The 138658-nt window shown below is 34.9% G+C and overlaps 11 protein-coding genes, 1 long non-coding RNA gene and 2 other non-coding genes across 24 annotated transcripts; 6 read left to right on the top strand and 8 right to left on the bottom strand.

Annotated features, from left to right (window-relative positions):
• Positions 1-7497: 7497 nt before the first annotated feature.
• Positions 7498-13441, bottom strand: LOC104895483 (ubiquitin carboxyl-terminal hydrolase 27). 3 transcript variants are annotated; one of them, XM_010682004.4, is made up of 12 exons: positions 13127-13439; positions 12541-12840; positions 12286-12406; positions 11754-11854; positions 11385-11615; positions 11217-11285; positions 10962-11090; positions 10677-10814; positions 9319-9381; positions 8657-8819; positions 8463-8557; positions 7498-7942 (listed from the first exon to the last, which is right to left on the bottom strand). In XM_010682004.4, exons 1-12 carry the CDS (start codon positions 13136-13138, stop codon positions 7682-7684), a joined length of 1683 nt encoding a protein of 560 aa, XP_010680306.1. In that variant the 5' UTR covers positions 13139-13439; the 3' UTR covers positions 7498-7681. The 3 variants fall into 3 exon arrangements, with proteins under 3 accessions (XP_010680306.1, XP_010680307.1, XP_010680308.1); XM_010682005.3 differs by having other exon boundaries at positions 12541-12844; positions 13127-13437; XM_010682006.4 differs by lacking the exon at positions 9319-9381 and having other exon boundaries at positions 13127-13441.
• Positions 13442-16621: 3180 nt separating this feature from the next.
• On the bottom strand, positions 16622-16728 carry LOC125499249 (small nucleolar RNA snoR99). The gene has a single exon (XR_007275964.1). It is a non-coding gene; the product is annotated as a small nucleolar RNA snoR99 (small nucleolar RNA).
• A 122-nt stretch (positions 16729-16850) lies between these two features.
• Positions 16851-16975, bottom strand: LOC125499280 (small nucleolar RNA SNORD14). The gene has a single exon (XR_007275994.1). It is a non-coding gene; the product is annotated as a small nucleolar RNA SNORD14 (small nucleolar RNA).
• Positions 16976-22421: 5446 nt separating this feature from the next.
• Positions 22422-35350, top strand: LOC104895482 (protein S-acyltransferase 8). Of its 4 annotated transcripts, none has more exons than XM_010682003.4 (5): positions 22422-22664; positions 30098-30283; positions 31531-31827; positions 32861-33091; positions 34596-35350. In XM_010682003.4, exons 1-5 carry the CDS (start codon positions 22626-22628, stop codon positions 35064-35066), a joined length of 1224 nt encoding a protein of 407 aa, XP_010680305.1. In that variant the 5' UTR covers positions 22422-22625; the 3' UTR covers positions 35067-35350. The 4 variants fall into 4 exon arrangements, with proteins under 4 accessions (XP_010680305.1, XP_048501971.1, XP_048501973.1 ...); XM_048646014.2 differs by lacking the exon at positions 22422-22664 and adding an exon at positions 24046-25009; XM_048646016.2 differs by lacking the exon at positions 22422-22664 and adding an exon at positions 25066-28352.
• A 1047-nt stretch (positions 35351-36397) lies between these two features.
• On the top strand, positions 36398-44137 carry LOC104895481 (uncharacterized). Of its 4 annotated transcripts, none has more exons than XR_007275053.2 (9): positions 36398-36683; positions 38060-38162; positions 41078-41185; positions 41281-41414; positions 41546-41653; positions 41737-41782; positions 41994-42125; positions 43165-43307; positions 43425-44137. XR_007275053.2 is itself a non-coding variant. In XM_048646018.2 (9 exons), exons 1-8 carry the CDS (start codon positions 36475-36477, stop codon positions 43246-43248), a joined length of 915 nt encoding a protein of 304 aa, XP_048501975.1. In that variant the 5' UTR covers positions 36399-36474; the 3' UTR covers positions 43249-43285; positions 43425-44137. The 4 variants fall into 4 exon arrangements, 3 of the variants coding, with proteins under 3 accessions (XP_048501975.1, XP_048501974.1, XP_010680304.1); XM_048646018.2 differs by having other exon boundaries at positions 36399-36683; positions 41290-41414; positions 43165-43285; XM_048646017.2 differs by having other exon boundaries at positions 36399-36683; positions 43165-43285.
• Positions 44138-59058: 14921 nt separating this feature from the next.
• On the top strand, positions 59059-62122 carry LOC104895480 (60S ribosomal protein L3). Its single transcript, XM_010682000.4, has 6 exons — positions 59059-59216; positions 59755-59858; positions 60345-60455; positions 60553-60857; positions 61120-61529; positions 61675-62122. The coding sequence occupies exons 2-6, from the start codon at positions 59774-59776 to the stop codon at positions 61931-61933; spliced, it is 1170 nt and encodes a 389-aa protein (XP_010680302.1). The 5' UTR covers positions 59059-59216; positions 59755-59773; the 3' UTR covers positions 61934-62122.
• An 892-nt stretch (positions 62123-63014) lies between these two features.
• Positions 63015-69145, bottom strand: LOC104895479 (uncharacterized). 2 transcript variants are annotated; one of them, XM_010681999.4, is made up of 9 exons: positions 68945-69145; positions 68617-68785; positions 66645-66725; positions 65979-66067; positions 65808-65882; positions 65178-65239; positions 64504-64566; positions 64217-64399; positions 63015-63425 (listed from the first exon to the last, which is right to left on the bottom strand). In XM_010681999.4, the coding sequence occupies exons 2-9, from the start codon at positions 68737-68739 to the stop codon at positions 63346-63348; spliced, it is 756 nt and encodes a 251-aa protein (XP_010680301.1). In that variant the 5' UTR covers positions 68740-68785; positions 68945-69145; the 3' UTR covers positions 63015-63345. The 2 variants fall into 2 exon arrangements, with proteins under 2 accessions (XP_010680301.1, XP_048501976.1); XM_048646019.2 differs by lacking the exon at positions 64504-64566.
• Positions 69146-70607: 1462 nt separating this feature from the next.
• On the bottom strand, positions 70608-83413 carry LOC104895478 (polypyrimidine tract-binding protein homolog 3). 2 transcript variants are annotated; one of them, XM_010681998.4, is made up of 15 exons: positions 83252-83413; positions 82892-82955; positions 82406-82477; positions 81881-81957; positions 79174-79252; positions 77874-78006; positions 77625-77689; positions 77496-77545; positions 77357-77398; positions 73374-73425; positions 73064-73121; positions 72963-72976; positions 71810-71914; positions 71570-71713; positions 70608-71329 (listed from the first exon to the last, which is right to left on the bottom strand). In XM_010681998.4, exons 2-15 carry the CDS (start codon positions 82946-82948, stop codon positions 70940-70942), a joined length of 1338 nt encoding a protein of 445 aa, XP_010680300.1. In that variant the 5' UTR covers positions 82949-82955; positions 83252-83413; the 3' UTR covers positions 70608-70939. The 2 variants fall into 2 exon arrangements, with proteins under 2 accessions (XP_010680300.1, XP_010680298.1); XM_010681996.3 differs by having other exon boundaries at positions 82892-82958; positions 83252-83412.
• A 3113-nt stretch (positions 83414-86526) lies between these two features.
• Positions 86527-96192, bottom strand: LOC104895615 (uncharacterized). The gene is made up of 13 exons (XM_057395964.1): positions 95203-96192; positions 94293-94371; positions 94115-94171; positions 93621-93676; positions 92278-92503; positions 90283-90369; positions 90124-90198; positions 89919-90002; positions 88839-88903; positions 88551-88743; positions 88379-88467; positions 87590-87704; positions 86527-86795 (listed from the first exon to the last, which is right to left on the bottom strand). The coding sequence occupies exons 1-13, from the start codon at positions 95970-95972 to the stop codon at positions 86754-86756; spliced, it is 1938 nt and encodes a 645-aa protein (XP_057251947.1). The 5' UTR covers positions 95973-96192; the 3' UTR covers positions 86527-86753.
• A 3243-nt stretch (positions 96193-99435) lies between these two features.
• Positions 99436-112367, bottom strand: LOC104895477 (hypothetical protein). Its single transcript, XM_010681995.4, has 7 exons — positions 112094-112367; positions 106950-107002; positions 106746-106855; positions 104909-105076; positions 104383-104480; positions 100297-100423; positions 99436-99950 (listed from the first exon to the last, which is right to left on the bottom strand). The coding sequence occupies exons 1-7, from the start codon at positions 112193-112195 to the stop codon at positions 99847-99849; spliced, it is 762 nt and encodes a 253-aa protein (XP_010680297.1). The 5' UTR covers positions 112196-112367; the 3' UTR covers positions 99436-99846.
• Positions 108008-109439, top strand: LOC125498226 (uncharacterized). The gene is made up of 2 exons (XR_007275054.2): positions 108008-108416; positions 109147-109439. It is a non-coding gene; the product is annotated as an uncharacterized LOC125498226 (long non-coding RNA).
• Positions 112368-114356: 1989 nt separating the features above from the next.
• LOC104895476 (ribonucleoside-diphosphate reductase large subunit) lies at positions 114357-119613 on the top strand. Its single transcript, XM_010681994.4, has 16 exons — positions 114357-114991; positions 115099-115160; positions 115244-115331; positions 116071-116334; positions 116460-116700; positions 116780-116856; positions 117028-117198; positions 117301-117393; positions 117484-117633; positions 117735-117821; positions 117937-118101; positions 118191-118310; positions 118399-118601; positions 118692-118841; positions 118920-119151; positions 119248-119613. The coding sequence occupies exons 1-16, from the start codon at positions 114764-114766 to the stop codon at positions 119347-119349; spliced, it is 2433 nt and encodes an 810-aa protein (XP_010680296.1). The 5' UTR covers positions 114357-114763; the 3' UTR covers positions 119350-119613.
• A 5502-nt stretch (positions 119614-125115) lies between these two features.
• Positions 125116-129635, top strand: LOC104895475 (ethylene-responsive transcription factor ERF115). The gene is made up of 2 exons (XM_010681993.4): positions 125116-125681; positions 128447-129635. The coding sequence occupies exons 1-2, from the start codon at positions 125297-125299 to the stop codon at positions 129217-129219; spliced, it is 1158 nt and encodes a 385-aa protein (XP_010680295.1). The 5' UTR covers positions 125116-125296; the 3' UTR covers positions 129220-129635.
• A 2847-nt stretch (positions 129636-132482) lies between these two features.
• Positions 132483-137849, bottom strand: LOC104895474 (probable mannitol dehydrogenase). The gene is made up of 5 exons (XM_010681992.4): positions 137632-137849; positions 135195-135308; positions 134338-134851; positions 133572-133725; positions 132483-133253 (listed from the first exon to the last, which is right to left on the bottom strand). Exons 1-5 carry the CDS (start codon positions 137727-137729, stop codon positions 133045-133047), a joined length of 1089 nt encoding a protein of 362 aa, XP_010680294.1. The 5' UTR covers positions 137730-137849; the 3' UTR covers positions 132483-133044.
• Between the last annotated feature and the right edge of the window lie 809 nt (positions 137850-138658).

The raw sequence follows: 138658 nt of genomic DNA, 5'->3' as shown, positions 1-138658 counted from the left end.
TTACTGGAACATTATGCATGCTATTGATTTTGACAGACGCTTTGCACGATAAATGTTGCTACGGTGTAATGGGTAATAGGCTATGGAAGGTTAGAATTTTAGTAATCCCGAAGCCTAATACTCTCTTCATAGTGTCATTTAAGGTTATGTACGAATAAAGGACTTTGGGTTTGCATTGCTCCTCATGCCTGATGTTTTATTCAATTACTAGTTTTTGGACCCGTGCAAAAATGCACGGGAACTTATTTGTTTAATAAGCATGTTTATATAACAACTACAGTAAAAACATAGAAAAGATTCTCTACGTCAAAGCGATTTCATAGAGGCTTATGTACTACTCGAAACTCAAATGAGTTTAACCTCTATACCATATTAAATTAATAAACTTTGAACGATGTATTGAAATACAAAATAATCCTATACATATTTAACCAAAAACAAAGCATCAATGATGCACTTTACACAGAAAGACGAAAAAATGCTCCTTTATTTCAATTATGAAGTTGTTTTGCAAATACATGACACTCTTAGGTTGTAGAAGACTTATTTATATATGTCATTAGCGGTAATATTAGACATATCATGTTCTTTCTCACAAATTAGTATTATTATACACTTTCTACCCGTGACTTTAGAAATGACCACATGAAATTGGCTATGGCTGAAAACCGAACTTGGGAGATACAAATCCATATGTAGGGATATCTTTGACTTTTATTTACAGTCATTACAAAACACAATCAAGGGAAATTTTGTTTCATTTGACAGAATGAGTGACATACGGGGTATAAATACCATATTACTCCCCTTTTCTTGACATACTCAGGCCCCTTTAAATGATTCTCTAGGAAATACCAAATATATGTTTTCTACTAATATCACCCACATTTTTTGGACCCGTGCAAAAATATTGCACGGGAACTTATTTGTTTAATAAGCATGTTTATATACATAAATGAAATCTATGAATAAAACAATGTAAAATACCTATAAAAAAAAGCACGGGAACTTATTTCATAAGCATGTTTAATAAGCATGCCACGTGAACTTATTTGTTTAATAAGCATGTTTAATAAGCACGGGAACTTATTTCATTTTTATATTCATTTCTTAGGTAAAAAAAGTATACCTATAAAAAACATATAAATATATGAATAAAACAATGTAAAATAGACATGCAAAAACATCAAATATCATAGTTTTATAATGTGTATTTCAAGGCCTATCAATTTATAAATATTATGTAGAAATTATTGTAAAAAAGTTATCATTCCAACTCGAACAATAGCCTCAAGGTTGCTGCACTCTAAACATCGTGTAAATAAAAAACCCATCTTATCAATGTAATCCCACGATACGCTTAGCAAGTTTTCTATTGATGACTTTTGTAGAACTTTGTCATCCTCACAAATAATATTGAGTGCCTTGCAACTATATTAAAATAATGATTGTGTGTAGACGTTATTTATAAATAATTTGAAAACATATGAATAATTTGTTGAACATGTATCGTACCTTACTTTGTACCTGAATAAATCGTTGATAGAATAAGCTCCAACACGTGAAATGATATCAACGACAATTTCTTTGGGAAGACGTTCTATTATACATATATTTTGATATTGAGGCTTCATAGTAAGAATTAGTTTAGACTATTTGGCTTTATAAAATTTCAAATCATATAAGTTGTGTAAATAACTTATTTATAAGTACAATAAATTTAGGCATCAAGAATACATTATATATATGTTGCTTTTTATGAAGTATATATTACTAAACGTACCTATATTACGTGATTTTTTTGTACAATAAATTCATTTTCATAAGATTTATTTTGTGAATGTTCATTTTCCTAAATAAAATAGATCCTAATATATGCTAAATTTTAAAAATGTGCAATTATAATTATTTACCTTTTAAAACTTGTTAAAATATATTTTAACCAACAAAAATTATTAAAAGAGACGGTTTAATTTTAATATAAAAGTAGACCTAGTTACTAAATGAATTAAACTAGTCACAGAAAGAAATTAAGCTAGTAACTATCGGGCTTATTCTCTTTTTAATATTGGACTTATCCATTGCCTAATTTTAATATAAAAGTAGGCGGTCTCTTACAAGACAAACTCTTTAACCAAAGATATGACTTATTCAAAATAAATTTGAAAAGGCAAGTTTTAGTTGACAGATTTTTTTACATTTACTTATTTTGAAAAATACAAAAATCGCCTACTAATCAACTCTATTTTTAAACTATTTTAATGCTTGAGTTCAAAAAAAAATTCATTTACCAAGCAAATAATTATTTTCTCCAAAAAGTAAATTTTTTTTACTACTTCTTATAATTTAATGAAAATTACATTGTTGTTGTCGTCTACATGATAACTAAATATAACTGATGGATGTAGTACGAAATTTAAAAAAACTTACATTTAAAAAACAATTGCCTATATATCGATGAGACAATACGGAGACAACATTTAAACAATATATTAATGAAATTTATTACAAAATAAACATCTAATTATAATTATGACATAAATGATAAGAAGAACATAAGTTCTTGATTACATTTGCAAGCATTTACATACTATGCTAGGTTTATCTAAAACTTCATATAGTAATCATAACCTTCCCAAAGGTTCCTTTAGGCCTTACGTTTTATCTTATTATCGCATAAAAATAAATCTGATTGTATAGTAATTTTATTTTCTATCCATATAGTCGAAAAATTATAGCGAATTTTGTTCCGACATTCTACATTCCTTTCCAATAGCATCTTAATTAGTGTATTTGGTATCATTTTTAAACCAAGTTTTTTAGAATTCGCATCTTCACTGCATTGAGATATTAGGCCCAGTAAATAGGTTGCAACTAAATAGCCTTGATTTGATGCTTTTTCAAAACTTGTAGTATCATTTTTTATCTTCATTTGAGTAAAATATTGTACCTGAAAGCATTAATAAAAAATTAAATATCAACATCATTATCTCACCAGAGAACACAAACTTTTTTTTTGTGTGTACTAATCATTTAGTTTCGTGATTGCCAAATGAGAAGATTTTGATTCTATGAATCTTGGATTTCAAGTGACTATATTTATACATGTATATTGTGAAGCGTGTGCTTTGAGATACAATCCATAATTAGTGCAATTTCCTTAATATTAGAGCAAATCAAGGACATGTGATTGCCTATTCATATTATTTAAAACAAAAAACGATTCATGGGCTACAATATACCCTATTTACTTACATATGGTAAATGGTTGAAAAAACGTATGGAATAAGCTTCACCTATAGTATTTTATGGAAAATCGAGAGATTAGCGCCAACATGGGGATTTGATTTTTTTCTATTCTTTTTGGTAAATTCCTTCTTAGTGGGTCGTGTGCAACATTCTTATCTACAGTTATGGCAAAAACATATTCACTCCTTAATTAGTTGTCAATTGGCAATTAACATATGTATTTTAAAGATTCAAAATAAATGTTGAACGACAATAACATAACCAAAAATAAGGTCGGTTGAGAAATTAAAAATCCATACCATAAGTTACCTTTTTTTTAAGGAAATGTTTAGTTTCAGCCTTCATTATCAGAGATTATGATTTTAACTGCCTAATATTTACCATAAGTCACGCAAATTAAAATGATTCAATCTGATTTATAATTAAATTTATTTATTTTTTTGAAAAAAACCATAATTTGTGTGGCCACATAGAATTTATGATTTTGCTTTAGATAACTATATAAATATAGAAATAATTTTTTTTACTATGTGATGAACTTAAAAAAAAATAGCTAATTATATAGAAAAAGAATTATATAGAAATAGAGAAAAGAATTGGAGCAAGGGAGGGGGTAAGTGAACTTAGTTTCAGATTATTATTACTACTTTTTTTTCCTTATTACTATCAATGTTGACCTCATAATTTTTTTCCAAATTGTTACATAATGTGAAATACCATAATGCAAATCGATATGAAATTATAAATGAATTACTTACCTGATTTATCAATCAAACAATTACTATTGAATCATAATTTTTCTTAATTAAGATAATATATATTATTACCTAAAATAAAATTTCAAATATTAGTAAAATCAACATAAATTAATTAAGAACTAGATATGGAAAAAAATGCATAAGATTTTCAATCACTGAACTAAACTATTACTACTTCACTTGCCCTTAAGTTTGCAACCTAGTGGGAACCATCCTAGATCAAGCAACTCCGCCATGCATTTCTTTTCTCTGCCTCTGTCTGCGCTGCTACTATAATGTGTGTTCGTTGTGAGTAATATGGTACTGCTATTGCACAATGCTCTGCCCATTGAACTAATAGGTTTTATAATAGTGATTACAAGATCCATAGCTCATATATGATTGCCTAAAAAGTTGAATAACATATTACATATATTAGCACATACTCAAATCAACCTAACGAATAATATATTAGAAGAAAGGTTCATTTGATAATAAAATTACCATAACAATTTCATACAAACTGAAATTCTTTTTATATCTCAAAACGAATTCAAACAATGCTAAGGTATAATCCATAGAATGTAGATCAATATGGTAGCATACTGCATTACTGCTCCAGCCATAAACTTTCTTTTCCTCATACATAATTTGCCATTGCCATTGCCATTGCCATCTCAAGTTGAAGATCCACAAAGAGTCAAAATCAATGGAAGTATAGCACTCTTTCAACCAGAAGAAGACGTAAAAGGAAGGGTACCACCAAAACCCTCAATTGAACGTCGAGAAGAGGCTTCCCATATGAAGAAGACGTGCCATATTCAGGCCCACTGCAAGTTTCTGCATCAAGTGGCTTTGCGTGGGCGAAAAACCGAAGAGATGATGTATTTGTTAGATCACACCGAGGCAAATTAAACCTGGTTAATGTCTTGATGTTATTGTTGTTTCCCGGATAAATGATCAAATTTCTAAATCGTAAAATCGCCATAACCGTCAGATTAGGCAAAGTTTTAAAGTTGCCATCGTTGTGGTGCTAATGATAAAGATGAGGGAGAAACAATAAATGACAAAAATAATAAGCTTGTGTACAATGAAGGTGAAGGAAAAGTATATAGTATATTGCGTAGCGCCTTATCAAAATAAAGTAAATAATAAACCTACAATTACTTTTCTTCTAACATTCGAGGAGAAGAGAGACAAAGATTATATTATAAATAAAAATGCTACATATTCCATGTGGTGAGGTATATCAGGTTGAATGTAATTTTAAGGTTATGCAGTGAGTAGTGGTAAGCTATGATATCATGTCTATTTATACTTGTAATTTTGTACCTAACATAATTTTTATTAAAATCCCAAAAATAAGGTTGATTGACAATTAAAAATTCAAAAATAAAGGTTAATTGAGATTTTAAAATTCTTTCCATAAGTGACGTTTTTTCGTATCAATCAAATTAATCTAATTTGGCAATGATTTAGTATTCATTATGTATATAAAGATTTGATGATAATGATGGCAAAATTATATGCGTGATTAGGCAATTTAAGTGTATCAATTACATAGATTACGTGATTGACATAACTGTTTCCTTAATTATATAGATTACCTATCAATTAAAATCCGTGATTGACGTCAATTATATAGATTACGTAATCAATTATATGCGTGATTAAGGGAAGGTATATGTGTGATTATGGGAATTTCACACTCTTTGATTCGTGTGACACGTGGACACTCTCATTGAGCTTTGAGAAAATACTGATCAACGGAGCATGCCACATCATGCCACGTGAGATTGAAATCGCTAACTGAACGACACGTAGCCTGAAGGATTCTACTTTAAATATATATATAGATAGATTATGAGCGAAGAAAGAGGAGCTGCACTTATAAGGGCACATCCGCTTTCTCTGTATGTGGAGAATTTCTTATAATGGAAGCAAGTCGAGAGGATTTCTAACAATGGAAGCAAGCAGGTCAAGTCCTTACGGGCGACAAGGCTTGCTTTTTTTGAGGAACTGATGAGTGATCATCTAAAAGTCTAGTCATCTTGATGGTTTAATTGTTCTAACTTCCAGGAGCTGGTGTCTATGTTTGCAATTCTAATGGTCTATTTTGTGACAGCAAGTTGTTGACCATGTTTAGTTTTTAGCAGTTAAATCACATCAAGAAATATTGTTATAGGGTTTGTTGTACAGTTCCAGTGTTGTTTCGTTGTGTAATGACGCCAGCATCGATTTCACATATACAGCATGGCCAAAAAATAAAAAATCACATAGACATGATATAGCGAGTAACTAGACACGGATTGAGTATTTACTCGAATACGGGTGTCCAAGTGTTCGACTCGACTATTTTGTAGAAAAAAGTCAAGTTTTTAGGGCCTGTTCTCCCCAGCTTATTTTCAGTTCAGTTCAGTTCAGTTCAGCTCTAATAAGTTCAGTTCAGTTCAGTTCAGCTCCAATAAGTTCAGTTCAGTTCAGCTCCAATAAGTCAATCAGTTCAGTTCAGTTCAGTTCAGTCAGTCAGTTCAGTTCAGTTCAGCTCTATTCTTTTATAACCATTTTGTTAAATATTATTATTATTATGTTGGTATAATTTATTTTACTAATTACTATTATTATTATTATTATTATTTAAATATATATCATTACTATTAAGTATTATTATTATTTATTATATATTGTTGTTTCTATTATTTTTTTTATTGTAGCTTTACTAATTATTATTACTATTATTATTAGGAGGAACATGGTTTAGGTCAAAGCACAAATAAACCCACTTTTTTTAGCCCATAAACCAATCAAATCGCGTCAAGACGGTTTATGATGTAATTTTCGCGGTCCAACCCAATCTATTTTTATTACTAAATATTTTTAAATTATTAAATCTAATTATTAAAATAGTAATATTAATTTACTTCTTAGATATTATTGTTATTATATATCATCGTCAAGTATTAATATATTAATACAAATAATATAAAATAATTATTATTAATTATCATTACTATCATTAATTATTATTATTATTATATTTATGATTATTAATATTATTTATTTATAACTATCATTTAAAATATTCAAAATACTACATTATTATTATTCATTATTATTACTTATCATTATAATTATTATTTAATATTCATATTATTATTGTTTAAAATATTATTTATATATTTATTACATTCAATTTATTTCAATGTAATATAATTCAATTCAATTTAATCTTCAATTCAGTTCAGTTCAATTCAGTTCAGTTCAGTTCAGTTCAGTTCAGCTCTGATAAGTTCAGTTCAGTTCAGCTCCGATAAGTTCAGTTCAGTTCAGTTCAGCTTTGATAAGTTCAGTTCAGTTCAGTTCAGCTGTTTTATGCCGAAGAGAACAGGCCCTTAGTTTAAAATGAAGTATCCAAGTGTTGTACATGACACCCCGTTTTTGAGGTAAATGAAGGTGTTGGAATAATACTGGCCTGTAGTGTAAGCCTGTAACTGAACTATGGAGCCTCAGCTGATAATATATTTACGCTATACTTCCTTTAAAGAAGAAAATATCAATATGTTAGAAGTGAACAAAAAAAAATTGATAAAAAAGGGTCTAAACTTCTAGTCCAGTATACAACACGTATATATTCTAGTCAGCAATAAAGCCTTAATTCAGGTTTCACAGAAACACCATTAGCTGAAGCTGTTAGCTCAAATTCTCTCGTAGAAGAGCAAGGTAGCTTCTGCACCAAGAACATCTTCTTCTGAAGCATTATGTACTTCTGAATCTGAAATGCGAAACCATCGCGTTTTTTGCGAAGGAGTATCAGTTTCTCTAACATCGACACCGTCTTCCACTTGACTTTTAACTCCTCTATATACTGTATAATGACCACTCCCAGCTTTTCCGAAGTGTTCCACAACAGAAACAAGGCGATACAGAATATCTTTGGGAGGTGGTGAATCAGTAACCTGTACATACAGAAATAAATTTATTGAATGATCAGTGATCTTTCTAGCACAAAAATCTCAGCAGATTTTGCAGGTAAGCTAAGGTAATATTCATCTCCCAAATAAGACTCCAAATTTGATTAATAGATGGAAAAGAAGTTTTCTTTGCACACATTCAATGGAACTGAAAGTTGCTCTATCTTGTAGCAAGGTAAGCCTGCATAGATCTGACCACTCCCCCTTCCTACCCAACTACTATGGAAGAGGGCCTCTTAGAGGCAACAGGATAATGTTGACGTTTGATGTGCGGGAACTGCTGACAACAAGGGATAGTATAACAACAGCATAAAGATAAATTGTGACGACTCTTAAGACAGCGGATTGTAACTGGGACATTCATTTCGAACACAGGAATCCAGCAATAATCCAAATTCACCAATATACAAGCATTCAAGTAGCCCACCTATGCCTGTAAGTGGAAAGGCTGAGCTTACACTTTATCCTCCCCTGTCTTACAATAATTTTATGAAGAGAGACCAACCTTAAGAGTATGAACGAATTCTGTGTCGGAGCAGGTTCCGGTCAGTGACGAACAAGGCTCTGGAAAATACTGTGATGTATCATTCTTGACTATCGCTGTAGTGTATCACCAAAAAAATTGTCAGTTCTTTTATGTTCTAACTAAACACTTTACATAAGATGATGAGGGGTTGACAATTAATCACTCTTGCTTACTGAGATCTGAATGCCTGTCGACACTTTTAGGATGAGAGGTCGATACCGGAAATGGCTGCTGATCTGTCAGTCTTTTTGGCTTATTTATTTCTCGCTTTTGAATGCCAACCTCGCGTTTAACGAAGGATGAAAGATTCAGGATCATTGGAAAATATATATGACCCTGCATTTGCAAGTAACCAATTACATTTGTAACGACACCAATAGTAACGACTATATAAACAAGAAAATAAGTAGACTTGCAAAAACCTGACAGGACATGTTAATTGTTAGGTAGACTTGCAAAAACCTGACAGGACATGTTAATTGTTAGGTAGACTGGAGAATGGAATGGGAACAGTTCGTATAAATGTTTTTAACAAGGAGAAATTCAGATTTAGAACAGGCATGCGTTAAGACAGAGAGGGGAGAAAGAGGAAGAGTATGATGAATAGAATGTGTTTCGAAAAGCTAACAATGGAAAAGACAAAGTGATTAGGAACCGAAAAATGTTTTTCAATCTCAATCATAATTGTTTGGGAAAGCAGATCCTGCTGAATTCCTTGTTCCAGTTATTTCACGAGTGCACTACATCTGAAGCCTACTAGCGTCACGCTATGAAATTATCGAATATCGTCATGCCAATCTCTATGGCACAAACCACGAACCACAATTTCAAGTACCTGAATTTTAACAAGCTCTCCAAATGCATTTAATGAACTGCGCTGGAGATGGAGGCAAAGAATCTGTCGAACAAAGAAATTAGTCATGCAGGAAAATACATCTATGAATTCATATAAAAATTGTGCCCTTATGTGTAAGAAACTTGATCACCTAGTGGCCATGAAAAGGCCACCATATAAGATATCATCTTTGGACGTCCATTCATATAAATATATAACCGACAGTCCGACACAACTTAAATATCACGTCTAGTTTCTGATGAATTAAGCATCTTGTCAAGAAGCCATATCATACAAAAGTCTGAGACTATCTCATGCAAAGCGAGATAAAATGCTTCCTCATTCAAGAACTTGAAAAGAAGGAATATAAGAGCAAAAGAGTGAACCTAATTAGATACACATCCTGAGACAAAAGAAAGGATCAAATATCAATAACCCTACATGGACATGGATTACGACTCATAGTTTATGTAATGATTGAGGAAACTTAACCGGGGCATTAAACAAAAAGAACATAGCCATAGGCCCATAGCAACACCAACCATAGTTAAACTTAACCAAATTAGAAAGAACTTAGCCAAAGTTGAGGTAATTAGAAAGACGGCATATTCAACTTTCTAAAAAAACTAACGCACACCACAATCACAAGCAAAAATCGAAAATAACTAAATTAATCAAAATAAAAAAGAACTAAAAAATAAAGAACAACGCTCTCACCGAAAAAATTCATATCCCCGTTCTCCGTTTCAACCCCGATTAAAACCACAAAAAGGTCTATGACACTCTTAAAACACCGAAAGATCACTCCTACTAAATTCTACCATGCGCCTACCTTGAAACTCTTGGCATCTGCCAAAACGTTCTTGCATGCCTAGAGGGCTTAGGTTGGCAGCGTTTCTCTTCTTTGAGTGTCTTGACCTATGAATGTGTCACCCTCGACTCTCGAGTTCCTTGCTTCCCTTGAGCCAACTCTAAATAGGGAGGAGGAGTTTGACAAAACCTTCCAACATTTCAACACCAAATCAAAATGAGCCTAGCAGAGCTTAGTGGAGTTTTTGGTTGGGACCCTAAGGCGTGGATTTACCATCCGCACCTCCAAACATTCTCCAAGTACAGCCAAGTGAGTTCTTTGCCAGCTCATTACCCGTTCCACCAACTTTCAAGCCTGGACTTCTTTCGTAATGAACAAATGTTGAACATGTGTAGAAGGAAGAAAGAGATGAGCATCTATATTTATGTGATTGTGCATGCATGTGAGGACCTCCATGTGCATGCCTTTATGCATCAAAGATCAAGTCATATTTTGGTACATGGCAAAAAAAATAGGGGCTGGGGGAAAGAACTCCAAATTTTCATACCTGTGGACAATGAGCAATACTGAGTTGTTTAAAAGCATGTGAAAAGCGATTTGACCAAGGAAGGGCCTGAAGTGATGATAACTTCTGGCAGTCACAAGAATCTTGCTCACTACAACAACTTAATTTGCTTATGTCTTCCTGACAGAAGAGAGGGAACAAATGAAAGAAAAATAAAGGAAACCAATGTGGATGAGCTCAGTACCAAAAAAAATGTCAAAAAGGAAGGTTCATCAAACACAAATAAGTGACATAGTTCTTCATAAAGCAATCACTAAAGGTAGGTACCTGCTGCCCTCCAACAGAAGATAAAAATTTAGTTGCAGCAATATGCCAACAGCGACTGCAGGAATAGTTCTCAACATGTTCAGGAGACAGGAATCTCTTAATGCAATCCTCTAGCGTAAATCTATCGAGCTAACATTGAGTTCATGTTGAGAAAAAGAGACAAGCTCAGCCACATTGAATATCAGCTCCAGTCACATAAGGAGAACTTAAGAGTTTCAAGGGCAGACAGAAGATAATTAAACAATAGAAGCATACCATTGAAGCACCAGAGCTGGGAACTGGGGAGAGAGACAAGGTATGAAAGAAACCAAAATCCATCATGATCTGCAAAAACAAAGAAAAAGAAAGATATTTCAATTACAGAGACCAGCAATATCAGCAGTGTGCAATAACAATGACAAATGAGTGTCACCAATGACCAACCTCAGAAGAACAGCTACGGCAGGTCAGGAAGCTGCTAAGTATCCCATTAAAAGGCCCAAGATATTGCTGCTGCCACCTTTCTGGCTCCTTTATGTCGTCTATCCTCTCGAAAGCGAGTATTCGACTGGTAGGGGCAGCCAAATCTGCTAAGGAACCACAGTTTGGCATATAAGACTCTGATAATTCGTCTCTTAAACAGGAGAGAAGATGAAGAAATGCTTCTGCTGCATCCTACATGTAGATGCAACAACCAGGTATACGTGAGAAGCAGTGTCATCATCATAATAAAGCCAAAGATCTCAAAAAGAAAAAGAGGCATGCTTCAAAATAAGTTGTCAGGGAAAAACTGGGAGACAAACAGGATTGCACCTGTTGGTTTGACAATTGAAACTGCGGGATATATTGCTGCATTGATGCCATCACTTTGTGTGGGTTCAACGGTCTACTTTTCACCTGAAGTGTGCTCAATTCTGCCACGAGTGAAGCCTAATCAAAATATAGGCAAGAAAGATTATCAAAAGCAACAGTCCCGCCTTTGCCTCTCCTAGCAAAAGAAAGAAGCCTCTTTAACTGGGACTTCGGCAGTGGACCATGGTCTTACGCATATGATAAGAGGGAAAGAAAAGGACTTTGACAAGCCAAAGAGAATAAATTCAGTGAAGTAAGAACTAGCCCAATCAGAGTCATTCATTGACACCACGAAGTCATAGGGAAAACAATTAAATTCTTTCAATCAGAGAAATATGCTCAGATATATCCTCCCTAAAATTTATTCCAAAATTTGCCTTATACCGTCACAAGGTCATCAGTTCATCACAACAACTAGGAAGACAGAAATAGCACTAGCAACACAACAGTCCAACATAAGTGAGGACTGAGGACAGATAGACCTCACCATTACCTTCTAATATATCAGCCAAAGATACCAAAAGGGGCAAATCTTCATCCTCCTCCATTGTAGACAACGCCTGCGATTGAACATCTTCAAGGAAACACCTAAAACTTGAACAACTAGCAAGTGACTGAACCAAAACCAACCCAAGGAAGGCCAAGTTAGGACTTACACAAATTGTCAATCTATAGTTCTATACAAACTGAGAAAAAAAGGGAAAAAGTAACCAATCATCAGAAAAACAAAAAAAGTTTCTACATTTACCTGTAAAACTACATTGAGGAAACAATTATTCCCCAAATTTCGCAACCCGGGTACAATTAATGGCTTCTCAGAAGCATTAGTTCTTGCTGAAAGCCATAGCAAACTGTTGAAACTTCCAATTCTGCCATCTCTAACAGCCAGTAGCAAACCAACCATACCCAAGATGGTGGCTGCTGATAATTGAGACCCATAAGCTGAAATCCATTCAATTTGTGACAACATTTGACACCCACTTCTGAATTTTTTCAACAATGAAAAAACACTAACTTCTCTTTTAATCTTCATTTGATTCCAACGAACCTGCCTTCACATATTATTCAGCTATTTATTAAACTAACATCAAAGATGTTGAATTTATGACCAAACAGAATTAATAACTAGCCAATAATTATGAGTACATGTATAATACATTGATTCTCAGATTGCCCCATGTTCTTAAGAATTCAACAGATTGATTCAGGGGTGTTCCTGAACTTTTGAAATATCATATTAGCTCTATGTCTCTATAAATTACAGAGATATCATTTGATGTAAAATGGATTTCTTAAAGGAGCAGAAAGAGGGATTAAAAAGAAGAAAAACTTACCATTATCTTCATTTAATTACTGCCACAGTATGAAATCCATGAAATTTACAAGCTTCTCCAATGAAGAACGTGGAAACCTTGGTTAGATTGTCATAAAGAGAGCAAGGGTTTAAGGGAATTGTTTGTAACTATCATGAAAATTGAAAACCCTGTTCTATTTTTATTTTTTTGGTTTTTATTTTTTTGGATGGGGAAATTTAGAGAGATTGGAGAATCCTTTGTGTATAATCGAGTTGCGGAAGGTAAAAACTAGTAGGGAGTCTCATAACTATTGGGCTAACTTTGATTCTCGATGTCGTGGTGTTCATGTTACATGCATGGTCAACTAACGGGTCGTTTGTTTAGGGGGATTAGGGGGTGGGAATGGATATCCCATGTTTGTTTGAGAGGATATCTAAATTCCCATGTGAAGGGGAAAGGGATTAAACCCCCCTTATCCCACCAAAATAAGACATGGAGGGAGACAGGTATTAGGCAGGGGAATTATTTGGGGTTATGTTAGAAGACGAATTTACACTTCATTAAAATATATATACTTCACCAATGAGTTAAATAGTTAATATAATGAAATGGGTAAATTTGTAATTTAGCAATATATTCCCTCTTTAAGTACCTCATACCAAACATGGGATAATAATATTCCCAATATAATCCCACTAACATACCAAATAAGGGATTGGAATATATTTAATGAATTCCCACCTTCTAACTCACATTCTCAATCCCATCCTCTAATCCCCAAACTCCCAATCCCAATCCCATCCTCTAATCCCCAAACTCCCAATCCCTCATACCAAACACCCCGTAACGAAAGAAAACAAATTGCTTGACTAAGTTTATTTTATTGATTTACACTTTTTTATTGCTTGAACTCAGATTTATAGATTTAAAATCGAAGTTTACTTACTCTCATTTCTCTTACATAACATCTAATTGAAGTTGATTTATATAATTGAAGTAAATCGAGTCGAAGTATTTATTTAGTGAAAAATGTATTACAAGAGCTTAATAATATTTGTAAAGTGAGTATTTCTTTTGATTTCTATTTAGTTGCAACTTGCAATATTTATTTTACTATATTTAAAATACATATGTGTGTATGTCAATTTTAAGTAGAATCATCTCTACGTAATGATAAAAGATCCTATGAGGAAGACCTTTTGAGATAGATTATTTTTATTTATATTCTTGGTTAATAAACTGTTGTAAAACGTCAGTTAGGCTATTGATTTTTGGTTTTGACTTACAAGTAGCTACAAAACATTATTGAGTACGTATAATTAGTGCAAGTACTTAATTATATGTATAAAATTGATAATTATAACTAGTGCTAGTAAAATTAAATGATAAATTTCTATGATGGATGTCTATATTAATTGGTCAAAGTAATCGACACCATTAGTGATTTCTTATTGTTAACGCATATACTGAATTCTTCGTAATCAATCTGCCATTGCACATCATTGAGAACATCTAATTGAACCTCAATTATGTGAGATTTTGCAAATCTTGGAAATCACATTGCTATGTGTTAGAATGTGAGCTAATTCTTGCCTTACCATCAAAGATGTTATACTTATGAACATTAATTGGACGCATAAATTATGCTAGGGTGGGGGTAGGATTCCAACAATATCGAAAGCCCCATTGCAATTTGCATGGAATACCCACATCTTTAAAAGAGGAAGAGGTGATAGCTCAGTGGAGTACCACCTCGAAGTTCAGAACATCGTTTAGGATTCGAATCCTTGTTTCAACAATATATTTGACATTTACTTGGGTTGTTTAGCCCTATAACCAGTTTTTGAACTGGTGCACCCTACATGCTAGTATAACTCCCCAAAAGAGAACGCCACGTAAAATCAATACTTATTAATAACGCCTTTTAATATGTTGTATAAAAGTATATATATTATTAACGTCATGTAAAAGAACACTTTCATAAACCTCACTAGTTTTTTCATTGTCCATCACTCTTCACTAACTATTAACTAGGCAACTAATACAAACTCATTACAGTCCTAATGTTTTGTTGTATAGTATGTATTATGTATAGTAATATAGGTGTTACACGCTTTTATTAATTTCACTAGTTTTTCTCTCAGTATCATTGTCCATCACCAACTAAGCAACTAGTACAATCTCATTAACGTTGTAATGCTGTGGTTGTAATTGTATTATGTATATAAGTCTTACACTTAGAGTCTGTTCTCTCCAACTTATTTCCAATTCTGTTTTGGACAATATTTTTACTTTCACATATCACTATTCATTTTAATTCAATTTAACTGTTTTATGTCAAAGAGAACAGACTCTTACACCCATTTTGTTAAATTGGATGATTTATATCATAAGATTATTAAGATGTATTATTCGCACATACCCTTTTTCCTTCTATAATTTACATGTTATTAGTATGTTTTTTTTTTTTTTTTTACATCCAAATGTTATTAGTATGTTACGATCACATTCACACACATATTTGGCACATAATTTTGTTCAAATATAGATATATGTTCACTTTCGCTCTAGAGAAAATCTTTAAACAATTTCGATTATATGTTACTAAAAATTTAAAATGCGCTTTATTTAAATTTTACATGCATCAAATGCATAAACTAATTTATAATAAAATAACATTACATTTAATTTGAAACTTCCTAAAATAATAAATATTTCATTAATTTGAAAATAATATATTTTTAAAAAAATTGGTAAGAAAAATCCTCTTCTCATGTCAATCTTTTTTTTTTGTTAAATATAGATCACATGAAATTTATACTGGTAGGAACTTTCTGCACTATATCAAATTACATGTTTGCAATTATTAAATGTAACATAATTTAGCTTTAATTTTCCTTTGTATAAACCATCAAACTATATTCTACATACTAAGCACTCCCTCCGTAGCCTAAAGATCTTCTCTTTGTCCGTTTAAGTGCGTTTCCAAAAAATCTTCCTCTTTTACTTTATTCCTTATTTGGAATTCTTTTTCCTTTTGTACCCTCTCATATCCCTATCATATGATCCACAATTACATTATTAATTCAATTTTGCTCCCTTTCTTTACGAAAAAGAAGTACCAAAGTAGTAATAACTGCTAATTTTGCAAAATAGGGCCATAGTCCAACGTCAAAAATCCGTTCGGTAATTTTTTTTGTTGCAATAACCATCGTCATAACTCATAACAGCTAGCTTTTGTTCAAATTAGGCATTTTACCAATAAGTAGAGCAAAACTTCAGATTATTAAAAACTTCTTTTTTCACAAGAGATTATTAAAACAACTTAAAATATATTTTGATTCAGTAGTTCGACTCTCGTCAACTTTATATTTAGGACGTTTGCACTCCCACTTTATTCTCATCCATAACCTAAGTTATTAAAGTTTACCTTATGAAAACATTATTCTACAGAAAACAAAGACAGAAAAATAGATAAATAAATTTTAAAAAAACATATAATTCGTTAAAAAAAAGTGGAAATAAATGAAAAATAAATTTGTCATCTTTGATGATCAGCAATAAAAAGAAAATATTGCTGACAAAGTGACGGATGACTGAATAATTAAATTTCAGGACTTACTATTCCATCCCTTTAGCAATTTCATAAAATAAAATATATTTTTATGCTGAAGGGGCAGACAATTTAGTCCCCTTTAATATATAATAATTATACAAAAACAAATTATAAAACATAAAATATTAATAATAAGAATAAAATAAAGGGTTCAGACATCCAAGGAAGGATAAAAACAGCATTGAGTCTCAACCCCGGCGAAAGGGGAAACTCTTAGACGGCCACTGCGAATGTTTTGAGAAACAAGCCTTAGATTTTATCATCATTTACCCTTTGGTTTATTTATATAAAAAGCCGAGAGAAAGAGAGAATATATTGCCAAAAATATTAACGAGTATTTATTTCTTATTAAAAAAACCGTTAAAAAACAAAAAAGAGAATATATATTGTCAAACATGTAACGTTGCAATTATTAAAAAACGAATAAAATATATTAAAAAAACATTAGTTTAAAAGAGGTGGCGAAGAAAATATGGTAAAAAAAAAATGAAGAGTTTGGAGAATAAGGTAGGCAAAGGTGATGTGAGAGATTGATTGAAGGTTGGATTTATATAGGGGGTTTTATGCGAGGATTAGGGTTTTGAGGTGTTTGAGTTACGAAATGGATTTGAAGGATCCGACGTTTTGGGCCCAAAGCTATGTAGTATTAGTAGTATCTAGAACAATCTGGAACCCTTTGTAATTGATGTTTAGGGCTATAAGATATAAGAATTTGTGGTAAATCTATGATTAAAAGGTACAATTAGTCAAAGCATAAGTATAATTAGGTTATGTTCAGTTCACCTTATTTTTGCTTATTTCAGATCAGATTAGAAAAAATAAGTTCAGATCAGATCAGATCATGCTTATATTTAAAAATCATTATACTATTAAATATCTTTCATTACATATTATTAAAAATTATAATAATTGAATATTAATAAAGTACTCATTGAGACGAATCAAACAAGATCCCACATGACTATATTTTTTCTTATATATTGAGAACAATCTAAAAGATAAGATCTTATAATCAGATCAAATCATATCAGAAAAAATAAGTTCAGATCAGATCAGAAAATTTAAGGTGAACTAAACATAGCCTTAATACCTTATTTGCCACGTGCCTAGTGGTTGATATCATTGTTTAGGTAATTAAGGTTGTTTTGATTTAATGGTTAAGATTGAAGTATTATGAACGATAGGTTACAGGTTCAAATCCTTACTCTCCTTATTTGTAAAACTAGTATTTTGACTCGGGACATACTCTGAGTCAGTTACAGTTATCAAATATATTATTATTCATAAATCTCATACGTGTTTTTATTAGTTGTCCTTAATATATAGTCTAGTGCAAAAAAAGTGGACGTTTTGTGATGATTAATTGTTTTTTTTAAAAAAAAAAAACTTATAAGGAGTATAAGAGAATGTTATTAATTAATGATTACATATAATTATAAGACATTATTATGTTTTATTTTGAAACATTAAACATTAAATTGTAATGGATTAGTGGGTAAAATCTCACATTTTATTTCAAACGTCGTGTGTCCGAATGCTAGTAAACTTGAAGTTTGGGGTCGAAGCCTATACTATACAATTTCCAAAAACAATTAGTGTACATGTATTAAAAATGCCTTTAGGAAAAGTGTCATGTGGCATTGTTCCTTGTCTAAACACCTCTTAATAAATTTGTATAGATATTCAACTTTCAATGATAGGTGGGAAAAAACGTTGTCTACCTTAGTAATCCGTATGTAATTCACGCACTCACTATAGATCAACATTAATAAATATTGGAGTACAATTTAATGGAGTAAATTTTTTTTTGTCTATTTCTATTAAGTAGTTAATCTACCTAGTGGATAGATGTATCAATCTCCGATATGCGCATGTGTTGGTTAGTTTTTGTTATAATGAATATTATAAATAAGTTTTCAAACTTTAATGATAAAGACAAAGTTTTGTTGTTAAGTCATAAGTGGAAAAAAACCCAAGACAAACAGTTGTCATGCTGGCACATGACTCTCCTCCTCCACAAAATCAAATGAGACATCTATACAAATATATTAAAAGGCGTGCATATACAAGAAACTGTGCCACGTGGCGCTCCCCCTAGGGAGTTTTAGTTCATGTAATCCATGTACAATAAAAAATTTAGAAATTACGTAGTATAAGGTTTGATCCTGATACCTCAAGAACATATATTAAAGTTTTAACCAATAGGCTAAGTTGTATTTACTGTTATTATCATAAAGTATTCTATTAATAAATGAAATTTTTTCTTTCCCGGGGCATAGCCCGGGCCTAATAACTAGTTAAACCATAAAATGTGTGTTTCAAGACTCGACACATGTGATCTCTCATCTGATATGCTAATGCATTAAACAACTACGTACACTACAATGCTCATGTTGGTCTTTGGGGTGGGGAAAATCATCTAAAGACATATATTTATATTTTTGAAAATGTCAAATGCACGTCATTAAATAGTTTGGGGTGTATGGACTAGGACAAATACTAGTTGCTTTTTAAAATAGTATGGCATGTTTATGTGTCAATCTATGTATTGTTAAAAGTTATATTCTATATAGATAGTTGGGTTACAATGCGAGTTTGATAATATATTTATAAGGCGTGTTTAGATATTTGACCAAGTTAAAAGTTTATTAAAATGGTACTTGTAGTTGGTAAGGTAACATTTTAAGACAATCTTTGTGGTCAATGTAGTGTTTTAAAGTGTTAAAAGAATAGATGTAATTATCAAAGGTAGCCCGTACTTCTTTTTTGTTCTTTAATGATACAACAATTAGTTTTATCGAACATCAATTGCACTGAGAGTTATTTTGACAACTACCCTCGAGCATATGACATCTAACACCAAACCGCTAGTAGCTAACGACTATTATGACTGCTACAAATTACTACAACAAACACTTTGCTAAACATGCCACATGTTCCATGTATGAATCATATTCGTTACGAGAAGTCTTACGTGAGACGATATCAATCCAATACATGTCTTAGAGGGGTGACATGTATCAATTTAACTCGGACATCTTCAGCTTAACCAAATATTTATCAATTTAAGCTTCACATGTATCAATTTAACTCGAAAATCTATCAATTAGTCATAAACATATATCGGTTGAAGCCCATAAACTGATAACACGATATCTTTTTTATCCTTCTAAATGAGTAAGACTCATCTCGGGCAAGGTGCTTTGTAATAATCATCATAACTGGTGCATGGTGTGTAGATATTATTCAGTAATCCATACAAATATATTAAAAGGCGTGCGAAAGAAAGCCTATGCCAAGTGGCACTATACTCAATTTTATAATGCAAATGTTTCATGTCTACGTGTAGTACTCACTGTTTAAAAAATGTGTAAGTGCAAGGTATCGAACACGTGACCTTTGAAATGATAATAAGAGTTTAACCATCAATATACTACGACTTTGTTGTTTAATGTTTCAAATAAAATATTATTAAGTCTTGTAATAATTATAATTAACTAAAAAGATTTAAACAAGTATCAATCTCTAACACTCTCACTATATAACTTACAAGATAACATTAATGTCATAATCTCTTACCACAATTCCTTTTAAGGTATTGTTTTCAAACTCAAACTTTCTAAATTCTAACTTCTTAATGGACAAAAAATATGAAAAGTAGCAAAATAAATTATGAAATTTTAAAACAACAACATAATTTTTATCGTAATTGACCCGAGGCATTGCCCGGGCAAAAAAACTAGTTGTTAATGACAGGGAGCGCACACGATGATGCATTATAATCCAAAAATATCATGTGATCGTTTATGCAAAGGTTGAGTGTGATGCATAGCCTGAACATGTATCATCTATCCCTATTCTATATAGAGATAACACATTGATTAGTTTTGTTGATTATAAATCTATAATCCATTTTCATTTTGTAAAATTACCTTCAACCGGTCATGTTATGTTACATAACTAAATACAAAATTATATTTTAACATTTTCTAATAATGCAAATGATAAAGAATTAAGGAAGAATATTAATATACCTATCTATCATGACCTATGTTTAGTTTAATGCCAATAGTTGAAAACACTTCTAAGCTAAACTCTTACCCAAAAAAAACAAACTTGACTCTTTATTTTTTAACTTTTGAATATAAAATATTCAACCCAAACATTGATGACTATTGACAGGCATTTCATTTCCACAGACCACCTTGACAACTGTCTAATCAATAGATGCCATATGTTCATTCTTTACCCAAAACACCCCTCTACTCTCATCCTCCAAAACTTTCAAAAAAAGCACATAACAAGGATAAAATCGTCCTTTCACCTTCTCTAATAAAATATTACCAATACTTGCGACTTTACGTCCATACACACGTATTTATGTATGCTCCAAAAACATTCTCGCCTTTTTTTTTTTTTTTTCAGTAATTTAGTGGTTTAAACAGGCTCAACTCTTATGAGTTAAGGAGTAAGATTATGTTTAGTTTATCTGGAATTTTCTAATTTGAACCTATCTGATATGATCTGAACTTATTTTTTCTGATCTGATCTGATTTGATTACAAGATTTTATTTTTTATATTTTTCTCAATATATAAGAAAAAATATAGTCATGTGGGGTCTTGTTTGATTCGTCTCAATGAGTACTTTTTTGAATATTCAATTATTAGAATTTTTACTAATATGTAATGAAAGATATTTAATAATAATAATATTGAGTTTTTAAATATAAGCATGATTTGAACTTATTTTTTCTGATCTGATCTGATTGATCTGAAATAAGCAAAAATAAGGTGAACTGAGACTAAAAATTGTAGATTTATACCCAAAAACAGATATCCACACAAACATACGGATGATGAGAGTTGAACTCCCGACCATAAGGTTGTGAGGTGGGACTTGGGAGCTCCAGTCATTAGGCTAACACGTGATTCTCTTCTCTCCCCCTCTGCTACAATCTTCTCTTTATTACGTACTCAGCTAAGCTTGACTCAATGATAAGGAAAAAATCTTATAGTTTCAAAGTTGGGAGTTCGATTTTTATTAGGGTGTGTTTTCTTCACCTTAATAAATTAAGTTTCAGGTCTAATAAGATAAGATAAGTTAAGTTCAGATAAGTTTCAATCAAGTCCAATCAGGACAATAAGTTCCAATTAAGTCTAATAAGGTCAAATAAGTTGAATCAGGTCCAATCAAGTCTAATACAAGTATAATACGATATAATCATTGTGCTACTTTTGATTTGAATAATAAAATAATGGACAATAATAGAAATGTTTATTGATCGTTGACTATTTGGACCTTAATGGAATTTATTGGACCAGATTAGACTTAATTGAAACTTATTGCTCTTGATTAAAACTTATTGGACCTTATTAAACCTAATTGAAACTTATTGAACCTGATTGAAACTTATTGGACCTTATTAGACCTGATTAGATATTATTGTCCTGATTGAACCTCATTCAAACTTATCTAAACTAAACTGAACTTATTGGACCTAGAACTTAATTTATTAAAGTGAAGAGAACACGACTTTAAATGTACTTTGATAGAGAGTTTACACTTATCATTTCACTATTCACAAAGTAGTGTCTCCTGTCTAGTGTCTACCTTCAAATCCAGGCCGAGTTAACGTGCGAAAAGTTACGTTTGATAGGATCCTTATTTTATAAGATTAAAGAAAAGTGTGGAAAAAGCAGGTACTGGAAAGGCAACAGAGGAAACTCATTACTGTCGTCGTGAATGAAATTACTAATTTCAGCGCATATTTTTTGAACCCTTAAACCGCCTCTCTCTTCACTTTCTCTCTCCTCTTTGCACGACTTCCAAGACTGTGAAGAATGAGCAGAAGTTACCAACAACAAGTTACGAATCTTCGATTCTCTATTGGTGTATTCTACACTCATTCTTTTGTTTTCTAATGGCTAAGCGAGTTTATCAAGCTTGGAAAGGAAGCAATGTGAGATTGTTATTTCTCTCTCTTCTCTTATCTTCTTTTTTTTCTTCTGTAATTTTGTTACTGATTCATAATTCCAGCTTAATTTCGTCTTGATTTTTTCTGGGTTGTCTTAATTTGATGTAATTTCATCTGGGTATATGCTGATTTTTGTAACTTGGGTACTGATGAGCTGGCGTTGTTTTTGTAACTTTTTTTAATTGTTGTTGTTCATCATAATTGGGGTGTGAATTTTTTCTGGGTTTGTTTGATTTGTTGTAATTTGATCTGGGTTTTGCTTTGTTTGCGGTTTTAGGTGGGATTTTTGACCTGGGTAGGGTGTAATGTTTAAGATTGGTCAAAGGATAATATTTTGGTGGAATTTTGAGCAGTTGTTGGCAGGACATTTTTGACTGGGATCAGTTTGAATCCTGATGTGATACTGTAGCTATATTGATGAATGGAAAAGTTGAGTAACTAGATTTACACATAAGTAGCTGTCAATTTAGGAGTAGAGCTGGACTTCTTCCTAGTTAATGGGGGAAATCGGATGATATCGACTAGCCCGGTTCTATACAGTATGCACCTGGTTTCCTTGGTATGATGGTTGGGAAGGAGCATGAATATGCATTTCTTTGATGATTTGGGTTATAAAGTGGTAAGCAGGTTGGTAAATTAAGGTAAAAAGAAGGTGGGTTATTTGACTGTAAACTGATCATGAGTACATGTTGAGGTGGAATTGCTGATTGTTGGGAATTATGCTTGCGAACTAAGCTATTCTGATCAACAAAGAATAAGTATATACGGGTGTTTTAAGACTAGCTCCAACCAATCATGAAATTAGTTTGGCTTTTCTTTGTTTTGTGTGTCCTTAGACATAGATAAGGAAAGATTGCGAATTCTATTCCAGAGAGGAGTGACAATGGCGAAGGCAAAATCATGCCATCCCAAATCTTATCTTCTCTATAAGCATCCAAGTTAGACCCAGGGTACATTTGATAAGTTTCTTCAGGATGAGCTTGTTCACTTCTCTGAAGATATTTATATAGGCCCAAATAAAACTCTAGTGAGATTGTTGGCTCCATAAAGCATGTTCCCACTTTCTAGCGCTTAATTCAGGGTTCAGTGTCTTGGTAGAAATTGTCATCCCCTAGCCCACATGATTTTTTTTGTATGTAATTGCTCTCTCCTGATTTATGTCCTTTGTTGTATTCTGCGTTTTAGGACGTGGAGGGAAAGAAATCTGAGAGTAATAACTTTCAAATAATTGAAGGACAATGAATATGGGAAATCATGTGTTTCTTTCCTTCTTTTCCATGCGTTAAAGCCTTTTCATTGGTTTTCAGCATTTTCTAGGTATGGAAATGTTTTCATCTTACAGGTTGCCTTTTGTCATCTTGAACTCAGCTGCATAACTTTTCATGTGGTGTACTACTATGTGGCTGGTGTCACTCACATAGTTAATGATCCATGCTAATGATTTTCTTGGAAAGTTCTTTACAATGCTGGTCAAAACTAGGTCTTTCCTTTTTTTCCCTCTGTCCCGCTAAGATTGCCCAAATTTCATTTTTCATTTACCCCTTTGTGTTTTCCCCATATCATAATTGGCAATGAGGACCACCACTTTACTTTCACACACACCACTTTTGGTCCACCACCAATTTTTTCTCTCATCAATTTCACGCAACCAAAATTTTAGAAACTAAATATATAGTCTAGTGGAGCAATCGTAAAAAGGATGGAGGGAGTAATTCTTTTCTTCCAAAGTGCAGATGAGAAAATAAATTGTAGATTAGGTTCATCTATACTCATTGATTATTCTGTTTGCTAGAGTCAAAGCGGAAACTTTATGGGAGATCACAGGCCTCTATTCATATAATTAGTTCCCTAGAAAGTGACCATATAATTGCTAACAACTGTGAAATGCTGTGTTTATGGGTCTAGGTTTAAGATTTTGGGTTAAGGGAGTAAAGATGTATGCATCATATTCATTTGGTGTTTTTAGTGTTAAAAATAATTTCTGAGTCCTGACGTTGTAGCTCAATGGAAGTCATTGCTAGCTGCTTACAGATTGATATATTGGGTATCCGGGTTGCTGAATTTTTAAGGGATGCAATGAGCTGTATAGCTAATGGATGGTGAATTGAAGGATCTACCAATGTTATGCCGCCGTTGTGTCGCTATAATATTTGCTTAGGCGGTGAAAAGTCCTTGTTGGGTCGAAGGCTTTTTGCACTGATTATCTGTGAACTTTGTGAAAAGGTGTGCTGCAGATTATATATGGTGCTACTTGCAGGAGCCGAATGGGTTGAGAAAATTAGCTGAAAAGAAAGAAAAGGATGAGGTCAATGGGCTGTCATATCTCCAATGTAAATACCCTGGGGCTGTAGAGCTTCTGCAACATTGTTGTACTTCTATACCTTTTACGAAGTTCTGTTGGCCCTATTCAATTTTCATAATTACATTTTGGAAATTGAATAGCTTAAGTCTAAGTATGACCTAGAATTTGGTGAGTATCGGTTAAGTTGCATATAACTAAAACACTGAATGCAAGTTTATAACAGATAGGTATACTTAAGATCCGGAAATGCTAAGGCTAAATTCAAGTATCTAGGTCTATAATTAAATGTGTTGGGCAGATTTATGAGGATACTTCAAATCGTATAAATGCTGGGGAGGGGGATAAAATGAAAAGCTCATTAAGAGTCATATTTGATTAGAAGATTCTTGTTGAACTTCAGGAAGATTCTCTTCGTTAGCTGATGAATTAAAATACTCTATGGATCAATATTGTTTCTCAGTTGGGCCAAGCATGTGAAGTAATGGTGGACTGCAATCTTGCCAAAAAGAATCGAAAAAAAATGAAGCAATTAGAAAGGTGTACCCCACCTCTACTTAGAGAAAAGATGTTATAGATAACGTTTAGGTGGTTCAGGCTTGTTGAGAGGTGCTATCTAGATTGTCCAATTAAGACCAGTGTATTAAAAGACGCGCTTCAGGCGCAAGGCTATTGGGTTCAAGCACCTTTTTTGTGCTAGGCAAGGCGACCTCAAAGAGTCACAAAAAAGCGCACCAAGGCACAAAAAAGCACACCTAGACACAAAAAGCGCACCTAGACACAAAAAGCGCACCTAGGCGTACAAAAAAGTGCACCTAGGCGCACAAAAAGCGCACCGACGCGCAAAAAAGGCATCTAGGCGCACAAAAGGCGCACTGAGTCGCACCCTAGGCACCTTCTTTACGTCAGTTTTATGAATTATCCTTAGTTGCGTCTAACTTCATTAAGGCGCACAGAAGGTGCCTAGGTGGACTAGGATCCTTATCACCTCAATGCGCCTTGGGCTTTTGTCTACATTAGTTAAGACTTAAGAGTTGTGAAAAAATCCTTAGAAGGGACTCTAAAAAGAGAAGAGGCAAGCTCAAATAAGTAGATGAGTTGGCAGGATTGAGTCAGCTTGCATTCTTTTAAGGATGTGGCTAATAAATTGAAGTTGCGATTCATAAGGATTTGCGTGGCTGACTCCATATGGGAGGTTTTGTTTATTCTTTGTAGCATATCCTATCTGTGCATTGACCTTTGTGCCTTTTTTCCCTCTCTTGCGAGATTCGTTATGTGACTCCTCTCGTGGAGTTGTAGCTGGTATGAATTTTTTCTTTGTCCTTTTCTCTCTGCTGTGTGTGTGTGTGATGTTGGGAAGGTTGGGGTGTAGTACGTACCTAGAGATTCCACTACTACTATTACCACCAGCAAACTACATCATAATCTATTTGACTTACGTTGCTACCTATTTGTAGAATCCCTTCGTCTAAATATTAGCAGCCTCTATCAAAACATTCTACGCAAGATGGTTTACAATTTGACCTCCTTAGATCCCAGGGTACAAGTGATCCATCTTTTTTGTTCTATATGAAGAATCAAAAGATGTATACCTAAGTAGCTATGCCATGGAATCAACATAGCTAGTGGTTCATAGAAATATAGTATGTAAGGACACCATGGAAATAAAAATGGTGAAGGTTTGAGGTGGTTCTCTCAGTTTTGAGATGTATATAATGCTGAAGATAGTTTGGCCCCTTTCTCCATGGCACCTGGCTTTTCCATGATTTGAGGTAGTTGTCAACTTCACACTCATCATATTGAACCCAATCACCCTTCTCCAAAACTTTAGCTTTAGTACGGTCCTGTAATTCCAGCTTAAAGCTGTAGAGGATCTTGAGGTCATTTATCTTGCCTTCGTTTATGCCCTCTGGTTTCAAGTGCACTTTCTTTCTTCGAAATCTTAATTCATATTTCATCTTGTGAAATGGTTTGGTAATGTCCATCTTCAGCTACAACAGCCGTATACACAGGTTTGGACTCATATAGTTACGTCATAGAAGGCCATGTATGTTTAGGTAGTAAAGCTAATTTACTAAGGCGTGGGCCTTTTAGAGAATGTTCAATTATTAGCTAATAAGTACACCTGAACTCAATTTCAAGTATGGTGAAGACATAGGTAGCTATAGGGGTCCTTCTTTCCGTTATTATCAAAGCCCGTACCAAAGTTTAAACAGCTAGAATTGTTGGAAGGTTTCTTGTATTGTTTGCTTTCACAGAAAATGGTTGGTGCCTTGGTGGTAGTGGAGGACAGGTTAGAGAGGGTAAACTGTGGGGTGAGATTTGGGAGAGTAGGACAAATCACGCTTGTCTAAGGAAATTGTGCTGGGGACTATGATAATGGAGTTTTTTTGCACATTTTAGATATTTCATCCTTATACATATGTTGTTTTAAGGTTATATACAGATTAAGTCGTCAATGCGAAGTAAAACTAATTTACTACTGTAGTCCATGGTAAATGTAAAATGTTCGGTTCATTTCTTGGTAATTAAGTAACTGTTTAGTTGAATTATGCTAATATTTATACAATGATTGCAACATATAGCGATAGCGATCCATTTTCAAAAAGAACAGAGGGAATTACTCCATTCAGGGTCATCCACTCATCCATGATTGAGAAGAGTAATGGGAGTGTATATTTTATGTCTAGTCATGATATATTCATCCTTTTACCTCTCTGCTCTTATCAAAAGTTTGCTTTGCTGACCCACCAAAGGCTTAATACTGAATACTCTTTCAAAAAGCTTAAATAGTTTATGGAAAATGCATTATAAGTACTGGATATGCTCCTCTCTTTCCTAGCTATTACTTTAAACAACGAATAGCTGGCTTGGGCATGTGATTGAAGATAGAGAGAAAAGTAATGGAGACAAATGAAACTCCGTTTTGTAGGTTTCTCTCTTTTCTTCAATTACGCCGGATGATTGTATAAGTTAACACCATAAAGGTGGACCATAATTCAAAAATTCTACTTTCAATTGCTTATTTGGACCTTTGTTGCTTGTCAAGAAATTATGTATTTGGCCCTTTGTTTCTTGTCAAGAAATTACTTATTTGATCTCATTGCTAAGTGGTAGATAGCTTGAAGTGCCTGATGAGAATACCGAGCTAGGTAGCTGGTAATTTTGCTTCACAAATCACAATTCACTAACAGAGTTAGGAAAGTAGCCTCCGATATTTGCTCCTGAATTTTTATTGTATCTTCAAGGATGCAAGTTCCTTTACCACACATGTGATCGTGCTATATGAGCTGCAGTTGGAACATATGCGATTGTGTTGTACCGAGCCTTGCTCAAAGGACTATACTTTCCGCCATTACTAAGTGACCAAGATGGTGATTGCTTGTGTTGACTAGACTTTTGTGCTAGTGCTTGAAAAATATGCTTCTTTGTCTCTTAATTGCGCATGATTAGTATACTCGGATTTGACTAAAAAACTTTTATACATGTATCAATATCAACAAAATAACGTGATAATATGAAGGGGATTCCTTCCGGCTGGGTAAGTGTGGTTGTAGCCTTTACCCCTTCGATGTTTTCAAGGCTGTATCTTGATCCTAAAAGCAATGTTTGCTACTTCATAATAAATGAGACACACAAACATTTTAATAAGCCAATAAAGGAGAAAGATTAATATTTCCTACTTTCTACATATATAAATGTATGTGTGAGTGTGTATATGTATAGTCATATTGTGTGTAGAGGTAGCTGTACAATCAGTGCAGATATAAGTTTTTGGCCAAGGAACACGGAAATTGCAGTTGTATTCATGGCAACACAATGGTCAATTGCCAAATTGGTTTTCTTAAGAAACCATCATATGTTAGGAGGTTTATTTCAATATGCTTAACAATATGTGAGTTTTGGTAATCAGCCTTATCATTGCTTCTTAAAGTTCGAAGATCTGGTAAGGTTTTAGGCACTGTTAGTTGCTCTCGAAGTCCAGCATACCTGCATAACTCGACTCCACCAGAATTGTGGGATTTTGTGACTATAGACCCGATTTTATCCCTGAACAATTTAGAATTCTTTTTTGGGTCAAAGTCAATTGGGCCCGACCCGAGTACCCGACGCATCTGACCCAGAAACCCATAATATGGCAAGCTTTCTGCAAAAAACACCTTTGAGTATCAATATCGTTGGACTTGATATAGTTTTTATTGATTTTAAGCATGATTTTTATATTTCAGTTTTGCTATGAATGACTATGCTTACTACAACTAGCTATATAATACTTATATTTGTAGACTTTGTTCTGACAAGGTTGGATATGTTGCACTGAAAAGGGAAATCAAGAGGAATCTTAAAAAAATTTAACTCCCTCTGCCAACCCTAATTCGAGTGCTCCGTTCTGGAACAAGCATTGTTCAACCCGAACTCGCAATAATCTTCCCGAGAAATTGAGTCAAACCTAATCAGAGTGACTTGTTATAGGTTGATAGAGTTTCAAATGAGCCGGACTTGTTTTTCTGGATCTTTGTGTCCTATAATATTCTTGAATTGGAAGTTGTGCTGAATTTGTTTGTATTTTATTTAACCTCTTCCATTTTGAAATAACCTATCAACTTGAATTGAAGTTGTGAGACCACTACTACCTTGTATAATTGTCACCTTTTCCCCTCTTGGAATGTTTGCAAAAATAATTTTAGTTCCTTAGGTTTTAAATATCAGTTTAGCTTCCTTATGCTTCCCATTCTTTAAGGCTTATGTTTCACATTCAAGGAGACAGTTTCTCTGTGGGGGTAGTCTGAGAGAGGAATCAAATTAGTCGTATGTTGCTTGTGTAAGAGGCTAAAGCAGTAGTAATGATGGGTATAAAATTCATAAATCACATATATGGATGTTTGATTATCTCTCTGTTGTGGTGTATCGTTTCCTAATATGTTTCATGTTTCTTTGTAACAAAAGATTCATAGAGGAATTTTTAGATGACGCAGCACTTTATGTCATTGGAATTCAGAAATTGCAAAATTACCTACTTCATTTATTGGATTATATTTGTACCTATTAAAATTTTGGTTGATCCTCTTGACTAACACCTCTCGTTTTTTGCATTGCTGGGAATTCTTGTCTCTTGCAGATCTTTTTATGCAATGGGAGGCTGATATTTGGACCGGATGCTAGATCACTTACAGTTTCTGTATTACTTATACTTGTGCCTTCAGTTATCTTTTGTACTTTTGTAGCAAGTAATCTTCTCCATAAGTTCTCATCACATAATGCTGGATATGCCATACTGGTGGTAGCCATCGTCTTCACTATCTACGTTAGTCATCTGAATCTTTATTCCAGTTTAATGCTTATTTTATGAAATGCTTGGTTTTCAATTACTTTATTTTTTTATTATCAATTTTGGCTGGTAAAACATGCCTTGTCGTTTTCAATTTATCAAAATCGCTATGGAGAGCCATATAAGGGAAGGTTAAAAAAAATTTGTTAAAAGAGGATCTGATCCAAAAGATGCCCAGAGTTAATGAATCAGATATACCTTTGAGAGAGCTGATAGTTTGAATTGAACATTTCTCCGAATTTTAAGTTTTAACTGCCTACCGGATCAGTCAAACTGTATTTGGTAGTCATTTTTAGTTTAAACTTTATAGGAAAAGGTTATCTCCGTAGTTTCCTTATTCATTTCTAACTATTGCATTGTTATGATGAATTTTACTAGTCTTATGACACACATACACGTTCTTCTTTCCTTGCTCTGCTCTGCTTCTCATAGTTCACCAGGAATCTATGGATTATTGTTTCCATGCATACCCATCTGCGTTCTTAGACTATGAAGCAGGAAAATTGCAGGTGTTGTCTCATCATACCAGGCACATTTTAGATACCAGTATGCAAATGGGTATAAAATGTACTTGAAGCGGTAAGTGAACTTGTGAAACGTTCCAGCGCATTTCAGGCCCTAAAATATGATTTAGAAAAAATCATAACCTTATTTGATAGCTATGAAAAATCCTAGTTGCTGACCGAACCTTTTCTTCGCAGATCTAGGGTTTACATGCAAGAGAAAGGTGGTCGATAATATAGGGTATAAATTAAAGGAAGCAGGGAGAAAAATTGAGGCTTTTGATTGTCATAGAGAGCTGCTTTGATGGTGTTTTTGTAGTTGGGCAAAGTAAGGCAGAGACAAGGGAGTAGAAATGATAATAGAGAAGAACACAACCTGTCCATTGTGGCCTTGTGGGTAAATCTTGTATGAAGTGCAAGAAAAGAGGGTGTGGAGTCGGGACTTGAATTTTTTTTAAAATAAATTAATCATCAAAACGTAAGTTAGAAGTCATAATTTTTCTTCCTAGAAAAGGTAATAGATATTGTTTGAAAATTTTAAGAAAAATATTTATATAAATAAGATCAACATATTAATATCCTTTCTTCAGTTTCCAGTTTTAAAATTTCCACTTGTTAGCGTTTCTGTCTATTTTTTTTGTAATTCTTTTTTCCACATACAATTCCATACTGTGCAATGTGGTGTTTTGGATGATTTAAATTTTCTGCTGATGATGACAGGTATTGGTTCTTCTTTTATTTACTTCAGCCCGTGATCCAGGAATCATTCCTCGAAACTCACATCCACCAGAGGAAGAATTCTGCTACGAGTCTTCTGAGGCTGGTGGCAGGCCAACACCAAGCCTGCAATTCCCTCGTACCAAAGAAGTCCTTGTTAATGGTGTTCCTGTTAAAGTGAAGTACTGTGAAACATGTATGCTATATCGTCCACCTCGTTGTTCTCATTGCTCGATATGCAATAATTGTGTGGAGAAATTTGATCACCATTGTCCTTGGGTTGGGCAATGTATTGGAATGGTATGCAGCTTTACAATCTCAGTACTCAGTTTCTTCTCCAGTGCTTGTGGACATTTGTTCTTTCCTCTGCTATTGTTGGCATATATTGAATTACCATGAGATTATCATTAGTAGAGTTGGATATCCAAGAGTTTTGATAGGAAAATTTGTTTCATCAAGTACTTGTACAATCATTAAAAAAATGCGAATCTCGTAGTGGTAAAAAAAGAGTTGAGATTATTGTACAAGTGTCCTCATCTATAAAGGTAATGCGGGATTTCCTGTTAAGGTCCTGTCTGAAGTCTCTCTGAAATGTAAAGCTGCATACATATGACTCCTAAATGCAATGTGATAGCTGAGAGCCTTAAGAGTGGTTCCAGGTAGATGCCTTAATGGTATGACTTCTAGCCAGTTTGCTGATTATCTTTAATTTGATAAAGATGACAGCCTTTCATTGAGACTCTGGAATCTGGATCTCTTTCATGGGTTCAATATGGAGGATTCTACTAAGTATCTATATTCCAAATTTAATATGCTCTGTTATGCTCCTGTTGCTTCTTTTTTCCTTTGCTCATATTCCTCTGTTACTGCTTCCTTCTTTTTTTTTCCTTACCCTGGGCCCACTCTCTCTTCTTATTCTGATCTCTCCCTCCTCTTTCCCCCTTTCTTGAGTTGGTGGATAGAAATTTTCTTTGTGATGTGCTGGATGAATACCTGGTAGAGAGATCTCTGGACGTCGTAGTGCAACTTTATTACTTGTTGCTGTCCTTGATTCCTGGAAGAAATATGTGAAGTTGTGACTGAGGAGAGCTTAACACATCTCTGTGCAATTTACATGTAGATCAGTCCTGATGTAATATTGATTTTGAGCTGTTTTAGAGAACTGGGAGAATATTTTACTATAAAAACATGCATAGAGTACCTTATTGCAATTACTTTGGTTGTTAAAGGACTAGGTTTTTCTGTTCCTCTCACGTCAAATTTCCAATATGTTACAGGAAAATCATTTGTGATAGCTCGTCTGACATTTGTCTGTTATCTTATATTTTTGCAGCGCAACTACCGTTTCTTCTTTATGTTCATTTCTTCTGCAACCCTTCTTTGCATCTTCGTATTCTCACTGTCAGCTTTGCACATAAAATTTCTTGTTGATGAGCATCGCAATGTATGGAAGGCCATCAAAGAATCACCAGCTTCTGTGGTCCTAATGTCGTACTGCTTTATTGCATTGTGGTTTGTTGGGGGTCTCACAGGCTTCCATCTGTACTTGATAAGCACAAACCAGGTATTTATCTGACTCATTTAGTTGCTCGCTTTGGCAATTCCTTGTTTCCAGTTTGGTTGTTTCATGGCTTGTGTGCCATTCTCTGCTGTTGCCTTTCTGAAAAGACTAGAGTAGGAGCTTAAGCACCAACTATATGGAGTCATCTTTATGAGGGTCTGGTGTTGTGTGTATGATGTGGTTTTGTTTGACTGAGCTCCGTTCACTTTCAAAAGCACAGGACTCATTTCCTTTTGTGAACAATGTTGTTTCTGGTACAGAAAAGAGACCAAACTAGATCATTGCATCAAGCATCAGGCAATGTCCAAAGATAACTAGTGGCTTTTTGTCAAAGCCAGGGAAGAAACATAACCATAAAAACATCAGACCCCATATATGAGAAAATAGCATTGTAAATAAGGAGAAAGCATACTCTTGCATCCCTATGATTTGTACTCAACCTCATATGCTGCTGCCAGGGCTCGGCAGTATGAGGAAAATCTTTTGTCTTCCTTCAGTTCCAAAGCCATTCTAGCTACTTTAGGGCTCGAACATTCTCTGGCTGTTGGAGAATTCAGTGGTCCATTCCCTCTATCCAGTAGCTGATAAAATCCGCTGCTACTTTTCCCATCCAACTTGTGATTTGGAGTTACTACCCAATGTCCTCAATTATTGTTTTGATATAGGCAACACCGGTTTCAATGGTCAGCTTTTAGTGTTGCATACTGTCGAAGAATGATCAACCTTTTGCTTTACCATCAAATCTCGAGCAAGAGGAGATAAGGCTTAATGAAGGACTGAGGTACCAAAGAATCACTTCTCAGGTTCATTGCAACCCCCCCCCCCCCCCCCCCCCCCCCGAGGTAGCTACTAAGCCAGTCCTTCATCATATTCTGTGATTATTAAGTTTAAGAAAACCATGAGGAGGTTGCTGCAACACAACCACTGGCCGCGCAATAGTGATCACATGATTCTTAACCTGCGATTATGAGAAATAAATAAAATACCCTTTTCCAAGGCAGTAATCTGGGTTAAGTCACAGAGCTCTTAAAAACTCTTGCGGATCTGTCGGAGAAGCCAGTAAGTGCTGGCAACAAGTATCGTCCATTTCCATCGCTGAGAAGTTGATCTTAACCTGTTGCCATAGTCAAGAGCTGGATTTGGAATGATGAACTTGGATATGTTCGCTCTTATATCTCCTTTAGTGGGGTAATCTCATTACATATGTAGGTGAGACATAAAAACATCTAGGCAATTGGCAGTTTGGCACAATCCAGTAAGAAGCTGGGAATTATTCTTGCCAGGGGGGTTACCCCTCTTCGCCAGCCCCCAAACACACACACACCATTTCAAAAGGGATAATGGAAGGAGAAACCTGTTTGCTTTATAGTTTATCTGCTTTTGCCCCCTATCCCCAGCCCCCTCTTTTCAAACACAGCTGAAAAGAGGAAGAAAAAAACAGAAACCTGTTTGTTTCTCTGGGTATTTTAAATTTATGCTACTTCATACTTGTATCTCCATTTTTCAGACCACATATGAAAACTTCAGATACAGAGCAGACAACAGGCGCAATGCATTTGATCGTGGTTGCGTTCCCAACTTCCTAGAAGCGTTCTGCAGTAAGATTCAGCCTTCAAAGAACAAGTTCCGTGCATTCATACAAGAAGAGGCGCCGAGGATACCCATGAGACATATGCCAGAGGTTGCTGAAGAATCCGGTGAAGATCGACGAACTAAAGTCGAAGATGATCTGGAGATTGGTGATGATATTCTTAAATTATCTCAACGACGTGATTTTTATGGGACCGGGGATATGAAGAGAAGGGGCAGCGATGGGTTAATCCGTGATTCTGCTGATTCTGATTATAATTTGGGCTCAGAAGTGCAAGCTTCATTGAATCAATTAGGGACACAACAATCTAGAAGAACTGCAAGTTTTGGGACATCGCCACATATCCTTGCGTTTAATGCCATAGTTTCGGATAACAAAAAATCATGATGCTCCCTCTAACTTGTTGAGTATTGCTATTGGTAATTCAATGTCTTCTCTATAATCATATTTAGTTACAAAACCATCATTTGTTAGCCACACTTTCTCTTCTTCCGGTTGTCGCGCAAATTAGGTGGGTGTGTAGAAGACAGGTAACTGGGTATATATATTGTTAAGGATGGAAAACTTTCTTTTATGTTGTATCTAGCTCAAAGTATAGCTTTACAAACAATTACTCTTGCAATTCTGTTGTTTGCAAAACAATTGGCTCATAGTGTGCAATTTCTTTCCCATTTTTTTTTCCCTATATAAGACCTCTAAGGAGCAAGATTTAGCTTGTTCAAAATTAGTTGAACCATTATGTTAAGCAGGCGCTTCTTTATTCTTTCTTTTTGATATAGAAAGATCTCATTACTCTAACCCAACATTATACCTAGACATTTCGCATTAATCTACTCGTTTCTCTTCTTCTCTTATTTTTGTTTCCCTTCTAATCTAGAACTACAACACATAATTCTTTAAAAAAATCCTACAATCTTACTAAATAGATTAAATTAGTTATTAAATAGATTAAAGAATATGATAACTGCACTATTTAAGTTGGTCACTATGTAAATCAATAAAAAAAGATGGTTCATGGCATATACAACATTTTGCTATTCACAAATTATTAGAATACGCGGTATAAAATTAGACGAACCAAATATTGATTTTTTTTAACAAGGCCATTCTATTTCAATCTAACCTAACACTATTCTAGGTATTTCTTCTCCTTTATTTGTTTTCTTGATTCTTGAACTACAACAGACAATTTCAACAAAGTAACTCGGTAGTCTTACGAAACGGATTAAACTAGTCACTGAATCAATTAAACTGGTTACGAAATAGATTACACTACTCCCTAAATAGATTAAACTAGTCACAATATTTTTTTAAAAAGTTGACATGTTCTCTTCTTAATATTGGGCTTAGGCTGCGTCTAATTTAAACTAGAAGTAAACGGTCTCTTCTTACAAGACCAACAATTTATTATTAGGTTATTTTAAAATTTTGGATCCAATCATCTTAACCCAATCTAATTTACAAATCCATTTTCTCAAAAAACTTCAATCTTGGTTTTTTGATTTTCAAAATCATATGATATATGTCCTATAATAAATAAAGAAATAATCAAATTTATTGGGAACATGATGATTTTGAAAACTAGCAACTAAAAAGGGAAAATCACTTTGTCTGATTTCATGTTTTTGGTTTTTAATTTAAAAAAAAAAATAAAAACTGAAAATAAAAATCGATAACGAACTAGCCCTAATTTGATTTGAATTGGATTTCAGTTTTTATCCGAATAACTTACCACCCTTAGTAGGCGGTCTCCACTCTCGACCAATTGAATAACTTGGAGGGAGGAAGAGAGAGAATGAGCGGGGAGGAGTTACCGACGAAGGAGGCAAGTGTGCTTCGAGGGCACGAAGGCGGCGTATTAGCAGCCCGTTTTAATGGCGATGGAAATTACTGTCTGAGTTGTGGCAAAGACCGTACTATTCGTCTTTGGAATCCTCACCGTGGCATTCACATCAAAACCTACAAGTCTCATGGCCGTGAAGTCCGCGACGTCCATGTTACCTCGTACTTTCTCTCTCTAAACTTTGCCTTTCTATATTTCTGTCAATTGTTAATGGCTATGTTTTTGGCTAATCATTATGTTTTTGGCAAATCATTATGTTTTTGGTGTTAGAGAGCGACTAAGCGTAGTTATGTAGACGGGTTTTGTTCTCAGGTGTTTTGGAATGGATACCACTCGTCGTCGTAAGATTTTACCAATTAAGCTAGATGACAAATAATGTTAGCTTAATTAGCTTTAGGGATGACTCTGTGAGTTGGATTTGATGGGCATGTGGGTATTGTCAAAGTGATTTGAGTGGGTTGAAAAGCGCAGTTATGTAGACGGGATTTGTTTTTGGGTCTTGGATATCACCCCGTAAGATTTTATCGACTAAACTAGATGACATATAATTTTACCCTTATTAGTTCTAGGGCTGACTTTGTTGATTGGATTTGATGGGCATGTGTGTATTATCAATGTGATTGAGTGGGTTGAAAAGTGCACTTGGGTCTTGGTCTCTTGGATACCACCCCTGTATGATGTTACCGACTAAACTAGATGACATATAATATTTATGTTACTCTTCATGAAGGTATAGTAAGGCAGAAGCCACCCCTTTGATAATGTTCATTCTCTGAGACCAAAAAAGGACAGAATCAGTTTCCTTTTTCACAAAGATGAGCTTATCAAGGCTTCCATTAGGCATGTAATCATAAACCAAAAGAAGCTCTCCTTTTCTTCGACAATAGCCCAAGAGTTGGATCAAGTTTCTGTGTCTTAGCCTTCTCATGCTAACAATTTCAGCCACAAATTCCCCAATTTGATTTGAATTGAATGTCCTTTTTTGGTCTCTTGGATTTCCACTTGTTAGCGTTTCTGTATAATATTTATGTAAACTTTGCCTTTCTATATTTATGTTGGGATAGTCTACGAATTATCTCCATATGAGTATGGTACACTTGAATGGTCACATTATTGTAAATCTCTAGATTATCACTTTTATTTTTGGATAAGTTTAACATATTTCTCTAAAACCTTTATAGCATCAAGTAGAAGTTCAACTTCAAATCCCTCCCCCGTTTACTCAACGATACTTTCACCTGCCTTTTACTATGTTGAAGTTCTTTAGTGGAAAGATGAGCTCAAAGTTGCGAAATCATACACGTGACTTGATGCTAATTTCATATCTTCATTTAACTTTTTTTTTGTATTTATGTGTTTAGACTTAGTTGAGAAGTTGTTTATATTAACTGAAATAATGCTATACATTTTCACGTGATTGAATATGCCAATTTTGGAACAAGTATAAAGACATTCTAGCTTGGGTCGAAGGATTTCATCTGTCGTGTAACATATACTTCTTCTTGGTTTGCTAACCAATCATCAATGTCTAACTCAGGGACAACTCAAAGCTTATATCATGTGGTGGTGACCGTCAAATCTTTTACTGGGATGTATCTACTGGTCGTGTACTTCGCAAGTTCCGCGGACATGATAGTGAGGTTAGTTGATGCACATGCTTTGTTCATCTTGTTGGTGTTCATTGAACTGGTTTTGTAATTCGCTATTAAATATGAATGGCATCTGCAGTGCAATTATTTTGTCAAACAGACACCTTTGACTAATGCTACATGAAGGTTCTCAAGTAAATTGTGATGGCTTTTATGTTGTTCTTTGAGATAATCATATTTAGTTATCAGAAAGGAAAGCAATGCACACATTTTGAAACCCCCTAAGACACTGGTTGCAAGTTAAAACACAAAACTTTCATATGCATTGTCAATGGCGAAGATGTATTGGAGACCTTGAGAAAACAAATGCTGCAATTATTGTGAAATAGCAGAAAGTTTTTACTTTTTAGGAGTCTAAAGATTCAATAACTTTTGATTTAATTAATTATATTATAAGTGGCTTTTCATATATTTGCACTATCTATCTACTGTGTAGTAGCAGGTTGTTCTGTAATTTAGATCGAGGGTCTAATGGACACAACCTCTTTTTTCTACAAGAGTTGTTGCGTACACTTGACCTCCCCCCCCCCCACCCAACACACACAGAGAGAATAGTTGGGTTATTATCTTTGTCTCTTTTTATACGACAATTCTTTGTGGAGTCCAATTCGTGATTCTTCTCTCTTTGCGGACATATCATGGTATCTCTTGTTTCTAATCTCCTGCTTTGCCGCTTCTGGCTGTCTATATAAAAGGCTTATGATTTTTGTGAAATGCATTTTTTTTTTCCCTATCAAAATGTAACCATATCTTCAGCCTTCAGAGCATGAAAATCAAGTGTGTTGCACAACTTCTGTTATAACGCCAAGCAATAAAAAATGAAGAAATAAAGAAGAATAATGCATTGATTTACGTGGTTCACTAACAATATGTTAGCTACATCCAGAGATAGGAGAGAAACTGATTTACTTTCTAGAGGAAAGAGAGTACAATTTACCAAATATGGAGGCAGAAGTTAATTAGAAGCTTTATATAGTACCCTTCTAATCAACTTAAATGAAATAGGCCAAAGTAGGGCCCAAAACAGAAAAAAGGAAGAGTAAGCCCCATATAGCGAGACCCCGTGCTGGATTGTTCGAAGCGTCAAATTACAGATTTAAGGCATTCCGACAACTTTAATGGAGCTTGGCAAAAAACACAGAAGTCTTGTTGTCAACTGCTCTTTTTAATTTATTTCAAATGTTCTGCTATGAAAAAAATCTTTAGCATGCATATGGAGTAATAAACATACATCAAGATTCTCTCAACCCATAGAAAAGGAAAAAGTTTAGAAGCAGCTTAACTTCAAAGTTTGCTTCTCTATTTGGTGATACTATAGCAAAGAAGAGGTGGAGATTTGGTAGTTTCAGGATTCGAAGTACAGGAGGATTCTTTCTGTTGTATCCATTCATGTATCCATTCAGGAGGATTCCACAATAATGATATGACCTCATCTTGCATATTGTTAAGTATGATATTTCATTTTTTTTTGAGTTTGTGATTATATATCGATTTTTGAAACCTTTGGAGCTAATGCGAAATGGAGCTTTGGGTTATAATTCCATTTTTTAGTTTCTGGTGGGTTTTGGGAGAATAAGTTTGAGGTTTGAAGCATTTGAAAATTTTCTTGAGGGATGTTATACCGAGTCTTCATGATATGAAATTAAATAGCTAGTGCACTGAGAGCTACTAATGTATTATCTATCCAAAGAGCTAGAGCTTAATGGTCCAGCACTGCTTTTAAATAATTGGGGGTTGTCACTTGTCAATAGTTTCTGCAGTCACAGGGGCGGATCTAGGGGCGGGCTTGCCTGGGCCATGGCCCTCCCCATGATCAGAAAAATGGTTAATTATATTTGATGCACCAGAAAAGCACAAAACTAGTTTAGAGTAGTTGGTAAGTTGTTGTTGTTGAGTTTGTTTGGTTCTGTGTTCGAACCTTACTCTAAGCTTCTCACCTTTCATATTTCTTTCCCTTTTACTTTTTTGTTTCCCATTTCTTTTGCTTTTTTGTTTCCCATTTCTTTTCCTTTGTACAAGGTGTCATGGTGTGTTTGCATTTAAAAAATTTATTTTATCATTCCAAATTTTTAAACTGAAATCTCATGTGGTCTATTTACAAATTAGTTTAAAAAGTTTGATAATAGAGTATTTTAGGGTAAAATATCTTTTCAACTTTTCTCTAATTCATTTAATATATACTTTGCATATTTTACAAAAGGTAAAATTAACTTTGTATATATTTGGCCCGGTCCATAAAATATTCCTGGATCCGCCACTGTCTGCAGACAATCTTATTCAAGACACCTTGTCTTAGCAAGACAGGGTGTAGGTAAGAGATTGAATGGGAAGCTTATTTGCGCAACTGATATTGCTTATAGCTATTCTTCTTTGACCCGTGAACGAATACTGTGCGTTCTCAGACCTAGCTATTTTCAAGGACTTATATATGATATCCTATAATTTGAAGTACTCAAGTATTATATCATATGGACGTATGATACTGGTGCTTTAGCCTTATAATGGATTAGTTTTTGTTACTGTGGAAGATAGACAAGATAGGATCTCTTGTGGCTACATCGTGTAGATGGCTCAAAACTTGTTGAGTCGACTCATAAAATTTATTCGATTTTACCTGTTTGCGAATATAGTTTGAGTCCTTGATTTTAGGTCCTTATCATGCTGATTTTTTCCACTACTAAAAATATTCAAAGCGCACCTGGACAATATTTAGAAAGCGCAAGTTACTGTTCTTACAGTGTCTGTTATATAGTACTTCAATGTCTTCACTGGTTTCCCTCTGTCCCTAGATAAATCAACTGCTTCAACGCCTTTGCTTAAACATCACGTCATATGTTTCTGCCATTAATGTATAGTTTGTTGCTCCATGCATTATGGAAAACTATATAACTCCTTATTCTTTCCAGGTAAATGCAGTGAAGTTCAATGCTTATGCATCTGTTGTAGTATCAGCTGGGTATGATCGTTCTGTGCGTGCTTGGGACTGTAGATCTCATAGTGCTGAACCAATTCAGGTTGTCCACTTTTTAGTGCTTGAGTTGCTTCTGTGATCTAAATGATGTTTGGGAACTTCGGTTCGAAAGTCTTCTTCTAGATATCATTGACATAGATGTTTAAGTTTATGATATTCCAGATCATCGACACTTTTCAAGACTCTGTAATGTCAGTGTGTTTGACGGATAGTGAAATTATTGCTGGAAGTGTTGACGGAACTGTCCGAACATTTGATATTCGAACTGGTAGGTATGTGCATTGACTGAGTCAAGTTGGGCCTGATAGGAACTAACTTAAAATGCTTTAAAGGGCTCCATATCTTCTTTCAAGTTATATTCATTTTGTTGAAAGACTAAGACATCCTTTCTGGATATATACAGGGAACTATCTGATAACTTGGGACAACCTGTCAACTGTATATCATTGTCTAATGATGGTAACTGTGTATTAGCAAGCTGTCTAGATTCTACTTTACGTCTTCTCGACAGGTATGTTACATTCCTCTTGCTGGTAGAAGGCTTTAACTGGAAAATTTCCCTTGCCAATGCATTAACTGACTATATAATGATAGGTCTTCTGGGGAGCTACTGCAAGAATATAAAGGTCATGTGTGCAAGGTGTACATGCTGTCTTTCACTTTCTACACAAAGTAGTCTTAGTTCAAGCTTAAGCATTTATCATATTCTACATTATTTGTCAATTACCTGTATTTTTGGAACTCTTCATTCGTCACTGTAATTTTTTCATGTAAGGTATGGTCTTTTCAGATCTAAGGTCTTGATGCTTATCTTTAATTTTTTTTCTTGTTTTCCGGTGTTTGTCCATTAGTCATTCAAACTTGACTGCTGCCTTACCAATAGTGATGCTTATGTGACCGGTGGATCCGAGGATGGTTATATCTTCTTCTGGGATTTGGTGGATGCATCTATTGTCTCGAGATTCCGAGCTCATGCCTCAGTGGTAATGTTATCTAGCACATGCCTGTTCTTGCTTGTGCTTTGTGTCAATCTTGTTTCCATGGAAAATGCTTCTTGGTTATGTGGTGTTCAACTGTTGATGTTGAGATATGTTGCAACTTGCAATCTCATGTTCTTGAGCTGGAAATAGGACTATAAAGAATATTGTCCAGACATCAACAATGCTTCGTCTGAAGTGCACTAAGTGTTGCACCTCTGCAAGTGGTCTTTTCACACTAGTACTAAGCTGTTTGGAAATGAGTTTGATATGTCCTTCCCTTCCGCCCGTCCTCCAATTAATTTTAATGAATACTTGTTGGTTGAACCCTAATCAGGGGCACTGAATGTAGAACAAAAGTTAAAGGAGGGTTGGCATTGTGAATGTTAGTAAGTTTATTTTGTTTCTTGTGCTCATTAGCTACGAGTTCCGACACCGGCTGAAGTGTTATTGTAGGTTCCTTTAAAACTTTTATGGGAACAGGAGACTTTATGAAAACCAGTTGCTCGTGGGTGTTTTTCTTACCTTCCCAAATCCCACCATGCTCCTGAAATTTTTTACTACATGTCGTATTATCTGTCCACTTACCTAAGTTTTCTCGTTCCTGGTCAATTTATATAGTGCTATTGCTTTAATTTTAATATCCAATACAATATTCGAATATGGATGCAACTATATAGCAATTCATTAACTTGTGCGCCTAATGTAATTTTTGCATATTATTTCTTTTTGTGTGCGAATCAATATTTTCATATTGATGGCCATGATTGAAGTTCTGCTGATCTCGTGCGAACTATCTATGTGTTTTAATCTTTGAGATGGATACTGATAATTCTAGAAAGTCAAATAAGTATGGCAACCTTAGCATTAAATCAGACACCATCTTCGGCTATATATTGAATGTTAATATTTCTAGTCAATGAAGACTTACTGCCTTATCTGTGTGTCAGATGAACAATTCAGACTTGTTAATTTTGTGAGTATATTTACTCAACATGCTATACTTACCGATGACTTGACAAGGCCTTTTCCACTATGTCACCAGGTTACAAGTGTAAGTTATCATCCGAAGGACGACTGTATGATAAGTGCCTCTGTTGATGGAACCATCCGCGTCTGGAGAAGATGAGAACCATCAACCAGCATATCATCTCTGAGTCCTGCCGGTACTTGGCCCTGTGATCCTATGTGTGTTGTATTTTCGTAGTATCTGAAAATTTTAGATATGTTGATTTTGTAAGTATATTTACTCAACATGCTATACTTACTGATGAATTGACGATGCATTTTCCACTATGTCACCAGGTTACAAGTGTAAGTTATCGTCCGAAGGACTGTATGATAAGTGCCTGTGTTGATGGAACCATTCGCGTCTGGAAAACATGAACCATCAACCAGCATACTAACTCTGAGTCCTACCGGTATTTGGCCCTGTGATCCTGTGTGTGCTGTATACTCATAGTTTTGTCTCAAAAACGTCTATACCTGCAATGAAGTCCGGTTTTTTCGATTCTATTGTTGTCACAATGTCATCTACTCTCTCTTTGGGTCAGAACTCAATACGCTGCAGCTTGGTGTGGAGTTTCTCTGGATGTTCCTAGTAAATTTTAGAATGAACTCTCATCTATTTGAAGGATTATGATGAGAATTGAGAGTTAAGGGTTTCATATACACTCGTATAAATGTAAAAGAGTATTGAAGTGCTAATTTAATCTGGGATATTTTGTATAAGGAGGAAGTAGTATGATTTGTACGCTAATTGTTCAGTTCATACTTAGAAGTTATACAATAAAATCTTCATAAAGTTGAGCTCAGAAAGCTAAAGCAAGTGGGAGAAGAACATTAAATAGAATAAGTTAATCTCGAGTTGAGCTTATGTTTAGCTCAAACCCAAGATGAACTTCAACATTTAGTTATTTCTGTTTACTTTAAATTTGTTTTTCAACGATATTATAATTTTTATTGTTTAGAAATATATATAATTTAATATGAGTTTAAAGTCAACTCATTTTAAAGCAGGATATCGAGTTTTGATCTGGTTGAATTTGAGTAAGTGAGACATTTCTCTCCTCTCTTTTTCTTTGCGGTTTTAGTAATAATAGTACTTCTTTCGTAATGAATTACTAGCAACATTGAATATTTTACCTCTCACAAATAATACCAAATGTTGTTAGTATTTCCGTATTTCGTCACGCAGAGAGTAAGTAAGATGGAGATCAACTCTGTTTGGTGAGTATTTGAATTGGTTTAGCAAATCATAATCCCAACTTGACAAAATTCCATGTTTTCGGTGGGAATGCAATAGGATTAAAGACTCAATTCCCAACAAATTCAGACCTCAAGGCAATCAAGCAAATTTAGAAGCTGAAACTTCTCTTTCGAACATATCTCCATCACATGCCAAACAAGGAGATTGTGAATCTGATCTATTGATGATTCCCAAATCCCAACTACTAATTCCTTATTATTATAAGTAATCATTAAATGCCCTACTGATTGAAACTCCGCACAGTTAGACCCTACCCTGAGAGGAATGGTAACGGAAACCCTACCCTCAAAGTGCTCCGAGTAAGAATTAGACCCTCAACCTTAAGGTTGGATGACACAATTAATCTCAACTACTAAGTCGACTTTAAGTTGGTCTCAGGTACCATATATGATATATATATATATATATATATATATATATATATATATATATATATATACTTTGTGACCAAAGATACACAATAATGTATAGTATGTATGCTAAATGAAGTAGGTCTATTTGGTCAACATACACGCAGAAAAAGAAGTCCCGTTTCTTGGCTACGAAGAAGTCTTTTAAGGGGTAAGGAAAACTAAAAGTAATTTTGAGGAACATGCAGAGACACACACAGAGAAAAGCAAAAGCCATTAAATTTATACCTACTTGGTGCCTAAGAATTGAGTTAGAACTACTTGCTTCTTTCTTTTCACGTCGTTTTTGTTTTCCCAAAGTGTAGTACTTCATGTTAGATTAAAGCTATGAAGAACAGGCCGAATCTGGGAAAAAACACACGGATTTATAGTTGTTGAAGAATCATTCATACTAACCTCCGTTCCTAAATAAGTACAACAGTTTGATTTTCACACTTGTCAATACACAATTTTGACTATTAATAACTCTAATTATGTATTTATAAAAGTTATAAAAAGTTAATATTATGAAAATATTCATTGAAACAAATCCAACAACATTTTATATGATCATTTTTGTTTTTATATATTGAAAAAAAAAGTATGGTCAAAGTAAGGTATGTGAATAGTGCAAAAGTCAAAGTGTTGCACTTAAAAAGAAACAGATAAGTAGTAATTCATCTTGTAGTTGTGTAGTAATTTCTGTTTAGTAATGTTGTAGTTGTGTGATTATATGTTACTTTCTATTATTATAACCATTCCTATCAAGTTTGATCTCTACACCTTAAAGATCTGAAATATAAAGCGATACCACTACTCCACCATCTCAACCTCACTCTCTCTTTTATATAAGTAGTTAGATTAAACTCTATATATATAAATAGTGTTAATTAAGCTACTAATAATTAACAATTGTGAATATTTAATCTCCCTAGAATAAAAGACGTGTATATAGCATTTACATAATTAATAAACCTATCAAAACCAAAAAAATACTTTCACTTATAACCCACACCCATATATTTAGTTTGGGAAAACATTCTAAAGAGTTATATGGGAGATGAAGCTCCTAGTAAGGGTTTGTTCTCTTTGGCATAAAACAACTGAACTGAATTGAATTGAACTGATTTGAGGTGAACTGAACTGAAATGAACTGAACCGAACTGAATCGAACTGAAATGAAAATAAGCTAGAGAGAACAGGCCCTAAAACACAAAGTTGTTCAACTCCTTGCACACAATGGAATGATTGGTACCCGAAATACTTCATAAGCTATTGAATTGAATATAAGTACTCGTTAAAATAATATTGAGTATTCGAATTATCTGATAATCATTTATCATGGAATGAAATCGGGATCCTTCTTGTAAGGGGTGAGAATTGAACCCCTATCACATGGGTGGAATAAGAGTCTTACAACCATTAGGCCAACTTCATTTCTCGGTAATATTGGTAATTAGTGACTAGATTTGAATAAGATAACGACCAAATTAAAGTAATCAAAGTTTTCAAATTCGAGTATATATCGAGTACCCAACACCCGATCAGAAAATGCGTACCCGAGAGTTTGAATAGTTGAACCTTATCAGGATTGTTCATGGTTATCATATTCTTTTTCTTTTTATAAGATGAAGGATCCTGTCACACCGACAACTCTTGCAAGTTACATAGCATGAGTTTGCGGATACACTTTAAAATTAGAATCATAAGGGACAACCCTCCCTCAAAATATCCCTAATGGAGATGGAACCCCTAACTTTAAAGTTGAAAGGTTATTTTTTTCACTAGGTCAAGCTTAGCTTGATCGTTCATGGTTATCACACTAAGTGTTATTAGTTATTGCCTTATTGGATACCACATTCAATAATGTATTGGTTCGAGTACCCAATCTATACCTAAAAGTTATATCGATATTTAAAATTCAACTCGAATAATTGCGATAAAGTGTATAGAATGATATATCTTCATTAGAAATTAAAGTACAAATTTCGTGACTATCCTTTTACGAAGTTCATATCAAGGATTATTGCGAAAGAACCGAGTTTAGATATATGGAATACAAATCTTGACTTCAAATGTAATCCTTAATAACAACCAAATTAAAACCTACCTATATCTTACATCACATGTAAATTATAAAATTTATTTCATGAAGAAAACTTCAAAATCAGAAGCTACCAGTTCATATATCATACTCCCTTCATAACGAATTACTCGCAACATTGAATATTTTACGTCTCACAATTAATACCAAATATCGCTGGTTAATAATTCATTACGAAGGTTCATTATACACAATTCAGAAAGTACACTAATTAACATCATTCCATTGTCATATAAAGTATTGTTCAACTATCTCAAAACAAAATCAACCTCAATATAAAACATCATTCCCAAAATCAAAAACCTTGATTATAAAACCATATATTTACACTAAACTAAATCATTATTATTCCTTATATAATCAAGATTTAACAGGCTTAGTTAAACTATACAACTCAACAATAGAACGATACCTCCTGTTTTTCTTCCTCATCAAATGACCTTCATGATATTGATCATCTTCTAATTCTCCCGCTACAGGAAACCATGCTATCTCGTTAATAATCTTAGCATTATTACGATCATCAGATATGAAGGTACCATCTTCTCCTAATTGACAAAACTTCTTGACATTATTATTCCGTTCGACGCGACGACGACGGCTATTATTAGTATTATTAGCTTCGTTGTAAAACTTTGAGTTACAACTGCTAGAGCTGCTCGTCGTTGTCGTCGTTGTCATCGTGGTTTCGCCTTCGCTAAGGTGCACGAGCTGCCGTGCAGCCTCCATGTCTAAGTCCGTCATCTCAGACTCCATGATTTTTTGTGTTTAATGGTAGGTGTTTATGTTGGTGTTATGTACTGTGATATGAATGATAATATGATGGTGTTGAATAAGACGGTGTGTGAGGTTGAGAAGAAAGATAAAGGAGGAAGAAACGTAGAAAATACTAGGAAGAAAATAAGAGGGTGTATAGCATAATGTTTTGGGGATCTTATTATATATATACAGGAAAGAGACCTGGTAACAAGAAGGAGGTCCTATTGGATCAGCACCTCGCTCAGATCAGTCAATCTAGCTATACAGATCGACGCTTTATAGTAGGGAGATATAAGAGAATATCTACTTCTAAATATAAGTAGTTAGTAGGGTTTGAATTTGTGAGTTGTGAGTTCGTTCCCTACCATCTCCACCAAACAAGCTTGGAACGTAGAAAAGAGAAAAATGAGAGGAGGTGGAAATAGAGAAATAGAGAAATAGGGATATAATTACACGCAAATAATCGTGTATTTTTTTGGCCTAATTAAATGTGTTGTGAACACGTCATGGTATTTCTACCGACTTTAATTCTGCCCAATTGTTTTACTAGCTTATCTATAAAACTTTCAAGCCAAGGCAACTTCTTTTAGCTAATTCTAGTATGATGACATCAATTTTTAATATAATGTATTTTTTTGTATTTTAAGGAAAAGTTTAATGAATATGGGAATGAGTATTAAATTTGTGGGGTTTTTTAGTCAAATGAGATGAAAAGGTCAAACTTTTAAATGAAAAAATATCTTATGTTAATGTTGATCAATTGATAGGATTAGAAAGAGTAGAAGTGATTATGGGTCGGGCCGGGCCGGGTCGCATCTAAAAAATTGCTCATTGGTTGGCCCGAGCTGAAATTTTGTGCCTAAAGTCCGTTGTTTTGGGACAAAATGAGCGGGCTTTTCGGACATAAAATTAGACTAAAAAGTCATTTTTAACTTGTCCAAAGCCCAGCCCAAAACAAAAAAATCGATTCGATCAGCTCTAATGAAGAGTAACAAAGACAATAAGAAAGGCAGATAAATGTTGTAAAAATAAAATCATTTTCGTAGTCGTCTTATGGTCGCTCAACTTTTACCTAAATTTCGTGTTATTTTTGTATAATGTTCATCGGAAAGCCGATTGTAAAAATGATAACTTTTAACTTCTTGTTAGACTTACATAACAACACCATACCACTTCAAATCTCTATTCCCCCTCCCCCCAATAATGTGAGTAACATACATACTTTTGGTGATGCTCAATCTAACGAAAAAATAACTTACTAAAAAAAGTGAACTTCAACAAATTTTCAACTTATATAATATCTAAATAATGGGTGTTTGGGGGAGGGAGTTTTAGAGAGATTTTAAAGTTTTGACCAATAAAAACTCTAATGTGGGTGTTTAGTGAGAGAGAGGATTAAAGTGAGTTTTGTACCAAAAACTCTGATCAAAACTCTCTTTTGGAAAAGTTGGGTAGAGGAACTTTTTCATGAAAGTTTTGGATCGGAGAGAGAAAAAACAAATAACTATTTTGTCCATGTAATCAAAACTAAAATTTGTTTTAAAAAAAAACATATGTCAATAAATGTCATTTTACATGCTCCAAAAAGTACAAAACTCTAGACAATCAGCTAAATGTTACCAAACACCTTTACATAATAATTATTTAAATCAGCAGTCAAATCCTCTGAACAAAAAAGTAATCATCTAACCACAAACTCTAAACTCTAAACTCTAATCACCAAACAGGGCTATGATACATACATATTTGTTAACAAGTCCCTAAATTTTATATAATTATATTGATATTTCGTTGAAACATTTCTCTAACACAAATCTATTCAACATCCATCTATTTATATACCAATCTAAACATTGGGACCAAAATCTAATACCACACTAGAAATATGGTTGTGTGGTAACTTGTAAGAATTTTCATGTTAACAAGACTCATTAATTGACTCAACTTTTTCTCTAGTCCCACAATCAACATTCTTGATTTTGAAAATTGAGATTTAAGATTCAAACTTCTCACTTCTTTTTTTCTCAAGACACAAGTATGTAAGTGGGGCAAAACTTAATGTTGACTTGGATGACAAAAATTTGCTAGATTGCCGAATTTGTTTGTTAGTTCTTTCTTCTTTCACCCTCTATTTTCTGATGAAGATCAGTTTGTCGTTTTATTTAGTACCACAAAATCCTCCATTGGTCACTGGTAGTGGTCAGTGGTGATTATTGATGACCAAGTCTTTCTACATTATTGTGGCGTTTAAATTGGATCATTTACTAATTAGTCAATGAGACATGAGATCCTGATATAGTGATATACATTAATACATACTAAAACTAGTAGCACAAATTATTATAATAGACGGTCTAATTTTAATATAAAATTAGACAATGCAAACCTACGTTCTCCTAAGAAGCCCATTCAATTTCTCTCTAACCTAACACTATTTTTAGGTATCTTGCACCATCCTAGTCGTCCATTCTCTTCTCCTTTTATTTCCCTTCTAAATTTTGAATTAGAACAAACAATTTTTAAAAATAGTCCGTCAGTCTTACAAAATGGATTAAGCTAGTCACTAAATGGATTAAATCAGTCACTAAATGAATTAAAGAATGTTATTAATGAATAGATTAAACTGGTCACTAAATAGATTAAAATGGTTACTAAATAGATTAAAGTAGTCACTATATTAAGAAATATGATCTATTCTCTTCTTAATATTGGGCTTGGGCCGCGCCTACTTTTAAATTAAAAGTAGACGGTCTCTTACAAGACCAACTGAACTAGTAGAGACTCTTTAAGTAACTATTGTATATATAGTCCATTCCAAGATATGAGCTCGATCAATTCAACACTATAGTAGTTGTTTATGTCGATTTTGTACCAAGTACGTAAAAGGTATTGTCGTATTAGAAAGCTAACAACAAAAATAATATACTAAATAAATATGAAATAAATAGCAATTCACTAAGATATAAATAAAGAAATAAGAACGCAAACAATTATTGACGAAGAAAACCCAGGAAATGGAAAAAACCCGCATGTGATACTGTTCATCACCAATCCACTATAATAATGTCAAAACGTCTCAGTACAATTAGCTCACAAGATTTGCAAAATATTAATGGAGAAAGAGAGAATATCAACTAGAGTGTATTGAGGGTTTATGGTTGCTAGAGAAAGAGGGTAAATTAGGTTACAACTTTCCTATTTATATAATATAACAATAATAAAAAAATTCTCTATAGCCGTTTGGTAGATTCACCTAAGAAATAGGCCACGTCAGCCTCCTCCTCAACTGCTCCCCTTTTTCTCTCAACTGCTAGAATGTGGGTCCGTTTTTTCCACCAACAATTTCCATCTGATAATTGATACTCCTTATCTTGTAATTTGAAAAAAATAATATTGTAGCCTATATGAAAATTAACAGACCCAACAATTGCCCCTAATTGATGTTGCTGTTCAAAAACACCTTGGGAAGGGACATCAATTACACGTCCCGCAAATCGCTCATCATTCTCCAACTATACACGCCTCCATTATAAAGTCTTGTCCCGTTATACTTGCCACTCCTCCAACCATTTCAATTTCTATCACTTTCTTCTTAAAATCCTCCTCCAAGAAGAAAACAGCTACAATCACTCGCCTTCTTCGTCAATTCCGCCAAGTAACTTAAAGGAAATTCCTCTTTTCTTCACTCCTTTCACTTCCATGACTCCTAAAGAGACCCCTAAAATTAGAAAATCCAAAACAACCTCCCAAACCGCTGAAGATAAAAAGAAAATAATTGATGTTGATGTTGGGGTAATTGGAGATCACAGTGTTGCTAGTGAATTTTCAAAGAATGAAATAGATGGTTTTTAGAAAAGAAAAGTTTATCTCATTTTACCAAAGCTAGAGTACTTATCCAAGATGAACGTTATAATGACTGCCCCAAGGATTGGGTTGATTGGTATATATGAGTATCCTTTCAAAATTGGGTATAACTTCCCCGTAAACTCTCTAATGACTGAACTGCTTATGGCCTTACAAGCTAACTTTGTCCTGCACAAAATCATGCCTTTAGTAGGGAGGATAATTCATGTAATAGACAAATAGGCGAAGGGTATGAACATGGATTTCGGGAGAAAATATGACCAGAACCAAAGAAGTTCAAAAATGTCGAAAAAACAACCAAAATTAAAGATTATTATACACGCTTTCGAATTTTCTAGGGGCCCGAGTTCCGAACGCCACGCGATGCCTCCTAGGGCCATGGGAGGTCAATTGAAATGAGTCATGTGGCTTGGAACGAATATGTGGATGTCTTTACGTTCATTTCAATACAGTTTTAGGTTTGACGAGAAATGAACATATGGGGTTGTTTAGAGGATTTCTGAGACAATACAAATGGTGTCAAACACCCGCGCAACATTACAAGTAACATTGGCTTGCCTATGAACATTTCGGGAGAAAATATGACCAGGCTCGAAAAAGTCCAAAAATGTCTAAAAAACAGTCAAAATTGAAGGTTATAATACACGCTTTCGAATTTTCCCGTGCCCGAGCTCCGAACGCCACACGATGCCTCATAAGGACATGGGAGGTCAATTGAAATGAGTCATGTGGCTTGGAACGAATATGTGAATGCCTTTACGTTCATTTCGATACAGTTTAAGGTTTAACGAGAAATGAACATATGGGGTTGTTTAGAGGATTTCCGAGGCAATACAAATGGTGCCAAGCACCCGCGAAACATTACAAGTAACATTGGCTTTCCTATGAACGTTTCGCGAGAAAATGTGACCAGGCTCGAAAAAGTCCAAAAATGTCTAAAAACAATCAAAATTGAAGGTTATAATACACGCTTTCGGACATTCTCGGGACCCGAGCTTCGAACGCCACATGATGCCTCATAGGGACATGGGAGGTCATTGAAAAGTAGTCATGTGGCTTGGAACGAATATGTGGATGCTTTTATATTCATTTTGAGACAATTTTGGGTTTCACGACAAATGAACGAATGGGGTGATCAGAGGCTTTTCGATGCAACACAAATGGTGCCAAGCACCTGCGCAACATTTCAAGTCATGTCGGCTTTGTTAGGAACGTTTCAAGATAAAATATTATCAGGCCCGAAAAAGTCCAAAAATGTCTCAAAAACAGCCAAAAGTGAATGTTATAATACACGTTTTCGGACTTTCTGGGGGCTCGAGCTCCGAACGCTGCAGGATTTCTCCAAGGGACATGGGAGGTCATTGGAAAGGAGTCATGTGGCTTGGAACGAATATGTTGATGCCTTTAAGTTCATTTTTAGACAATTTTAGTTTTCACGATAAATGAATAAATGGAGTATTTAGAGGTTTTTCCAGGAACCACAAATGGTACCTAGTACCCGCGCAACACTACAAAGGATGTTGGCTTTCCTAAGAACTTTTCGGGAGAAAAATATGACCATGCTCGGAGAAGTCCAAAAATGTTTAAAAAACAGCCAAAATTGAAGGTTAATACACGCTTTCGGGCATTCTCGTGGTCGGGACTCCGTATGCCATAGGATGCCTCCTAGGGACATGGGAGGTCATTGGAAAGTTGCAACGAATATGTGGATTTCTTTACGTTCATTTCAATATAGTTTTAGGTTTAACGAGAAATGAATAAATGGGGTTGTTTAGAGTCTTACCGAGGCAATACAAATGGTGCCAAGCACCCGCGCAACATTACAAGTAACATTGGCTTTCCTAGGAACGTTTCGAGAGAAAATATGACCAGGCTCGAATAAGTCCAAAAATGTCTAAAACAGCCAAAATTGGAGGTTATAATACACGCTTTCGGACAATCTCGGGACCCGAGTTTCGAACGCCACAAGATGCCTCCTAAGAACATGGGAGGTCATTGGAAAGGAGTCTTGTGGCTTGGAACGAATATGTGGATGCCATTATATTCATTTTTAGACAATTTTGGGTTTCAAGAGAAATGAACAGATGGGGTATTTAGAGGCTTTTCGAGGTCACACAAATGGTGCCAAGCATTCGCATAACATTACAAGTCATGTCGGCTTTCTTAAGAACCTTTTAGGAGAAAATATTACCAAGCCCAAAAAAGTCCAAAAATGTCTCAAAAACATCCAAAATTGAAGGTTATAATACACACTTTCGGACATTCTCGGGGCTCGGAATTCGAACGCCATGTGATGCCTCCTAGGGACATGGGAGGTCATTAGAAAGAAGTCTTGTGGCTTGGAACGAATATTTGAATGCCTTTCCGTTCATTTCGATACAGTTTTAGGTTTAACGAGAAATGTACAAATGGGGTTGTTTAGAGGATTCCAGAGAAAATACAAATGGTGTCAAGCACCCGTGCAACATTACAAGTAACACTGGCTTTCATAGGAATGTTTCGGGAGAAAATATGACCAGGCTAGAAAAAGACCAAAAATGTCTAAAAAACAGCAAAAATTGAAGGTTATAATACACGCTTTCGGACATTCTCGGGATCCGAGCTCCGAACGCCATAGGATGCCTCTTAGGGACATAGGAGGTCATTGGAAAGAGTCATGTGGCTTGATAGAATATTTGAATACATTTATATTCATTTTTAGACAAGTTTGGGTTTCACGACAAATGAACAAATGGGGTGTTCAGAGAATTTTCGAGCCAACACAAATGGTGCCAAGCACCCGCGCAACATTACAAGCCGCGTCAGCTTTCTTAGGAACGTTTCAAGAGAAAATTTTATCATGCCCGGATAAGTCCAAAAATGTCTAAAAAACAGCCAAAATTGAAGGTTATAATACACGTTTTCAGACTTTCCCGGGGACCAAGCTCCGAACGCCACAGGATTCCTCCAAGTGACATGGGAGGTCATTGGAAATGAGTCATGTGGCTTGGAACGAATATGTTGATGCCTTTGAGTTCATTTTTAGACAATTTTAGTTCTTCACGAGAAATGAATAAATCGAGTATTTAGAGGCTTTTCCAGGATCCACAAATGGTACCTAGTACCCGCGCAACACTATAAGTGATGTTGGCTTTCCTAAGAATGTTTCGGGAGAAAATATGACCATGCTCTGAAAAGTCCAAAATGTCTAAAAAAAGCCAAAATTGAAGGTTAATACACGCTTTCGGATATTCTCGTGGTCGGGACTCCGAATGTCATAGGATGCCTCCAAGGGACATGGGAGGTCATTGGAAATTTGGAACGAATATGTGGATTCCTTTACGTTCATTTCGATACACTTTTAGGTTTAACGAGAAATGAATACATGGGGTTGTTTAGAGTCTTTCGGAGGCAATACAAATGGTACCAAGCACCCACGCAACATTACAAGTAACATTGGCTTTCCTAGGAACGTTTGAGAGAAAATATGACGAGGTTCGAATAAGTCCAAAAATGTCTAAAAACAACCAAAATTGAAGGTTATAATACACGCTTCCGGGACCCGGGTTTCGAACGCCACAAGATGCCACCTAAGAACATGGGAGGTCATTGGAAAGGAGTCTTGTGGCTTGGAACGAATATGTGGATGCTATTATATTCATTTTTAGACAATTTTGGGTTTCACGAGAAATGAACAGATGGGGTGTTTAGAGGCTTTTCGAGGCAACACAAATGGTGCCAAGCACTCGCACAACATTACAAGTCATGTCAGCTTTTTTAAGAACGTTTCCGGAGAAAATATTACCAGGCCCGAAAAGGTTCAAAATGTCTCAAAAACAGCCAAAATTGAAGGTTATAATACACGCTTTCGGACATTCTCGGGGATCGGGATTCGAACGCCAAGTGATGCCTCCTAGGGACATGGGAGATCATTAGAAAGAAGTCTTGTGGCTTGGAACGAATATTTGGATGCCTTTACGTTCATTTCGATACAGTTTTAGGTTTAACAAGAAATGTACAAATGGGGTTGTTTAGAGGATTCCAGAGAAAATACAAATGGTGCCAAGCACCCGCGCAACATTACAAATAACACTGGCTTTCATAAGAATGTTTCGGGAGAAAATATGACCAGACTCGAAAAAGTCCACAAATGTCTAAAAAAACTGCCAAATTGAAGGTTATATAATACACGCTTTCAGACATTCTCGGGACCCGAGCTCCGAACTCCACAGGATGCCTCTTAGGGACATGGGAGGTCATCGAAAAGAAGTCTTATGGCTTGGAACGAATACGTGGATGCCTTTATATTCATTTTGAGACAATTTTGGGTTTCACGACAAATGAACAAATGGGGTGTTCACAGGCTTTTCGAGGCAACACGAATGGTGCCAAGCACCCGCACAAAATTTTAAGTCATATCGGCTTTCTTAGGAACGTTTCAAGAGAAAATATGACCAGACCCGGAAAAGTCCAAAAATGTCTCCAAAATAGCCAAAATTGAAGGTTATAATACACACTTTCGGACATTCCCGGGGTCCGAGTTCCGAACGCCACGGGACGCCTCCTAGGGACATGGAAAGTCATTGGAAAGAAGTCTTGTGTCCTGAAACGAATATGTGGATGCCTTTTCGTTCATTTCGATACAATTTTAGGTTTAACGAGACATGAAGATATGGGGTTGTTTAGAGGCTTTCTGAGGCAATACAAATAGTGCCAAGCACCCGCGCAACATTACAAGTAATATTGGCTTTCCTAGGAACGTTTCGTGAGAAATTATGACGAGGCTCGAAAAAGTCCACAAATGTCTAAAAAACAGCAAAAATTGAAGGTTATAATACACACTTTCGGACATTCTCGTGACCCGAGCTCCGAACGCCACAGGATGCCTCCTAGGGACATGGGAGGTCATTGGAAAGGAGTCATATGGCTTGGAACGAATATTTGGATGCGTTTATATTCAATTTTACACAAGTTTGGGTTTCACGGCAAATGAACAAATGGAGTGTTCACAGGCTTTTTGAGGCAACACAAATGGTGCCAAGCACCCGCGCAACATTACAAGCCGTGTCGGCTTTCTTAGGAACATTTCAAGAGAAAATTTTATCATGCCTAGAAAAGTCCAAAAATGTCTCAAAAACAACCAAAATTGAAGGTTATACACGCTTTCGGACTTTCCCGGGGCCCGAGCTCCGAACGCCATAGGATTCCTCCTAAGGACATGGGAGGTCATTGGAAAAGAGTCATGTGGCTTGCAAATAATATGTCGATGCCTTTAAGTTCATTTCTAAACAATTTTGGGTTTCACGACAAATGAACAAATGGGGCGTTCATAGGTTTTTCGAGGCAACACAAATGGTGCCAAGCCCCCACGCAAAATTTTAAATGTGATATCGGCTTTCCTAATAACATTTCGGGAAAAAAATATGACCATGCTCGAAAAAGTCCAAAAATGTTTAAGAAACATCCAAAATAGAAGGTTATAATACACACTTTCGGACATTCTCGGGGCCCGGGCTCCGAACGCCACAGAATGCCTCATAGGAACATGGGAGGTCATTGGGAATGTGTCTTGTGTCTTCGAACGAAAATGTGGATGCCTTTATGTTCATTTCGATACAGTTTTAGGTTTAACGAGAAATGAACATATGGGGTTGTTTAGAGACTTTTCGAGACAACACAAATGGTGTCAAGCTCCCGCGCAACATTACAAGTCATGTCGGCTTTATTAGGAACGTTTTAGGAGAAAATATGACCAGGCCCTGAAAAGTCCAAAAATGTCTCAAAACAGCCAAAATTGAAGGTTATAATACACGCTTTCAGACTTTCCCCGGGCCCTAGCTCCAAAGGCCACAAAATTCCTCCTGGGGACATGGGAGGTCATTGGAAAGAAGTCGTGTGGCTTGGAACGAATATGTTGATGCCTTTAAGTTCATTTTGAGGCAATTTTAGGTTTAACGAGAAATGAACATCTAGGGTTATTTCGAGGCAATTCGAGGCTATGGAAATGGTATCAAGCACACGCGCACCATTACAAGTCACGTCGACACTCCTAAGAATGTTTCGGGAGAAAATATGACCAGATCCAGAGAAGTTCAAAAATGTCGCAAAAACAGCCAAAATTGTTTCGAACTTTCTCGGGGCTCGAGCTCCAAACGCCACATGATACCTCCAGGGGGACATTGGAGGTCATTGGAAAAGAGTCATGTGGCTTGGAACGAATATGTGGATGCCTTTACGTTAATTTCGATACAGTTTTAACTTTAACAATAAATGAACATTTCGGGTGTTTAGAGTCTTTCCGAGGCAACACAAATGGTGCCAAGCACCCGCGCAACGTCACAAGTCACGTCGACTTTCCTAATAATGTTTCAGAAGAAAATATAACCAGGACTGGACAAGTCCAAAAATGTCCTAAAAACAACCAAAATTGAAAGTTATAAGTATTAAAAACTAAAAGTGACCCAATCCGATTAAGATTTAGAACTAATACTACTTCTGTTCTTTTTCTATCACAACAATATTTTTGGACACCATTTTAAAGGATTTGGAACAAATAAGCAATTTAGCATAAAAGTAAATCATTAACTAACTAGAATAGGAGAGAAATCATCTTTTAAAAATAAAAGAAATTTTATAAGGCAAAGTGAGTAATTAGTGATGGTATTTAATAAGATAAAGCAAGGGAAATATTGTCAATTAAATTTGCTTTTTATGCCAAAATTGAAATTATTGTAATAGATGTGAAACTACCCAAAATAGTAATTATTGTAATATAAACAGAATAGAGGAAGTATATTGTAACTTCGTCTCATGTACAAATCTATAACATGTAAACTTTTGTGTATTATAGGAGCTTTAGTGTTGTACCATTTAATACTACCATACATTTTCTATTCTAAAATAAGTAAGATATTGATGAAAACTGTGGAATTAAAAGAAAGCAAAGAGATAGAAACAAATAAATGTAACCTATGTGCAGAAAAAGTCGGTCTTATAAGAGACCATATAATTTTAATTTAAAATCAGGCATTTTTTTTTTTGCAAGATGGAGGGGACTCACTGGAGGAGGGGGGGGGGCATGCATGTGGGAAATTACTCAAATGAGTCCTATGAGATTTGATCCCTATACCTCACTACCTCAGGGATAACAGATGGGAATCGATACCAATACTCCCCCACCTCAACCTCAATTAAACAACTATTCAAGTTCAATATTAAGAAGAAAACATACGACTTTTTGAATACAGTGAATAGTTTAAGCTATGTTGATTAACAAAAGTAAAATTAGCTCGATATGAACGCGTGATCTCTTGCTATTATATCATGACACAATTACCATCTCAACCAACTTTCAATCATGTTTTAAGTGTCCATATTATTATATTTTGTATCTTTTAAATATCGAGTTTTCCTTAATATATTTTACTGAGAATGGGAAAAACATACCTAGCAAGTTCAAAAAACACAATACAAACCCGAGACAACGACCGAACCAGAACACTAGTTTAATAATTTAAACTCGAAAGGGAGATTAAATAAGAAAATGTGGATTCATTTTATCTTGTTAGAGGGAAAATGTAGTTACCGGCCCAGCCCATCTAAAATGAACCCTAGTATAGAATGGCAAGTGAGGGCTTTTGTTAATCAGCAACAAACAAGCAGTATATATATTGGTATCTAGGGTTTTAGGTTTCTTCCTCATTTCTCTGGTTTATCGCAGTTGCGCCACTCAGGTTCTCTCTCCACCTTCGTCTTTCTCTCTCTTCAATAATCTGCATTTTTTCTTCACTTTCATTATTCCGATTTCTATTACAATGTATGATTATCATTTGTTCTTATTGATTATGTATTTTTTTGGCGTACTTTTCGTAGATGAATTCACTTTTATGATTTAGATCCGTTTCTAAGTGTTTTTTAACTAGTAATTTTCTGATGTTATCTACGATGCGTATGCAAATTTGAGATTTATTTGATGGAATCGAGAATTAGGTTACTGAAAACTTACACGATGTGTTAAAATGTTGAAAAATATGGTGTAATTGGAATGATGTTTTGTTTCGCGTGATTTAGAGTTTTTTTATTTTGAATTGGAAAAATGTGCCTGTTTATAGAACTTTAGTACTAAATATTTTTATTGTATTGAAGTATATGTGGTATTTGATCTTAATCTTGTGAAGAAAAACCTAGTAGCGGCTTCTTATTGATTCAGTTGAAAATTAGGTAAAAATGTTGTTTGGCTGATTTGCGTGTATTTGATACCTCTTGATACAGAAGAGAAGAGAGGAGAACGATGTCTCACAGAAAGTTTGAGCACCCAAGGCACGGTTCTCTCGGTTTCTTACCGAGGAAGAGGGCTGCCCGACACAGAGGCAAAGGTAGAGCTTTTTTTCTTCTTTAGGATTTAGCAGTTTTGGTTTGATTGTATTTATTTTGTATCGATCGCATACTTCAGATGAAATGGCTATTGATTCCGATTAGGTGTAGAAGTTTATCAATGATTAGTTTTTTCGAGGGAATATGAAATGTTGAGGATGATGAAATTATACAATTTTCAGGTAGTCGTAAAATTGTAATGTGGTTTTGATGATGAGTATCTTGGGTTTGGATAGTTGAAGCAGAAGTTGAATTTCTTCTGCATATCCATTCAAGGTTTCGAAATATCATTTCACTCGGAAATAAATGAAGGAATGTTTTGTGTGAATATTGCCTGCTGGCTTTCATGTTTCCTCTATCTACATTTCTGGCGAATTTTTTGTTATTATTATACGGTGGATTTCAATGGCTTTTTTTTATATAGCATGCTTGAACTTTATGAAATGGAAGGTGACATCGGGCTCACTATTTGTTTTTGCTTCGTGCAGTGAAGGCCTTCCCCAAGGATGACCCCAGCAAGCAACCACACCTTACTGCCTTCTTGGGCAACAAGGCTGGAATGACCCACATTGTGAGGGAGGTTGAAAAGCCAGGGTCAAGTATGTTCCCCTGTTTTGTCTTTTGAAGTTGAGCGATAGGGTTTCCTGATTCATTGTTTTGAAAGCTTATATATTTTGTGGCAATCTTTTAATGTAGAACTTCACAAGAAGGAGACTTGTGAGGCTGTTACAATTATTGAGACCCCTCCCTTGGTGGTGGTTGGTGTTGTTGGCTACGTGAAGACTCCTCGTGGCTTGCGTACATTGAACACTGTATGGGCTCAGCACTTGAGCGAGGAGATCAGGAGAAGGTTCTACAAGAACTGGTGCAAGTCAAAGAAGAAGGCTTTCACCAAATATGCTAAGAAGTATGACAGTGAGGAGGGCAAGAAAGATATTCAGTCTCAGCTTGAGAAATTGAAGAAGTACTCAACTGTGATTAGAGTCTTGGCTCACAATCAGGTATAATATGCCTAGTCCTTCTTAGATTGATTGTTTTACTTTTCTACTTCTTTTGGTAGTTTGGGTCGTGTGGCCCATGTATTGCTAATCTAGATAAGTATTCAGTTTATCATTGTTTGTAGAAGTAAGCTTAAGTTTGTTGCTTGTTTGAACCTGAGCACACCTGATGCATTACTTGCAATTCCATATTTTCTTGTTTTGATCATATATTCTTCGTGCATGTTTGTGTTTGTTCTTCAATTTCCTCTATTCTACTTTTCAGGTTAGGAAGATGAAGGGTTTGAAGCAAAAGAAAGCTCATATTATGGAAATTCAGGTCAATGGTGGAACTATTGCCCAGAAGGTTGACTATGCTTACGGTTTCTTTGAGAAGCTTATTCCAATCGATGCTGTCTTCCAGAAGGATGAGATGATTGACATCATTGGTGTGACCAAGGGTAAGGGTTATGAAGGTGTTGTTACTCGTTGGGGTGTTACTCGTCTTCCCCGTAAGACTCACAGGGGTTTGCGTAAGGTTGCTTGTATTGGTGCTTGGCATCCTGCCAGAGTTTCGTACACTGTTGCAAGAGCTGGTCAGAATGGTTACCATCACCGTACTGAGATGAACAAGAAAATCTACAAGCTTGGTAAATCTGGTCAGGAGTCTCACCAAGCAATGACTGAGTTTGACAGGTTAGTAAGTTCGAGCAGCAGCATCTTAATTTTAAAATTTGCATTATTCTTGATTGTTAGGTTTCGTACTTGTTGAATGAATCTATTTTTTGAATGATGCATTTGTCTTCTTGATGCTGAGATTTCTGTTGAAATAATGAATCAGGACCGAGAAGGATATCACTCCAATGGGTGGTTTCCCTCATTACGGTGTGGTGAAGGATGATTACATTCTGATCAAGGGTTGTTGTGTTGGTCCTAAAAAGAGAGTGGTGACTCTGAGGCAGTCTCTCCTCAAGCAGACATCCCGTGTTGCTCTTGAGGATATCAAACTCAAGTTCATCGATACATCCTCCAAGTTTGGCCATGGTCGCTTCCAGACCACATCCGAGAAACAGAAGTTCTACGGTCGTCTTAAGGCTTAAGTCTTTGTATTGCAGTCTCTTTGATGGTAGTTTTTCTCTAGTCTTTATATTCCCCCTGTTCGAGCTATTTTTGCAGAGATTTGAAGAGAGCTATGTTGTCAACTATACATTTCTTTTTAAGTATTTTTGGTTTTCTATGGACCTCTGAAATTTTGCTGTTAATTAATGAGCACTTCATAGATTGGTTCATTTACTGGTTATTTAGTTTTTGATTCAGTTTAGCAACCTCAAATAAGTTACAACCCTAGTTAATTAATATTGTCATACCAACAATGCTTCTTTAATGGGACTAATTTTTTTTTACTACACATAAATTAGGTAAAGCTATAACTTGAAGATTTATCTAGCTCTAAAGTTTTTAGTAGTTTACACGATTTTCAGTGAGCAGTCTCGGTGATTTTGGGAGATTAAACTTTATGTTATTCCATGAATTTGTGTCAACAAAGAGCTTATATTTTGGGAGATTAAACTTTATGTTATTCCATGAATTCCTTCCTTGTGTAGAGCATATAGAAATAGATATCACAACACTTACTAACTGCTCCGCATTGGACTAGATTCTTTTAAGTTTCATATTTAAACTATGTCAGTCACTTAAAAATATTTAAAGCTCATACTTAGGGGATGATGCTTGCTTGGAGCCTAAAGCTATATGTTGATTGAATATGATGCTAAAATCATAGTTCCACTCCATCGTTTATCATCTCTACACATAATTGATACCTTATGAATCAATGATGTCGTGGCATAGTGGTTCAAATTGAAGCACATGTTTGAGTTCTTTCTCCTTCTTTGTATTTTGCACTACCTTCGTTGTTCATATAGATCAGAAAAAAAATTGGTACCTTATGAGAGGACGTTAGGTTATTATGGTCGGTTTATTCCAAAATTTGATAACTGCGAAACTTGTACAAAAAACTACAGAAATATTATGTTTTTCTACCTATTTCTAGCTCCCAATAATGAGTACTATGTGCTTTCCGCATCAATAATTTCAATATCTATGACGATCACCACTAGCTGCAACTATGAATCATTCTCTGCATTGATTTCCAATAGCATCAGTAATCTGAGAGACATATTTAAGAATAAAAGAATGTACTGCTCTATTATTATAATTTATAACTTATACGCAAAAGAGAAAAAATAAATAGTTACAACCTTTTTTTGAGTGTTTGAAGAAGGGGGGTGGGGAGAGGGGAAAATTTGATTAGCAACAAATAAGAGAATTCCTAATTCTGTGACCTACAAAACCACAGCTGCATGCCATGGTGGCATCAGCACTATCCACATCTTTAAAACAAGATGAAATGCCCATGAGTAGAAGTAGCAACCAACACAAGACAAGAGAGCAGGCATCCGATATCATGTTTTTCCAACTGCAAATCATATGTTGTACCCTCCAATGATGGTCAAGCTGCGGCCACATGTTGTGGCCCTTCAGCCCTGAAACCTCGACCACGGTGGTCCCTTCCTCTGCCACGCCCGCGGCCTACAATAACAAAAAGATTATCAGCACAAAATCAGATCAAAACTGAAGAAATACAATGAATGCATCAATGAGATACATGTTTGAGTGGAGTACTATTAGTAGAAATTGGACAAGGGGAAAGAACAATTGTAAAAGGAAACCTTGGCAACACCGCCAGAGAGGGGGCGTGGGGAAAAGGGGGGGGGGGGGGGAAGACTATATTGAGGGCTGAGAGAGTTAGCTTTTTGTTTGTAGAGGAGCTGTAATAGTATAATAAGTAATACTACTACAAGAATTTTTCATATAATATTGCAAAATATATATTGTACTCTTCCCTCGAAGAAAAAAAAGTACATTTCGTACTCCATCCGTTCCTTATTGATGTTCCTAGTTTAACTTGCACATTTCAATGCACATCTTTAACTATTAATATATGTAAATTACGTATTAGTAAAAAAATGTATAAAATTTGATATTACAAAGTACTCATTGAGACGAATCAAATAAAACCCATATGACTATTTTTTTGTTTCTATATATCGTGAAAAAATCTATGAAAACCTAACTAGTGCCAAGATTTCAAGTAAGAACATCAATAAGGAATGGAGTACAAAAGTTATTATCAGCTTATATTTGCTCGACTTCATCTTGTGTACTTTTGAACTTCCAATTCAGGGTTGATTGGTGGCAGTTGGCACTTACAAGAAGGAACCATCAAGAACCAAACAATAAAGAGTAATATTCAATGGGAAGCATCCATAACCCCAACAATGTCAATGAAGGACAACCCTGGTGAACAAATAATCACTTACCACGTCCTTGAGCAACTGGTACTTCCATTTCACCATAATCATAATAGCCACCAGATCCTTGAGCAAATCCCCTTCCTCGCCCCCTGAAGCTGCGACCTCTGCCCCGACCTCGACCTCTGCCACCATATCCACGGCCACCATAGTAACCACCTCCATCAAAGTCCCCCGGTCCATTGTAATTTCCTGTAAAGAAAGTAACTTCTTAATTCAATGTTTACATGCAATCAATGATTAAGACATTCAGACACAACCATAATTCATATCAATGGGTTTAAAGGGATTAATACCTCTTCCCCTGCCCCTACCTCGGCCACCACGTCCCCTTCTCCTCACATTAGTAGGTGAACCCTCTGTTGCAAGAGCAAAAATACGTCTTAGTCGTATCAAACAACATTGCAATAGGAAGATTCCAGCAGTACAATAAGGTTGGAATATACACATGAAGATGTCTTCAACGTTTTCATAGCATCTCGATTCATATCATATATTTGAGCAAATACCGTATTCAGGTAAGCGTATATGTCAGATGTCATGTCTGCTTAACAAAGCTATACAACTCAATGCATATATGGCAAAGTTTTAGCATGAAAACATAAAATGATTTTAAACACTAAGAAGATTAGACGATGACTAACAAGCTGCTATGTAACTTCTACACAAAAACAATACGATTTTTAGTGGCTGAAATTGATATATTTATGAAGTCAAATTTGAAATTCAACATTCCACAATTCTCATAGTGGGAAGATCAGAAGATGAGTCATCCAACACAAGTTTATTACACAGGGAACATTAAGATAACATAGAAAGGTCGACTCACGTCATTGGGATTTCAATAGATATTCTGGTTGACAGTCCCTTGACTAGTACTAACAAAAAATAAGTTTATTACACAAAGGATCTTAAGATAAAATAGAAAAATCGATGCACGTCATTGGCAAGAACTCTGTAAACACTTTACCTCCTTCAATATCAAAATTATTTGATGGCCTCACTTGGTCTGCAGGAATAGGAGGTTGATATCTAGAAGATAAAGAGAGACAAAAGGAAATATAATCAGCAAATTAAATGATAAGAGAGATAATTGTTCTTAGTGTTTAACAAATACGAGAACTAATAGGCCTTGAAATAACTAAAATCATCAAGATTAAAAAAGTTATTTTTGGTAATCTTAATAGTTCATATGCAGAAAAAGATTATTGTAATAAAAAAATAAAAACAAACTATCAAATGATAAGATCGACCTAATCTACCTTCCGTCCCAAAACAGAGTGCCAACATTTCTATTGTAGGCTGTACTAAACAACTTGCCACATTGTCCTTCCATCCCAAAATAGCGAAGCATATGCGGCAATTAAACCTCATATAATATATATTTTCAAAATTTTAATAACCAGCTACATAATGTTAAAAGATATCTAATGAAAAGAAAAACTATAGAAAGATACCAAAGTAGAAGTTCAAACTATAACCTAAATAGATTTTTTACAAATGATTGAACTGTTGTTTGGCGTGTATCAATCCTGAATTATCAAAGAACATACCCAAAGTTCGAGACAACTTGACCTGAAAAAAAGAGTAATAACCTTACCCTGTAGATGATGCATTCAGCTCTTTCTTTGACAAAGTGATCGTGATCATGGAGACATGACGCTTTGTTTCAACACTGTAACAAAGAAGAAAAACAGAAAATTACTTAATACAACAAACAATAAATCAACCACCAGACTTTAAAGCCAGAGAATGGTCTACTGTCACATACGGATTAAGGCCTTCTTCTAATGGCTCCCAGTTGTCGATAATATCATTTGATCCAATGGATGTGTCTTGGTGAAGACCTACAATCCTTCTCTGGTATAAAACAAAACCATAGTAAACAAGTAGATTATAGACTGACATTGGCAGAAGTTGACGTGAGGTATTGCCTATTGTATACAATGTTTCACGAGCTCAAGAAATTGCACAACACGATCGCACTATCGGTGCAAAATGATTTGTGAAATATCTGATAAGATGAGTATTCTAGACTCTGTAAGAAGACCCAAAAGGATGAGGAGAGATATAGGAAGAGAAGTGAAAGGGTGACTATATGATGAGGGGAGAGAAAGAGAGAAATCACTGGTATGTGCAGTTATTTCGAAACATCCAAAAATGGGAAGTGTGCCATTCAGTTGAAAAAGGAGAATAGAGGAAGTATTAAGATACAACATGAGTGATTTGAAAAAATAAATATTCAGAGGTTTAGACAGTGACCATATATTCCCAAATATTTCCAGTGAGAATATACTATGAGTATCTAGGTAGCAGAAGTCTTTATATTTTGGAGTTTACACAATAATATTCCCATACGGGCAAATACTTTGTACTGTTTTCACAAGAATTTCTATAGAATATCAATTATAGAATTAAAAGGAGCAAGGCAGTTTACCTTAATTAGTTCAGCAATCATCACAGTTTTATTGATTGCTCTACCCATTGCCTTGAGTACAATTTCATCTGAACCTTTCTCCTAATCATCAAAGAGGCAAACATAAAATAAAATGAAGCATCCTTATAAGTGTACAGAAACAGAGATTTCAATCAACATCACACCTAATTTGCTAAACAGAATTTGTCATTTTGACATTGAGCTAGTCAAGATAACTACCATACCGCAATTGGTAAATAGTTTTATCAACAACATCAATATAACCCCGTGACTCTTAACAATAATCATATGCTCAAAGGTTTGAGAAGAGGATCAAATCTACCCCTACACAGAGCCTGCTTCCATCAAGGCTCCATTTGATTGGATAAAATAATTGTTGGAACATTAAATACAACATGTTTCCTACACAGATTAACTTTAGTTAAGGTAAAGTATATTGAAAAGTCATTTTTCCGAAAAGGGAAACATTATACTACCACATTGAGGAAGATCGGAAAATGTAAAAATGTTTTTCCGGCTCTGTTTTGTTGGATAAGAAATGTTACTCTACTTCTCTTTATATTCTAAAGTAAGAAGCTTGGGGGAAAACATTTTTACAGTTTCCGATATTCCTCAATATATTGATGCCAAAGACCTGAGTTTGGACACCATACATACAAGCCGAGAGTATATGGTGTTTTTGATTCAATACACGCACTGTTGGAAGCTTAAAGTAGATGGTGTTTTGGATACAATACATGCATCGATGGAAGCTTCCTTCGCTTTACGAAAATAAAAGGTCAGGGAAGTGTCTTGAGGTTTAAGGTAAGTACACTATTGTGACCTCATATTTTGACAAATAACATAAAAGTAGTAATCTTGAACAAATATTTGACATTTCATGACTGGATTTTACAAATGACAATAATGCTCTTATAAACCAAATTAATGTGAGCAAATGAAGAGAGAATACCCTAGCTTCTACCTTTTTCATTGTTGACACTTTCATTTATTCCTCTTTCTCCGCAATTGCCCCCTCTAAACTTATCTTCATATTTTAAACCAACCACCATCCGTATACCAACACTTTCCTTGTTTTATATATAAACTCCCCCTCCTTCCTAGACCTCACAATTTGCAACCACCTATGATCACCTCCCTTTCTTTTTCTACTATAGTGACCAGTCTTTGTTCCCTCGCCTAAAAGGTACATTAGAGGTCTCCAGTCTCCTTAAGCATATAATATAAGAATTAATTTAACCATCCAAATAACAAAAATAGACTCATAAGTTATTTGACACCGGAAAAGTGTATGGAAAAATAAATGTTCTATCAACTTCTAATAATGGTTGCCTTGATGAAATTATCAAAACGTGATAAATATGTTATGGCAACTATCCACAACCTTATTTTGGGCGAATTGGCGAATTCAAAAGGCGAATTAGATAACACTGCAAAAGATCATAAACTAACTTTCTTCAACATCAATACCTTAGTTTTACATTATTTTACATGTACCAAATTCCAGCTAATTACGCCGCATCAATAGTGTCTTACCTTCAAACAATCTACTATGACAATATTATACACACAAACCTATATTGATAAAATTTCATTAAAACTTTTACCTTCGTCAAACATAAATAATTTTAAAGAAAAGTGTTAAAAGTCACAAAATTTCAAGCTTACTTCCTACACAAATTGAAAATTTCACAGTAGATTCTATAGAACTTTCCAGAAACATACAATCCTCAATCAATCAAAGACACACAAAAAACTTCATAAAATTTAATCCTAACTACAAGTGCAAAAACAAAAAAAAATTACAAAAAAACTAACGCAATTTAAATCATAATCAATTAAATTCAATGCAAAAACAAAAAAAAATTACAAAAAAACTAACGCAATTCAAATCATAATCAATTAAATTCAATGCAAAAACAAAAAAAAAAAACATATAGTAGAACTATAACAGAGGAGAGAGAAAAAAAACCTGGAGAAGAGTGGTGGCATAGGTGATGTAATTGCGCATACGACCTTGAGTAGTAATTCTAATTTCATTTTCATTAATCGGAGTTTCAGCTTTAGGTTTTTCTACTCTCGTATACATATCCATCACCTTCTTTTTCTTCTTCTTTCTCTCTCCTCCAACGAAATTCTCTCTGAAACAAACAAACAACAAAATTTAATTTCTCCAGAAATTAATTCCAGATCTAATTAAACAAAATTAGATTAATTTCAGAAGAAAGAGTCAAATAAGGCATATTCTGCGGTTTTCAGAGAGGAGAGAGAAAGTGAGAAGAAAAAGTCCGAGGAATTACCAGTATTTGTGATGTTTGGTATTTTTTTATGAGTTACGATTATGGAGAATTTGATTATTTCTCCATGGAAATAGAAGAAATAGGTCGAGAAAAATACGGTGAAGAAGTACGTGTGGGGAGTAACTGTTAGAGCTAGAAGAAGAGTAGTAGCTGTTAAAGACAAAGATTTGAGAACGAGTCTTATCTGCAACGGACTTTTGTTTGTTTCTCGTTTTTTTATATACATAACGACGATCGTATCTTCCGTACGAAGTTTTTTAGGCAATAAACTCTCTCTATCTCTTTTCTCTCACATAGATCCTTTATTTAGAAATTCGTGAATTGTAGAGTGTAACGAGTAATATAAAACGGAGGAAGTACATTTTTGTTAGTAATCATTTCCTCCATCGGTCTGTCCAATCATTTTGGATAGATCAAATTCACAATAATTTATTATTCGGCGGTCGTTATAAAAAGATCTACTTCGACTTAATCTTGGTTCAGGTAGTTCGAATCCAATAATTAGATCAGTGCGAGTGAAGCTGTTTTAGGTGGAAAGTGGAGAAGTTTAAGATAAATTATAGGAAAAATTGACAATAGAGGTATGAACTTTGGGTGATAATTTTTAAAAGTCTAAACTATTGATTAACCTGTGTAGGTCCCAACTTTAGGAGGTCTTAACTTTTAGCGGGCCTTAGTGACTTAAAACTGGCTTAATAGGTCATCACTTGTAAAACTTGGGTCACATCAGATTGGTTAATTGAGGGAGGGATGTAGGAACTAGGTGAAATTTAAAAAAAAATCTTCAGTTTTAAGTCGTCGAGGCTCGCTAAAAGTTAAGACCCCCTAAAGTTGGGACCTACATAGGTTAATCAATAGTTCAGACCTTTTAAAAATTATCACCCAAAGTTCAGACCTTCATTGTCAATTTTTCCTAAATTATATCATACGAAAATTGACTATATCGTATTATTTTCAATACAGAATAAATTGTCGTGAGTCCGGTTTATTCAAGTTTTTTTTTGTCCGTTCTTGTTGTTTTTTTAAATAGAAGGATTTTTCTAATAGTCTCCTCATTTATTAGTATTTTCTTGAGACAAATTGTTGATGGAAAATTAGAGTTTACTTTTGAATAAACAACCTATATATTACATTTGGTTAATATTATTTGTAACGATTAGACATTTTCTACTCGCACTTTATGTCAAATCGTTGTAAATAATATTAGATGGAGGTACTAATTATATTATGTAAATTAAATATAACTTTTGCTACATAATTCAAAATATTATAACTCGAAATATGCTTTAATATTAGATGTACTTAAAATATAGTCTTACAACTTACAAAAATATATTTATTTAAGATCCGCAAATTTCAAGGGAATCTCATCTTACCTTAAAAAATTGAAAATACTTCTTGCAAGCTCGATTTAATATAATTATCCTTCGTGCTTTTCCATCAAAAAAAGAAACATCATAAAATTTTCTTTGTCATATTACACAAACATTTCCAAAAGTAAATCAAAAACAGAAATTACATTACTTTGCAATTTTGAAAACATTGCAAAGTAATATAATTTCTAATTTTCTTGTGAGAGTTGTCTCCAAGCTAACCTAAAATATTCTTTTTATATTTCCTTAATTAAATCCCAAAAAGAAAGGGAAAAAAGAAAAGAAACTCATGGACTCAAAATTCTACCAACTTTAATTCAATAGGATGTCTAACTGATCTGAGCAAACATGAACAAGGCAATACCAAATATTGCACCCAAATGGCAACCTCAATCAATAGTTACAATATTACACCCACTTGAAATTATGATAAATGTGAGTAAAATTAGGATACATATAGAAGGAAAATAAAAACAAAAACTGGGAAGTTCCCTAATAATTAGAACCCAAAAGGGTAATAAGACTTTTGGGCCCACTAAAAAGCGGGGCCCTGTGCTGTTGGTCTGCTTTGCACGCCCTATTAGATGGCATTGGTAATAAGGGTATAAGCAGCCGATTAGTTTCAAGTGCTTTGTGATTGGGAGAAAGAGATACGGACGATCGATCCACATACAGAAGTAGCATGCTTGGAAACAAGGGCTTCAGTTGCTTGTTCTTCAGTCTCAAATTGAACTAAGGCTTGCTTCTTGCCGTTTGCCTCGAAAACCTTGGTATTGACAACCTGACCGTGTTCCTCAATCAGCTCAACAATCTCCTCCTCACTTACATCTTCAGGGACACTTGATAGGTGAATCATTTTGGTGGGCGAACAACAGTATTTATAGTGTTTTGCTGCGTTATGGTTGAAACGATTTAGGTTCGAGTTCTGGTAGTCACGGGTGTCTGGTGATGGTGTTATGTTTGAATACTTGGAGAAGTTCACCTCTATCTTTTTCCCAAACAGTATTGCTCCCTGTATTTTCAAGGCAAAAGTGAAAGCAAAAGTATGTTCAGTGATAGTGCAAAAAGCGCTAATATAAAGAGAATGACATATTATCCGTCATGTACTAGTGTTATGTCAGTGTCGATTTTGTGAGTGTTTGGTTGTAAAGAGTGGAACATGGTTTATTACCAAGCAATTGTTCTAATCAGCAGAAAAAAACCCAACTCCACAGCTAACAAAGCAATGAATTTAGCATTAGTGAGAACAAACCTTCAAGAAGTGAACGGCCAGTTCAGCTTGAAAACCATCGGACATTTCGACAAGGGCATGATCAGGTTTGCCTCGAAGAAGTTTAATCCTTACAATGTTGCCATACAGCGAAAATAGATTGAACAGCTTGTCTTCATCTATTCTCTGACAAAGAAATGTAACATGTCCTCAGAAAAATGAGAAAAGAGATCACAAAAAATTGAAGATCACTTTGGGTGGAAAGGCAAGATATCTACTTACATCAGGGTTTAGATTAGATACTATGACAGTACATCTGTCATTGGTCCCACTAACACCAGGAGGAAGGCCACCAGAAAAAGCCGCCATGGCTGCTGCATTTCCCATCTGGAGAGGCAGCAACAAGAAACTTAATTTCAGCCCTACACAACTCTAAGAATTATTATATACATACATACACACACGGACGCACACCCCATTGTTTAAAAAAGCTTAAGGCACACTGACGCATAGAAATCCTAGAGCCTACACGTAGAGCGCAGGCATGAAGCGCCCGCCTCACTCAAGTGGGGCGCGGTAAATTATTAAAAAAAATTCTGGTGTAGAAAGGTTGTTGTGCGTCTTCGTGTGCTTTTTGTAAGCCTCCTCAAAAAAGCTTCGGCTAACCCAAACCGTTTGACCACTATTGCCTTGGGCTTCACCATCTCAGGTGCACTTTTTTATACACTGACAAACACAAGATTCATGAAACATTTCAAAAAGTGAGCCACCTCTGACTGGAACAGATAACAGTAATGCACATAAACCCCCTTTTTCACCCTAGAAAAATTGTAACAGATGCACTAAAGCAGTATCTGTTCACTCTGAATTCCAAAAAAAAAAACCCGATGAATTATGGTCATTACTCTGTCAGTGTCCATATGACTTCCACATCAAAAACTTGCAAACTTAGTTATATATTAGCCAAAGCATGTATTGAGTTACTTCTTCCGTTACTTTGAAATGTAACTTTGAATTTTGAACTATTCATATGCTCACTTTGACTTTATCGTTTTAGTCATTAAAACAAATATTATTATGTGAGATGTTGTATTTGTCTCCATGTATAATTTCTAAATATTAAATTGCCATAAATTTTACCAAATACATAATTAAAGAAACTCATGGTCAAAACTCAAAAGTGTTGCTACTAGAAAGTAACGGAGGAAGTATACTGCTTCATTAAGATTTATCACTGTCTAGTCTTTACCATTATTTTTATGATAAAAAGTTTAGAACTAATGGCTATAGTGAACATCGTTTAATCTCAACAGTCAAATGTTGCCAATTATATTGATATGGAAGAACATTATAACGATTTTGGACAACTCAGACATCCAACTTGTCAGCCTAGCGACTCCAGTAGCAATGAGACTCAAGCACAAGAAACACAAACCTGTCCATATGCAACTGCAAGAAAGAAGAAAACACCTAATTAAAATTAACTCTAGATAATATAAGATACAAGTGGGTCCAAAGCTCATTATAAATATGCACCTGCACCACTCCCAGTAGGTTGGAATGGAAACAGCCCCCCTGCATCACCATAACCAGACTGTTGGCAACAAAAGGATCCACAAAAATCAGCAGCAGATAAAACTTGAGCATCATTCTCTACCAATGAACTTAGGGGAACGGAACTCAGTAGTTCTTCTCCATCAAATCACACCCTCTCCTAAATGCAAGCATTAAAATTGCAGATATCGCAGAAAAGTTGCAATTTTTCCTTCTTTAGATTCTAGAATGGTGGGAGAGATGCCCAAATCAAAATGAACCAAATAAGAAACAAGCAAAAGGAGATACACACTTGTGAGCTTCTGCCTCTCTGTTCCGAAGGAAGATTTGGGTTTGTAAAATCTCTGCCCATTTAAGGAAAAACATGTCAGCAAGAACAATATAAACAAGTAACTGCCTCAAGCACACATTATATTCAGAAAGTATCATCCCACTACCCCAAGATTAATATTCATCATAGATATCCTATAGAACAATATAGCACAATAAGTTTCAGAAACCGGTGAAAGGGTTGGCTCAAACTATTGTCAACGTTAAAACTAAAAAGGGAAAACAAATCCCATGGTGATTTCATGCCTAGGTATCCTTTTCATTTATGTGCAATAAAAACACCCATTCACCATTATTTCTCCTCTTTTCTTCAACAAAAGTTACCATATGCATTCAGGCCTACATATCAGGTTTGTGAAAGCCTAACAAGCAAAGCGTATCTTTTGAATAAAGCAGCTTTTGCCACTGTTCGTGTAGACTTCCTTGTGGTTCCGTAGGGAAACTTGCAAGTGTGGTTCTGGCCAGGGATCCCGAGGCATCTCTTGGATCTCATGGTTTGGAGCAAGCTCAGCTTTCCTTTCACTTGGCACGAGACACCGCCCACCGACAAGCAGGAAGAGGAGGAATTTGGGGACTCTTACTGGCACTTAGATTGACTAAGGCAAACAAGAACCAGGTGCTCCTTCTGTCAAAGTCAAAATCGTGCCCCGCCCACTCCCACCACCTCTTCCGAAAAGAATCATTTGAGCAGTATTAAATCTGGTTTGAACAAATTTTGTAGTCACACATGCATAAATGATTTCCAAAGTCATAGATAAAACTACTCTTTCAGGGCCAAGGTGAACAATGTCCTACATAGAGAGTGAGAGCAAGGTCGAGGCCCCAGCGAGGCAAGGAATTAGACAAGCTCGTTCCATAACCAATTGAAAAAAGCATCAGCAAAACTCCTCCCCATAACATGTGATTTGAAAATAACATCGTGACATTTGTTATAGACCATTTATTTTACAACATTAGCCGTTTTAATCCAATATTAAAACCATCATCTATATAGAAAAATTAAATTCATATATGAGATTAGATCATTAGAAGCCCCTTTCTCTTTGCTCTAGTTATGGACGAACTAACGAGGTCAGTTCAAGATGATATACCATGGTGTATGATGTTTGCGGATGATATTGTGTTGATTGATGAGACAAAGGAAGGTGTTGAGAGTAAGTTGGAATTGTGGAGGCATACATTAGAAGCCCGTGGTTTTAGATTGAGCAGAAGTAAGACGGAGTATATGGAGTGCAAGTTCAGTGGGGTTACAAGCAGCGAGGCGGGGGCGGTCACTTTGGATAGCAAAGTGGTTCAAGGATCGAACGTCTTCCGTTACCTAGGATCCATTCTCCAAAAGGATGGAGAACTGGATGGAGACGTGGCGCATAGAATTAACGCGGGTTGGTTAAAGCACCGGATTCCTTTGTGATTCCGGCATTCCCCAAAGATTGAAGGGAAAGTTCTACCGCACTGCAATTAGGCCTGCTTTGTTATATGGCACCGAATGTTGGGCGGTGAAACAATGCCACGTTCATAAGATGACGTGGCGGAGATGCGTATGTTGCGGTGGATGTGTGGCCACACAAGGAAGGACCGATTAAGAAATGAAGTGATCCGGGAAAAAGTTGGAGTTGCATCCATTGAAGAAAAGATGAGGGAGAATCGGTTAAGATGGTTTGGTCATGTGAAAAGGAGATCAGGAGATGCCGGTGAGAAGAATTGAAGAGTGGAGGAGTAATCAAATTGTAAAGGGTAGGGGAAGACCTAAGATGACTTGGCTGAGGGTAATTGAAAGTGATATGAGGTTACTTGGGATTGAGGAGAGCATGACGTTGGATAGAAGTGGGTGGAGGGGCAGTATCTATGTGGAGGAAGGGGTCTGATTACTGCATTTATTTGTTTTTCTCAATTGTGTTGGTATTAAAACCTTTTGCTGAAAACCTTTCTAAACATTTTTGGTGTAAACCTTGTTTTCAAAAAAAAAAAAAAACTTTTATCACTCTTGACGATGCCATCTCCTCTGGTCACGATTCCAGTTGACGATTCATGTTAGCCGACCCCAAATCACCTTGGGAATAAGGCTTAGTTGTTGTTGTTGTTGTTGTATGAGATTAGATCATTAGACAGTTATTTTACGGAGATTTTAGATGCTTAGAACCTTGAATTTTATACAAATTAGCAAGATAAGGCGTAAAAAAGTATGCTCTCTGTTTTACATAAATCTAAATACTTTACATTTTTGCACTATTCACCAACTTCACTTTTACGATCACGGGTGATCTATGTGCATATATATATATGGGCAAGATCATATGAGAATGCTCCTTACATGAGAAATGAAATGAATCTCAACCACACGATTGGATCAGAGTTACAACACTTGTTTATTAGAGTTATATCCCCTAAAAAAGTTTCAGCCCAAAAATTAAAAGCAATTTTTTTTTTCTAATTTTTTTTTTTTTTGGAGTTACATTATTTTTTTATTAGAGTTACATCATTTATTCATAAGAGTCATAGCGCGTAAAATTTATTCTCATTTCTCATGTAAGTATGCATTCTCATATAAATGCACTTCTATATATATATATATATATTATATATATATATATATATATATATATATTATATATATATTATATATATATATAGGTTTAAGTTCATATGAGAACCACCCTTATGGTGAGAACCGTGAGAACCACTCATTTTTCCTCATTTTACAAAGATTTTGATCATTTCATAACATTTTTGCTCATTTTTTGTTTCACTTATTTTATGATTTTGCTCATTTAACAAATTTGTGCTCATTTATCAACGTTTTTACTCATTTTACGTTTTGCTCATTTTACGTTTTTTTCTCATTGAACTTTTTATGCACACTTTACGTTTTTCTTCTTTTACATTTTTGTACATTTTACGTTTTGATAACTTTATGTTTTCTACTCATTTTATGTTTATGCTCATTTGTTACTTTTTTTTTGCTCATTTTAGGAAGTTTTTGCTCATTTTAAGTGGTTCTCACCATAAGAGGGTTCTCACTAGAACCCAACCCTATATATATATATATATATATATATATATATATATAGGCAAGTGGGATCTTGTAAGATTTGGCTCAGCATATAGTATCAAAGTATCAACTTATAAGTTTTACTTATTGACAATTATATAAATGGTCAAAAGTGCATTAGCAAGCATGAAAATCAAACTGCATAGATTAAAAGAAACATAGGTAATATGTTCTAAGCTATAATTTAAATTGTAAGCCGCAATACCCTCAAAGTACATCATTACACCCGTGAGAGCCCCACTTGCAAGCAACACTAGGATCATTACCATGACCGCGAATATTATTTTGAGTTGGAGCACAGGAGCCTGCCAGAGCCAAGAATAAAGCTGCTGAGTGATCGGAGCACTCAAGCAGACTACATGCAAAGACTAGATGCCCGAGAAGAGGAACTACAGATGGTTCCAAGGACCATCAAAACTAGACAAAGTGAGTTGGGCCATCACCAGTTACAGTACATAAGAGAGAAGGCTGGGGCTAGTAAAAGGGAAGAGGGGCAGACGGGAAGAGGGGTGCAATTGGCTAACACGTCTCACAATGGTCAATGTTCCCAAGTCCGCAATTTGTTTGCCTCACATTAAATTTCCTGAAGTATAGGAAGCTCTTAGTAAACCAGATTAGCTTCTCACTCATCAAACAAAATTTACCTTTAGAAGAAATTTAACATCATAGAAACAAAAAAAAGGGTAGTTAAGACCATGAAGAGCTAAAATATATTGTTTTGAGCGTAAAACAGCACTAATTATCATAAACAGTAGAGCCCAAATGGAACATGTAGAAGGTAAGCAAATGCACAGACCTCAAGGTAGCCGAGCCCTATAATCAAAGCCTTAGGTACCTAATTTCATACCCCAAATCTCAAGTTAATAAAGCATATTTCCTGATCTATTAGAACAAACCTCGATCGATCATTATTGGAATTCACTTGCAACTCTGTAAGGCTGCAACATAAGGAAACCAGATATATAAGACATACTTCATATAAATATTGCTTTTCAGCACTCATATTTTGAGAGGGGATGAAGGATAGAACTTTACTTTGAGTATTGTACATCTAGCTGACAACATCCGTCATATATATTACGTCCCTGCAAGATATGCAGAATTAGAACATCCAAATGGCACAATAGATAACTTATGTTCAGAAATTTCAGAAAGATAGCAGACATGAAGGGCACTCATTGCAGAAGCAGCACTCTGGCGTGTTTGGTACTGGACGAGAGCTTGATAACCTACATAAAATGCAGGAAGGCAAGACAGAGTTACATGCTCTAGATTTTAGATAAAACAGCTGAAATGAGGCAATTGGCATTAATAACAACATTCCAAAGTTAAAATTGTGTATAAAGAACTTTAATGGAACAACTCAATGAGTAATTAGGGAAACTTAAGCAAAGTATGGTGGAAGAAGCTAACCAGCTGACTTCTGGAATGTAACAACTTTTTCCACAAACCCATAGGGAGAAAACACTTGATTGAGAACATCAACTGTCATGGGATAAATGACATGATGTATACTGACCAAAAGAATACGATTTGGTTGTCCATCCTGCAGCCAAAAGCAAATACATAATGAACAAAGAGGTGATTACACATAAGATGTATATATGCATCACACAATTTCCTCCTTACCAACATGGCAATACCCTTTAAATTTTGTAATATGCTTCGGAACTTTTATTATAAAACAGTGATTGACCATAGGAAAGCAGTAATGTTGCTGAAGGAACAAAATTAAATTTAAATCCACCTCAATGTCGCTAGACAACCTCTCAATTGCAAAGAAATAACCATCTTAAAGTGATGATATGTTCACAGATATCAATTAAATCAAGCAAAAGCAGAAACAGGTAGAGCAAAACAAGCATGTGACCTCAATGCAGCCTTACTTCTTCATATACAAGAGGCATATATGAACTCATCACAAACCATGAAGGAAAGGCATAAAGTATTGACGTGGTGACTTTGTCAGACAACATGCCTAAGCACCAGACAAGCTCACATCCCATAATCTTTCGTCTCATTCTCTATCACTTGAAATCTAGAAGAGGTATTATCACACATCCACAAGGAGCAGCAGTGAAATTTCATCGTAAACTAACAAGAAGGAAGCACCACATACCATACAGAAGCAATTTGCTTGTGCTCCTTGAGAGAATGTGGGTTTGATCCTTAATAAAGTGAGGACTTTCTAGAAACTATAATGAAAAGTCTTCTTTGCTTTTTACATTGCCTCTTCTCCTTATCCCATTCCTTTCATTTCTCCAATAATCAGCCTTCAATACTGAAATGGAAAGGGATGGAGTGACCAAGGTCCTCAGAGAGTTGTAATAGAACCAAAGGACAGAAAAGGGTCACAAAGCACTTAGTTTAAATGTACACGTAAGAAGATTCCTTGCCAACAACCTAAGATCCGATTACTATCAAGCACTTGATTTACATGTCTATTGCCCTTCTCAAAAAATTAAGGATTATACATTGTTTGATACAAATAATTTGGCACAAGTCTCACAAAGGGAGGCATAATAAAAGTTGGTCAAGCCAGCGGCCGAAAGCCACATGTACCGCCTAAATGTACAGCATTGTAACAGATTTTAGCATAATAATAATATTCACATCTATAGCCATCAAAGTAAAAGCCCAGTGCAAACATCATTTTAGCATGCTTTGTTGCCAAACCAGATAATCTGACTAAATTTACAAAGGGGACACTAACCGTATCACTTTTACGTCCTTGAGTCTGATCTGTTGTCAATTCTTGATGCGAAGAAAATTGCATGTAAACATTCCGTCCCCTAACCACACAAAAGTTGGTAACTTCAAGAATCAGACTCCACAAAGGAGCAGAAAAATAAAAGAAAGACAAACTCGAGGAACAGATATGATAAATTCAAAATTGAAGTCTGAAACATGTAAGAGGATTATGACAGCAAACATGATGGGTCCCAACTTTGCTATACGATTGGAGCAAAGATTATTTATTACAGGGCAAGAGTGATTAACTGGAGAGAGAGAGAGAGAGAGAGAGAGAGAGAGAGAGAAGCTACTGCTAAGGAGTAAGAAGAAAAGAAAGATCATAGTTAACTTCTATGTATGACCCTACATTACAGAGCCACATTGAATGTTATAGAAAAAAGAACATAGCCTTAAGAACAACGATTGTTGTACTTTGTAGTATATATTGTTCACAGAACCAGTAATTATTTCAAGTAGCTGTTACTCCAATATTTCCAGTGAAGAAGGGCTCTTAAGACAGAGAACCCTCGTTCCTGTTTCTTTTGCTCCTTCAGATAACATGTTCAAGCTGTTATTCTAATTCCTTCAGTAAGCAAATGTTCTTAACACAGAACTTTCAATCCTATTTCTTGAACTCCACCGTGCTCAAGCTCAACTATACAAGACTACCACGTAATATGTTATACAGCCAACAGCAACAAGTCAGCAACCCCCTCAACTCAATGCCTCTTTATCAATGAAAGACCAATATAGATTACTTTTTTTATCTTCAATACTACTTCCTAACAAAGCCACAAATGCCTGTAGTAACTCGTGAGTACTGAATTGCCACAGGAACAAGTACCATTGTACTTACTATCTTGCGGCAATTTCTTCCATGTATCTAACCAATAACAATTTCAAATTAGTGGTACTCCAGTTTTTGCAATGAGCAAGTGCTCTTAAGACATAATCCTCAAGCCTGTTTCTTGTGCTCAATAACTCTAAAAGGCTCTCATTCGTGGTCGACTGAGGTCATATATATTTACTCTTTGAACTCCATAGTCCATAATCAAGTGACTATTTCACATTAACCTTTGATTAACAGTAGTCTCCGTGTCCATTTTCTACTTCCGGAAAAGAAAGGAGAGTAAACAATCTAATAAGCGGTAAAATAGTCATCTTTCACATGACCTGTCACAGCATCAAAATGTCTTTTCCTCAAGCCTCTCGTCTCATACTCTCATCACATTCTTCTGTCTTTTTTCCAATAATAATACCTTCACTTAAGTTATTTATGTTATCCCTTTCTACAGAATTTAACCAATTACAATAAAAATCTCAACCAAGACTAAATTGGAAAATATAATGTATCAATAAGGAACTGGATTGAATACAGAGAACAGGCGGAGGACAAGCTGTCCTCAGAGCCACAAAAGCAGTTCAGAATTCAACCCATTTCCATTGAATTTCCCCACAGAGTTAACTATTAAAAAGCCCCATCCACCTTTTCATCACACAAAAATATTAGATGAGTAATTCTATGCAAAGCAAATCTGGAGAATATTCTCAAACTCCCACACAAACAATAGAATCTCCATACAAGCATTAGTGCATTACGCCACTTCGTTTGGCCTTTCCGATTCCAAACAAGGAACCTGCATCAGCTCTAAAACAGTACAAGGGAAAACCCAGCACTCCCCACGCCTAGAAATAAGCCTCCATCAAACATTTCCCAATACAAAGAAATGTGAGCAAGTCCACTGGGAACCACTCAACATGTAAATATCCAGCAAAACAGTCATCCCTGGTATTTTCCTCTGGAGCATAGCATTAGTGTTAACTCCACTCAACAACAAAGTCCACACAATAGTCAATAGCTTTCTCCTTAAGAGGACCCCTGACCTTCTATATAAAAATTATCAACCAAGAAAAGGGGACCTTGGAGAGAATGATAAGCAAACCAAAAAGAGCTTGCAGCAAAAGCTTCCCAAAGAATCATCCAGCCACCTTTGATAATACTCCACCTCCATCACTGTGGTGACTGAACCACGTAAAAATCAAGGTGAGTTCATCTATCTCCCTATAATGGGGATGCCACTAGAGTTAGTAATTTGGGTAAATGGGTCTTTTGTGTTCATGTTTGGTCTTGGGTCGATTTGAGGTTGTTATTAAAAACAACAATAAAATGTAGGATAATTACATAGTATGAAAAATTGATCAAAACGTTTCGTGTTCAAGTTGATTTCATATCCGTGTCGCATCAATTTCATGAATCTCTCAGTAACTTTATGTTTGTGTCACGTAGGTTTCGGTTGTGTTGTCATGATGTCATGTCGTCACAGATCGCCAACATACACTGCTAGCATGGAAAGTGGAAACACTAGCATCATGTAAAGTGAAATAATTATATAATCGAGGAACACGGCCGAAAAACGGTTGCTCCCCTCTCCACAACATTGCAGGTAATACATCTACAATACTATCATTATTCATTAATAAATTTGGCTGAATAAAGCCAACTACTGGAAACATTTTTACAAATAACAGATAATGATGATACCACATACATTGCACTGTATAATGCAATAACATTCATCAAATATTCACACAGACCAACCACTCAAAAATCACAATGAAGATAGATGATTGTAATTTATAACCCGGGGAGGGAGGGAGGGGGGGGAGGAAGCTGACAGGAACAATACCTCACATTAGGCTGAACATTTGTATAGTAATCCACCAAATTAATTGCTGTTGCCACATCCTGCATTTGGAGTAATGCCTATAACACGAAGGAAAACAAAAAAAAAAAAAAAAAAAAAAAGAACTGTTAATCCTTTACAAAGAGCCTCTCTTTCATGTGAAGTATGTATGATAGTGCAAAAGGACCTGCCTAAGTGGAACCCTGTGGAGTTGAGTGTTCATCACTGATCACTCAATTAACAGTTTATTTTATTTCAATTAAAGAAATAAGCTCAAGAGAAGCAATAGTTAAACACAGTAAGACAAATTCTCGTATAAGACTGCCCAAAAAGAGGGTAACTTCGTCTATTTTAGGAGTGACTTATTATCACCATTCGTAGCAGTAACTTTTAAAGTTTCACAGCAAGTTAGTATAAAGATTAAGGTAGTCTCAATAATGTCATAACATTCCCCTCACTTATATTCCTTCAAAATTCATACACAGATAACTTATCAGTTATCACTCAGAAGAACATAAAGAGACTAACCTGGTTCTTGGTACGTAGCATCACTAACTTGGTGACAGACCCAAATGGTTGAACCAACTGAAGTAAATCATTCTGTAAATTCCATTAAATGCAATAGACATAAGTTACTTCCAAAACTTACTGACACACAATCCACAAAATATACTTCCTCTTATTCTATTAAAGTGAAACACTTCGATTTTTTGCATTGTGAATTCCATTAAATGCAATAAACATAAGTTACTTCCGAAACTTACTGACCCACATTCCACAAAATATACTTCCTCTTATTCTTTTTAAGCGAAACACTTCCATTTTTTGCATTACTCACATACTTCACTTTGACCCTATTTTTTTTTTTTACAAATATATAACAACAAAAGTGATCATAAAGAATGTTGTTGGATTTGTTTCAATGAATATTTTCATAACATCAACATTTTATAACTTTTTACAAATACATAACTAGAGATAGTTATGGTCAAACTTGTACATTATCAATATTACCTCTGTGATTTCATGGCCCACATTGCGAACATGAATAACTTTGGAAGTTTCAGACATCCTAAACCTGCTGCAATCACACAAGTCACCAATTTACTGATAAATTTGATATCACAATATGAAAAACAAAAAATATTCTATCTTTAATCAAATTTAACACAAAAAAAAACACCCACAAAAAAAAGGTTCAAATTGATTTAGCAGGGAGCCCAAAACATCACAGGATGAGATTTTAATCAAATTAATAAGAACCCATAAATCCCCCAGAAAATTTAAAAAAAAAAAAAACAAAAAAATATGCTGAAAAAATATGCAGTAATAAATTAGAAGAAAACAAGTACTTAAAAAGAAGAAAGAACTCACAGTTGATGAAACTTTAGGATAGAAATAAGGTAGAAAAGATTTATATGAAGATTGGAAAAGTTGCGAGGTAGAAGAACACGAATGAAATGGAAGCCCTATTAGATGAAATAATAGGGAGTGTGTGTGAAATTGAATTAAATGAATAATAATTGAAGGAATAGTGAGATACTGAGTACTTATTTGGTTGATTAAGACTTTTTATATGTAATCAAATGATTAGTGAGATTTAGGTTAAGCAAGAAACATAAATGGAAGAACAAAAGAAGTACTATGTTTTTTTTTAGGGACAAAAATGGTAATTTATGCAACATTGACACCATTATACTAAAATTAAGGAGGACAAAATAACAGATAATCAAATTATGAAAAACTTTGGGTTGTTATAGTATTTAACCTAACTGGTTAAAAAAAATTATTAAAAGAGACGGTCTAATTTTAATATAAAAGTAGACCTAGTCACTAAATGGATTAAACTAGTCACCAAAAGAAATTAACCTAGTCACTATTGGACTTATTCTTTTCTTAATATTGGACTTATCATTGCCTAATTTTAATTTAAAAGTAGGCGGTCTTTTACAAGACAAACTCACTGGTTAATAGTCTTAGAATTGAGAAAAAAGAACTAATTAAGGATATGTTCTTCCTAACTTAATTTCAGTCCAGTTTAGTGTAGCTTTGGATAATACTTTTACTCTTACATATCACTGTTTATTTCAGTTCAATTAAGTTGTTTTATGCCGAATAAAACATGACCTAATTGATTAGATAGGTTGAAATAGTTATGAAGATATGTAGTACTATAAAATTGGGCAAATTGGCTACTAGATTGAGGGCAATTCAAGAGGGGAAAAAGTTAAAAAGATATTAATACACACCTATACTTCAAATCTCTACTCTCGAAATAATGTAAGCAAAACACGATCTATAATTAGTTGTACCGATTATTGAAATGTGAGGTCAAGACTTATTACTATACGTGTCACTCTTTTTAAGGGACGGAATATAAATTTTATAGGAGTTTTTATATCCTACAGTTTTACATTTCACAACATTACACTATTAGTATAAGGCTGGCAACTCAATTTCTTATCAAGATCACCAAAAGAATAATTTCGCGCACTAATTTGCTCATAATATTTAACAGTAACCGATTTCTCATAAATCAGTGCACTTAACTAAATCGTTTATTTTGCTCAATAGACGAAATAATTAGTATCTTTTCAATTTTTCCCTTTAATTTCTCTCACTAGATATGATTACCTCGTTCTTATTTCACTCGGATTAAACCAAGTTGATAATTAATCAGTTTTCTTTGAGTGTGTACTTAAAATTGATTTATTTATTTTTTTCGCATACTATATTATTCTCTTCCCGCTCAAAGCACCTCAAATCAAATGTTATACGATGACATATCTTTTATTCTTTTACTTTAGCAATTGTCACTCAGCCTACAATGTATTATTGAATATCTTTATTTCTTTTTAATTTACTCACTTCACTTGGATGGGATCCAAGGAGGAAGTGCAAAAATAGGAGAGAAAAACTGAAAAGTGGAGAGATAAACTAAATATTGGGTTGAAATATATAAGAAAAAAGAATGACATGGGTGGAAATAGAGGATAAAGTAGATGAAACAGTTTATCAAGAATAGAAATGACAACAATGTGCAAATTAAAAAGAAACCGATGAAAAAAAAAGTGTGCAAATATAAAAGAAGCGGAGGGAGTACAAAGCAACAGTCCGTGCACAATTCTTAGTTTTTTGAAGCTTACTTACTCAAACGTAGTTTGAAGTTATCTCCAAACCGATGGATATTTTTAGAAAAATGTTGGAAGCCCTTTTATGCTCAAATTAATATGTGCGACTGTGATAATTGGTATCTATAAAAATCTTTATTTGGACCCATACAAGTTTACATCTATGTTCTCTTTTTTTTTTTTTTTTTTGCAATTGTTTACATTCATTATCTTAGTTATTATATAAAAAGTTAAAATATTTTATGCGTTCAAGTTCTTTTTTTTGTCTTTTATGAATTTCATATTTGCCCCCAACAAACATATACATCTTCCATTTTTTTTAGCTATATCCTTTACTCTTTGCACGTTTGCCAACACATAATTAAGAGCACTAATAAATATCATTAATAAGGCATAGCTAAAATAGTTTAAAACGTTGATATGTTGAGCATACACATTGAGATGAATCCAACAGGATCCCACGTAATAATGTTTTTTCTTGCATATAAATTGGTAAATAATGTCTCAAAATTGTAGAACAGAAATAACAAAAGATGTAGCAAGTATACTACTTTTTATATAGTTTTGCGTCATTTTGTTACCCTTTCATGACCAAGACCCATCATCATGGTTATGGTGTTTCTCGAATTGGAATGGTGAAAGAAGACTTAACCTAGCTCGATCATCTATTTCGCTTAAATATTTATACGAGTTTCAAAAATATCAAATTAAAAATATTTTCATGGGAAATTACGAGAGTCAGAAACTAGTTTTATTAAAAGTTACTAAGAAAAGAAGGAAAGATATCAATGGCTACAAGTAGATCAAATTTTCTCGGAGATCATTGCTAAGTTGCTTGTCTACAATAGAGGGGATTAAGAATACCATATGAATGTGTTAAGTGAAGAAATACCTCGAAAGCTTTTTTTTTTTCCTTACTTCAACCCGTAAAAAATACTCTCTTTGTTTTTTTTTATCTTTCTCCCTTGAAATCTTGACGCTATTCATACTCAGGTAGAATCTTCTCAATTGTGTTGGATTTATAAGAAAAAAAAATATAATTATGTGGAATCTGTTTAATTTGTCTCAATTAATACATTATTAATATTCAATCCTTATAATTTTTAATAATATAATGAAAAATATTTAAGTTCAAAAATCTGAATTGAAAAACACGCACAAAATGATAAAAAAACAAAGAAAGTACATTTTATTGGATACTTTTACCAAACGCCTTGGTTCTAACAAAAAGCAAAGAGCGTAAATTATTTAAGGTCGGAGGCAATATACACTTAGATGCCATGCACATAAACTAGACCAGATGTAATTTTTTCTCTTATGAATACATATAATCTCAAAAGCTACTTAATCTGGCTACAAATTTGAATTATGAACCCTAATCTTTCTTTCTAATCTTTCTTTAGTGGTATCAATTGTTCCTAAATTGCAATTTAAACTTCCGGGTTCAAGTGCAAACTGACTTGCCAAGCACATTTAGCCGTAGCTGCGCTCAACCCAAAAAAAAAAACAAAAGAATCATGATTCGTATGGATATTTACTCATAAGCAAAAACACAAAAACATTACAAAAGAATTTAGGAAGATTGCATATGTTAAATGCGATGACAAGAAATGTTACATTTAGACAAAACCATATGCATTATCTCAAACATTCAATCACCACAATTTTACCCTGTCAAAATCAAAATAAAATTTGGCTTGAACTGTATTCAAGAAAGAGGGTAATGCTACAATTGAGGTAATTCTTCAAGCAGCAGCTCCAAACTTTGCTTCATAATCTTGAGGTTGCTGCAATAAACCAACAGTACAATCCATAAGGTAACCCCAAACAAGCGGGTAGACACAGCACAAGATACCAATTAGCACTGACAGCAGCATAAACTAACGCCAGCGAAAAAAACATTAAGCCGTTTGGTTTCATGGCTTAAGGCATCATAAAATTACCGATATCACAAAACCACGGAAAAATGACAGCATAGATGATATTTCATCCAAAAAACCTAAAGCTCGGAACTTGTACGGAAATAAAAGAGACAAGCTCAACCAAATCACGAACAAAAAGGGTTGTGATTCTCATCCAAAACCTACAACTGGTGTCTGGGAAGTCAAGATGTACCAGCTAAAAATAGAAGTGAAGCTTTTCCCACAATACCCAGAAATGGAAAGAAACTTCAGAGGGTCATATTATCAATAATTCACCTGGACAACTCGTTTGACCTATTCTAGACTCGAACACCACTACTCTGAATTTCCTAAATAGTGGACACTCCCCCCATATTCCTAAAGCCACAAAGGATGACCAAAACGACGTTAACGAACTCTAATAAAATTTAAAAAGGAACTTGGGAGCTAAGAGGTGAGGGAAGAGCACAAAAAAGCTAATAAAGAATGTCGATATTTGTCCCAATCCGATAGAAATTACGAATCATAAACAAAAAAAATAGGTTAGAGTTCGGGTTCGATTTCCGTAGATAATATAGAAAGGATTGTCTATAATGATGGGCAAATAAAAGACTTTCTCGGGATTTTCGGTCATCCGTGATACACCAGATATCAAACAAATCACATTAAGAATACATTACCATGAAGATGGCTGATATCAACCTACGAGCAAACCATCTCATATGCATACCACGCTGGGCATTCATTGCACCCTCCTTGTTGTCAAAACGTAGGTAGACATGACCAGCACTGTGTCTGCAAGCAAAATAACAAATTTATTTATTGCGGGTCAAATAAGTATCTTAACAAAGACCTATGTTATGGAAGCAAGAAGTACAAAGGAAATATGTGAAACAACCCCCACTGCACACCCAAATTCACTAAAGAAAAAAGAAAACAAAGCAATATAGTATAATCAATTTAAAAAATATAACAGCTGTTGAACTTCACTATGAGCAGATAAAAAAATGACCACCTCAATAAATCTTCGAGAATTGCAAGAAAATTTTAACCTCGGTTTCCATATAGCGAAATAGAAACTCCAATTATTATAATAAATTAGAATGAATGCCTCACTGTTTGTTCCTCTAATAGTTATATACCGTGAAATGTTAGAGCTTAAGATTCCACACAGCTGTCTGAGACCCCACTGTAATTTTATAACAGCAATAGTCTGATGCCATAAAACTATCGTTGACACTTGACAGCAATCTAGTCTTTAGCTAATTAGCTTGAGTTGGTTCACATCTAATACACCCTAAAAAGTACCCTACCATGTAGTCGAAATTGCAAGCTAACAGGATTAACTTCCCACAGGACATAATAGCAAGTTGATCAATCAATATAGTTTCCCTACCCCCATTTCTTTATCAGCTACATTTGCACTACAAGCACAAATACAAATATATATCAAGATAGGTACTGCATACTTGTCAACATAGATATGTTTCACTGGACCAAACTTTGAGCACTCCTCTTCAACATCTTCTTTAATGTCCAAGTCAAACTCTGGATCCGTCTGCAACACATTAATAATATCATCATACATGAATAAAGGGAGAGAGAGCAAAAGCTCTCAGAGGGAGCAATGAAAAAATATACCTCAGTGGCTGGATCAAATAAATTCTTCAGTAGCAGGCATTCACTAGGGTTGCCTACAGGTTCAGAAGCTGGGGAAGAGAGTACTTGGCCAGGGAGTGTTGGGGCAGGAGTGGCGGCTTGCCCATTGACCACAAAAGGTTGCTGCACAGAAGCTGTGCTGTTAAGCACCGGTACACCAAGTGTTCCTGCAATGCTGCAGTCAAGACAACAAAGATTAGTCCACGAGGAAGGACAAAGAAAAGAAAAAACACAGAATACAGATAGGAAGAACAGAAAAGCATTACTGACCTTAAAGCTGTACCAGTGCGGTCCAGCTTTTGCATCAACAATGCTCTGGACCTAGGATTCAAAGACTGGAAGACGAAGTATACATTAATTTTGCCGTGCAAACAAAAATACATCAGTTGTCAAAAGTCTTAGAAAAGAGATGTTATGCTCAAGAAAACTTTTGAATGGCCCTTCTTTTTCATTTCACATTCACAACCTTATCTATTGATCGGTAAAAGCTGCACAAACATAAAATCTGTTCCATGTTCAAATATCCTAGATAAATTCCAAATTCAGAATCTTTCACAATATCCAATAGCTAATCTTGATGGACTGAGATACTTGCGAGATGTTAAACAGAACTTTCACAAGAAGAAGGTAGTTTATTACGCATATCAAGCTATTCTTCCACTATATCACAATTAAAGAAATGTGTCATATTACTCAATAGTCCTTCATTTCTTAAATGCTCATCCTCTTTTCCGTATCAGAAAGTTTCTCTTTACTGTTCTTATTCAAAATCAATCATTTAATGACCTCTTCTCCCCCCCCCCCCCTCTTCCCTCTTTCTACTACCCCCAGACACCCACCTAGGGTCCAACACTCCGACCTCCCCCCCCCCCCCCGGAAAAAAACTAGCTCCGCCCAACCTTTCTCATAGTAGTTATCTCCTTACTCCAAATGCTCTACCTACGGGTCCCACTTACGTCATTAACTCCACGCACAATTTACTGTTAATACCAACTACTTATTGCTAAAACTTACTATCCTTCGTTTCTTCCCACATTCCTTTAAGGAAGAAGAAAAGGGAAATGAGGGAATATTACGCTTTTACACGTCAAGGAGAATCCGTCATTGACAAGCTATATCTATATGGCTCAATAGACTAACATGCCATCAAAGGCAAGCTTCCTCTTCCAACGGCAGTCAAAGGATCCACAGTTCCCCATGGCCAGATCGAATGTTGGATAGGCTTCGGAACTATGCCAATATAGAAGTCCTAACAACTAAAGCATGACCTAGTATATATCATAACTTGAGAGAGATAGCACAAAAACAAGTGAATAACATTAGGGTGGAAGAAAAACATGTATAACTCACCAAACCACCCCCATCATCATCATCGAAGTCTGCTGCAGTTGTTCCAGTATCTTGTCCACCAACATGTTCAGTGACAGATGAAACCTGCAGTAACCAGATATATGTTGGGAAATCTATAGAAATAATAGTTCAAATAGGGAACATTATGAACAAAAAAAGTAACTACTCTAATCCATAAGATCCAAATCCAATGACAAAAGCCTACCTTGATGTATCTGCCAGCAATTTCTATTTTCCCATTTAAACTTTGAGCAGCCTTCGAATGTTCAACTTGAGCAAACTGTCAGTGAAGCGAAAATCAGTTACACAACAATGCTCAACTTGCAGAGGCTACATGAGGAATGTAAACAAACTTTTCACTGACTTGAACAAACCCAAAACCTTTGCAGTGCCCAGTCTCAAGGTCAAGGGGTAGTTGCACCAGTTCCACAGGACCAAATGGTTCAAAAATCTGCCCACAAGAAACAAACGTTAGGAACTCGCCACAGCACACAATTTACAGAACTCAATAAAAACCAAAATCTAAACAAGAATAATAATTTAAAAAGGATGGGGGGAGTAAAACACATATATATTGTCCAATACTCCAATATGAATAACTGTTCATTGTGAATTAAAATAGCAGCTAATAAAGAGTCATTCTCATGTAGATAGAGTTGGGTATGTGGTGACGAGACGGTATACATGACATGGTTTGAAGGGCCGCACATCGGATTCTCCCATTGAGGTCGTCTGAGGCTGCACAAGGTCAGTAGCAGTGGAGCGTCTGCTCGATCACTCCTGACTGGGGGTAATATGGTGTTTTCTGTCAGAAGCCTTGGAGTGCCCACACGGCCACACCTATCAATGCACAACATCCAATCTTTGCCCTCAATGCCTGGTTGCATGTGGTTTTGCAATTCATTAAGTACCATGCTTTAGTATAAAAACAATTAGAAGCCAGAGCTCTGTACACAGCTATGGGGAACATTTAGTTCCTAATGCAAGTTTGGCAGCTTCTCTCCCAGATCTCGGGTTTCCACGTGAAGCTCCTTGCATTCAGTTTCCCGAATGTTTCTTTTTTACATTTTGTGTTATATAGTCATTTGATTGTTGTTTGCTAAATCGTGGTAGTTAATAGGACTTAAAGATAGGAATCCTCCGATATGAACAAAATTGATATATAGAAATGCCCCCTTCATTTCCAACATGAAGTCATCAGCACGTGGAACTCGATAGGGGATGTCTACATATTCAATACCCCCGCCTCAAAAAATGGTGGATTTTTCTTTCCTAAATAGTAGACTCATAAAAAAACCTAGAACTGGCTTAATCTATGGAAGCTACAAATTCTGATGATTTAATAAAGCACGAGACTCCGCTTAACTATCACCTAAATAGTCTCAAATGAGTCAAATTCTAACTAATCCTTCAAGTTAACCAAATTCCCCTTGCATATTGGTATTTTATCTTCATCTTCAAAAACTATAGCCACCAATCTAGCCAACAAAGCAGAGAGTCCCCCTCAAGAGTCAACACTAAACACACCTAATCACAAGTTCATCTGGATTTGCTTTCTTCCTGTCCCTGCTTGACTTTTCTAGTCATCTCACTCAACAAGCCAAGAAGAAATATGCTTTTATCACAAACTACAATTATCATGATGCACAGGATCCTGTTTACTACAAATTTTAAGATGTAATGTTACCGAACACATTACAAGTAAAACCAATGTTTTCCACGCAAGCATGTGTTCAATAGATTCACACTCCCTTATGGACTTGTCATCAGCAACGAAGAGAGATAGGGTCGTCAAACAAGTGTCCTTTTGTTGCTCCTTTAGTGGATTGAGGCCGACATACAGACGGTTCCATAGTTCAAGATGCTATCTAAACAAAGACACTACTAAACTCAATCCATCAATAGGTGATAACAATTCACTTAGACGATGGAGTAACGCAATGCTAGCACCAAAGAACTCCACTTCTTCCGGTCAGGCCAGTATACTACCTTAGAGCAGGTAATTTCAGCAGCGACCTCTTAAACTAACTCAAGCCTGACCCACTATTTTACAGGATTTTCATATTCAAATTTTGGGTTGAATTGTTGAAAAGGGTAGGGTCCGGATTTCTGGTTCAGTCATTATTGGACATGTTTACTCCCACATGCAATAACATGCGTGTACATGTCCTCTTCTATAATCCATCAGTTCATACATAAACCACAAAGTAGAGGCCATAGCATTTGAGCATTAAATTACAATTCATTATATGGAGCAAGATTTGAGCAAATATCCCCAATAAAGTTGGAATGTATCAGAGAATAGAAGGCAGAAGGCAGAAGGAGCACATGAGCAAGAGAATCAAGCTAAGAGATCAACCTTACGCAGCTGTTGCTCTGTCATGTTGAAGTGCAAATTGCCAACGTACAACTTTCTATCAGTTGGTCCATAAGGACCCGTAACACCTGAACCAGTAGCAGCTGTAGATTGAACAAGGTTCTTTTCAGCCTCAGATGGTTTGACCATCACAGGCTGCCCAAGGAGTAGCTGACCTGTTAGAGCAATCGCCATTGGCACGGACATCGCATCATAAAATTCAATATACCTGCATCTCATCACGAGAAATCAATGTAAGTTTACCAAATAATACGATATGCAGAAAAATCAGGCAGGACTTACGAAGAATTTCAGATAAAATTGTGGTGAACAAAATCCATAAGAGAGAAAGCTGAAGCTGAGCTTCTTTTGAAGAATCTGATTTCTCAAATACAAGAGATGGTTAGATAGACCAAACAGGCAAAAAATAACACAATGCTCAATAAACCAAGTCCGGATTAAGGGTAAAAAACCAGTAACATAAACAGATACGCTACAGGTCAGCTAAATTTCCCATTGACAGTATTACATTGAATATGAGGGAGTGACAAAGCCCAGCCTCTCATCTCGATATTCCCTTTGCCCAAGTAAACAGCTTCCAACATTCTAAATACTTAAAGACCCTATAATTCTAAATAAATCACCATTTTTCCCTTGCAAATAAATATCAAGTAGTTCATATATGCAATACAAGAACTGACAACAGAAAAAGCATTGCAAAGATAACCCGACCTTTTCCCTTGCTCATAGTACTTTACCAGGTTTGTAAGACGAATTTCTGAAAAGAACAAGCAATGTGTATAAAATTTCAGAGAAATGAAGGAAGCTATATAGCAAAAGGCCTTAATCAAGGCCTAGACGTTGACTTCACGCTAGGTGTTAACAGTATGAACAGCTAATAATTAACTTGGCCACCTAGCCTTTTATGTTCGATTGTTCTCAAAGCCTTGAATTTTACCACCTTAGAATGGCGTTTCTTCAGCGACCCACCTTTACAATGACGTATCCAAAATAAAACTTACCTAGATTGAAACAACTCCCAATCAGAAATGATGAATAAAAATATAATTCAATAACTATTATACCAATGAATCTAAGTCCTTAGAGACTGACGAAGAAGAAAAATAAAAAGTAGGCTCAGGTTCATGTCATCTACCTTCAGAATGCTGCATGAATTGATTAAACATGAGAGCAAGGTATTCCCATCATCCCTCATCATGGAAATCTTTATCGCATTGCTATTTCATTTAAGAATAAAGTCAAGCTTACATCTTAAAACAGCATAACCTACTAGCTATTATCAACAATGCATGCACCTCAAATTACTAACAAGTGAAAAAACATACCCAACCCCTTTCGAACGCCTTGAGTTTCGATCCATTATCAGTCGGACATCCCTCACCTGCAAGAACGTAACACACATAAATAGGAGTAGAATCAAAACAGGGTAGGAAGGAGGGGGAGAAGAACTAATGAGCAAGATCAAAATTTTCTCCAGCCAGCTGACAAGAAGTCAGCTTGCACCAGATTGTTGAAAGGATCACTCATAAGTCTCATACACAAGCAAAACCCACAATTAGCACCAAATACGTCACCACAACACATACTTGAAGAGAAGCTGTTGTATAACTCATGATTCCACTTTTGTAAATGAGACTTGACTGATGAACAAATTACTATTTGATAGGACTAACATGTATCTATATCATCTAGTCTAAACAAATATCTCAAGAAACCAGCAAATAAGTTAAGCACGTTTGAAAAAACATTATGAATATTACACATAGTGTAGTATCAATATCAAAACATCAAAAGCACTAAAATAGTAATCATTGTTTACCTTGCCAGCTTTCGAAAAAAATTCATAAACATCTCTCTCAGCCGCCTTCAGAGGCATCTGTAATCAGCCAATACAACAGACGGAGCATATGTTAATAATATTTTTTTAAAAAAAATTAAAAATCACGTGTATTAACCCTACTGCTCAAATATATTATAAATATAAAAAGAACAACAACCTGGTATGCAAAAACAGTTCTCTGATCCCTCTCTGGATCAGCTTCAGGTTCCACTGCTTCCCTTTTTTCCTTGATTCTCCTGTAAACCATAAAATTATAACCATCAACTTACAGGAGCATACAGGAGGAACAAACAAGAATAGTATCCACTACAACCATAATGGTCCATCCCAGTTTCAACGTAAACGTCTAGATTAACCTAATGCTAAGAGGCTCAAATCCAGGAAGGTAAGTGGGTCAAATGTAAGGTTGTATCTATTAGAACCTTGAAAGGCAACAACACAACAATGGATTCAGACAAGTCTTCCAAATCCCAAAAGGCAGAGTGGAGGCTCCACATTATGGAATAACTAAAGGGTTTTCACAATAGCTGAGTTTTCAAGTTTCCAAAAACTTAAGCTCCTTAAGTCAGTTCTATTATTTTTTACAAGCAGCAGGCGCAGGCGCGCAGCAACACATTACTACATCTATAATCCGCCATTTCCAATATCAGAAAGGAGTGATACTCTTTCTAGAGCATTCCTTTAGGAAAAAATTACAAAACCTTGATAAGGTAAAGAAACCATCCCCTAGATATACATCTATGTAAAAGGTCTTCACAAGTTCATACAATTATGATATCAATTCCATGATGACATGTATATGCAATTAAGTCACAGAACACAGTCTTATACCCATTTCCAACAGTCTCAAATCAACATTACAACAAAAAGAACATCAAATCAAAACAATGTACATCAACTAAACCCATAATTCAGCACATCCAATCATCAATTACAAAAAAAAAAATTGAAACCAGCTAATCCAATAATTACAACAAATAGAACATCAAAATAATGTACATTAACAAAACCAATAATTCAGCAAATCCAATCATCAATTCCAAAAAAAATGAAGACCAGCTAGCTACCTGCTATCTCTGGACTCAATTTCTCTCAACTCTCTCTCCCTCCTCTCCCTCTCCCTCTCCCTGCTCCTCTCTCGCTCGCGGCTATCACGCCTAATCGATCGACTCCTCTCTCTCTCCCGACTACCATGCCTCGTTGACCGACTCCTACTTCTCCTCTCCCTATCCTTCTCTCTCTCCTTCTCCTTCTCCCTATCCTTCTCTCTCTCCTTCTCCTTCTCCTTCTCCTTCTCCTTCTCCTTCTCCTTCTCCTTCTCTCTCTCCTTCTCCTTCTCTCCCTCCTTCTCTATCTCCTTCTCCCTATCTCTCTCTCGCTCCTTCTCCTTCTCCTTCTCCTTATCTCTCTCTTTCTCCTTCTCCTTATCCCTCTCTTTCTCTCTATCTCTCTCTCTCCTCTCCTTCTCCTTCTCTCTATCTCTATCTCTCCTTTCCTTCTCCTTATCTCTGTCCCTTCTCTCTCTATCTCTATCCCTATCCCTGTTTCTTTCTCTCTCTACATCCCTATGTGAATGTCTCTCCTCTTTCTCTCTCCTCTTATCCCTATCCTCTCGCTTTCTCTCTCCTCCACCTCCGCCATTTTCATCATCTCTTCTGGATTTCTTCCTCTTCCTCTCATCTTCATCATCTTCTTCTCGATGATCATCGCCTTCATCTTCAACCCTTTTTCTGTAACCTTTCTCTCTCATCTCACCGCTTCTCTCCTTCTTTCTTGATCGACCTTCAGTTTCTTCTTCCACTGTCTTCTCCAAGTACTCGTACTCGTCGAAATCCATTGGAATTTGTTAACAACCACGATTAATTGATGCAATTTTGGCGAAATTGAAATTGAAATTGGGTATGTAAAATTAGGGAAAGTTGTCGAACTTTAGGGTTTAGGAGGTTCTGGCGAAATACGTAGAGAATTGAGAAAAAAAATAATATAAAAGGCTACTCTAGTGAAAAATGAAAATAGCTTTCTTGTTTCTTTTGTTTGGATGATTTTGTATCTTACACAGGTCACAATTAGGGATAGAGCAAAAGTGAGGGGTATAGCTTATTTGGTTAGAGTTTTTATTTCGATTTCAAAAGATCATGAGATTGATCATCATCGTTTTTGTAGGTGTGTAATCATCAAAAAAATAATTAGGGTCATAGAGTGGGTAATTAAATCGTTCAGATTAGGTTATTACATAAGGTTGCGTTTGGATACCTATATTTCATTTCAAATAATACAATTCAAATTCGGAATTTCAATTTATGGAATTCAATTACAAGTCTAGTGTTTGGGAAACTTAAGAATTTCAAATGTAGAATTTCAAATTCTAACAAGTTGTTTGGGAATTCATAGAATTTCAAATGTTGAATTTCAAATTCAAATACTGTTTGGCAAACCAAGCAAAAGTGTGGAATTGTAATTCGATCCTACAACCAATGAAATAGACTGATCACTAATACATAATAAAATTCAGTCTAACTTTGCTCCCCCGGTAGATGTTTTAGCATATCGAACTCATTCATCGCCCCTTGTTCCCTTCGTTAATTTGCTCATATAATGTGAAAGTAAGAATCACATCCATTTGACGATTCCACGCAACATATCTCCTTTTACGTGGAGGACCCATAGGTTCTTTGCCTTGTCTTTTGGAATTCATTGCTCCTACATATCGCAAAAAAGATATACTTTGTTATCCTGCATATTTGATTCGCATATAGACTATCTTCTTTCCGACTCTAATCCTTCAAATTTAAAAGAATCCCCTTGATAATCTGAGCTAATAATAACCATTAGGTATGTCTACAACAAATCTTCAACACTTAAGCTAAACACATGAAACCAAATCAGTCAACTGCTTCATTTCATATCTACTGTTTTACAAATTGTTCCAAAAATACAACATTACATAAAACTAGGTGATGTTCTTACTGTTGCAAGAATCAAAATGCCACATTACATCATCATGTTTCCATCTCAAAAAAGTAGCAAACCATGAGAGATAGAGGTAAAATATCTAACTTTGGATCAATTGACAAAATTTTGGATCAAGCACCTCAAGTTTGCTCTTAGGTAGCTCACAATCGAATATATATACTGCTTGCATGAGAAGCAATAATATCAAAATCTTTGAAGATAATCACTCTTGACGAAAAAAGTTTAAATAATTGTGATGCACCTTCCTCTTTTTTCTATGACAAGTACCTAGCATATCAGATTGCCAGATCGGAACGAGTATTATGTCAAACAAAGTCATTTGTGCTCATATTTACTTTGGCAATAAACAGAGAAGAAGAGATAAATTAGTTATTCGCCTAAAGATATCCAAACAAGAAACAAGTACAAACCGACTAAATTTCTAAGTCAAACAATAGTAAATCTGCATTTGATACTACTATTTCTGGAGCAATTTGACAGAATTATGACCTTATCAAAACCCTAATTTACAAAAGTAACTCGATTTTAACAAGCAATTTCTCAATCGTCGGCGAATATTCTTCGAAATCATCAATTATTGAAAAACCGAAGTGATGGAACGTGCAAATAATCATACTGAACAAGATGAATCAGCAAGTTCGAGCAAATAAATTACAATAAAGTTGGATATTCAGTTAATTAGATTTAAGAGAAGAAAATTTTAAAATAATCTACCTTTGAAAAAATATGCAGAAACAATCGTCCTTCAGAGAGAGAAATCGAGCTCAAAAAAGCTCCAATGGAGGAGAGAGAAGACGAGAGAGAGAGAAAATGCGAAACATGCGTGATATGTCGTGGTAGTTCAGGGGGAGAAAAGAGGAAGTTTGGGATTTGAAATGAGAGTATTTTAGTTTGGATTTGAAATTACATGGGCTAAGGTATGTTTAATATGGGTAGGGAATTGGCCCAAATCCAATTCCAATTATTATGACTTGCCAAACATGTGAATTGGCCCAATTACAGCATTTCAAATCAAATGGTCATATCCAAACAGGCCATAAGGTTATTTGTTTTGTTTTTGCATTGACACTAGTTTCATGGGGTTGTTTGTCTTGCTTTTGCTTTGACACTAGTTTATTTGTGTTCAAATTGATAGTTATTGAGTTTGACTATTTATTTTTGTCTTGGAGAACTTTGATACTGTGGACTGTGGTTTAATAAGGTTGAGTATTGAGTCGATATTAAATCAATATGTAAAAGAATGAGATAAAAGTGACCAAATGAAATATTCAATAATACAATATTAAACTAATGGATAAAAATTTAAAATTACCTTGATTCAGTGTCACCAATGTTCTTATGGTTCTTTTTATTATCCATAATACATTTTCAATGTTTCTCATTATCAATATGATAAACTAATTGAAAGTGTACGCATTTTGACTAATTCTACTCAACCTAATATTTCCTATGCAATTTAATAAATCGGTGAACCCATAACCCAAGCACAGAGTATTGCAATGCTCTAAAACGTGAATTTAAAATCATGTAGGTTTTCTTTGATCCTCAAGGGCTATTTTGATTCCATTTGTGTAATCAATAATAATAGCGTTATAATAAAATGACTCTCTTAATAGATATGTATACAACCGTGATTTAAAATTTTACTCTTCTTGTTAACTTTGGGTTATTTGGAAATCGTAGCCTTTTGGATACATTGGATTTTGCAAAGCAAAAGTTGGATTTTGAAACCCGCATTTAATGAAAATTATCGTGTAGGTGCAACAAAAAATTCGATAAAATACATATTGATTCCGGTGATGCAAACTAGACGAACTTAAACATATATTTGATCACTTTCTTATTGTGGGATCAAACGCAAATTCGTGCTAGTGGTGTCAAGGACATGCTCGACTAGTGGCAGCGCTAAGATGATGAAACCAGAACGCTGATAGGGAGCAGGGATGAGTAGAGTGAAAAGGAGGGATGTAATTTTGGTATCTAGGAATGTTCTGCTTAGTAATGAAATGTTGCACGTAGCAACAGATTTCTCCATTCCTGTTGTGATACCGTGCATGGACCTTTTTTTTACCCCTTTCGGGAACCCGTAGTAAGATGAATTTCCTCTGGACTGCCCTCGCACATGGCTATTCACCCTGAGGCCCATTTGCTTCCACCAATATTTAAACCTTGGTCTTCCGTGTAGGAGATAGGAAGCCATACCATTAGACTCAAGGGTCCTTGGTCCGTGCATGGACTTGAGAGGACAAAAAAATTTCTTCGTATGAAGCAGAGTATGTACCACATTTACGTATCCAACAACATCCGGTGTAGAAATTCATTCAATGTCAGACTAGCAAATTTAGGACACATTTCATTCCGGTACAAAAAAATCTATTCATCCTGTAGCGAAGAAAAATTACAAGCAATAATTTAGGACACCATCGTTTTAAAAAATACATGCACTAACCAGCAGCATAAGAAAAGAGGAGAGCTCGAATTAATCACTAACCTTTACATGATTATATCCTATACACTACAGTCACAGGTACAGAGGTCAATACAACAGGAACGACAGTATACTTGCCAGTAAGTAGAAACAAATAGAGAATTCTCAAATGTCAACACTGATTTACTCATGGAATCACAGCGCACAAAACGAATCTGTTCTCGGATAATCTGCACGCAATTATCTATCTTCACATATTGGTAATCAAACATCACAAGACTTGTAAACAGACATTCCTTAAACCTCATCATTATGTTGACAGTCGATTCAATGGGATTCTGTCACTTTGTCGCGGTGTTCTTTCAACAGGTGATATGATTTGTGGCATTGTCATTCCTCCTGAAACAATTATCTCTGAGAGAAAAAAAACATTAAGTAAATATGAGAACAAACATTTTGGTTATAATACCCTGTATCTTGCAGTGAATTAGAATTTAAATGACAGACTGCGCTGACTAAAATTTTAATCGCTGGTCAGGTGATGCATTTATACGATGAAGAAAGTCTGGTAAAAAAAGTACTTCATTTTTAAGATTACTCTAATATTATGGCTTGGTGTGTCAAAAGAAGAAATTAATATTCACAGTGCATAAAAGACGCTGATGTGCCAGGTTCACCAAAGTTTTTTTTTATGTTTCAAACATTAGAAGTATACAAAATACAAACAGATGAAGGAAAGGCAGAAGATCAGATTACAGACCTATGCCTTCGCGAATAGAGAGATTTGGTCTGATGACATCCTTTGAATTGACCAGAAAGATGTCTCCAATATACAGATGGTTGGTTGGAACATATACACTACACAACTCTTCGTCACCATCATCCCTCTGCAGTCAGCATTAAAGTAGAGTAAGATAAAATGAATGCCATATGAAATTCATAACCTTTCTTTCTAATCGGGCAGGGGGAGTGGGAGGAGCCAAATCGCCAAATTTAGAATGCTCCGGGGAAATGAGTTCAAATAGACTTGCTCCAACCCACTACAGGGACGTATTCTAGATGTTCTATGAGAATCATAACCTAGCCAACACTTCTAGCATGATTACAAGAAAAATTAATGAAACTAGTCTCAAGAAAACAAGCATCTTCAAATATGAAATTCAAAACCTAAACAACCAGATATACATATTAAAAAATCAGGGCAAGAAGGTCCAACCACCCAAATAAGTAGGTTGGCAATCTGCAGCACTGCATCTAAACCCATCAAAACCACACCACAACAAATGTCTTAGGCATCCCTCCAAATACCCTCTCTCTTCCTTTACTAGATGATTTTTACAAATAAGTAAGAACAAGCAATTTTTTTACAGAAAGAAATGAGGGAAACAAAGGGACAAGCTGTCCCCAGAAACTAAAGATACACCATAAATCATCAGGTATTCAGAAATGAAAATTTTCTCAACTACAGTGAATGCAGTCCTGACCAGTGACCAGTCTGAAGTCTAAACCAATGTTGAAAGAATCCATTCCCTTTATATAATCTTCTTGAAGCAAGTGTTTGGTCACTAAAGCAACTTTCTGTTGTAAATCTTTCGTCCTGCTGCTCCAGAAAATCCATATTTCTTTTAGAAGAGTTGATTGTCTTGTAGCTTAACTTCGCCTATCAGAGGCGCATTGGATTTCTGCTCTTAACATAAAAGTGGTTAAAGTTTTTCCAGTGGGAACCACGAATAAATCCCTGACCCTCAGCACTGCCATCGTTTTCCTACACTTTACTGAAGCCCTTTTGCTTCATGGGCAAAAAAATCATGATACAAAGCAACTTTTCTTCTCCATTTCAATCTTCTATCCACAATTTTCTTTAGCACAAAGTTGTAAGAGCAAGTCATCTGTATCCTTTCAATCGGAAATAATATAAATGCACTTTAAAACAGAAAGGCATTAAACTCAATCCATAAACCATCTAATCTTAAACGTCATCTCACATTAGTGAGTGAAAAATGTTGGAAAAAGATAATTGGGAGTTTAATGTTTCTAATGAACTATACTCGACCTGATATAGCCTATGCAGTTAGTAGACTTAGTCGGTATACCCATAACCCTAGTAAAGATCACTGGAATGCTCTTAGGCGTTTGTTAAAATACCTTAGAGGTACCATGGATTGGGGTTTGCATTTTGTTGGGTTTCCTGGAGTATTAGAAGGTTATTGTGATGCAAACTGGGTATCTGACAGTGATGAGGTGAGTTCCACTAGTGGATATGTATTCACTTTATGTGGAGCAGCGATCTCTTGGAAGTCTTCTAAACAAACTTGTATTGCCCGGTCCACTATGGAGTCCGAGTTTAATGCTTTGGACTTGGCCGGGCAAGAGGCGGAATGGTTGAGAAACCTACTAGCTGATATTCCATTGTGGGGGAGACCTGCTCCCTCTGTTTCTCTGCATTGTGACTCACAAGCTGCTATTTGTGTTGCCAAGAACAGTGCTTATAATGGCAAAAAGAGACATATACATGTTCGACATGAATCTGTGAGATCTTTGATAGAAAGTGGTGTAATTACTATGGAGTATGTGAGATCTGAGAGGAACATAGCAGATCCATTGACTAAGGGACTAAACAGAAGACTAGTCCTAGATATGTCGAGGGGAATGGGGTTGAAGCCCGTTAGTTGAGGAATTCATGGTGGATACCCGGCTTTGTTTAAACAAGGCTTCTTGTGGACTAACGAAGCCATGGAAAGACTCATTTCTCTGTACTCTTCCCATTCCTATGACTTGTACATTTTTGAGGTTAAGCTGTTTAAGCTTTTAATGAATTCATATCCCAGGGTTTGGGTGGTCCTATTGAGACGGACTTGATGAATTCACCGCCTTTATGTTGAGAGGTTGAGCAAAAGCTCTTAATGATTTCATATCCCAGGGTATGGGTGGTCTATGTGATAGGCTTGATGAAATCACCTACTTGAGTGTGAAGGTCTGGCCACCTTCTATGAAAAGACTTTGGCAAGTTTTTCCTGAGCACTCATGAGCATCCCAAGTATAATGGCCATTGTTGGTAAGTTGGTTATCGCGGAAGTCATACTGTTCAAAGGTGAGATATGTTGTTGTTGGGAGTTATTTCTTGGTTAAGAGAGTTCCAGATTCGTTCACTCTCTTGATAAAGAAGTTGTCCAAATTTCACTATGTGTTGGTTCAATCGCTAGATACCAACACTTAAGTATCAAGCCTTTTAGATGCTCAGAACTGTTTCTTTTGGTTTAATTTTGTTTTCCTTTGCATTAGTGGGGGATTGTTGGAGATATAATGCAAATAGAAGTTGTGGTATAGACTAAAAGGGCCATGTTGTATCTGAGAGTTCAGATTTATGAAACTTTTCAGTTACAAAGTCTATTCCACTCTGTTTTAAATGTGCTGTAACAGCTGCTTATTTCTCTCCCCTAAATCTGATTTCTTTCCTTAAATATAGAGAGTTTTTATGGATGATTTTTCTGGTTTAATTTGACAGATTTAGTTTGGCAGATTTCTCTCCTAAAATCTCTCTTCAGTTACACTTTGTTTTTAGCTATAAAAAGTGTTTGCTGTCCTCATAAATTTATAGAAAAATATATATTCTTCCTCTCTTCTTTCTGATTTTCTCTCTCTAGTTCTGAGCATTTCTATGAGTTCCTAATTTCCCTTATTTGAGTGCACATTAAGGGGAATAGCTGTGTAAAATCTTAGGGGGCAACGCCACTTCCGATTGCACCATAGTCGGGGCGAATTTTGCTTCTAAGACAGTGTTTTCAACACGTCACAGCTTCTATCACATTAATCTTTTTGGCCCACATTGTTATCCATTTTCTGTTTTTGCAGAGCTATATTTTTCTACAAAAAACGGCCAGAAAAGGAAAATCACTGCACTGCCAAAGTAGTAATGTATCACACAAACACGGCATAGCTTCTCATATGCTTTCCCACTACTCTCACTATTGTCTTTTCTACTTCAGTACTGTGAGATTCAGAAATCGACCGCACTGACAAAGTAGTAATGTATCACACACACATAGCATAGCTTCTCATATGCTTTCCCACTACTCTCACTGTTGTCCTTTCTACTTCAGTACTGTGAGATTCAGAAAGCTAGTAGTCGTTTTCCCTACATTTTCTCTAACCACTAGTTCAACCATTATGATTGCTCCGAAAGAGCGGGAAAATGCAGTCACACTACATCACATAGTAGTTGCTACAAGACATGCTTCCTTGTTTGGACGAAGGTTGCACGAGGTGAGAACAAGGTTTATGTACACATGAAGCGCAAGTCTCAAATGGTAACAGGCTGACTACCATCACCAGCTTTCTCCTTGCTTACCAACCTCGTTGCTTAAATCAAAAAACATGATAAAGCTTCTCCTTGTCAGCCTCTTGGTGGATTTGACATTGTTCATTCTACTCAACAGGCAGTCTAACTCGTGCAAATCATATCATGCATTCTTCAGCTCATTGAAAACATTAAACAAATAACTAATACTTAAGCAATTGGCTAATAAACCAACATGCCTCAAGCATAAGCTCGTGCATATATGTACATAGACATGAAAAGCCAGGCCATGCAGACTCACTTTAACTATACAAAAGCAAATAGTGACTCACATAGAGCACTTCCTAAGTTCCTTTGTCTCTAAGCATATGCACGTGTGTAAACATATAATTCACAATTACGTAAGACCATTAAAAGCTTCCAAGAGTTTGCCTCAACGAAAGATTTTAACCTCAAAATAATGCATCAGAAAACCTCTGGCTAACTGTGGAGGGTCAAGAAAACAGTGAAGATGACAGATAACAGCAAGAGTTCATTTGCCAAACATACCTGCAGTGTGACAGTTGAAGTGATGAAGCCGAATGCATATTCACCTTCACGTGGATGACGAATTATTGCTACCTCTTTAAATGCAGTAGTATTTTGATCTGTTGAAAAAGATTTTGATAACCTCAAGGACATTAAACATCCAAAAAAATCTAGAAACTCGAAATAGTTAAGTGTCAATCTCTCCTGATCGAACACCGACATATAGAACGATAGGGGAAAGCGGGGTGGGTGGAGGAAAAAAAAGGGAAAAAATAAAATAATTGAAGCTCTAAGTTTAGAAAGTATGAAGTGACCAAGAGCAGTATATGTAATAGCCATTTGAGAGGCCTTAGCTTGGCAGTTATAATTTCTATCATAGTACTACAGCAGTCAGAATACTTGAGAAACAAATATAAACTGATAGACTACAGCAAATGCATGAATTCTCTTGCAGCAGCACACCAACAGAAATGCATCTAATGGTCTATAATGCCGTGATCATATTTCTGTTTAAATATATCAGGCAGTCCTTTCTAAAAAGAATTACCTGGAGAAATTGCAGAGCTAATTTGTTTGGACGCTGAATATATATGCCTAACAAAAGGCATCTTTTTAATCAGCCACTCTCCAAGCCAGAAAACAGTAGCACCCATCCATGAAGAAACAAAAACACCAACAAGAAACACAAACAATAACGAAGTGATGAAACCTAATCCTGCAATGAAAATATCCAGGAAAAAGAAAATCAGTAACTAACAAATCATATTATTCATGTTCTTAGACCTCCTCAAGTGAAAATGGACAAGGTTCATTCTGTTTCCATTTTCATTAAAGGAAAGGGTTCGAAAGCATCCAGCAAACCCAAGAATTCACCTTGTCAACTAGCATTTAGGATGCATTCTCAATGACAAACACTTACGGCCTGTTTGGTAGTCGTTGATAAATTGCGGTAATAGGATTGAATTTTAAGTGTAATTTTATTAGGGAAGCATCCTTAAAATCTCCATGGAGAGGCATTTTTTCTCCATGGGCAAGCAATCTTACTCCTAAACTTGTGTTTTTCTCTCCAAGGAAAAGCAATTTTCATTACCACTCATTACCACCTACAAGATGGTATTGGATGAGAATGAAAATTCAAGAAGGAAAGTGAACATTTTAGGATAAATTAGCATTACCATAGGAATGGACAATGATATTTTTCACAAATTTACACACAAATTCATTCCCATTACCACCATTTATGACCAACTACCAAACGGATCGTTGAAGTCAATGGAATTAAACAAGGCCATTCCATCATTTAACAGCAAGCAGGGTTTTGAACTTTCCATTCCGCAAAAGGAAATTTAGTTACTCTAAATATATAGGAGCTTTTATTTCTATGCAAAATAAAATGGTAGATTTGGAAAAGTTAAATTTGAAAAACAAAGGATATCTTCCAAAAATATTGAATTACATTGATAGGATTGATATTTTTTTATGTGTGATTCAAGCCACATTAATTGCAAAGAACAACATAACAATTGCGAGACGCATGAAGATATTCAAGAAACCTAAAATCTGAACAGAACATATAGCACTTTCTGATTATGAAAAGTAAGAAAAAGACCCAAAAAAAGGACCACGGAGATGGGGTCTATGAGTTTCTAAAAGCATGCATAACATTCTCATGCTTAACTTGTTCCCCTGCAACAAATCCACCTCTCCCACCCATAATAACCTACAGTAGACGTGGCAAGAGGGGGCCACAAGGAGAAAGAGAAGGGAAACGTCCACCTGCAAAACAGACTGAATGGGCAGAGAATAATCAAGGCATGGCAGGGAATATTCTGGAGTCCCAGGAATGAATGAGCCGGAGGGTGAGGTGTCCTTAGGAGCAGGAATCAGGAGACTTGGGAGAGCTATAAATAATAGAGGAAAGAAAGGGTTAAGGATGGGGAAATTGAGTAATTACTAGAGTAATTAGGAGAGATCTTGGCCTCTCGAAAGCCCTGACTTATCTTGTAAACCTTGTTCTCTTTAATCAATCTACCTCTAATTCTGTGTCAATATTTTGGCTTGTTGCATTTGTTTCTGTTGTTGCTAGTATATTTTATTTTGGGAAGATAGGAGATCTGGTTTGTTACATCCCCTTTCTGTTCTCTCATGTTAAGCAGTTAGCCATACCTTCAAAAAGCAGAAAATGTTGTGTTTGATAGCAAAAAAATTTTAGCAAGAGATTTTACTCTCAGATTACATGCTATTTCTCAATCCATAGCTTAGTCATAGAAATCAAGGGTCCTTTTTTTCCCCTTCCAGCTCCCCATCACCCAGCAAGCAAATGACACATAAGGACAAGTAGTCCAAAAAAAACACAGGATGATTACTAAAAAAGCGGAATTTACCAAATATGTCAATCCCGAGTCCCTCATATAGAGGACTGAAGAAACCATCTACAAACTGAATAAACCACCAAGTAATGAAGAAGGTGACTGCAACAGGGAAGAGCACTACACTGCAAGTTCAAGTCCAAAAAATACATTTGGAAAAAAATCAGTAACTTAAAAGGCAAGAGGTAAAATTTATATGATAAGCGGACAGCTAATTACCATCCAGTCATGAACTTTTTGGAAACCCAGCTCTGGAGGACATAGCAGCAAGCCTGACGAAAGAATATTATGTTAGTAAGATGCTAGAAATAGACAACTAAACTAGTATGGTTTCTGCCATAGCTGAAGGTCAGAAGAAGGTTGCCCTACTCCCTCACCTATCGAATAATCTGGAAAATTTGGACTATATTATTTCCGTATCATAATAAACAAAGTAGCATCACCCCTTTTAACTACCAAGATAATTCTGGAAGATTACAATAAAGACCAAAGACGCCACAATTGGACTATATTATTTCCATATCATAATAAACAAAGTAGCATCACCCCTTTTAACTACCAAGATAATTCTGGAAGATTACAATAAAGACCAAAGACGCCACAATTAGTAAGTTCGTAAAGACAGATAAGTTTCTGTGCAGGCACACATTGATAAGATGCAGAATAGAAAATGGCATTTATAGCATTTTCACAGTCCATAACATTAACAAGAAAACAAGGAAGAAATAAGTTTATAAACAAAGAATGATACACTAACATCAATTTCACTGCATTTTCACATTTTCACTCAAGCCTTGGATGTCAACAAAGACACGAGGAGCCTTACATTTTTACAAAGGGTAGGCCCACTTCAGGCAAGAAATACATGCACGATTTATATACAAGAATGAGAGATAGAGAGAGCGCTTGACGTGAGATAAGTGAGTAGTGTAAGGATTCAAACTACTTGGCGGTCCACCGCTTATCCTGAAGATCTTCTTCTTTTCAACTTAGGGATTGTCTGGTTCAAGATATGGAATAAACAGAGAATGGACACAAATAGAAGAGGGGAATGGTAACTAGGCCTGGCAAAAGTCGACCCAACCCGACAACCCGACCCGAACCCGACCCGAAATTAGCGGGTTTGGGTTGAGATTTTCAACCCGATTAGTTAAATGGGTCGACCTGAACCCGACCTGAAAGTTAAATGGGTCAGGTTCAGGTTGAATTTTCTGACCTGAAATTAACCGCTTGACCTGATTTGTAAATGGGTCAAAATCAGGTCGGGTCAACCCGTATAACTTAACCCGAATAATTTAATTAAAAAGACATTTTCCAGCCCAAAGATGTTGGGCCCATAAATTAATATCAGCCAAAAAAAAAAAAGGAACGTTAAGTCTCTAAAGTGTAACCCTAAAAATCTACCTCCTGTCCTCACTCCTCAGCCGACATCACTCACTAAATTTCTAACCCTAATTTCTCTCTCACTCTCTCTGTCTCTCACTCTCTCACTCTCTTTCTTCGTCGCCGCTACAACTCGCCGGTCTTCTGAGTTCCGCCGCAACAACTCGCCACGAGTACTATTAGCAACAACAGTCCGAATTTCTTCAACTGGTGGAAGCCGAACAAATCACAGAAATTCAATCGAGAAATTTCGTCTTCGTCTTCGTTGGTCTTCTACTCTTCTTCGTCTTCTTCAACATTCAGGTATTTTTTATTTTCTGCTATTTCATTTTTTCTGCTACTTCGTCTTCTTTTTTTCTTTCTTTTCTTTCTTTGCTATTTTTTTCTGCTATTTCCTTTCATTTTTTATGTTATTTTTATTTCATTTTTTCTGCCATTTTATTTTATTACGTTTTGTTTTTTCTGCTATTTCATTTCGTTTTTTATGCTATTTTATTTCGTTTTTATTTCTTCTATTTCATTTCGTTTTTTCTGCTATTTCATTTCGTTTTTTTGTATGCTATTTTTATTTCATTTTTGTTCTGTTATTTCATTTCGTTTTTTATGCTTTTTTTTCCTTTTTTTCCTTCTATTTCATTTCGTTTTTATGCTATTTTATTTCATTTTTTTATGCTATTTTATTTCATTTTTCTTTCTGTTTTTCATTTCTTTTTTATGCAATTTTTTATTATTCTGTTTCCTTCTAAAGTTGATTGAAACTGAACATTCTCTGTTTCCTTATATGCTATATTATTCTGTTTCTCTGTTTTTCAATGAGAATTTCATTTCGTTTTTAGCAGCAGGAGAGTTTTATTTCATAATAAAAAAACAGAACATTCTCATTGATTGAAACTGTTTTTTTATTATTCTGTTTTCCTATTTATTTGTTAAATGTTCTGTTTTTTATTGTTCTGTTTTCCTATTCTTCTGCTATGTTAAATGTTCTGTTTTCTGTTTTTCTACTCTTTATTTATTTGTTTACTTTGGTTTCCAGCTTAATATGGCTGATGAAGACTTCAAGGAGCAGATTGAGCTCTCATCAGAGGCAGAACTTGTGGTCTTGTGGTTGAGTTGTGGTCTTGTGAACTTGTGAACTTGTGGTCTTGTGGTTGAGTTGTGGTCTTGTGAACTTGTGGTTGTTTAACTCTAAAACATTAAGGATTTGGTTTGTAATATTTGGTTTGTAATATTTTTAAGTATGAACTTGGTACTTAGTAGTGAGTATTATATATGTTATTGCCAAGTATGAACTTGGTTGGCTAAGTTTATTGAAATTTCATTGAATTATGCAATTGTTTTGAATGTAAAAAAAAAATCAGGTTATATGGGTTGGGTCAACCTGAAAAAATCAGGTCAAACAGGTTCAGGTTGACCCATTTACAACCCGTTTAAAAAAAATCAGGTCAAACAGATCAGGTCAGGTTGATCCGATAACTTTCAGATCAGGTTAGGGTTAGTGATATTGACCCGAAAATATAAACAGATCAGGTTCAGGTTGGGGGTTTTCAACCCGAATTAACTTGACCCGAACACGAACCCGACCCAACCCGACCTGATTGACAGGCCTAATGGTAACAAAATTAGTTACTTGTATTGAATGTTCAGTTCAACCAAAGAATGAAAACCAATACCACCAAGTAATGAATTTTGTTACTTGAGGGGGCGGGGGGCAATAACAAATTGGGGGAATCTACTACCATCAAGTAATAATAGATTGACGAGGGATAAAACCAAACAAAAATAAAGGGAATTGGTAATTGATTCTGTTTCTTGGAACCCAAGAATAGTGAACCAAACAACCCCCTAATTTGTTATCTTTTTGCTTTTCCGGTAATCGTTGTCATTTCTTGTTCCTCTCTCATTTTGGCTATCAATGGAAGATCCCTACATAAGAAATTATGAACAGAAGAATTCCTGCTGTAGCTTGTAGTTAGGGGTGTAAGTTATTTGGTTAAAAACCGAAAACCAAACCAAACCAAACCGAATTAGTAATTTGGTTTGGTTTTTTTTGAAATTCGGTTTGGTTTGGATTCAAAAAAATTATTTTTTCGGTTTTTCGGTTTGGATTGGTTTTGGTTTTGGAAAACCGAAAAAACCGAATTATTGTCTATTATTTTTTTGTGTTTCTTTTTTTAATACTAATTACGAAAATACAAAAATATTGTCACTTAAAATACAAATTATCAGAAAGTTTGGTTTAAATTCGATTTGGTTTTTATCTTGGTTTGATTTAATTTCATTTCGGTTTGGTTTGGATTTTGGAATATGAAAAAAATTGGTTTGTTTTGGTTTGGATTTTGAAAGATAAAAAAATCCGGTTTGGTTTGGTTTGGTTTGGTTTTTGGTTTCATATTTGGTTTGGTTTGGTTTGGATTGAGTCGAATTTCGGTTTGGATTTGGTTTGGAAATTTCAAAACCGAATTTATTTCGGTTTGGTTTGGTTTTGACCTAAAACCAAACCAAAAACCGAACTTACACCCCTACTTGTAGTTGTGTAATGTTGTTATGAAGAATCAATGGATCACCACTCACATCTTTGTCCTGCGCGCTGCTTCAGTACAACTTCTGTCGCTGTGTGTAGAAATGTTGAGTTCAATCTGGTAACAGCAAGGATGTACCAGTAGATACAAAGATAGCACTGAAAGACGTTGCCAAGATGTGGAAGTACAAATTAGATCTCCATGGTAGATCAGCAAGGTTTATGGAAGTATAGAAATTGGCAAGTGCTCTAGAAAAATTGCTATGGCATGTCCTCATAATTTCTCCTTTTGTAGGCCGATAGGCTCTTTAATAATTAGTGATATTTCCTTAACAAATTATTATGTTTCCCGGACTTTTCAAATCACCTCCAGTAGTCGTGTAGGTGCGTAGCCAGGTATGACAGTTGACACTCCAACATGGGTATACACTTGATATTTAAAATAGAACCAAATCATGCAAATCACTCATAAATAGGCAACAAGTCAGCCTTGGATACATGCTTAAGCTCGATATATTTTTATATTGTTTGAAGACATGTGTTTTAGTAGTCTCCCTTACATAGTTACATTTGACACTGAGGGGAAACGCATGTGACAATTCATTCTAGCTCCCTTTTTGTAATTATACACATTCCTGTCAAACTCATATTCTATTTGCTATTCTTCTATTATAGAAAGAGAATCATCAACGATGATGCAGGTAAGCTACCTCCTTATCATCCAAAACCAGCAACCAAACAAAGCATTCAAAACCAAGGTACACACAACACCTAAAAGACCCTCAACCCTTCGCAATGTCAGGCCAACTCTGTTATCTTCAAATCCACAAACGTTTCTCTCCTTGTTTCAGAAACTTAGTCAATAAAATTGATATGATATACTAATAATACTCATTCATACAAATCCGGCCTCATCTAAATATCACATATTTAATTCGTTATTCCGATTCTTTACAACCAAATGTTGAAGAATTCCCACTGACGCATTCACAAGACAGAATCTCAACATTCCAACCTTACAAAAAGATTCACATCCACCACCTCCAAATCATCAATCAACACGCAAAATCTAATATATAATTTAACCTAACATTAATCAAATACCAAAATAACTTCAAAGATAAAAGATAGCGCGTTATCTAACCTAACCAAAATAACTCAACCACATTCAATTACATCTTTAACATTCATCTTCAACACTTAATTGAATTCACATATAATCAACTCCAATTCCCCTAAATTCAATCCAAAACTCAATTCACTAAATCAAAATCAAATAGCATAAAACAAAGCAATAAAACAGCGAATTAAGTACGAAAAATAACGAAACAAAGAATTCGCATATAATCAACTCCAATTCCTCCAAACTCAATCCAAAACTCAATTCACTCAATCAAAATCAAAATAAAGCAACAAAACAGCGAAATAAGTAAGACGGAAAAACGAAAACAAAAACCCTAACCTCGCGAGAAGAAGAATTAGAGGAAGTGAGAGGAGCTTTAGCAGGATCTTCAGGATCATCTTGGCTCAAAGGAACAGAAGTCGACTCCTTCTCTTCCGCCATTGAAATCGCTGGTTTTATTTCTAGAGAGAGAAAGTAGCTGTGCTGATGCTGTAAGCCTGTAATGTAACTGTTTAGAAGAGAGTGTGCGCGAGAGGAGAGAGAAAGTGAGTCGTCGTCGGTGAAATGGTGGATTAGTTGACTGTTTTTGTTTGGTTGCTTGAGAATTAAGTGAGATAGTGAAACTTTTTATCAAGTGTAGTAATTGTTAGCCTTTGTAAGTTTGACAGCTGTTGATGAGTAGCTAATCAAGCTTTTTTCAGTTGTTGGCGTCTTTGTTCAGTAAACAAACAAAGCTATCGTTAAAAACAAGGTTTATTCACGTGATACCCAACTTCATTATACAACTAATTATTAATAGTACTGATAGAACAAGAGAAAGGCTACAAATATTCATTGGGTAAATTATTCGCTTCTAATAAATTATTAAGATGTACTAATTATCAATGTTGAGTTTGATATTGGGCCTATTTGACAAATAGAATTTCGCTGTTAAAATTTAGAGCCACAAAGGCGGTATAAAGTACAAAGAAAGGGAGGGAGGGAGGATTCGAACCTGTGATCTATCGTTCACAACACCTCAATCTTAACTACTAGGTCAAGACATCCTTGGTGTTAAAATTTAGTGCATGTTTGGCAAAACTAGCGGTTCTAGTAGCTGTTAGCAGTTAGAGTAGTTGTAACTGTTGGGGGTAGCTGCTAGTTGTCTACTAGTAGCGGTCAGCGATTAAATTAGTTGTTTAATTAGAAGTGTTTGGCAAAAGTAGATGTTGGAATTGTAAAAGATAAAAAAAAAACATTGGTTAATAATTCTGCCTTATGCTATTATGAAGGATTTATTTGGTAGACTGCTACCTCTAAACCTCAAACGTTACTTGTAGTATCGTTCCACAACCGCTACTCATAATCTACTCCAACTGCTACCCGCTACTACAACCACCGCCTTACCAAACACTAATAATTTTCTTAAGTAGCGTTTCTTAAGGCCATGATGCGTTGAGTGTGGTTGATACAATCACGAAACGACATATTGGTGTTGTTACTATTTTCTTTTTCTTTAGAAATATTTTTTACATAAGCAGTTGTTGTTCTTTTCTTTTTTATTGTAGTCATGTTAAGAGAACAGACAACACTACAACCCATCTTGTTGCTAGATGGGAGACTCCTTTGGATTTCAAAATGATTTATGTGGCGTTTTTCCCCTAGAGTCTAACCACTTTGGTGGAGCTTTATATAATTTGAACATGTCGCTTATTTTCTAAAATAATAGTAATTTTAAGGCCAAATTATATAATAAATGCTAAATATTAACGTATCATTAACATTACTCATCGATTCATGCTAAAGTGATTTGTTTAAACATTTTTGTTTTATCATAACTCCCTATCCTGATTCGGCCCATAAAACACATGACCTAACAAACCAACTCCATAAACCATGAAAGCGCAAATTAACTAGACCGTTATGGGCCGAGCAAATAGGTCCATCAGACCATCCCCCAGCCAGCGAAACTCGTAGTCCGGTCCTAGACCAAGGTGGACAAATCTAGTGGCCTAGTCCCCCTGAATTACCCATGTCCTAATAAGGACCTAGCAGATTCATATGCATCAAGCAATTGAGTCTCTATAGAACTCTTACAATAAGAGGTGACAATCGAGGCGTTGGAGTTGAATTTTGGTCGAGTTATTTTATTATTTTTCATGTTGACTCATATTGTGTTTAGGTGAAATCCGATAATAAGTTATTTGATCTACTTATTTTTGCTGAAATTATTTATCTGAAATTATTTGTGCTGAAACTGAGAGTTACTCCCTCTATCCCAATTTAGTTGCTACATTTTGATCATAGGCGCTATTCATATCATAACTTTGACTATCTTTTATTTCATATACATAAGAAAAAACATAGTCATGTATGTTGAATCTTGTTTGATTCATCCCAATTTGTATTTTCTTTATGAATATTTTTTTGTATATATTATTTTGCAATTGACCTTTTATTTGTTTTCACATGCATCGCGTTCATACAAGATTAGTAATATAAAAGTCACCTATAGACATAGAGAACAATGTTTGTTACTCAAAGCAAAATGGGCGCCAAGGAACAGCGGGAAAGCAAGCCCAAATTTCAAATCCTCCTCAAGATCAGCCCCAATTTCAAAAGAAGGTAATAAATAAAAGCAAAAGGTCCCCCCTCATCATATTCAATTCGTCCACTTCTTTTCACATAAACCCTAAATCAATCGCAAAATTTACCCTAATTTCATCTCTCAAAACAAAAAACATACCTTAAAATATATATAAAAAAAGAAAAGCGTACTCAACAAGCTAAATCAACATCACATTGGCGGGATTTTTTCAAAAACCCTAAATCTTTTTCCACCGCAATCCGACAAATATACGAGCGAAATTCGAAAAATTTAAAACCCTAATCCCCAAATTTCATTTCAAACTCGCGCCTCTTCTTTTCTATATAGTGTGAAATAAGTTACCCAATTTTCTCCTGTGAACACCAACTGTTCGACGAAATTCATCTCAGAAAAACTCCCACCCAAAAAAAAAAGTGTCAAACATGTATGTGGTAAAAAGAGATGGTCGTCAAGAGACAGTGCATTTCGATAAAATCACTGCTAGATTGAAGAAATTAAGTTATGGTCTTAGTACTGAGCATTGTGACCCTGTTCTTGTTTCTCAGAAAGTTTGTGCTGGTGTTTATAAAGGTGTTACTACTAGTTTACTTGATGAATTAGCTGCAGAAACTGCTGCTGCTATGACTGCTAATCACCCTGATTATGCATCGGTGAGAATTTTTCTGGGTTTTTGTTAAAATCTGATTTTGTTGTTGTTTGACTTTTACGCTTGCTAACACATAACTTTGATGATTGTTGTGTTTTTGGATGAATATAGTTGGCTGCAAGGATTGTCGTTTCGAATCTGCATAAGAATACCAGGAAGTCGTTTTCTGAGACGTAAGTGGTATTTTTATGAGATTGTTTATGAATTAAGTTTGGAAATTGTATGAGATAAGAAGTTAAGTTTAATGTTAATGCAGGATAAAAGAGATGTATACTCATTATAATGAGAGATCTGGATTGAAGGCTCCTTTAGTTGCTGATGATGTTTATGATATCATCATGAAGGTATCTTTTTAAGTGTAATTTATTTATTTATTATGAAGTATAAAGTTCTATTGTATTTTTTGGGTGATAATCTGTTTTAGAGATCGTATTAGATGTTCCTTGAGTTTCGTGTGTTTATGAATTTGAGTCCTGTGATGTTATACGTTTTGGGTAAATTGGAATGTATTCTAGCTCTATGATGCTGGGTAAATTGTTATATGGGTAAGCTCTATGATGTGTGTGCGTGTGTGTATTGATAAAAAAATAGCAGACTGTAGTTATTGGTATCTAATTGCTTAATTGGGAATTTTGAGCAATGTATATTGTGTGTATATGATGCTATTGCTGAAATTGTGCTTGTGCTGGGTCATATTTTTAGTTTATCGGTTTCGATATTTAAAATTTTACTTGGATGAGCCATAACTCATAAGGCATTACTAGGCTAGTTCTGCATCTATCATCTATGAGGGTTATATTACTGGAGTATTAAAGGATGATATAGGTACTTATGTTAGCAAAACTCTAAAACTAAATCATGTTTTTTCCGGCATATTGCGATGTTCGAATTTAGTTGTAATTTACCCTATTTTGCAATTTGACTTGATTGCTCTAAAGTTGAGCACCACATCTATCCATCCACTACTTTGTTCTCTTGTGCTATCTTTCTTGAATTGTTTTGGAAGTGGACTTGTCAAATGACTTGCGATTGAGAAATTATGTACTTGTTAATTGACAATTGGTTTAAATTTCTTTCTTGTAGCATGCTTCTCAGCTGGATAGTGAGATAATATATGACAGAGACTTTGACTATGATTACTTTGGTTTCAAAACCCTTGAGAGATCATATCTCTTGAAGGTGAGAGGAAAAGTTGTGGAGAGACCACAACACATGCTGATGAGGGTTGCTGTCGGGATCCATAAGGATGATATCGAGTCGGCTATCAAAACCTACCACTTCATGTCTCAGAGGTGGTTCACACATGCTTCTCCAACCCTCTTCAATGCTGGCACACCAAGGCCCCAAGTATGTAATATTTTAAATGTTCATTTGTAATTGTTTATGGTTTATCTGTTGTTGAGATCTGTAATGCTTTTGCAACTATTAGAAAGCACGGTGTTTACTTTGTTTTTTTTTGATGGAAATGACAGTTAAGCAGCTGCTTCCTCATCTGTATGAAAGATGATAGCATTGAAGGAATATATGATACTCTGAAGGAGTGTGCTGTTATCAGTAAATCTGCTGGAGGTATTGGTGTCTCTGTTCACAATATCCGTGCCACTGGAAGTTATATACGTGGTACAAATGGGACATCGAATGGCATTGTCCCAATGCTGCGGGTGTTCAATGATACAGCACGATATGTTGACCAAGGAGGAGGGAAGCGAAAAGGTGCATTATCATCTTTACAAGTTGTTTCGATCTATTTTCTTTTTGTTGACTTGTTCTGAAACTATATCTCTCTATGCAGGTGCTTTTGCAATATACCTTGAACCCTGGCATGCTGATGTGTTTGAGTTCCTAGATTTGAGGAAGAATCATGGGAAGGTGTGTAAAAGTTATCGAGCTTAATGAAAATGCAGATGATTAAGGAATTATATGTTTTCTATGCAAATCATGATCTGCCTTCTTGATTAAAGCAATGTTGCTGTTGTATTATCTTTTAGAGATAACATGCCATTGTAATCATATTGATATATGGGTGATTTCTGTTTTCAGGAAGAGCAGCGTGCTCGAGATCTTTTTTTTGCTCTCTGGGTACCTGATCTTTTCATGGAAAGAGTTCAAAGTAATGGGCAATGGTCCTTGTTCTGTCCTAATGAATCTCCAGGTCTTGCTGATTGCTGGGGTAAAGAATTTGAGAACCTCTACACCAAATATGAAAGAGAGGTAATGTATTTGCTTATTCAAAGTGACTTGTTACCTTGCAATTTAGTCATGATATACTCTTGTAATTATTATATGTTGATGTGCTGCATTTACTCTTTTTAGGGCAAGGCAAAGAAGGTAGTTCAGGCACAAAACCTGTGGTTTGAGATATTGAAATCTCAAATAGAAACAGGGACACCTTATATGCTGTTTAAGGTAAGTTCTGATCACGAGTAAGGCTTAGGAATGTCAGTTTGCTTTTTGTATGGTACACTTTAATCAACTGTTGTTATTCTATACTTACAGGATTCCTGTAACCGGAAGAGCAATCAGCAGAACCTTGGTACAATTAAGTCTTCAAATTTGTGTACTGAGATTATTGAGTACACCAGTCCAACAGAAACTGCTGTGTGTAATCTGGCGTCTATTGCTCTTCCCCGATATGTGAGGGAGAAGGTATATACATTTAGTGCTCATGAGGACTGTGTTTGGCCTTATTGTAACACTCCGAGACTGTATGGTTGGACTTGTCTTAACCCACTTTCAATTCTGTGCAGGGGGTGCCTTCTGAGTCACAGCCTTCTAAACTTGTTGGAAGCTTGGGTTCTAAAAATCGATATTTTGACTTTGATAAACTTGCTGAGGTTTGTACATATCATCTTTTTTTGCATAGTGACTTGATTTAGATTCCATTTTTAAAAGACAGGATTTCAAGCATTGTTATCTATTGTACTGAGAAGATTTCTTATGTTGGAGCAGGTGGTTGATGTGGTTACCACAAACCTAAACAAAATAATTGATGTAAACTTTTACCCTGTTGAAACTGCAAAAAGATCAAACATGAGACATCGGCCAATTGGAATTGGAGTCCAAGGCCTTGCAGATACTTTCATCTTGCTTGGCATGCCTTTTGACTCGCTAGAGGTAGCATGAATTTAAGTTTCTCATCTTCATTATAATTTGGTACAAAACTACAAATAGTTAGGTCTTAAATTTGTGGTTGTGAATTGCAGGCTCAGCAGTTGAACAAAGACATTTTTGAGACTATATACTACCATGCTCTTAAGACTTCTTGTAATTTGGCTGCCAAAGAGGGCCCCTATGAGACATACCCGGGTTCCCCTGTCAGCAAGGTATGCATTATCTATTTATCTTATACCTGTCATGATGCTTTTATTCAAAAAAATTTGTTTAACTTGTTCTCTTTGTAATATTATGCAGGGAATTCTTCAACCAGACATGTGGGGTGTTACCCCGTCGGACAGGTGGGATTGGGGTGCTCTTAGGGAAATGATAGTGAAGAATGGTGTTAGAAATTCACTTCTTGTGGCTCCTATGCCAACTGCATCAACAAGTCAGATTCTCGGAAATAATGAATGCTTTGAACCTTACACTTCCAACATCTACAGTCGAAGAGTTCTAAGGTTTGCAGTGCTATCTGTTTCCTTATGCTGTTATATTTGATGTTTCTTATTATCTGATCCAATATTTACTCTATTCTCTCTTTTGTTCAGTGGTGAATTTGTTGTGGTGAACAAACATCTTCTACATGATCTGACTGAGATGGGTCTTTGGACTCCTACTTTGAAGAATCAGATAATATATGAAGATGGTTCTGTTCAGAAGATTTCTGAGATTCCAGCAGATCTGAAAGAGATTTACAAGTATAATTTCTTCCATTAATGATATCTTCCTTTCTCTACTTTCAAATTGTTTGTGCTTATACTTTAAACTTCTTTCAGGACTGTCTGGGAGATAAAACAACGAACACTCGTTGATATGGCTGTCGACCGTGGAAGTTTCATAGATCAAAGCCAAAGCCTAAATATTCATATGGAACAACCCAATTTCGGAAAACTAACTTCTCTGCACTTCCATGCATGGTCTAAGGGTTTGAAGACCGGCATGTACTATTTAAGAACACGAGCAGCTGCTGATGCTATCAAATTTACAGTGGATACTTCCTTGCTTAAGGTATCACACTTACATTTTAATTTGTTATATTTAGTATAATCTACAGTTGATTGATTATCTTCAGTTGAGATTAAGTTTTCTGGATACTAAATGCAGGACTCAAGCAAGACACCTATGGCTGCAGATGACAATGCAAAACTGGCGCAAATGGTTTGTTCACTAACAAATCGCGAAGATTGCATGGCGTGTGGAAGCTAAGAAGTATCGGTAGTATTTCCTTTTCATCTAGTGGCATAATAATCACTTTAGGTGATATTTGGTGCTTGTTTGAGAGATACATGTATATTTGCTTGCAAGAATCTGGTGAAAACAATTGCAACTCTGTAGCTGGGCGATTGTATATAAAGTAGATTTGAGTATGACTATTGTTCTTGCACTTACACTACTTGATAATATATCTATATACTTATATATAATGGAAGGGATGAAAAAGCTTGTGGCTTTCTCATCTTTACTCGTCAATTTTCTTTTTAGATGCGATATTTACTATTGAAACTTTTATTTTTTATGATCTAAAAACATCATTCTGTAAATTTTGTTATCATCTCATGTACGATTATGTAATGTTAATTTTATATAATTTTTAAATACTGTAATATATAATCAAAGATATAAGAGGCTTTCTAGAAAGGGTTAAGATTTTAAAGTTGTGAGTTGGAGACATGCAAGTAGCAAATGTTATGGTTAAAAGATCAACAAAGTCGGTATATCTGTATAGTTTTATTATATATACTCTCTTCGTCCCATTTTATAGTTTTTGTTTCATTTTTAGCATGAAAATTAAGGAAACAATGATTATTATGTACTTGCATTGTGAGTTGTTCTTTTTTTTGAATTATTGTCATAAAACAATGAAAATGAATGAGAATATTAAAAATGGGTGGGTATGTAAAAATAGCATAGAGAGGGTAATTTTTTTTGGGTTATACCCAACTAATGAGAGTTGAGGAACATCAAATGATTATGTCAAAAATCATTTAAAAAAGTGGAGAGAAAGAGTAAAAAGTGATGTTAAAAAATGGAAACAAGAGATAGGAACAACATTTTGGGACACCCAAAATATAATATGGGAACTATAAAATGGAACACAAGAGTACTAAGTAGCACCTACTATTTACCGGGGAAGAACAATTGCATTTATATTTTTGGTGACGAGGACTCATCCACTTAGTAAATGGTAAATCCAGGATTACACGGGTGAAACCTACACCTCATATAACTAGGTCATTTTGGAGGGCAAGGAGGGAGCAACTACCACATGGACACATTACTATGGCAAATTGGCAACAAGTCTCAAACTTGAGACCTGATGTATCACATGTGGCGCTCAAACCATCTTGCTGTGATCCAAGTGGGTAATTGCATTTAGTTCTCAAACTATATTCTTTAGATTGGTCCCAAATGGGAAAAGAGTACAGAAAACATATTTTTGGACTAGAGAAAGCTGTACCTCACAAAAGGTAAGATATTGGTAGAAGTTGGACGAGCATCTTTTAGAAGCAGAATCATCCTTTGATTGAAGTCACTTTCAGAATGATCAAACACTTTATTTCATTTATAGCAAGTGCCAAATCTAGCTTTAGCTTTCAGGCTTGCAACTTACTAGGTATAAAATTAAAGTTAGGTTTATATGAATATCTTATATTTATCGACTTAACATGTTGCAAAGGTAGAATAACGTGTGTGGTCCTTTATAATAGGGTGTGTGAGTTGAATATAGGCATATATCTTAGCTTGTGGGAATCACTAGTAGTCTTGGTAGTGCTACTAGTGAAGCCAATGTATGGTGAGTGCTATGAAGTAGGGTAAGTTAATGATTATTAACACACAATTGAAAAAGAGATTTGTTAAACAAGTAAGGATCATGTTTAACTTATATAAAATCTTATAAGATAAGATAAAATATCCAGTTAATTTATCTTCACTTATTTTAGAAAGAAATAAGATAAGATCAGATAATGTCTTTTGGAAACGAACGTATAGAGAAGTAGTGAGATCATTATAAAAACAGAGGGAGTATAATTTACTGAAAGTTAAGTAAGTTTAGAAAATAAGATGTATGGCTTGTTGGTATATCGCTTTTAGTATTTGGACCAAGTCAAGAATCTAATAATGGTGAAAAGTTGTGTTTGGTGAAGTAGTTGGAGTTAGCCTTTTAGTGTTTGAACTAGTGTACATGTTTTGAAAAAGTCATAAATATTAGTTTTTGTGATAGAGGTAGCTTTCGAGTAACTTTTAATATTGAATATAATTTATTTTTGTTACTTTTTTTAAACTGACAGCTAGTTTTATAGTACTCCCTCCGTCCAAAAAATATAGTTCCCATTTCCATTTTGGGTGTTCAAAAATATAGTTCCCATTTCCATATTTAGTTCCACATTTTTCCGTAATTTGTCTAGAAAAACCGTGTCTCATCATTTACTTTCTTGAAATTTGTTTTTTCCTTTGTTTTTTTGAGGGGGTGTTTTTTCCTTTGTTTATTTAACCAAAATGTTACAATTGATGCTCTTTCACCAATTATTTTCCATTCTCTCTCTTAAAATCATCTTTTCCCATACACCATTTATTTAAATAAACAAAAAATCTTTACTATCCCTTTTAGATTCTACTTGCATAAATTACCGTGAAAAAAGGGAAATGAGAACTATATTTTGGGACGGAGGGAGTAGTAATTATTAGAAAAGTTATTTTTTGTAGCTAAACTCTAATAGCCAATAAGTATCTGACAGCTAACACTTAGTACAACAACTGACAACTTCTACAGCTAACGCAATCGCTACTTTTGCCGAACAGCCAACATGCTCGTTGTAGAATGAACTTATTTCTTTTCAAAACACCAAAAGGTTAAAAAGATAGTTGTGAAAATCTCCTAACATAATGATAAACTTGCAAATTCTTAAGTAACCTCAAGATCACGTAAAATACATGTTCTCTAACACATTTTTTTTTGCATATTAATCCCACACTTTGTTAAATAAATGTAAATCTGTAAATACGTGAGAAAACACTATAAAAGCTTTATTATTCTTTACATAACAACCAAACTAGAACCAAATATAATCTAAATCACCCAATTCAACCAAATTAACCAAAACACAACACAAATTACGTAAAGTTTCACTCATTCATAAATCATAAAACTCGGTTCCATAGAGCCAACAACCATTCTAGTCAAATACTACTACCAATTTTTCTTACCCTTACTTCACTTCTTTCTAAAAATGCTTGTACACTTTGTATTACTCTTATCAGGGTGTTCAACGTCAAATATCGGATCAGATCCGAAAATTTCTGCCACCGAATTTTCGGATCGACTCATAAATCCTATCCATATCCAATCCAAATGAATTTTTTTTCCAATATCCGATCTAAAATTTTAAAATCGAATCGGGTCGACAAATTTTCAAATCGGATATTTTTGAACAACCCTACTCTCTAGAGTCTAGAGTGCTACAAAATTTGATCACGTTAGAAAACTGAACATGGAACTAGAAAACGGCCAACTTATTACTTACACCTTATTTTTTTTTATGTCGGTTCCTACAATTGATCCTTAATTAGGCTTTGTCACACTCATATCTCTATATCTTCACCTATATTCATTAGATTTAGAGACGCCGACATGAGACATCCAATGAAGCTGTTTGACGCTTGCAGTATTTTTTTGGTCGAAGTTTTGACGTTCACACAAACACACCTCCTTTTGACTTTATTTTTTGTTTTATTTTTTGAAATAATTTTGACTTTAATTTTTATTTTCTTAAATATTTAACTTTTTTTATTGAGTCAAACTTTGACCTACCAATCAATTTGCCTCCTTATACCACGTCAACTCAGTTGGCATATTGCCAATAATTAATTTTCGGTGATTTTAGGATATACTTGGTCATTAGTATTAGTCAATTTGATATAAAAAGTTTTAATTTGTTTATTCCATCTTAATTTTGCCAATTCCGTAATGTAATAATTTTACAAAGATTATTAAAAGAAACGGTCTAATTTTAATAGAAAAGTATACCTAGTCACTAAATGAATTAAACTAGTTATCGAAAGAAATTAATCTAGTCACTATTGGAAAATTTTCTTTTTGATATTGCGCTTATCATTGTCTAATTTTGATGTAAAAGCAGGTGATCTCTTGCAAGACATATAAGTTTTTATTCCGAAAATAGACAATGTGATGAAACTACAATCAAATACTTGTAATCTAAACTTAAAAAGCTAATAGAAAACTTTTGATATTTTAAAATTAGACCCTAACAAATTGGTATTTGATAACCGTATTCATAAATTTATTGTCAAATATTACTTACTCTTATAATTATGGTCACACCAAAAGAAAAATATTGGTAGATTTGATATGAAACTTTTGGATTTGGAAAGTCTAAAATTTTTCGAATCGGATAAGATTTTGACGATTTCGGATATCCGATTTGTGTATATCCCTAATTCATACGAGCCACCTTTATCATACATTTGAAATATTCATATACAAACCTTGACCGAAAGTTTTGAATAACGTAGAAGACAACTTCTAGTATGTCATAATGTACTTTACAACATACCAACTTTATATAATTTTTTGTAATTGATAATTAAAGCTATTAAATGTTTAAAGTTGTACGTCAATATATTCGTCAAATTGTTGTAACTAATGGAAAACAATGGGAGAACATATACAATTTGTGGTCATATTTATATTTGGGTCCAACAAATTTGGTAAAGTAGCGTGAATTGGATACAAATATTATCCAACTTAGGAATAGAGTAAAAGTAAGAAAATCTTCATAAAATGATACACTTAGGGTGTGTTCCCCCCAAGTAAGTTTCAGGTCTGATCGGTTCCAACTAGCTTAGGTTCAATAATTTTAATTTAGATAAATATAGGTGAAAATAATACACTTTTTATGAAAAGTAGGGAGTTCCATATAAAATGTAGAAAACTTATATGGACCTGGTTCACACTAGATTTAGCGTGAACCTTATGTTAGAACATGTGATTTATCAAAAAAGACGGTCACTATGTTAAGAAAATAGATATAAAAGAGGAATAAACTATACAATGGAAGACTGACTACGTGAGAAAAGGTTACTATGTTATTAAATACGTAAATAGTAAACTAATGTAAGAAAGGTGACTCTATGGAAAAAAAATTGTCACTATAAGATAATAGTAAATTAGTGTAACTTTACTATTGTAAAAAGAAGCTATGTTAAGATTAAAAGTCATCAAGCCAACAGGTACAGGTGGCTTTTGGTCCACAATAATATATTAGAGTGGACCAAGTCCACGCAAGACTAGCTCATAAAATAGAAGGAGAGTTTAGATGCATTAAAAACAAGGCAAAATTGACCTCAACACCTTAAACTATAGCTCGGGTGCACACAACACCATCAACTATGGGGTGGGGACTGGGGTACATTTCATACCATAAATGAGACATGAAGCCTAATATGTTGTAGAAAACAGTGAGTTTTTATGGTACATACTTCACCTCACTCCATAGTTGGTGGCACATAGGAACATACTGCACCCCACCTCGTAATTGGTGATATTGAGGGTACTAGTCATAGTCAGTTGTGTTAGGTGCACTCAAGCTACGATTCAGAATGTTGAGGCTAATTTTACCTAAAAACAATGCGAACAAAAATATAAATAAAAAAACAGGGGAGGGGGGTATATATTTAATAAAGGAATAAAATGATACATTGAATAAACATTGATCTACACATAACTCTGTCCTTTCTTTATTTCTGTTTCTATATACCCCTAGTTTATCCACTTGCATTAACAGCTAGAAAGCCAAGTCCAAGTTGTCCAAGTGAAAACCCATAAAATTCCCTCCACAATTGAAAATAATTATATAAAACAAAATAAAAATATCTCAAAGCTACAAATAAAAACAACTTTTTAATTTTCTTCCAATTTAAAGCATTAAAATTTTCCAATATAAATATTAATTCAATGCATGGCGGCGTCTTAAACCATATTATTCCATATATATATAAACATACATACATACATAAAAACCCGTCAACCAATTAAGAAGATTTATAAAGTTTGAGTTTTGCATTCGTCAAAATAATACAATTTTATCAAAGAAGAAAAACCCACCAAAAAAGGAAAACCCCAAAACTCTAATTTATGTGTGTATATTTTTCACAAGATCAAAAGGTGGCGAAAAGAAGCAAAAAAAATGAGGAGGAAGATGATGATGAAGAAGAAGAAATGAATATGAAAATGAGAGAGATTTTAAGTCCAATGATTCCTGGGTTTAGTAGAGAAAAAGAAATGCAAGAAATGGTTTCTGCTTTAACTCATGTTATTTCTGGTAATAATTCATCATCTTCTTCTTCTGTAAATGTTTTACCAAGTTATGGTGTAAAAAGAAGACATGAAGGAGAAGTAGAAGATGCTAGGATTGAATATGGTGGTAATAGAATGTTATTTGGAGAACATGACATATTCAGTGATGTGAAACCAGTTTATTCTTCATCATATCATCAATCATATCTTGCTTCAAATAAAGGTATGTATGTACTTTGCTGATCTTTATTAGTACTTATCTTCTAGACTTCAGTAAGAATCTTTCTTTGTTAGTTGTTCTTTTTTTTGGGGTGACGGTGGGTATTGTGTGTGTTTGGATATTTTTCTTGTCTTTGCTAACCGCTGACGTCAAAATGGTGCATTCGAGAGTATCTAAAATGGTGCTTTTACCCGACGTTATGTTACGTGAACAGTAGGTGACGAGTTTCATCCTCTGTAAAGAGGGATTCTCAAAATTAAATAATTTAGTGATTGTTTTCATAAAAGTATTAGGATCGATCATAAAGATTCGAGAGAGCGTAACACAACCTTAATTTTTAATAACAATGCATGTTTAAGAGAGATTGCTTATCCTCATTAGTCATGCTATTTATGTTCGATCTTATATACTTCATCCGTTTCATAATACTCGTTATATATTAATTTCACATTACTTGATACACTTTTTTTGGGCAATAAACTTTCTCTATGTCTATCTCTATCTGTATCTTTCACACGAGTCCCTTTTCTTTTTACTCTCTACCTCTTTTTTCTTCAAAAAATAACTAAAAATTTGTGAATTGAAAAGTGTAACGAATAATATAAAACGGAGAAAATATAAATAATAGAGCTTGGCCTATGTGATCTTTTCCGCACAAATAACTTAACAGAAATTTGTAGAAAACTAAGACATTAAATTATTTAATTCTATATTAGTAATATACAACAAATTAAACATATGTATACGTCTCACATATTGCTAAGTAAACTACACTAGAAGTCTAGAATACGTATCTAACTTTTTTACGTGCAAGTAATTTCAGTATGCCAAATTGCCAACCATGCATCATCATTTCATTCACATATGACATAACAGCATGACAATAATTTGAATACGAAACAGGTCGACTAATTTGTATGCATAATATGTAATGGCAGTGATGCTATACGCGTATTACATGTCGATCTTATCGTATTGTATTAGACCTTATTGTTTATAGTTTTTAATTAACGCAGATGATTCCAAATATATTATTATTATCATTATACCATTGGACCAACCATATCTTCTAGAGCAAGTGACAGAGGCAGAGGTGGTAGCTCAGTGAATTTTAGGGTTTTTGTTCAAGGTTCGAATACTCATCTTAAGAATATATTAGGGCATTTAATATTAGACTGTTTAATCTTGTACCTAGCTTATGAATTAGTGTGTCGTACAGGCTAGTAGCCTAACAGGGGGTCTTTGTACTAATTATCTTTCTTAATCAAAAAAATAAAAAATCTAGAGCAAGTAATAATTTTTTATTATCAATTTGAAACGGAAGTGTTATTGTTAATTCAGATCACGCTAATTAACAACTTACTAACGTAATGTGCTTGCACCAAAAATATACTTCCTCCGGCCACTTAGAAATAGTTGCACCGTTTCATATTTTCACGTTTGTCGATGCATGTTTTCAAACGTTAAGATCTTCAATTGTATCAATGAGTAAAAGGTATAAAACGTTAATATTAAAAAAATACAAATTGAGCCGAATCTAATAAGATCTCATATGACTATGTTTATCTTAAAATATAAATTACTAAAAATAATCAAGATATAAAATATGAATAAAAAATATTAGGTAAATGATGCAACTATTTTTAAACAGATGAAGTATTAATTTAACGAGTTTATGCATGCTGCATATGGGAGTGCATGTCATTGACTTGTCCATTTACATTTTACCTGAGTGATCCACTGTTATATCGCGTTCACAGCATATTGGATATGCTAAATCGTTATTTCCGCGTTCAAAAATCCGGTGGATACATTTAATTCGTACCATATTCGAATATTTAGTACAACAAAACTTTACGATGCAAAAGTGTTGTCATGTTGTAAAGGTATAATAAGTCCTAATGTTTAATTAATTAAATCCACTCCTTACTCACTAGGCAGTACTGTACTTCTAATCTCTTACCGACCTCATTATACTTATAATTAATTTACTTATCTATCAACTTAGACATGAGAACTAAGTATACCTTGAATTCTTGACATACTCGTTAAAATTAATGTTGTGGACGATAGGTCACATGTTTAAATTTCCTTTTTTTTATTTTGTATTTTGTACAACCTTCGTAGCTTACATTGATAAAAAAAAACAAAAAAACTTAGACATAAAATATTTGCTAATTACTTACTATTATAGGAATAAGGTAATGTGGAAGTGGAACCATACTCGGCAACTTCCATAAATTTATTCTTAAGAATAATTTACTCCTTAATTATTAATATTTTTATAATCTATTAAATTTTAATCAATCCGCGTTCAACATAAAGTTATAGACTCCTTACATAAAGTGGGTAGAGCGCTCCCCTTTGGCCCCTGAGGTCAGGTTATGTTGGGTATTTTCTTAACATGTTATGCATGCCTTACCAGTCAATGTATTGGTGTTTCCTACAGGCTACAGGCTAGTAGCCTTGTCGAGGTTAGTCCTTGGGCTAACTTATTGTAGGGGGATAATAGCTTACACAATAGGTTAAAAAGCTTATATAAGCCTTATACTTCAAATTAATCATTCTACCTCTTATTCATCCATATACATTTTGAGTCTCTCACATGTATGCCATCTTAATGATATCATAATTCAAATATAAGACACATTCTAAACATGCTAGCTCAAATACTACTAGCTAGTAGTAATATAATATTTATGTACCATTTCCATGCATGCAACATGTTGATATACTAGTATTATAACAATTCCTCTACTTGCAAGCAGGGGGACCAAGCTTTATGATACCCACTACAACATCAACATCAGCTTCAACATCATCATCAACAACCATAACATCAACAACATCATCATCATCATCATCATCATCAACATTCACATACACTCATCATGATTCCATAAAGAATGAAGCCAAAAACACAACACCACAACAACCACAAGTGGTAGGAGAGCCAAGTAGAAGAAAATACAGAGGTGTTAGACAAAGGCCTTGGGGTAAATGGGCAGCTGAAATAAGGGACCCATACAAAGCTGCCCGAGTTTGGTTAGGTACATTTGAAACTGCTGAAGCAGCTGCCCGAGCTTATGATGAAGCTGCCCTTAAATTTAGGGGCAGCAAAGCTAAACTTAACTTCCCTGAAAATGTCACTTCTCATAATATTCCGGCGAATATTCCGGCGACCCAGTTTATATTTTCCGATTCTCCGGCGACCCTTTTGACGGATTCTCGAAATTCCGATCAAATAATGCAAAATCGACCGTTGGAGTGTATACAAGAAACAGGGGAGTTTAAAGATTATCTTGATTATTCAAAAATAATTGGTGCTTCTTTTCAAGAAAATCATGGTGATTTGAGTTTTTTGGATCAAATGTTGATGTCTTCTACTTTGTCTTCTCAATCTTTTCCATTGCAAACTAGTAATTCTATGGATTCCTCTGTTTCTCTACCTATTTCTTCTACATCTTATCCTACGGCTGATATGCTTCCACGTGGAAGTCAAAGAAAGATGGATGATGATGATTCTAAAGATGCATCATGATATGGGTCATGATGATGTGATGTGACATGTGAGGATATAGATGTTTCAACTATTGTATGCTAGAAGAGTAGAAGTTGTTTTTGTAGAGAAGTATTTATTTGTCATTTGCTCTGTTTTTCCATGTTTTTTTTTGGTAGGTACTTTGATTAAGTCACTCATGGTCAAATAGTGGAAAGTTTATGGTTATACTTATACCTAGTATAGTAGTAATGTGTTGATTTTGAGATTGTAGTTCTTGGCATTAATCATTTTATGGGTATGTTAAAGTAGACTAGTAGATCATATTCTCTTCAACTTCTTGTCTTTGGACTTTGGAGGATTGTAAAAGAAAATAGAGATACTCATACTTGTGTTATTAATTTCGATATTTGATGCGTATCTTTATGCTTCATCCGTTATAAAATAAGTGTTATGTGGATGGAGGTACGAAAATTAAAGTGAAAAGAGATTCAAAGAAATAAAGAGAACCCATATGATAGAGAGATGGAAAGAACTCAATAGCAAATAAAATAACATAACACTTATTTTGAAAATTTCAAAAATAATAAGTGCAACACTCATTTTAAAAGGAAGGAAGTATTAAGGATTGAGTTTAAGAAAATTCACTTTATACTTCAGTTATATTGCGTGTCAAATAACTATATATGTTGTTGTTTTTGGGACCTTGGAATTTGGAAGAAAACCTAAATCATATCTCCTCCATTTCTACATATCCTTATAGGAAATGTGAGAAGAAATCAAAGAAAACCTATTTTTTTACTAACTCTATGTTACTTTTTACAACTTCTTCCTTATTTTATGTTTTTCAAATAAGATGATATTCCTTATATAAGGAGTATACTTTGAACATTTAAAAAGGAAAACTCGTAATATATTAAGCTGACTATCAGATGATCCATCTTCATCCACCCTCTGGTTTAGCTATGATTTTACATAGCGAGATTTGTTGGTGTGATCACACGACGTCTCATTGGTCTATAATTATTTTTTATTTTTCTTGTTTGGGGCTTGCCCCCTTTTCCATAAAAAGCCAAACATATAAATTTCATGTTATCTTAAAGACTTTTCATTGTAATAATTACAAATTTAGAATTAAAATAGTGTATATAGAAGTTACAATGTTATCTATTTTTTTAATAAAAATTTAAACTAATGCGAATTTCACAAACTAATAGAATAGACGGTCTAATTTTAACCTATAATTAGACAAATTCAAACATACATTCTTCTAACAAGTCTATTTCATCCCAGTATCCCACTCTTATCCAACACTATTTCCTAGGCATCTTGCATCAACATAGTCGCCCCTTCTCTTCTCATTCCTTTTTTTCCCCGTTGAATCTCGAACTACAACAAACAATTTTAAATAATAATCCGACAAAATTTTCGTGTGGATTAAACTAGTTACTCAATTTATTAAGCTATTCACTAAATAGATTAAAGAATGTCTTGATCCAGTGGTTAAGATTGATGTGTTGTGAACAATAGGTCACAAGTTCGAACCCCCCTTCTTTGTACTGCCCTCGTGACTCATATATATGGATAAAAAAAGATTAAAGAATGTAAAAGCTGAATGAATTAAACCGGTCACGAAATAGAATAAACTATAGTGAGTAGTTCTTTTTTTAATAATGAAATTGGACGTTTACCTAATATTAAATTAATAGTATACGGTCTCTTATCACTTACCCGATCAATTTTTCAGATTTGTGTATGACAATTAATAGAGGGTTGCACCGTACGCTAGTGCTTGCGTGAGATTTTAACTTGTGGTCATTGAATCATACTTCATTTTTTTACATCTTTAATTCCTTTTCAACGTCAATTGAACTTCGAAAAGAGTGGTTTTAATAGATTAAAGGAATTTTACGTTCTATTGACTTTACAGGTTGAGGTTGGATAGTTACAAACTTTGGCTTTTATCAACGCAAATACTAATCCCAACTTATTAATTGGTGTGCGTTGACTATTATTACTCCCTTCTTTTCAAATATAAAGCACGTATGATATTCGATGTCAAACTTTAACTGTTAATTACTTTCAATCTATATTAATAGAAAATTGTAAAAATAATATTATTATAGTATTTTTTAAGACAAATCCAACAGTATCATTTTTATTCATCGTGTTTGAGAGATATTTCATTTTTGTGGTCAAAATAAATTTTGAATATCTTATATTTTGAAATAAAGGAAGTATTATTTTAATATTATCTTTTGACTTTTGTATGTTTGTACTATTGGGTATCCTATATCGTATCACATTGGTCCATTTTGCAAGTGTTGTACCTTGTAAAGTTGTAATCGTGCGCCAACATTCAAACTTCAAAATTCAAGTCAAAGTTCAAATTCAAAGATTGATGATCAAGTGGGTTATGTGTATCTAAAAGTCCTAAAATATATTTTCAAGTGAGCTAATGCTCATGTAGAAGAACAAACATCGACGAATCTCACTTGCTAATTCTCAAATACTCCCTCCTTTATTAGTTTACCCCTTTTAACTTTTTTCACATTTATCAATGTATCATTTTGGATAATAATATCTCTAATTATGTATTTGTAAAAATTATAAAAATTTAATATTCCAAAACTACATATTGAGACGAATCAAATAATATCACACATGATTATATTTTCCTTACATATAAAGTACAAATGATGGTCAAAGTAATAAAGATGAACAATGTTATAAGTTAAAGTGGGTAAACTAATAAAAGACAGAGGTAGTAATTGAAACCCATATTGTAAAGGAAGTCTTCCGTCTTGTTAGAGTTTACTTTTTGTTTAGGTGAGTAGATATGGCAAGAAACATACTTTTAGATGCGATTAGGATAGTGATAAAACGAGAAAGTATGAAATAATAACCGATATGTGTTAGTATAACATCGCAATAATAAATGGCCAAGGTGATAAAATATATATGGACTAATTACAAGTAGAAAAAAGAAAAAAAATAAAAGGATAAGGGGAACTTTCGGCTTCAGTCCAAATTATTCCCTTTTATTGCTCTGTCTCTCTTCATATTTCGAAAATTGGAGCCTTGATAATGTATGTCTCTCCCTTGTGTTTGTTATAAAAGAAGAGCAAGGTTAAATCTTACAATTAGGAGTAGCTAGTGAGATGGCATGGATGCATGTATAACTTATTATATCTACCAAAAAAGTAGTATAATGTTGTTATTAACATATATATATATATATATATATATATATATATATATATATATATATATATATATATTTATCTTTATTAGAGACACTTTGAGGGTAAGAAGATCGTAAAATGATTGAGATGTATACACGTTTACCATGTAGTAGTTGGTGTAGTATTGTAGTAGTAAAGTTTGTATCTCCCAACATTAAGGTTGTGTAGGATCAAACCCCACTAAAGATACTTTAGGGGTACGAATCCCTTAGGCCTTATCCTCCCCAACTCTCAAGGGTCCTTAACTGCGTAGCTCGGTCGAATTAACCCTGTGAGAGGTTTCGGTAAAATAAAACACCTCTCCTACAAAAAAAATAAAATAAAGACATGTACATAATCAATCGTGTAACTAATTGTGTAATGATGGTCGGTGTTGTTCATTAATGTGCGAATTCGACCTATGTTATGTGGAGTAGTTAAAAGAGAGGTCTATTCATTATAGCAGCATATGAAATTTTATCAAACATCAAATACTTCAGTGAATGATACTTAAGTATTTTTTTTTTATCCCTAGACCAACTTTATTACTCTACTATATATTCAGACTTAGCTTGTAGTTAGTACACCAAGACTTGCAACTTCCTCACTCCAACAAGATCCATGGAAAGATGATCTGAGTGTTCTACATTTTGCAAGCAGATAAGGAATTCGCGATGTCGATGACAAAACGATAGCGTACGTCTGATTTAGCAAGACGTTCCATAGCAGTATTGATGTACTCCATTTTGATGACTTCTACATCAGCAGTAATGTTGTGGTTTCCACAGAAATCTAGCATCTCTTGTGTTTCCTTCATGCCTCCTATATCACTTCCTCCAACAAGTTTTCGACCTATCGAAGGATTATTTCGAAATCAGTGAAATTAATGGTGTAGATGCAATATTTTCCTATATGTGATCTCATCTTAGTAACATAGATCATGTCTAGTATAGTAGTACATACAAAATTTTCAAGTTCCACCACACATATTGGTTGATGTATAACTACTGTTATGCATTTAGACCAACTCTATATGAACAATTTGCACTGCTACATTATAATCTTATCCGATTTACATTGCAATCGAATCTTAGACAGAGGCGAATGTTTTAGCTCCGCAAAAATTGAACTTCAATTACATCTAATACAAGATGCAAAATAGTAACTTACCCAGGACTAAAGGGAAGACAGGAAGCTCGAGGGGTTTGTCAGGGAGGCCTACAGTAACTAGCTTTCCGTTCAACTTCAGCAAACCAAGCAATGGAGCCAAAGAATGAACTGCAGATACGGTATCCAAAATAAAGTCCATAGTCCCCATTGCAGCCTACATGAATTCGATGATTTGAGCCATTAACACGTTATGAACAAATAAACCAAAGCATATTCGATGATTTGAGCCATTAGCACGGATTTATGAACAGATAAACCAAAAGCCTCGAAAGTCTAAACTACTTAAGATTGAGCTTGCATATATGGCACCAATTTTTATTAACAGCAGGAAGTGCCTAAGGGAAGATTATTCGTAGCACATGCCATAGCTAGTGTGGACAAGAAATACGCGTGAAGACTGAAGCACATGCCACAACACAAGGGGGTATGTCCGTTGGGGCTAACAGCCAGGGAAATGTATAGTCAGTATAGATCATAGTCAAATACTTTAAATTGTCCTCAGATTTTCAGAGAAGCGCGAATATCAGAGGTTGTTGCGAGGAAATATTGGCCTCCAACAAGTAGATTCTAATCTATCAAGCACACTATAACACCCAAAAACAGTAGTTCTCAATCGGCTATCTGCTTACATATTGCACAATAACTTTATGGGTAAATCTGAAGATAGCATATCTAACATAAAAGTAGCTAGCAGTGTCTAATGACTTGGTAAACTGTTTAATGAGTTCATTGACAAAGAAAATTTAAGAAATACTCTGCAATTTACCTTCATTTTAGCAGCATTAGTACTGACAAGGAAACAATCTGCACCAAGTCTATTAAGAGCTTCATCCTCTTTCTTTGGCGAGGTACTAATGACAGTAACTTTAAGTCCAAAGGCCTTCCCAAACTTAACAGCAACATGACCAAGCCCGCCTAATCCACAAACTCCTAAATGCTTCCCACTTACTGCCATTCCATAGTATTTCATCGGACTGTAGACCGTGATCCCAGCACACAAGAGCGGTGCAGCAGCATCAAGAGACAGGTTATCCGGGATGTTAAGCACAAATCTTTGGTTAACAACAATTATATCAGAATAACCGCCGTAAGTCTTGCTCCCATCTTTATCCAGGGAATTGTAAGTGAAAACCATTTGAGGGCAGTAATTTTCTAAGTCTTGTTGGCAAGATTCACAGTTTTCACAGGATCCTACTATGACACCAACACCTACATTCTCTCCAACTTTGAATTTCTTCACATTATTCCCAACTTTTGTGACAGTACCCACAATTTCATGCCTGAACAAGTTAAAACAAAGTTATTCTTACGGCCTCAAAAGACAATATACTTCCTCCGTTTCATATTACTCGCTACACTTCTCAATTCACGGACTCCTAGGCAATTTTTGGAGAAGATAGAGGTAGAGATTAAAAATAAAAGGGACCCATGTGAGAGGAGAGAGTGTATTGCCCAAAAAGGAAGTGTGACAAGTAATGTGAAACTTCCCACAATGAATAGTGCAGCGTGTATTATGAAACAGAGGAAGTATATATCATGAAATTAATGTGCAATTACAGATAAAAGCAACCAAGACACCAGATTTTACTAATACAATGAGTTAAATATGGCAATGCAAATTACCCAGGAACAATGGGATATCTGGTGAAACCCCACTCATTTTTCACAGAATGTAAGTCAGAGTGGCAAACTCCACAGAATTGGATTTGAATAGTTACATCTTCAGGTCCATTTTCCCTGTAACAAGACATGCATAGTTTTAAAGTCAAAAAAACTTAAATCTCAAAATTGTTGCAAGATAATAGGTCACCTTTGACTTAGGTGATCGAACTTAATCGATTTTAGTGTTACCTACTTCTCTAAATCCCACACGAACTGTGTTACAAAAATAGTTATTTGGTACATGCAGATCTACAAAATTAGGTAGCGAATTGCGTCCCGACTTATTCTGATCTATTGTGAATTAGGTAATAATGTTTGACTAGGATCATTATTCATTAGCATTAAGATGTACATAGACCTAGACTCATTATTTCAAAAAAGAATTCCTGAAGACAGAATTAGAATTTAGAACCTTATGTTCATCAAACCCTTTAAACCAATCAAAATATATAAATAAATCCAAATTATTCTTTTAATAAATTCGCAAAAGAACCCTATTTTCCTCTTGAATAAAGGGTTATAAATTTAAGTGGCACAATCGTTGTACTAAAAAGCTAGAACTAGTTTTTAGGCTTGGGTATATCTTTCGTTTATTAACATTTTACTTTGAAATAATAACATCAAGTATCACTTGGTTTAGTAGTTAAGACATTAATATATATGTTTGTGATTTCGAGATTGAATCTTACATAATGTATTTTCTATTTTTTTTAGTGTATGTGAATTACATAACATAAAATAATCCAATCAAAGGTACCACGTGACATCGTTCCTAACTTAATAACGCCCCTTTTAATATATTAGTATAGATTAATATTCTTGTTTGCTAGTATTATAATAACCTGAGTCATTACTAAACAAGGCACTACTTCCACCCTATTTAATAGTAACATTACACGAAATGGAGTCTTATATTTTTGTTAGTACATTATTTATTTATTCGGCTACAACTCACAACTCCCAATCCACAAATTCCCCTAATTTGGACACTTATCAATCATAGCCCAAGCATCAACATCATCAAGACACCAATTGACAAGTACCCAAAGCATTTTTAATTAATTAATAATTAGAATAAGCTTACACCAGTTGACCACAATAAGGCAAATCATCCACAGATCCAAATTGTAAAATGACATCTATTTATCTTAAAATATTTTTCTTAGCACATTACTATGGTAATTCATAAAGTGAATGTCAACTAGTTTAGTTGGTTAAAATCTTGAAAAATGATATTTGAAATCTGTGAATATTGTGATCAAATTCCATCTACATTATTCGTCATTGTGGCTCTCACCCTCAGGAAAAAAAAAAAAAAAAACATCCTACATTTGTATTCCACATATCACACATCAAAGTCCAAAAAATCAACATTGGTCTCACAGTCGTAACATTAGAGTAGATACTAATTGTAGGTCACTATCACACAAGAAACTTGTCCTTGCGGAGTCTTACAATAACCCATTACTCTAGCTCAAAGCATTCTCATATGTAAAAATTGGATTAAGAAACATCAATCCTTTTAGTAAAAATTGGTCAAAGTCTAATATTTCTAATCAAAAAGTGGGATCTTGTTAGATTCGTCTCGATGCATACTATTAAATTATAATATTTTAATATTTTTCACCTGTGCAAAACTAAGGATATTAAAAATTAAAAAAGTGTGTTGAGTTGCCTGAAAAAACAAACGTTTTATTTAAAACAGATCGAAATAATTAATAAAAAATTCAAATGTTATCTATGTTATAAAGATCAGAGCCTATCATTTTTTTTTTTTTTTTTTTTTTTGGTGTTTTCACCCGGTTCACCCTTCGGGCTACATCCGGATCGAGGCCAAGTTCGGGGTGGTTAGGTTCCATTCCTCTCCCAAGGGTGTTGCGGGGATTCGAACACGGGTCCGTCCTACCAAAGCCAGTCCCCATCACCACTGGGCCAACACTTACTTGGTAAGATCAGAGCCTATCATGGTAGACTATGTAACACGGATATTATTTGGGTTTTGCAAACCTAAGCATTTTTCAAACAAAGAAAATCTTAGTGCTCATTTGGTTGACAGAAATTTATGTAGCAATGAAAATTTCCATGATTTTCTCATTTGGAAAGTTGTTGGGTTGACAGGAGGCCAGGTTGAGAAAACGGGTGCAATGAAAATTCTTTGGAAAATTGTTTTGATTAACCACCTCTCCCTTGCTCAATCAGAATTCATGCGAGTTGCAAATTTCTTGATGTCAACCAAACATATTTAGGCCATTTCTAAGAATTCCGTAAGGGAAGTAATTTCGTACCGGAATTAAATTCTCATGTATACCAAACGAACACTTAGCTTCCATGGATTTCCGATACTTCATAGATGGTACTATATAGGAAGAAATATAGAAAAAGAGGGTAGGAATATTACCTCCTAGAAAAATGTAAAGGAGAAAGAAAGCCAGAAGAATCAGTAGCAGCAAAGCCAAAAGCTTTTAGTGGGTGCTCTTCTTCTATTAATTTAGCCATGAATTTCGTACAATGTTTGTGTTTTTGCAGTGTTTTTAGTGTTTGGATTAAAATATTAAATTAGTGAAGAAGAGTACATATATATAGTGAGGAAAACACAACTTATGTAACGGAAAAATCAGGCACTTATTTATGAAGCTGGAGGTGAAGGAAAGGCAGAGCGTTGAGGCATTAGTTAGTGCACTACGTCTGAAATGATGTTGATTGATTTTGGACCAATTTCTCCACCACAATTTTGCGCATGCATTTAAATTGTGCACGTACACGTACTAGTTCTTGTTCCGGGTCATACATCATGGATCATTTAATGACGTGTAATTAAAATCTTTAAAAATAGAAATATATATCTTTAAATCATTTATTTTCCTTCACAAAAATCAACATGAGCGTTGTAGTATAGTTGTTTAGTGCATTTTAATGTCTCATTTGATTGTATGGAGGAGGGAGAGTACATGTAACAGCATAACATTTATTTGTCTTGAATTTTAGATATATATAGTTAGTAGACGTTGTCCTAGTTTATATGATTTCTATACAACTTTTATGGTAAAGTTTTTATGGTATGGTGTTTGTGTATGTGTATCGGTGTATGAGTGTGCATGCATCATGCACTTGCAATTATACTCATGATGGAGCGTAAGTCATCAAAAAATATATATATAATGAAATAATTAAACACAAGAATTTACGTGATTTATTAACAAGATAATGCGAAGGTTTAGATATTTTATTAGACTTGTAAAGTATATATGCAACCTAAAATATACAAAATCTATAAAAGATTACTTACGAATAAGGAAAAGAGAATCACAAGGATAACAAAAAGATATCATCATTATTATTTTGCCATCATGTTGGAGTGAAAGTCATTAAATAAACAAATATACCATGAAATAATCAACAAACAAATTTACTTGATTTATTGACAA

This window comes from Beta vulgaris, chromosome 6 (genome assembly GCF_026745355.1).
Source record: "Beta vulgaris subsp. vulgaris cultivar EL10 chromosome 6, EL10.2, whole genome shotgun sequence".
NCBI lineage: Eukaryota > Viridiplantae > Streptophyta > Magnoliopsida > Caryophyllales > Amaranthaceae > Beta > Beta vulgaris.
The sequence above is the reverse complement of the archived record's forward strand: the minus strand, read 5'-3'. Positions and strand labels throughout refer to the sequence as shown.

Coding starts and splice junctions, on each gene's coding strand:
- LOC104895483 (XM_010682004.4), bottom strand. Junction 11,286..11,384: donor GCCGTAGCTGTTCTTCTGAG/GTTGGTCATTGG, acceptor TTGTTTTTGCAG/ATCATGATGGATTTTGGTTT. Junction 7,943..8,462: donor AATTCGTTCATACTCTTAAG/GTTGGTCTCTCT, acceptor CTGTATGTACAG/GTTACTGATTCACCACCTCC.
- LOC104895482 (XM_010682003.4), top strand. CDS start 22,626: ATGGCTAAGCGAGTTTATCAAGCTTGGAAAGGAAGCAAT. Junction 30,284..31,530: donor CCATCGTCTTCACTATCTAC/GTTAGTCATCTG, acceptor TGATGATGACAG/GTATTGGTTCTTCTTTTATT. Junction 31,828..32,860: donor TTGGGCAATGTATTGGAATG/GTATGCAGCTTT, acceptor ATATTTTTGCAG/CGCAACTACCGTTTCTTCTT.
- LOC104895481 (XM_048646017.2), top strand. CDS start 36,475: ATGAGCGGGGAGGAGTTACCGACGAAGGAGGCAAGTGTGCTTCGAGGG. Junction 36,684..38,059: donor CGCGACGTCCATGTTACCTC/GTACTTTCTCTC, acceptor TGTCTAACTCAG/GGACAACTCAAAGCTTATAT. Junction 41,415..41,545: donor TTTGATATTCGAACTGGTAG/GTATGTGCATTG, acceptor GGATATATACAG/GGAACTATCTGATAACTTGG.
- LOC104895480 (XM_010682000.4), top strand. CDS start 59,774: ATGTCTCACAGAAAGTTTGAGCACCCAAGGCACGGTTCTCTCGGTTTC. Junction 60,456..60,552: donor GGTTGAAAAGCCAGGGTCAA/GTATGTTCCCCT, acceptor CTTTTAATGTAG/AACTTCACAAGAAGGAGACT. Junction 61,530..61,674: donor GCAATGACTGAGTTTGACAG/GTTAGTAAGTTC, acceptor ATAATGAATCAG/GACCGAGAAGGATATCACTC.
- LOC104895479 (XM_010681999.4), bottom strand. CDS start 68,739: ATGGATATGTATACGAGAGTAGAAAAACCTAAAGCTGAAACTCCGATT. Junction 66,068..66,644: donor TGATTGCTGAACTAATTAAG/GTAAACTGCCTT, acceptor GTTTTATACCAG/AGAAGGATTGTAGGTCTTCA. Junction 65,883..65,978: donor TTAGAAGAAGGCCTTAATCC/GTATGTGACAGT, acceptor TCTTTGTTACAG/TGTTGAAACAAAGCGTCATG.
- LOC104895478 (XM_010681998.4), bottom strand. CDS start 82,948: ATGTCTGAAACTTCCAAAGTTATTCATGTTCGCAATGTGGGCCATGAA. Junction 78,007..79,173: donor AAGGACGTAAAAGTGATACG/GTTAGTGTCCCC, acceptor TTTTGGCTGCAG/GATGGACAACCAAATCGTAT. Junction 73,122..73,373: donor AGAGAGGCAGAAGCTCACAA/GTGTGTATCTCC, acceptor TGTTGCCAACAG/TCTGGTTATGGTGATGCAGG.
- LOC104895615 (XM_057395964.1), bottom strand. CDS start 95,972: ATGGATTTCGACGAGTACGAGTACTTGGAGAAGACAGTGGAAGAAGAA. Junction 92,504..93,620: donor AGGCGTTCGAAAGGGGTTGG/GTATGTTTTTTC, acceptor GATGAGATGCAG/GTATATTGAATTTTATGATG. Junction 88,744..88,838: donor CGCACTGGTACAGCTTTAAG/GTCAGTAATGCT, acceptor TCTTGACTGCAG/CATTGCAGGAACACTTGGTG.
- LOC104895477 (XM_010681995.4), bottom strand. CDS start 112,195: ATGGCGGAAGAGAAGGAGTCGACTTCTGTTCCTTTGAGCCAAGATGAT. Junction 107,003..112,093: donor CTAATTCTTCTTCTCGCGAG/GTTAGGGTTTTT, acceptor TTCTTTCGTCAG/GCTTGCTGCTATGTCCTCCA. Junction 104,481..104,908: donor TAGCTCTGCAATTTCTCCAG/GTAATTCTTTTT, acceptor CTTTTTCAACAG/ATCAAAATACTACTGCATTT.
- LOC104895476 (XM_010681994.4), top strand. CDS start 114,764: ATGTATGTGGTAAAAAGAGATGGTCGTCAAGAGACAGTGCATTTCGAT. Junction 118,102..118,190: donor TGCCTTTTGACTCGCTAGAG/GTAGCATGAATT, acceptor TGTGAATTGCAG/GCTCAGCAGTTGAACAAAGA. Junction 118,311..118,398: donor CGGGTTCCCCTGTCAGCAAG/GTATGCATTATC, acceptor AATATTATGCAG/GGAATTCTTCAACCAGACAT.
- LOC104895475 (XM_010681993.4), top strand. CDS start 125,297: ATGTGTGTATATTTTTCACAAGATCAAAAGGTGGCGAAAAGAAGCAAA. Junction 125,682..128,446: donor ATATCTTGCTTCAAATAAAG/GTATGTATGTAC, acceptor ACTTGCAAGCAG/GGGGACCAAGCTTTATGATA.
- LOC104895474 (XM_010681992.4), bottom strand. CDS start 137,729: ATGGCTAAATTAATAGAAGAAGAGCACCCACTAAAAGCTTTTGGCTTT. Junction 135,309..137,631: donor CCTTTACATTTTTCTAGGAG/GTAATATTCCTA, acceptor GTCTTGTTACAG/GGAAAATGGACCTGAAGATG. Junction 133,254..133,571: donor TGTCTTCCCTTTAGTCCTGG/GTAAGTTACTAT, acceptor ATCCTTCGATAG/GTCGAAAACTTGTTGGAGGA.